Source organism: Balaenoptera musculus, chromosome 9, assembly GCF_009873245.2.
Source record: "Balaenoptera musculus isolate JJ_BM4_2016_0621 chromosome 9, mBalMus1.pri.v3, whole genome shotgun sequence".
Taxonomy (NCBI): Eukaryota; Metazoa; Chordata; class Mammalia; order Artiodactyla; family Balaenopteridae; genus Balaenoptera; species Balaenoptera musculus.
In genome coordinates this window covers 106,228,765-106,372,943 of record NC_045793.1, presented here as the reverse complement: position 1 = coordinate 106,372,943, position 144,179 = coordinate 106,228,765, and the positions used below count along the sequence as shown (strand labels likewise).

At 37.3% G+C, this 144,179-nt stretch overlaps 1 non-coding gene across 1 annotated transcript; it reads right to left on the bottom strand.

Annotated features, from left to right (window-relative positions):
• Positions 1-96,094: 96,094 nt before the first annotated feature.
• LOC118901356 lies at positions 96,095-96,213 on the bottom strand. The gene has a single exon (XR_005021336.1). It is a non-coding gene; the product is annotated as a 5S ribosomal RNA (ribosomal RNA).
• Between the last annotated feature and the right edge of the window lie 47,966 nt (positions 96,214-144,179).

The following is a 144,179-nucleotide window of genomic DNA, read 5'->3' as shown; positions in this document are numbered from 1 at the left end:
TTTTATCTCCAACCTGGGGATTTGAAGGCAAGTATTTCTCCTGGATCTGAGCTTCTGCTCTCTTTGCACTTTGAAGCTCTCCAGGTTTTATTTAGAATATATTTTAAGACTTCCTCCTTTTCTGGATCAATGTCTTGTTCTGTATGAGAGTACTCATTTGGCACTTCACTCTGACTCTTTTGAAATCAGACTGTTTCAACTGCAACTGGCTAGCCTGAGCCCATTTCTTTGGAAACAGGGGTTATTTCACTAGAGATATGCTGGTTCAGCCTTCATCCTAATTCCTTTAGGAGCAGGAGCTGTTCTATTGGAACTGCACTGTTAAGCCTTTGGCCTGGCTCCCTTGGAATTAGGCTGCTTCATTAAATCTTCAGCTTGACTCCTTCAGGACCAGACTGTTCCCTTAAAAGTGACTGGTATTAGGTCTACAGCTGTTTGAGCTATTTAGGCTGTTTGAAAATTATTTTTTTACTCTACAGAAAATCTTCCAAGAAATGGAATCCAAATTATCTAAATATTTTCAGGAAATCTCCCTCTATAAGGCCCTCAACGGATTTTTATGTTTAAAAACTAGGTTCCTTCCTCATGCACATTTCTAACTAAACAGAACAACTTAAACAAAGGCAATTTAGAACATCAATGGTCATTATGGGGAACTTTTAAAATCCTTAAAGTTACTTGTCTTAAAATGAAAGTGGATAACCATAGCTCTAAAATTTCAAACAGTGTATGGGATGCCTATTTCAATCGATATTTTGAGGCTTCCAAACATTATTAGGAGTATAAAATTGCCTCCCAGCAAAATAAGATTTTATGATTAACTGAAGAAAACAAATAATTAAATAAAGATAAATTTAGCACAAGTTCTTGTGCCTGATGCACAGTGAGGCCAAACAAACTGAAACATCAGAGTTTGTAGCAGAGACACGTTTATTGCAGGGCCATGCACAGAGATGGGTAGCTCATGCTCTAAAAATCCCCAGCGCCTAATATCTGTTCATTTTTCATTTTCTTTTTTTTTTTACTAAAGTAGAACCTACTTGCAATATTATATTATTTTCTGGTGTCTAAGAGACCTTCAGGACTTCATAAAACATACCAACATATGCATAAGCAAAGTCTCAGAAAGAGAGGAAAGAAAGAGGCAGAGAGAATGAAATAATAGCCAAAAATGAAGCAAATTTGATGAAATACATTAATCCACACCTCCAAGACGTGCAATGGATTCCAAGTAGGATAAATTCAAAGAGATCCAAACCTAGATATATCATAGGCAAACCGTCAAAAGACAAAGACAAAGAGAGAATCCTGAAAATATTACTGAGTCCATGACAGGCCAATAATCAGGAGACGAGGTGTTGAGGTAAGGAATACGACTTTATTTGGAAAGCCAGCAGACCAAGAGGATGGTGGACTAGGCTCCCCCCAGAAAACATCTTATTGGATTCTGGATGCCAGTTTCTTTTATAGAATCAGAAAGGGAAGTAAAGTAAAAAGGCAGAATAGAGAGGGAGAGGTGGGGAGGAAGTAAAGCAAAAAGGGCCATCAGTCTTGCAAAAACATCTCCTGGAATGGCCAGCCTCAGGGAGGGAATGTGTTAATTTCTTCTTTCTTGCAGCCATTCACAGGTAGGTAGGGTTTCCTGAGACAGGCCATTATGTATGATTATAATAACAAAAGCAACGAAAAGCAAAGGCTAAAGTCAAAGAAACAGATCCAACATGGAGTCAAAATTGGGTCTTCCCTGTTACAAAAACAGCAAGAGAAAAATAATACTCACAAGTATTAATACAAGGGATACTAAATAAAATTTACAGCTGACTTCTCATCAGAAACTATGGAGGCCAGAAAGCAGTAGAATAACATATTCAAAGCGCTGAAAGAAAAAGATTGTCAACCAAGAATTCCATATCCAAGGAGAAATTCAGACATTGCCAATTAAAAAAAAAAAAAAGCAAAACAGCAAATTTCTCATTAACAAAATTGCTCTTCAAGAAAAACTACAGAGAGTCCATGCTGAAATGAAAGGACACTGGATAGTAACTCAAACTCACCCCCAAAAATAAAGAACACCAATAAAGTTTACTACATAGGCTAAAAAAAAGGAAACACACACACACACACACACACAGCTCCCTAAAGGGTTTCGGGAAAGCATTTTTAAAAGCCAGGTGAGGGAGCAGGGTTGCAGGGTATGTGATCAGCTCATGCACAATTCTCTGAGTAGCTGATGGTGAGGTAACAGGTGGTGTCACAGGAGTTAACATTATCAGTCCTTAGGCTCCAGGAGGCCTGGAACTATGTGCTCATGGTGACATGTGTAAAACAACTCAGGAAATGTGCATCAAATACTATTATCTAGGTACTTCAAAGGGGAGCTATTGTGGAGGATACGGGGGTCGGGCCTGTCCCAGGAAGGCCCTATAGGGTCCTGCTTGGTTACAGTAAGATGGCATCTGAAGCCTCCTGCTCCTCTTCCCCAGCTCCTTGGTGTCAGGGCCTGCCTCCAGCACCATCTTTCTTCTTTTCCTCCACACTTCCTACATCTCCCCTATATCCTCAGTTCCCCGTACCAATTCCCTTGATGTACTTCCCATTTTCTCTGAGACTCTCCCCACCCCATTTTCCTCTGAACCTCTCAGAAGCTGGCCCTTTAAAATTAAGGTTTCTAAGGATTCAGAGGCTGAAAGTTTAATTTCTTATATTCCCTGGACTAAGGGTTAATTGTGAGCCATAGTCAAAGATTTTCCTAAAGTAACCAAATATCTTCACAGATTTACAGAGAAATTTAATATAGTCATTCAAACTATCAATCTGGTTTCTCTGCCTTATATCAGCTAGTTCATATGCTTTTCAATGAACACAAGGCCCAGCATCAGGTGAAAGCCACTAATTGGAAAATTCCTGAAAGGTGTGTAGAATTACAACAAGATATCAGCCTGCTAATTTATTTTGTGAACAGGCTAGTGCAATCATTAGGCAATTTCATTAGGCAATTCGTATGGCTTTTCCGAAGACTGTTGATTGGAAAATAATTCACACAAAAATCTTGCGCACAAAAATCTGATGAACTGATTATGAGTATTACAATAAACTTCAGATTGTTTTTAAAGAATATTTTGGTCTTCCTTCAGATGTTGATTCCACCAGGGTACCTTTTAACTCTGTTTATTTATGGGCTGAACCAGGACTTTTCCCTTCTAGCAAAAAGGACCAGGGTGGAATGGAAAACTGTCCACTCCAGATTATTTAATCTGGTAAACCAGGTCTCTCACAGTCTAGGGGTGTCACCTCAAAGGAAGACTGATAAAATTTTTAATCTTCAACTCCAGCAAACAAAGGCTCTTAAACAAAAACCAAACCCTTCTAGTTTCTGTTATTACTGCAGAGTCAGGACTTTGGAAAAGAGATTGTTACAAATTTAATTGCTTCAGTAAACTTCAGTCTTCTGACCAGTCTTTCCAACATACTCCCAATTCTCAGTGATGAGGCTCCAAGGAACTACAGAGGATCTCCCCAATCCTCCCTCTTAATTGGTTTGGAGAAACTTTTCTCCAGATGGGGCACAAATCTCTTCCAGTCTTAAGTGACACTGGAGCCACACTCTTGACACTCAGCCCTACTACTATAAAGCATCAGAGGACTAAAACAGTTCAAATAGTGGGGATTTGTAATGAACCTCAAGAGTTTCCTGTCTCTGAACATATTCATTTTGGTTTATGTCCTGTGAGAGATACACACCCTTTTCTTCTATGATCCCCCACTCCAACAATTTATCATGCTGAGACGTCAGAGAAACATCATGACAAAATTTTCTTCTCCCAAAAGGGGGAAATAAATCCAGAATTTGACGTTAGTCATCAAAGAAGCCAATCAGGTAAATTAAATGATGCTTTGACATCTATTGTTTGCTGCGTCTTGGAAGAAACTAGAGCTGATTCTGGAAACACTGATCATTTGTCCCTATTGAATCAGCTACCACCCTACTTCTGGGCAAAATTGCCAACTGATATTGACAAATTTACAGCATACATCCAATCAAGATTGAAGTAGATCCCTCTCTAAAATTAATCAATGTCCTACAAGTAAAGGAAACCTTCAAGGCATAAAGTCCCTAATAGAAAATTGCAAGGCTCAAGTCCTCACTATCACTTGTACTAGTTCCTGTAATATTCTTATTTTACCAATGAGAAAACATAAAGGCTGAGGGTAGAGGATTGTTCTAGACCTCTGAGCAATAAACAACATTGTTATCATATACACGGTGTATCATACTCACAGTGCACATACACTGTTCCTAACCCTTGTATGCTACTAACATCCATTCCCACTGGAAGGAAATTCTTTACTATAATTGATTTATGCAGCACATTCTTTAGTATTCCAATTTATGAAGCTATCCAATACCATTTTTCCTTCACTTGAGAAAAAAACAATTCACCTGGACAGTAATGCATCAGGATTTTACTGAGAGTTCTTATTTCTCACAAATACTGAAGACTAATCTGGATAATATAAAGTTTCCTAGGGGGTGTCTACTTTGTTGTAGTATGTGGATAATCTTCTTTGCTCTTCTCAAGCCTTCTCACAGGAAGACAGCGTCCACTTGATAAATCTTTTAGCCTTAAAGGGATATAAGGTCACCAAGGAAAACTTGCAGTTTGTCCAAACCCAGGTTTGATATTTAGGGTATCTGATATCAGAACAAGAGCTACACCTAAATCTAGATAAACCTGGAGTCCTAAGATTCCTAAACCAAAGCGCCAACTCAGAGGAATTTCTCTGGCTAGTTGGTTATTACCAAATTTGGGTACCAAATTTCTCTTTTGTGGCCAAACCTCCTTAGTATATTTTACTAAGAAACAACAACTCTGACTCAACTTTATGGAAATAACGAGACAATATACCCTTTGAGGTGGTAAAGGAGAGCTTGATGAATGTAATTGCCCTTGGGAATCCCAATTATCAAATTCCGTTTCTCCTTTTCGTATATGAAAGTGAAGGAAATGCCCTTGGGGTCCTCACCCAAAACACAAGGGACCACCATTGACCCATAGGGTATAATAGCCAAAGGCTGGACCTTGTGGCACGGAGATACCCCCTTTGCCTTAGAGCCACTGCCTTTTTAGCTAAGGCCACCAAGAAAATGGTTGTGAGATCCCCTTTAACAATTTTGTACCTTATGCAGTAGAAGCTCTCCTGAATTCTCATCACACTCAACACTTCTCAGTCAACCACCTCACCTCCTATGAAACCCTTTTGTTAACTTCTCCTCATGTAACTTACATGACCTAGTTACTCTCCTCCTCTTCATCACTGACAAAGTCTCTCATTACTGCTTAGCACTGACGGACCACATCCTGACTCCTCATGACGACCTGCAGGAAATTCCTCTGGATAAAGCTGACTTCTCATGGTTCATTGATGTCTCTTATTTAAAAGGTGACAATGGCAAATATTGTGCTGGGTATGCTATTGTATCTTCTTTTGATGTTGTTGAGGCAGCGTCTTTACCTGCAGCTACTTCAGCCCAGTAGACTGAATTATACACTCTTACACAGGTTTGCATGTTAGCCAAAGGCAAAACTATCAATATTCATACTGATACTAGTTAAAATTTTGCAATAGTTCACAATTTTATAATGTTGTGGAAGCCACTTGGCTTCCTTACTTCCAGAGATAAAATTTAAAATGGCACTTATGTTCAGGAATTACTGGATGCAATACTTTTACCTGTCACTTTAGCTATTAATAAGATTCTGGGGTATTCCAAATATGGGGTATTCCAAATTTGACTCTCTGGGACCTAAGGGAAATCACCTTACTGACACTTCCACAAGGAATGCAGCCCTTAGGGGGACCAACAGCAGCCAAGCCTCTATCATGGTCCAAAGGGAGAGTTCCCTAATTGATGACCTAGAAAATCTGACAAGAGAAGCCAAGTGATTGACCTCAGGAAAAAAACAAAAACAAAAAGCCAAACCAAAATAAGAAAACCAAGATGGAAAATTCAACAATTGTTGGTTTCATAAAAAAGAGAAGCTCTGGTTTGGACCAAGTAAAAACCCAGCCCTTCTGAGCCTCAGAAATGCCTAGTCCTCACCACTGTGCATGAATGAAACCATTGGTCACTGACAAAATGATAGCACCCATGAATGAATATTGGTGGGAAACATTAACAAGCCCACAAAAAGTGCCTACCTCACTGGTCTCACTTGTGTGAAGTACAACACAGGGAAGACTGTCTGTACTGTTCTCAGACATTTTAAACTGCCTGATGGACCAAGTGAGGTCTGGCAAATGGATTTCATACAACTTCTTCCTGTAGCAGGTATAAATATGTTTTAGTCATGATCTGTAAGTTTTTACACTAGATTGAAGCTTTCCCTTGCCGACAGTCTACTACTGTCTTTTCTGTGGCCAAAGTCCTTTTAGAAAGGATTATGCCTACCTGGGGGACTCCTCTTGAACTTAATAGTGATTGGGAACCCATTTTATTGGCCAGGTGCTTTGAAAGTCTGTGCTGTTTGGCTGGCTTTACAACACTCTCACTGTGCTTACCACCTCAATCCTCTGGTTTATTTGAATGCACTAACAACATTATTAAGATTGGCAATATTTTTAGAGGGACTCCAAATCCTTTGTCAAAAGTGTTGCCATTGACACTTCTAAGTCTCAGATTTACTTATTTTAGAACTCATAACTCTTACCCTGTGAGATACACCCAAAATGCCCAAAGAACTTGGCTCCTGCCTCCTTTGACCTACAACTGATAAAAGGAGAGATGCTCCAGTACTGCAAAAGCCTAATTACTTCTACCAAAAAAAAAGTTTTGTAGAGTAATATTTTCACAGTGTACCCTTGGGAGACAAAGACCTTAAGCATCACACCTTGCAACCTGGAGATTTCATCTACTAGAAAAGACACCTCCAGAAGGACTCTCTTCAATTAACTGGAAAGACCCCTATCAGGTATTGCTAACTAACCCTCGTGCCACCAAACTCCATAGAATATACACTTGGATTCATGTGATGCATGTAAAGGAAACACCTAACCATGACTGGACCTGCACATCATCTACCTGGTGACCTGAAAGTAAAAATTTCCCAGAATTAAAGCAGATGACATCTGATGAGACAGTTTGCCCAAGATATGTGAACCAGGCCTGTAGGAAGTTTGTCTGCCAAACCTTTGATGATGGCATAATGCTCTAGTTGACCTCCAATGTCTATGATGTACGTTAGATAAAAACTACCTGAGAGTGTTCCTCCTACCCCTCCTTGTTACTCAAAAGTGACCTCATTAGGTTTCCAATCTGTGCACTTTCCCTCCAACATGGGACACTACACCCAGGAGAGGTTCTTCCTGACATTGAGGGACAAAAAGCCACAATAATTGGAAAACCTGACTCTTGATCAGTGATACTTTCACAGAAAGATCTTGGTCAAAATGGGGAAATGTAAAAATCAGGAAACAGAAACCTCAATTAAAATAGAGTCTGGGGGCTAGAAGACAGATCTCTCTCTCCATATAACAATAGCAGAGCCCATAAAGAAGAAGAAAGACTTCTTTCCTGGCATCAACTCAGCCAATGAAAAGTCATGAACTCTTTATTTACTAATGCCCCTTCTCCAATTTCCCCTATAAAAGAGCTCTCCTCTCCTTCCTGTGTGGGAATTTTAGGTGGTTCATCATGGTTGTAGACCTCAAACTGCAGTTCTTTGTTGATCCCAAATAAACCCATTTTTGCTGGAGAAATAACTGGTGTATATTTGCTTTAGGTCAACAAGTCATTAACCCCATTTCATAGCTGGAGAAACAGGCTTAAAGAGATATACCACTGGGTTAAGGTAAGGAGAATTGTACCCCACTGCTTATTGAGTTCCTGGTTTGAGATCCACTTAAGTAATACCTCCTCTTTGTAGCTTTCCCTAACACCCTTCCTGTCCCTATATCCTTGATTTAATTTTGACTTTATCTTAGTTTTAGTCCATTGTAACATTTTCAAAAAGGAACATGTGTTTTTACATTTCCTAAGAAACTTGAATAATGTCATTTATTGTTGTGCTTTTAAATGGTAACCATATTTCCATGTGAATTAACTTTCAAGAACTTGTTAGATTGGTAAATAGATATATATGGATAGTATGATTTAAATCAATAATAATGCTATTATCTATTTTTTGACCCTGTTAAATAGCTTTTGAGGCATCCTAAACCCAGTTTCTGAGATGATAATCTACCTGGTGAGTTTGAAGCATCACCGTATAAGTAAGGGTTACCTGGCTTTTTTTTTTTTTTTTCAAGGCTAAACTCCCCCAGGCTCTTGCTTTGCAGACCTAAATGGTTCTCTGACTCTCCTATTTTGATTTGCAAGGTTAACTCCTATATTGCCAAACACATAACTGGAAGAGAAGCTAAATAATATTTCCTATGTAAAGATATTCAGTAGAATGGTATGCACAATAAATATGTTATATTTGATACATTGAGAAATAGCTGCTCAGTGTGTATCTAAAATGCAGACATTTACCCTAAGCTAATGACACACCAACATCTGTATATTTCTCCTGGGCATTCCTAAAGTGTATTTCTCAAAACAATGTCCTTACTTTTTACTGTAAACTCGAAGTACTTCCTGTGTTCTTTAATAATTTGTTCATCCAAATTAAAAACACTTGTCTGTTTCCTATTTGCATTTTCAATGAGTCATGAGTCCGAAGTGCCTTCATCATCTTTGCCTCTTACCTTTATCATTTGTTTTCACCTCTCTTTTTTCTTTTAGTTTATCTGTTATGACAAGCAGTGTTCTGGTGAATGTTTACCTAATGTGCATTAATCGTGATTTTTACTTTCTGTATTTTATGATGTTTTGACATATTCAAAAAGCCTGCTAGCCAGGGAGAGACTGCCCCTTCCAGGACTAGCCAATTCTTAGCAAAGGGTTCTGTGGAGCATGTCTCAGATATGCAAACCAACAATTCTTGTGTTTATAGCTTCAGGGACCCCTTTTATCCCATTCTTATACACCAAGCTAGTATTTCCCCTGCCCTGAATCATCCCACGGCAACTAGAGACCATTCCTATAACCCAAAGCCCTCTGCAATCATTCAAATGTGTCCATTCCACAAAGTTTACTCTGCCTTGCTTTGCCTCTCCCAAGAAAATCCCAATAAAGACTTTAGAGTAGGAGATCCCCCTTTTCCCTGCTTTTGCCTCCTGGTCAAAACCAGATGCTTTTCCTGGGACCCTGCATGGGCTGGCATGACCTCTTAGGAAATGCAAGTAATAAAAATCTTCTTTCAAAGGCATTAGCCTCTTCATGTCATTACTTAGTTACCTCTATAAATTAAATCCCATGGGTACAAATGAAACATACTCTCTCGCCAGGAGGTGGGAAGGAGAATTCGTGTTATGCAGTGTTTTTCCACATCAATAATGTAAATATTTCCTATACAGCTGTTTCAACCTGCCAATGTGACGTCACTGGATTTGGGAGGAGACGGGCACAATTGGCTCTTGTTAGCTGGTGAGGAAGTCTCCAGAAATCCACTGATATGAATCAGGTTGGACATCACCTCCCTCCAGAAACCTTCATCACACACCCAACTTCACTACTCTTAAAAATCTGTATATATTCTTATTAAATGTATCACAGATTTCCCTGTTTTCCTAATTAAAGTAAACAAACAAAAAGTATTCATGTTTGTTGAATTAAAGATCTTATCCTCTTCATTTCTTTGCATAGTCGATTTTAAGCCAAACGCATGGCATTGAGAAGTTATCCAATGAATATTCTTATTCAAACATGAATGAATAACATAACAAATATTTTCTCAGTCTTATATGAGGAAGCTGCACTAAAACTTAGGTTATGAAGATGAACAAGACAAAGTGCCTTTCTTCTAAAACTTGAAAAATGTCAATGGGGAAGGCATTTCTACATCAACACAAAACATAAAAGTTTAAATAATACTTGTTTGGGAGAAAAGGAAGTGAAAGACTTGGTAGACAAGTTTATATCTCAGAAGGTCTAATAAGTCATGCCAAGAAGTTTGGGCTGTATGTTGTAGGTGATAAGAGTCATCCAACGTTAAACAATGGCATGGTATATTATATAGAATATATGATAATATGTTATCACACAACAGGGGTCTAAATGATTTCTGTCTATGCTTTATTGATTAACATTCAAAATGCAAAATTGGTAGAGGAGGGGAAAACAATCTTAAGTGGATCATAGAATAATGTATTAAGAAAGATCATACCTGGGAATGGCTTACTTTTCACTTAAGCAATTCTAGCATATACAGAAACATTGTTTCTGCAAGATAAGGGCTGGGATGAGTGGTAGTTTGGAGACAGGAGAAGACTTTAAGAGACCATTATAAAAGTACACGTACTGTGGTCTGAGTGCCCTAGGAGATAATGGAGGATTCCACTCCCTCAATTCAAATGCTTCCATCCTTGTGCTTCCTACAACCACCAACAAACCCTCTTTGTATTTTCACACTAAATCATCAAGTGCAGGCAAAGAGTCATAAATTCTGAAATCAGCAAACCTCAGAGAGTATCTACACTTGTCATATAGAAAGGGTTTGTGTTTTATTGTTGAGTTTTAGTGTTTTGCATACACTTGCATACTGACAGGTATGAGGTGGTATCTCATTGTGGTTTTGATTTGCATTTCCCTAATAATTAGTGATGTTGAATATCTTTTCATGTACCTATTAGCCATCTGTATGTCTTCAGAAAAATGTCTATTCAGATCCTCTGCCAATTTTTTAATCAGGTTTTTTGTCTTTTTGTTGTCATTGAGTTGTATGAGATATATACATATTTTGAATATTAACCCCTTATTATATATATGATTTGCAAATGTCTTCTCCCATTCAGTAGGCTGCTTTTTCATTTTGATGTTGGTTTCCTTTGCTGTGCAGAAACGTTTCAGTTTGATGTGCTCCAACTTGTTTATTTTTGCTTTTGTTGCTTTTGCTTTTGGTGTCAGATTCAAAAAAAAAAAATCTTCACCAAGACTTATAAGTCAAGGAGTTTACTGCCAATGTTTTCTTCTTGGAGTTTTATGGTTTCAGGTCTTGCATTTAAGTCTTTAATTCATTTTGAGTCAATTTTTTGTGTAAGGTACGAGATAGTGGTCCAGTCTCATTCTTTTGTTGTGACTGTCCAAATTTCCTAACACCATTTATTGAAGAGACTATCCTCTCCCCATTGTATATTCTTGGCTGCTTTGTTGTAAATTGATTGACTATATGTGTGAGTTTGTTTACATTATTCTTTTCTTAATCATCATGTATTTATTTTTCTGTTGGAATTTTGTATGTGAAGGATGATCCTGGATCTTTGAAGTTTATGTTAGACTTTTAAATATGCCTGTCAATTCGACTGTCACTAGAAAATCTCTTTTTACATTCAAAAACTGTTCAATTGCCTTACTTTTTTCTTCTTCTTTTTTTTTTTTTTTTTTTTAGATCAGAGCTGACACTTTTTTGCAAAGGTGGAAGGTGATACTTAGAATTGGACTTTATATAATTGAACTCACCCTTTTATAAAGCAAAGTTCTTACTTTTGCTTTTGTCGTATGTGAGAGAGGATAATTTATATTCTGTAAAATTATATAAATATTGAATAATCTCTTAAAAATAACTGAGTTTGCAAAGTCAACTGTCCAAAGCTTTCAGAATCTCCCATGTTGGAACTTGTTCAAATGGCCAAGCAGCTACTTGCCAGAATATTTTCTTTCTGCATGACTGGCAATATTTATTAAACATAATTCAGTTCAACAACCATGTGTTGTATGCTTTCTATGAATGAGTTCCTCAGCTAGACACTGAGGAAATAATAAAAGAAAAAACATGGTTCTTTTGTTCAAATGAGCATGCTGTCTGTAAAGTAGGTTATTTTATAAAATGATTCAACGTAATAGAATTTCAGCTGCTGCAAGTGCTTAAAGAAGGCACAAAGAACCCAGGGTAAGTGGAATTTAATGAAGATTACATTTTCTTTCATCCTAGGATTGTTATAGTTTCCCTTTTTTGTGATTTAGATCTAATTATTCAGATCTCAAATACATAGTGTTTATAACATTGATATTTTCCAATTACTGGGGAGAATAGAATTGTAGCTTTACACAGAACTTTGCCCCTAGATGTTGGTGTGCACTGTGAAGAAGAGTGTGCCCCAAATGGGCTGTGGTCAACAAGATAGCTGGTATGGCTAGAGGTAACAAAGGGAGAGAGAGAGAGAGAGAGAAAAGTGGTGAGGGGGTTTTAAGATATTTTGGATCAGATAAGTGTGTGGGTGATCTTAAATGGTTAGGTTCCCTACATTTTTGAAATTAGAACCAGCTAGATTTCCTTATGGTCCATATATGATGCTAGAAAGAAAAACAAAGTCAATATTTGTACTGAGTAACTGTAGAGGTGGACTTGTCATCAGTAAAGAAGGCTGTTTTAGGAGAGGTTTAAAGGTAACATCAGTAACTCATCTTCTGACATGTTAGATTTGAGACTCTGGTCAAACTCCACTGGAGCTATTGATCTAACAGTAGGATTGGGGAAGCTGGAGTTCAAGGTAGAGTTCAGAGTGGAAAATGTAAATTGTAGATGCATTAGCATATAAATAGACATGATCATCAAAGGAATGAGTGTAGATGGAATCAAAGGGGAATTCAAGGACTGATCCCAGAGGCATTTACATTTTTAATGTCTGGAGCTAAAGGAAAAGAAAAAGAAAAAGGGGCTAGGATGGACCCCCTCCCCCCCAGAGGTGGAACAGGAAAGAAGACTATAGGATGTCTTCACTCAAAAATGAATAAAGTGTTTCTAGGAGAAATGAGTGGCCATATCTGTCCAATGCTGATACCCAATAATAAACATTGTGTATAAAACTATGTATATTATTTGATGATGTGATTAAAAACACAATCTGTGGAGTGATGGAGGCAAAACCTGATAGAGTCAGTGCAAGTAAAAATTCGAGGAGAAAAATTGAGGACATAAAGTACACACAACTTTGTCTACACATTTTGCTATAAAGCAAATGAGAAAAATGGAGCGACTGATGGAAATGGGATCAAGAAAGAGTCTTTTGACAAGAAAAATAAATGCATACTCTAGGGGTAGGTTTCACTTGAAGTTAGAAGGTGAAGGCAATGTTTAAAGCAGAGTTTGAGGATGCAGGAAATTCCCTTGATTATTTGTTTAGAGTTTCAGCATGGCTAGTGGAAAGATTTTAGATGAGTAAGGATTGAGGAAGCACTAACAAATGTTATAGACACAATACAATGGAGAGTAGATCCAATGAATAAAAGATAACTCAGGAGTCCTGGGAATCTTTTGTTCATTGACATGGATTGAGATAAAGGGTGTGCTGGATTTGGGCTGAGTGCTATCATGTAGGTGGTAAAATGAAGGCTGTAAGAGTTGAGAAGAATTCCACTTGACTCAAGTTCAGGGAGGCATGGAGTCCTGTGGACAGGTGGCTTCCCCCAAGAATGATGGCTCCCTGTTGACTTTTGCTACCTTCCTAGGCCTCCAGAAAGAGACAGATTAGGTGTTAGTTTGTGAAACAAGCAATGATTGACTGTCAACCATGATCTGCAAAAAGATGATCTCTATCCATGACCATAAACACTCACTTGAATAATGTAGGTAGATGAATGCAGAGGGACAGTCTTACACGTTCCTATAGTAATGCATTTACTACATTTTTTCCTTTATGGATTATGCTTTTGGTGTTATATGTCAAATTCAAAGTAATTAAGTTTCTCTTCTATCACAGAAATTTTATCGTTCTAATCCATATGTTTATATCTATAAGCCATTTCAAGTTAATTTTCGCATATGTTGTGCAAGAAGGTTCAAAGTTTATTTTTAACCCATGTCTTTTCAACTGTTACAGGACCATTCATTGAAAATATTATGTTTTATACTCATTAATTTGACATGGAACCTTTCTTGAAAATCAATTGACCACATATATGTGGGTATATTTCAGATCCTCTTCTCTGTTCCATTAAACTATTGCCACTTTTTATGTCAATGCCACACTCTGTTGATCACTTTAGTTTTATAATAAGTCTTAAAATAAAAAATGTAACTTTTTCAACTTTGTTGTTATTTATCAAGATAGTTTTAAATTTCCATATAATTTAAAAAATAATCCTGTCAGTTTGTACAAAGAAGACTGCTGGGGATTTGATTGTGATTACATTGAATTTACAGATCAATTTTTAGAAAACTGACATCATAACAGAAATGAATTTTAAGATCTATGACCACAATATATCTTTCATTTTCTTTAGAACTTCTTTAATTTAGTTCAGCAATATTTTGCAATATTAAATTTCATAATACACAATTAGAACTTGTTAAAATGATATATTTGTTCTAGTACCATTTTTGTAGATTCAGTTGGATTTTCTCCATAGATCGTCATGTCTCTTTGAATAAAGAGTTTCACTTTTCTATTCCAATATAAGTTTATTTTATTTAGTTTCCTTATAGCACTGTGAAGAATCTACACTACAATGTTGAATAGTAGTCATGAGAACAGAGGAATATTCCCCAAGATAGATGACATGCTAGGCCACAAAACAATGTCTTAGTAAATTTAAGAAGAATGAAATCATATCAAGCATATTTTCTAACCACAACACTATGATACTAGAAATCAACTACACGAAAAAAACTGCAAAAAATACAAACACGTGGAAGGTAAACAATAAGCTACTGAACAATAAATGAATCACTGAAGAAAAAAAGAGGAAATCAAGAAATACCTGGAAACAAATAAAAAAAGAAAAAAAAAAACCCATAATGATCTAAAATCTTTGGGATACAGCAGAAGCAGTTCTGAGAGGGAGGTTTATGCCAATAAAAGCCTACCTCAGGAAACAAGAAAAATCTCAAATAAACCACCTAAACTTACTCATAATGGAACTAGAAAAAGAAGAATGAACAAAACCCAAAATTAGTAGTAGGAAAGAAATCATAAAGGCCAAAGCAGAAATAAATGAAATAGAGATTGAAAAAATAATAGGAAGATCAATGAAAATAAAAGCTAGTTCATTGGAAACATAAACAAAATTGATAAAACTTTAGTCAGACTCACCAAGAAAAAGAGAGGGCCAAGTCAATAAAATTGGAAATGAAAAAGTAAAAGCTACAACAGATGCCACAGAAACACAAAGGAAAAAGAGCTCACTACAAACAATTATACACCAATAAAATCGACAATTTGGAAAAAATGGATAAATTCCTAGAAATGTACAATCTACCAAGACTGAATCAGGAGAAAAGAGAAAATATAAACAGACCAATTACCAGTAATAAATTGAATCAGAAATTTTTTTACAACACAGCAAGAGATTGGTTCAAGATGGCAGAGTAGAAGGATGTGTGCTCACTCCCTCTTGTGAGAGCACCAGAATCACAACTAACTGCTGAAAATCATTGACAGGAAGGCACTGGAACTCACCAAAAAATATATCCCACATCCAAAGACAAAGGAGAAGCCACATTGAGATGGTAGGAGAAGCACAATCACAGTAAAATCAAATCCCATAACTACTGGGCGGGTGACTCACAAACTGGAGAACACTTATACCACAGAAGTTCACCCACTGGAGTGAAGGTTCTGAGCCCCATGTCAGGCTTCACAACCTGGGGGTTCTGCAACAGGAGGAGGAATTCCTAGAGAATCAGACTTTGAAGGCTAGTGGGATTTGACTGCAGGACTTTGACAGGACTGGGGGAAACAGAGACTCCACTCTTGGAGGGCACACACAAAGTAGTGTGTGCATCAGGACACAGGGGAAGGAGCAGTGACCACATAGGAGACTGAACCAGACCTACCTGCTAGTGTTGGAGGGTCTCCTGCAGAGGTGGGGGGTGGCTGTGTCTCACTGTGAGGAGAAGGACACTGGCAGCAGAAGTTCTGGGAAGTACTCCTTGATGTGGGTCTTCCCAAAGTCCACCATTAGCCCCACCAAAGAGCCCAGGTAGGTTCCATTTTTGAGTCACCTCAGGCCAAACAACCAACAGGGAGGGAACACAGTCCCACCCATCAGCAGACAAGAGGATTAAAGTTTTACTGAGCTCTGCCCACCAGAGCAACAGCCAGCTCTACCCACCACCAGTCCCTCCCATCAGGAAACTTGCACAACCTCTTAGATAGCATCATCCACCAGAGAGAAGACAGCAGAAGCAAGAAGAACTAAAATATTGCAGCCTCTGGAACAAAAACCACATTCACAGAAAGATAGACAAGATGAAAAGGCAGAGCGTTATGTACCAGATGAAGGAACAAGATAAAACCTCAGAAAAACAACTAAATGAAGTGGAGATAAGCAAAATTCCAGAAAAATAATTTAGAATAATGATAGTGAAGATGATCCAGAACCTGGAAAAAGAATGGAGGCAAAGATTGAGAAGATGCAAGAAATGTTTAATAGAGACCTAGAAAAATTAAAGAACAAACAAACAGATATGAACACTACAATAACTGAAATGAAAAATACACTAGAAGGAATCAATAACAGAATAACTGAGGCAGAAGAACGGATAAGTGACCTGGAAGACAGAATGGTGGAATTCACTGCTGTGGAACAGAATGAAAAGAAATGAAGACAGCCTAAGAGACAGCTGGGACAACAATAAATGCAACAACATTCCCATTATAGGGGTCCCAGAAGAAGGAGAGAGAGAAAGGACCAGAGAAAATATTTGAAGAGATAATAGTCGAAAACTTCCCTAACATGGGAAAAGAAATAGCCACCCAAGTCCAGGAAGCACAGAGAGTCCCATACAGGATAAACCCAAGGAGAAACACACTGAGACAGATAGTAATCAAACTGGCAAAAATTAAAGACAAAGAAAAATTATTGAAAGCAACAAGGGAAAAACAACAAATAACATACAGGGGAACTCCCATAAGCTTAACAGCTGATTGCTCAGAGGAACACTACAAGCCAGAATGGAGTGGCATGACATATTTAAAGTGATGAAAGGGAAGAACCTACAACCAAGATTACTCTACCTGGCAAGGATCTCATTCAGATTCAATGGAGAAATCAAAAGCTTTACAGACAAGTAAAAGCTAAGAGAATTCAGCACCACCAAACTAGCTCTACAACAAATGCTAAAGGAACTTCTCTAAGTGGAAAACACAAGAGAAGAAAAGGACCTACAAAAACAAACCCAAAACAATTAAGAGAATGGTAATAACAACATACATATCGATAATTACCTTAAAAGTGAATGGATTAAATGCTCCAACCAAAAGTCACAGGCTCGCTGAATGGATACAAAGACAAGACCCATATATATGCTGTCTACAAGAGACCCACTTCAGACCTAGGGCCACATACAGCCTGAAAGTGAGGGGACGGAAAAAGATTTTCCATGCAAATTGAAATCAAAAGAAAGCTGGTGTAGCAATACTCATATCAGATAAAATCGACTTTAAAATAAAAAATGTTTCAAGAGACAAGGAAGGACACTACATAATGATCAAGGGATCAATTCAAGAAGAAGATATAACAATTATAAATATATATGGACCCAACATAGGAGAACCTCAATACATAAGGCAACTACTAACAGCTATAAAAGAGAGAATCGACAGTAACACAATAACAGTAGGGAATATTAACAACTCACTTACACCAATGGACAGATCATCCAGACAGAAAATTAATAAGGAAACAGAAGGTTTAAATGATACAGTAGACCAGATAGATTTAACTGATATTTATAGGGCATTCCATCCAAAAACAGCAGATTACACTTTCTTCTCAAGAGCACAGGGAACATTCTCCAGGATAGATCACATCTTGGGTCACAAATCAAGCCTCAGTAAATTTAAGAAAATTGAAATCATATCAAGCATCTTTTCTGACCACAACACTATGAGATTAGAAATCAATTACGGGGAACAAAATGTAAAAAACACAAACACCTTGAGGCTCAACCATACGTTACTAAATAACTAAGAGATTGATGAAGAAATCAAAAAATACCTAGAGACAAATGACAATGAAAACACGATGATCCAAAACCTATGGGATGCAGGAAAAGCAGTTGTAAGAGGGAAGTTTATTGCAATACAATCCAACCTCAATAAACAAGAAACATCTCAAATAAACAATCTAACCTTACACCTAAAGTAACTAGAGAAAGAAGAACAAACAGAACTCAAAGTTAATAGAAAGAAAGAAATCATAAAGATGAGAGAAGAAATAAATGAAATAGAAACAGAGAAAACAATAGCAAAGATCAATAAAACTAAAAACTGTTCTTTGAGAAGGTAAACAAAATTGATAAACCATTAGCCAGACTCATCAAGGAAAAGAGGGAGAGGACTCAAATCAATAAAATTAGAAATGGCAATGAGGAAGTTACAATGGACACTGCAGAAATACAAAACATCCTAAGAGACTACTACAAGCAACTCAATGCCAATAAAATGGACAACCTGGAAGAAATGGACAAATTCTTAGAAAGGTATAACCTTCCAAGACTGAACCAAGAAGAAATAGAAAATATGAACAGACCAATCACACGTAATGAAATTGAAACTATGATTAAAAATCTTCTAACAAACAAAAGTCCAGGACCAGATGGCTTCACAGGTGAATTCTATCACACATTTAGAGAAGAGTAAACACCCATCCTTCTCAAACCCTTCCAAAAAATTTCAGAGGAAGGAATGCTCCCAAACTCATTCTGTGAGGCCACCATCACCCTGATACCAAAACCAGACAAAGATACTACAAAAAAAGAAAATTACAGACCAATATCACTGATGAATATAGATGCAAAAATCCTCAACAAAATACTAGCAAACAGAATCCAACAACACATTAAAAGGATCATACACCACGATCAAGTGGGATTTATCCCAGGGATGCAAGGATTTTTCAATATACGCAAATCAATCAATGTGATACACCATAATAACAAACTGTAGAATAAAAACCATATGATCATCTCAATAGACGCAGAAAAAGTTTTTGACAGAATTCAACACTGATTTATGATAAAAACTCTCCAGAAAGTGGGCATAGAGGAAACCTAAGTCACCATAATAAAGGCCATATATGACAAACCCACAGCAAACATCATTCTCAATGGTGAAAAAACTGAAAGCATTTCCTCTAAGATCAGGAACAAGACAAGGATATCCACCTTCACCAGTCTTATTCAGCATAGTTTTGGAAGTCCTAGCCATGGCAATCAGAGAAGAAAAAGAAATAAAAGGAATACAAATTGGAAAAGAAGAAGTAAAACTGCCACTGTTTGCAGATGACATGATACTATACATAGAGAATCCTAAAGATGTCACCAGAAAACTATTAGAGCTAATCAATGAATTTGGTAAAGTTGCAGGATACAAAATTAAGGCACAGAAATCTCTTGCATTCCTATACACTAATGATGAAAAATCTGAAAATGAAATTAAGGAAACACTCTAAATACCATTGCAACAACAAAAAAAATTACCTAGGAATAAACATACCTAGGAAGACAAAAGACCTGTATGCAGAAAACTATAAGATACTAATGAAAGTAATTAAAGCTGATAAAAACAGATGGAGAGATATATCATGTTCTTGGATTGGAAGAATCAACATTGTGAAAATGACTATACTACCCAAAGCAATCTACAGATTCAATGTAATCCCCACCAAATTACCAATGGCATTTTTTACAGAACTAGAACAAAAAATCTTAAAATTTGTATTGAGACACAAAAGAACCCAAATAGCCTGAGCGGTCTTGAAGGGAAAAAAAACGGAGCTAGAGGAATCAGACTCCCTGACTTCAGACCATACTACAAAGCTACAGTAATCAAGACAATATGGTACTGGCACAAAAACAGAAATATAGATCATTGGAACAGGATAGAAAGCCCGGAGATAAACCCAAACACATATGGTCAACTAATGTATGACAAAGGAGGCAAGGATATACAATGGAGAAAAGACAGTCTCTTCAATAAGTGGTGATGGGAAAACTGGACAGCTACATGTAAAAGAATAAAATTAGAACACTCCCTAACACCATATACAAAAACAAACTCAAAATGGATTAGACATCTAAATGTAAGACCGGACACCTCAAAACTCTTAGAGGAAAACATAGGAAGAAAACTCTTTGACATAAATCACAGCAAGATCTTTTTTGATCCACCTCCTAGAGTAATGGAAATAAGAACAAAAATAAACAAATGGGACCTAATGAAACTTCAAAGTTTTGGCACAGTAAAGGAAACTACAAATAAGATGAAAAGACAACCCTCCGAATGGATGAAAATATTTGCAAACAAATCAAAGGAGAAAGGATTAATCTCCAAAAATATAAACAGCTCATGCAGCTCAATATTTAAAAACAAACCACCGTATCCAAAAATGGGCAGAAGACCTAAATAGACATTTCTCCAAAGAAGGCATACAGGTGGCCAAGAAGCACATGAAAATTGCTCAACATCACTAACTATTAGAGAAATGCAAATCAAAACTACAATGAGGAGTCACCTCACACCAGTTAGAATGAGCATCATCAGAAAATCTACAAACAACGAATGCTGAAGAGGTTGTGGAGAAAAGGGAACCCTCGTGCACTGTTGGTGGGAATGTAAATTGATACAGCCACTATGGAGAACAGTATGGAGGTTCCTTAATAAACTAAAAATAGAATTACCATATGACCCAGCAGTACCACTACTGGGCATATACCCAGAGAAAACCATAATTCAAAAAGACACATGCACCCCAATGTTCATTGCTATACTATTTACAATAGCCAGGACATAGAAGCAACCTAAATGCCCATCGACAGATGAATGGTAAAGAAAATGTGGTACATATAGACAATGGAATATTACTCAGCCATAAAAAGGAATGAAATTGAGTCATTTGTAGAGATGTGGATGGATCTAGAGACTGTCATACAGAGTGAAGTAAGTCAGAAAGAGAAAAACAAATACTGTATATTAACGTATATATGTGGAACCTAGAAAAATGGTACAGATGAACTGGTTTGCAGGGCAGAAATTGAGACACAGATGTAGAGAACAAACACATGGACACCAAGGGGGGAAAGTGGCGGGGGGTGGTGGTGGTGTGACGAATTGGGAGTTTGGGATTGACATATATACACTAATATGTATAAAATGGATAACTAATAAGAACCTGCTGTATAAAAAAATAAAATAAAATTCAAAAATTAAAAAAAGACAGAAAGACCTAACACAGGTAAAGATAAATAAATTAATTTAAAAAAACTATAAATAAATAAAATAAGTTTGTAAAATTTAAATAAAAAGGAATTAAAAAAATTCTTTATTGCCTTTTTACAATATTGCTTCAGTTTTTTATTTTGTTTTTTTGGCTGCAAGACATGTGGGATCTTATCTCCCTGACCAGCACTGAGCCCACACCCCCTGCATTGGAGGGCAAAGTCTTAACCACTGGACTGCCAGGGAAGTCCCTGAATCAGATTTTTTAAAACTCCCAACAAACAAAAGTTCAGGACTGGACAGTTCCACACATGAATTCTATGATATATTTAAGGAAGAGTTAACACCAAAAGTTCTCAAATGACTCCAAAAAATTGCAGAGGATGGAAACTTCTAAACTCATTCTGCAAAGTCTGGATCACCCTGATACCAAAACCAAAGACACAGCAACCACAAAAATAAACAAATAAATAAAAAAGAAAGAAAAATGAAAAGAAAAAGAAATTTACAGACCAATATCACTGATGAACATAGATGCAAAAATCCTCAACAAAATATTAGTAAACAACATTCAAAAATACATTAAATGAATTATATAACATGATCAAGTAGGATTTATCCCAGGAATGCAAGGATGTTTCAATACCCATAAATCAGTCAGTATGATACACCACATTAACCAATTGAAGAATAAAAATCATATGACAATCTCAATAGATTTAGAAAAATCTTTTTGACAATATTCAACATCCATTTATGATAAAATCTCACAATAAAGTGGGTAGAAAAGAAACATACTCAATATAATAAAGGCCATATATAGCAAGCCCACAACTAACAGCATACTCAACAGTGAAAAGCTGAAATCATTTCCTCTAAGATCAGGAATAATAAAGAATGACTGCCTGCATCACTTCTTTTTAATATTATTCAGGAAGTCCTAGCCACAGCAATCAGAAAAGCAAAAGAAATTAAAGGAATCCAAATTGGAAAGGAAGAAGTAAAACTGTCACTGTTTGCAGATTACATGATACTGTATATAGAAAATCCTAAAGACACCACCACAAAACTTATTAGAACTCATCAGTATATTTAGTAAAGTTGCAAATACAAAATTCATATAGAAAAATTTTTTGTTTTCCTATATACTAACAAACTATCAGGAATAGAAATTAATAAGACAATCCCATTTACAAGTGTATCAAAAAGAATAAAATATCTAGGAATAAATCTAATTAAGGAGGTAAAAGACCTGTACTGGGAAATTTATAAGACACTGTTAAAAGAAATTGAAGATGACACTAACAAGTGGAAATATATACCATGTTCATGGATTGAAAGAATTAATATTGTTAAAATGACCACAGTACCCAAGCTATTCTACAGATTCAATGCAATCCCTACCAATATACCAATGGAATTTTTCACAGAACTAGAAAAATTATCCTAAAATTTGTATGGGAGCACAAAAACCTTGAATAGCCAAAACAATCTTAAGAAGAAGAACAAAGCTGGAAGTATAATGCTCCCTGATTTCAAACTATACTACAAAGCTACAATAATCAAAACAGTATAGTCCTGGCACAAAAATAGACACATAGATCAATGGAACAGAATAGAGAGCCCAGAAATGAACACACATTACAATTAATCTATCTCAATGGAGGCAAGAATATACAATGGAGAAAAGACAGCCTCTTCAATAAATGGTGCTGAGAAAACTAACAGCTACATGGAAAAGAATCAAAAGGGACTACTTTCTTATAACATATACAAAACTGAATGGATTAAAGACTTAAATGTACGACCTGAAACCATAAAGCTTCTAGAAGAAAACATAGGCAGTATGTTCTTTGACATTGGTCTTAGCAATTTTTTTGGATATATTTTCTCAGGCAAGGAAACAAAAGCAAAAATAACAAATGGGATTTCAGCCAACTAAGAAGCCTTTGCACAGTAAAGGAAACTATCAACAAAATGAAAAAGCAATGTACTGAATAAGAGAAAATATCTGCAAATGATATATCTGCTAAGGGGTTAATATCCAAAATATACAAGAACTCATACAACTTAACATCAAAAAAAACAAACAAACAAAAAAAAAACCAACCCAATTAAAAATGGGCAGAGGATCTGAAGAGACATTTTTCTACAGAAGACATACAGATGGCAAATAGGCACATGAAAGATGCTCAACATCACTAATCATCAGGAAAATACAAATCAAAATCACAATGAGACATCACCTCACATCTGTCAGAATAGTTCTTATCAAAAAGACAACAAATAATAAGTGCTAACAAGGTTGTGGAGGAAAGGGAACCCTCATGCACTGCTGGTGGGAATAAATTGGTGCAGCCACTATGGAGAACACTATGGAGGTTCCTTAAAAAATTACAAATAGGACTAGCATACAATCCAGCAACTCTATTCATGGGTATTGATCCAAATGTAACAAAAACACTCATTTGAAAAGATACATGCACCCCAATGTTTGTAGCAGCACCATTTACAATAGCCAGGACACGGAAGCAACCAGAGCATCCAGCAACAGATGAATGGATAAAGAAAATGTGGTGTATATATACAATGGAATATAACTATGGATAGACCTAGAGAGTATCATGTTAGGTTAGATAAGTCAGACAGAGAAAGAAAAATACTGTATGATTCCACTTATATGTGGGATCCAAAAGGCAAAACAAATGAACAGACATTACAAAAGAGAAACAGAATTGTAGATACTCTACAGAGGACAAACAGGTGGTGGGCTGAGAGGAGGAGAGGGAGGAATGGGAGAATTAGGAGAAGGAGATTAAGTGGTACAAACTTCCAGTTACAAAATAAGTCAAGGGGATGAAATGTAGAGTGTGGGGAATATAGCCAATAATAATGCAATACCTTTGTATGTTGATATATGGTAACCAGACTTATCATGGTGACCATTTTGAAGTGTATAGAAATATTGAATCACTATGTTGTGCCCCAGGAGCTCACATAGTGTTGTAGGTCAATTATTCTTCAAAAACCAACCAACAATCAAAAAAAAAAAAAAAACCTATAGAACGAGATCAGATTTGTGGTCACCAGTGTCCCGAGGGTGTGGGGAGATTGTATTTGATCAAGGTAGGTCAAATGTACAAACTTCCAGTTATAAGATAAATACATACTATGGATATAATGTACAACATGATAAATATAATTAACAGTACAGTATGTTATATATGAAAGTTGTTAAAAGAGCAAATCTTGCCTTCTCATTATAAGGAAAATTTAAAAAATCTTTTATCTATATGACACGATGGCTTTTCACTTAACTGATTGTGGTAATCATTTTATGATGTATATGTCAATTCATAACACTGTACCTCTTAAACGTATACAGTGCTGTATGTCATTTATATCTTAATAAAATTGAAAGGAAAAAAAAATCAGGAGAGAAGACATCCTTTCCATGTGTGTGATTTTAAGGGTGAAGCATTAAGTGTTTTTCTCATTAATACAATGTTAGCTGCATATATTTCATAGATCAGGTTTAGGAAATATGCTTATATTTCTACATTTATTAAGTTTTTAAAAATCAGGAATAGATGTTGGATTTTCTCAAATTCTCTCACTCTTAGGGTGTTCACTTTTGTTTTCTTTTTAGATTATCCACATGGTGAATTACACTGACTGATTTTAAAATATTAAATCTTCCTTGCATTCCTAGGAACAATCCCACTCAGTTGAATTTGACTTGCTAAAAGTTTTGTTAAACATTTTTGCATCTTTATTCATGAGAAATAATTTATAGTTCTTATAATTTTTTCCTCCTCAAAAAATACAAATAATTTTTTGTATTAGGATAATGCTGGCCTTGTGGAATACATTTGGAAGTATTCATTTTTTCTAAGTTTTAGAAAGGTTTTGTTTAAATTTTGTTATTTCTTTTTTGAAATATTTTGTATAATTCACCAATGAAGCCATATTTGTGTGGAGTTTTATTTATGGGTAAGTTTTTAACTACAAAATCAGTTAAAAATAGTCTTTTCTAAGTGTTCAATTTCTTCCTGAGTGAGCCTTAGAGGTTTGTATTTTTAAGACATTTGTTTATCTAAGTTGAGTTTATTAGTGAAATGTTGTTTAAATATCCCTTTATAATACTTTTAATATCTGGAAAATCTATAATGATCCCAACTCTCTCATTCTTTATATTGGTAATTTCTCTCTTCTCTCTTGTTTTTTTCTTGACATGTCTGGCTAGGTTTGTTTTATTTTTAATCAATTTTACTCATCTTCTGAAAGAATCAGCTTTTTTCCAGTAATTCCCTTTATTGTTTATCTGTTGACTATTTAATTGATTTCTTCTCTGATCTTTATTATTTCCTATCTGTTGCTCACAGGATGGCTAATTTTGCTGAATTTTTCTACTTTCTTTAGTTGATAACTGAGATAATTGATAATTCTTCTTCCCTAGTACAGGATTCAATGTTATAAATTTTTGAATCTCTTTCTCAAACTCTCTGTCTGTTTACACTCACACACACACACACACACACACACACACACACACACAACTTATTCTTATTGGTTCTGTTTCTCTGGAGAACCCTAATACAGATTTTGGTTTTATGTCCTAGAATATGTGCTATCTTGGAAAATGTTCCATGTGACCTTTAACAGAATATGTATTATTGTTTTTTGGAGAACACTGTTGCATAAATGTCAACTGGGTCAAGATGGTTGACAGTGTTGTTCAAGTCTTCTATATTCTTACTTATTTTTGTTCTTCTAATAATTATTAAGAAAGTGTTGTTGAAATATGCAACTACAATTGTGGATTTATCTACACCTTAATACCATTTTTATCAGATTTTATTTTCAGTATTTTGAACTCTGTAGTTAGGTGAACACACATTTAAGGGTATGTCCTCATGACAAATTGACTGCTTTTTCACAAATGATCCACATTATTCCTTTCAATATTCTTTTCTCTGAAAACCACTTTCTCTCATATTAATGTAGGAATTCTGTACTTCTTTTGATTAATGTTAGAATGGTACATGGTTTTCAATCTTTCTGATTTTAACTTGTGTCTTTATATTGGTTGATTTTCTGCAAGCAGCATGTAATTGAATCTTACATTTCACCCTATAGGCCAGTGTGTGATTATTAATATGGTGTTTAGACCATTGTATTCAGTGTGATTATTGATTTTTGTGATGTGCATCTACAATTTTGCTATTTTTAAAAATTTATCCCATCTGTTCCCTTTGTTCCTTTCTATTTTTTCTTTTTTTTCTTTGGATTGATCAATTTTTATGATTGCATTTTCAGCTCCCTTTTTTTTTGGCTTATTGGCTATTACTTTTTGTCTTCTTGTTTCAGCTGTTGCTTTAGGGTCTGTGGTATACATGTCTGACTTATCACAGTCTACTTTCAAGCAATATTATGCTACCTTATGTGCTATAGATGAATGCTGCAACAATATACTTTTGTTCCTCGTTCCCAAAACTTTGTACTGTTTTTCATATGCTTTAGTTCCGTATACATTATACACCTTGAAATATATTCTTATTTTATTCCTTTACATAAATAATTGGTAATATTTGAAAGAGATTTTAAAAGTCATAAATATTTTTTATACCTACCCATACAATTACCATTCCTACTGTTATTTATTGTTGTTTAAATCCAGATTTCTGTGTGACATAATTTTTGTTCTTTCTTAAGGACTTCCTGTAGTATTTATTTTAGCACAGGTGGCTGGTAATGAAATCGAAGCTTTCATAGGTCTGAAAAAGTCTTTGTTTTGCATTCCTTTTTGAAAGATATGTGACTGGGTATAGAATTCTAGCATGAATTTATTTTTTTTAATGCTTTAAAGATGTTGCTCCACTGTCTTTGACTTGAATTGTTTGTGAAAAGAAGTCTACTTTTATTGTCATGTCTGTACCTCTGAAGATAATGTGACCTATTTTCTCTGGTTTAAAATTTTCTCTGTATCATGGGTTTTAAACACTTTGACTATCATGTGACTTGGTGTCACTTTTTTATACTTCCTCCCCCTGCAAATTACAGTTTTTGGTTTGACAAATTGGGAAAATTTTTATCCGTCATTTCTTCTAATATCTGCAGCCTACTTTTAAGAACTCCTGTTACAAATTCAGTTATTCTCTTAAACTGTCCCAGTGTTTGATACTGCTCTGTTCATTTGATTCAATTGTTCTTATTCTGTATTTCACTTTGGGTAGTTTCTATTGCCATGCTTTCCAGTCCTCTGTGATGGTGGGCACATCCCCCATATTGGTGCTGCTCTGCTGCCCAGTGCCTCTTGATGGGAAAGGGGAGTCTGAGGACCCAGAGCAAAAGGAAACTTCCACTGGCTTCTTTCTTCTGGCAGAGCTTCTGCTCCATCTTCCTTCCCAGTGTGGAGCCAGGCTGACCCTGCCTCAGCAGACCTCACTTTTGATCCAGGATAGGAATGAATCTCCTTGGACCACCTACTTTTGTGTGTTGAGGTCAGGAAATGCTGGGTCTTGCTCACTTTCTTGGGTTGGACATAAGACTCTCTGCTACTGTTTTGTTTTTCCAATCCTAGGGTCCCAACACAGTTAATCTTATTATCATCTTTCATTGCTCTTTCGTTCCTCTTGCATTATTTCCAGTATTTTTATTTGTGAGGAGGTGTAGGGAGAAACAGTTCAATCCCATCTTGTCTGGTTTTGAGGTTCTCTGCACAAGTCTTCTTGTTTGTAACATGGGTATAACAACAGAATATGCCTTATGGGGTTATGGAAATGATGCATGGCCTGGTACTTCTTCAGTATTTAGTCATTGTTCACTACTGTTTTTTCATCTCCTCTCATCTCATTTCCTCATGCCATCTTTTCCCTATCATCTTGTTCCTAAATTTTTCCACATAACCATAACTGCTACATTATGTTTAGGGAATGCAGACACCACTCTTCATGTACCTACTTATCTGAATTCAAAAAGAGGAAGAATAAAATGTAGGTACCTGAGAACTTCTTTTTAAGGAAGTTAAAGATAACATTTTTATAAATAACTATTGATGAAATAGAACAATTAAAACTCTAGTGGCAAAGACCTACACTGATTCTTATAATTAACGAAACCTATTCTTATCTCTGAGACAGAGGAGCACTAAAATAATATAAGAGGTTTTAAGTATGTATTAAATATCAGAATTCCTCCCAGAACTTATTATATTTAATAATTCATTTAGTTTTCATGATAGCACAGCAAAAGATAGTTGGTATTATTTTGGCTTAACTACAAAAGAAATATAGACTCATAAATTAACTGAATTTCTCAAGGTAGCACAGTTATTAAAATAATAGATTTCATTTATAACTAATGAAGTTCTGAGTCAAAACTCAAGGCACTTGAGGAATGACTGATAACTAGTCTGAGGCAAGAAGTATACAAAAGTTGGACTTCCCTGGGCTGTGGTTAGGACTCTGCACTTCCACTGCAGGGGGCACGGGTTCGATTTCTGGTCTGGGAATTAAGATCCTGCAAGCCACACAGTGCAGCCAAAAAAAAAAAAAAAAAGGAGTATGCAAAATAATCTAAGCTGTCTTATAGTGCCATAAAACAAGACATCATGACATTGGTGCCAATGAGAAGAAGTTTCTTTGGGCAAACATGGAACAACATGAGCATTAAAATAATAATGAATGCAATTTATGAAAACACTATGAGCATAGAGTTCTTCTGTCAATTAAGATAAAATAATTGACTGGATTCACTCTCTCACCTGAAATGATGATAATAATAATTATGCAGATAGAGTCAGACGTGAAACATCAGGCAGAACAAGACAGCAATTTATGAGAGCTGGGGAAATAAATGAAGAAACCCAATGAGGGGCCCAACTTACTGTCCAGAGAGTTCCCAGGCCACCCCACAGGTAGGGGAGACCAGGCAGAGTGCAGCAGGGACTTTGAATTGAGAAGGCAGAGGTGGTGTATAGTAAAGTTAGGGTGGGTAGAGTTCCCAAACTATAGAATTGGAAAGAAAACTGCAGAGACCTGAAGAGTTTTTTTCAAATCTCCAGCTGAGTACTAATCAGTGTTTGTGCATGAAGAAATTACTGAGGTCTGGAAATGAACCACCTTAAGTTACAGGGGAAAATCCTCAGAGCTCACACAGGACTAGACTTAGTTTGTATTCACAATAGCTAGAATGTATGAAAAACTACCCAAGGCCAGGAAAGAACAAATGGAATGGATTATAGAGAAAAATGCCCAGTGAGAACACAGGGAGGCTTAGTTCATGCTTCCATAAGCAGCTTTAGGTATGCTACTCAGAAGGTTACTGCTCCAACAGTGGGCTACAATTAGTCCTAAACTAAACGCTATCCTGGTTTTTCCTAACAAAGCCTAAAAGCAAGCATCAAAAGGATTAAACTATATCCAAATAATTAACTGAGTCCTAAAATATAGTTAAATAATATTTATAGAATTTTAAAAAATTACCATCCAGCAAGGTAACATTCACAGTACCTGCCAAACAAGAAACAATTACCAGGTCTATAAAAATGCAGAAAAATATGAACTATGATGAAAAGGAAAAGCAATACATTGAAACTAACCCAAAAATGGTTTGATATTAGAATGTATAGACAGCAAAGTTATCATTAGCGACAGGAAACTTCAAGATTAGTGAACCTGAAACAATAGAAACTATCCAAATTAACATGCAGAGTTTTAAAAAATTGAAAAAAAATCAACAAACCGTCATTAAACTGTGGGACAACTCAAGAAGCTAAACATATTTGTAATTTGAGTGCCAAAAGGAGAAAGGGGACAAATATTTGAAAAAAAATAATGGTTGAAAATTTCCCAAATTTGTTTCTTTTGAAAATAATAAGATTATATCAGCAAAGAAATAGCAGTTATAAAAAGAACCAAATAGAAACTGTAAAGTGAAAATTACAATAACAGAAATTTTAAAATCTTGTGAGATGAGTTCAACATTAGAGTAGAGATCACAAAAGATAGAATCAGTGAACTTGAAGGCAAATCAAGAGGATTTACCCATTCTGAAGAACAGAGGCAAATCACATCAACAAAGCCTCAGGGTCATGTGGGACAATACCAGAAATATCCGCCATTGGAATGGCAGTCCCAGAAGGTGAGGAGATGAGTAGTGAAGATGGAAGAGACAGCATCAGATCCCACAGGTCAAGGGCTCAGTCTCACAAGACTGGTCCCCATCCCGTACTTCAGATACCAGAGGCAAGTCCAAGTTGTCACCTGTGCTTCTGACCTACCAGCTACAGATGGGAGATTCCCAGAACCACCTCCTTGGGTTTGATTAATTTGCGAGAGAAACATTCTACTTACCAGATTTCTAGGTTTTTTTAATGAAGATATATAACTCAGGAGCAGTCAGATGGAAGAGGTGCATAGGGCAAGGTGTAGGGAAAGTTCAGAGTTAGGTAAAACAAAGACAGTACCTTGTATCAGTGCTCAGGTAGCCTCCAGACAGGGTAGAGGAGACATAAGCTATAATTTGTTAATAAGTTCTGCTCTGGAACTAGGGACCCATTCCCCACTCTGGGCACATGTGTTGACATCTTCAAGACTGCTGTAAAGCTAGGGATGGTTGGTCATAACAATGTGAAAAATGCCACAAATCTTTCCTACCATTCTGTGTTGCCTTTTGCTAAATTCAGAATTTGCTTGCTTGCTATCAACCTTTGACTGTTTTCTAGATTTCTGACAAAATTGGTTCTGATATTTTCTGCTTAGTTTTCAATGGTTTGTGTGGCAAGATTACATCTTGGAGCTGCCTGCTTAATCATTTTCCTGACACCACTTTGTCAGTGATTTTTAAGTAGTTTATTTTCTTGTGTCTTGCAAGGAAATCAGGGTTGGAGAAGGTAACTCAGGACCAAATATCATAATGAGTTATACTAAAATCATATGTGTCAAAGGTGGTAAATACACTTCTTTGGGGAAATTTGCTTATTGAGATTCCATTTAATATAAGTATGATTGTTGCAATAGAAAGAATGTCAGATTTAGAATGAAGAGAACTGTTTAATGGTCCCTCCGCTTGCTCTCTGAGTGACCTTGCATGAGTCATTTAATTCTTGGAACCTGTTTCCCCTTCTCTAAGATGTTAATGATATTAATTACCTAACACTATTCTAAAGATACACTGAAATTAAACAGAAAAAAAAAAACTGAGAAGATTAACATATGAAGTTCTACTAAACTAATTTATAAGAATAACAATAATAATGAATTCTCTTACCTAAGTATTATCACAATTTCTATCATAGTACATAGTTTCTTCCATCACACTTTTCAATTTAAAATTTTTATTTGAAACCAATTGAAAAATCAAAGTGACTTTGGTGGAATCACACAGTGTTTCACAAGGGGAGAATCTGGTCCACTTACTAAAATGTCTATAGGCGGAATAAAGGAATATATAGACAAAAAAAAAAAAGAAAACCTCAATGGATCTGTCCCAGAATCTATGAGTACACTCTTTTTTCACTTTTACCTCATTCTACATGGGTGCATATAACTAAAAGAAGAAAAAATTACTTTAAAAAGTCAGCACCAGTGAATTATTTAGGTTTGGTTCAGAAAAGTTCACTTTATTTCATATAAAAGTTTTCAGAGACTTTATCTCTCAAAACGTCTTTGCACTTAACTGGATAGCTTGAATTTTTTGCATTCACATAAGGCTAACCGTCCTCTTGGATCAAAGGTAAAGGAAATTTTCTCATAAAATGTGCAAAACAAAAACATCCAAGAGACAATTCCAATACCGTAAAAATAAGGTGTCTGTCTTCTACATAAGTTCAGTGTATGAGCGCTTAAAGCAGAGCTCCTGTGCCTTTACTGACATGTGAATTTGACAAAAGGACCCTCATACTCGAGGTCAGTAAGCAAATGTTGTCCTGTCTGTGTTCAAATCCAAGAGGTGGCCATTTCTAGTAGTGAAATGCACCATGGGAAAACTCGTGTTACACTTTAGCGATGAAGGATAATTTTAAAACCTCCTGCTTCAGACATATTTTTAAACTGTTTAATGTAGAAAATTTCCTTCATATAAAAATGTAGATAGAATGGTGAAATACACCCTCCCAAAGTATCAAAAAGATGTAAAATTATTTACATTGATGAATCTTGTTTCATCTTGCCTCTCCGGTTGCTCAGCCTCTCCACATACACACACACACACACACACACACACACACACATACACATGTTATTTTAAAGTGAATCCCAGAGAATTTATCAGGTCATCAATGACTACTTCAGAATATCTCTCTAAAAGATAAGTGGTCTATTTCAAATATAACTTAAATACTATCACTACAACTAAAAAATAACAATTCTGTATTATCTTTAAATATTCAACCAGTATTTAAATTTCCCTCATTTCATCTTTTAAAGTAGTTGATCTTTTGAATCAAAATCCAAGTAAGGTTCATATGAATTTGTTTGCTGTGTCTTGTAAGGTTATTTTAATCTGTAGGAGTCTCCATTCTTCTTTATATGCTTTTGTAATTTATTAATTGAAGATACCAATCAGTTTCCCTGTAGAATTTTCTGCCCTCTGAACTTTATGGCATGCCCCTGTTTCGTTAATAAATATCTGTGTTACGTGTATTTCTTGTAAATTTGTAGTTAAGTTTACAGTCTTGGATTAATTCAGGTTGATTCTCATAATAATGAGTTTTTGGATTATACTGAGTCACAAATGGGTTAAAATCTCTAAAACAAACATGAATATATCATGGATGAAGGTTTAGGTGATAGGGTGAAGAACAAAATATCAATTCAACATCTGGAAAAAATGGGATACATAGAGAGGATGCAACTCTCAGTTTGCAAACTCTGAGTTACAAAAGTTCACCTTTTTTTCATAAATCAGAGTAAGTTCTGCCTTCAAGCTTCCTGTCCCCAGGTTGGTGGAAAAGTTAACTTTACCATTTTCTGTCAATTGGCCAGAATAGAGAACTCAGAGTCAAAGATTAAGTTTCTTAGAAAGAGAAAAGAGATATCACATTTCTTTTTAAAAAAAAATTTTATTGAGGTATAGTTGATACACAATATTATATAAATTTCAAGTGTTCGACATAGTGACTCACAATTTTTAAAGATTATACTCCATTTATAATTATTATAAAGTATTGGCTATATTCCCTGTTCTATACAATATATCCTTGCTCATCTGTTTCTGTGAAATGAATCACACTAGCCCATAAGCAACGTTTTGCTGTATCCTTGTACAAACCCCTTGGTGTATATACACATATACTTAGGACATTAATACTTGGAAATCGGACAGCTGCATTTCAAAAGTTGTGAATCTAAACATTTAGCAATCTTATCTAATTTCCTTCTGAAACGTTGCTTTGGTTTACACTTCCAAGAGCGTCCCCAGTTTTGGAAATAATATTAAGTGTCAAATTTTTAATCAGAAAAGAAATTACTAAGTTCCAGTTTCGTTCACATATGTCACCTTGTATTATTGTGATAGTCCTGTGATGAGTCTGTCCAATTCCAGAAGTTCCATTGGAAACACACTAGGCTCCTCTCTTTAGGGGAATTTTGGAGAGATGGCCTTTTGATAGTGGCCGACAAATAGGATAGGCTTTTAGCGAATGTTTGAGAAGTAACAAGGGTTAGGTGTGTTGGTTTATGGAACTCTACAATGCCGGGGACTGAAATGATAGTAATGTTCTAAATGACCTTCATCTGACCTTCCAGTTTGGAGATTTATTTCAAAAATCAAAATTCCACGTAACAAAACTTAAAGAGATTTGCATCTATCATGTTTTGTAGCCAAAGAAGGGGTGTGTGTGTGTGTGTGTGTGTGTGTGTGTGTGTCTAAGAGCATTTCTACAATGTTTAATTCTTTATTCCCTCGAGGCAGTATTTTTTCTTCAGTTACATTTTGAAATGGATGTTGTTTGAGGGATCTTATACTATTTTTCCTTTTTGTCCCTACAAACAAATAAATCACTCTTTCCCAGCAAGTTCAGCTTTTCATTTATGACAAATTTAAGAACCTGACTGGCTAAAAAATAGGAGGTTTTGTTTTCTTTCTCTTTTGTGAATGAGGCATTAAGTCTAAAATTGCCTTCTGTGACAAATTCCTTTCATCCCTAATCCTTCACAGAAATAATTTAGTGAACTAAGAGTGACAGAGGCCTCAAAAAAGAGGTGATCTCAGCCTTGTAAATAAAACCCATCTTGAAAAATAGAAGTAACAGAGACATGCTTACCCTATAGTGTTTTTATTTTTATTTTTTTTGGTTTAAATTGGGTTTAAATGGCTTAAAACATAAAACTAAATAAAATGGAATCAAGTCTTCTAATTATTTTGTCACCCAAAATGAAATTGTTAGTCTCTTTCTATTGTTTGTTTTAGGACAATAAAGAAAAAAGTAATCATGGCCTTGATTTTCTTCAGAATTGTCTTCTGTTATTTACAGAAAGAAGTTTTTACATATTAATATAATAGTCAGCTCTGCTAAATCCTGGTCAACTAAATTCTTAATCTACTTTTATACACTTTGACTTGCTGAAAGATGTGTTGATGATCACCCATGTTCCAGACACTTTGCGGAGATTTTAGGGATGTTGAGATGATGCAGGTAAGTGCCCTGTTCCAAAGAACTACTGGCCTACCTACATTTTGACAATTAAAATGAACTACAGTTTGAAATAAAATGGAAGTGTAGTCAAATTGCTTTGGATAACAATCAAAGGACTTTTGATCTAGACCTAAAAGGATGAAGAACACATGCTGAAATATGGGTAGAAACAAGAGAAAATCATAACAAACCAAAGGAATGCATATGCAGCTTTAAAAGAGTTTTAGTAGCACAGCTGAAACTATTCTGTATGACGGTGTAGAAGCAGCAGAGGCAATTGATACTGGGCATTCGGGTTCCTTTTGAAGGTCTGATAAAAGCCATCTAAGGACTTAAATGTGAACTTAAACTCAATCTTCTAAAATAAGAGGAATGTAGGGATTACAGTAAAAATAAGAGTTTCCTGGACTTTATTATCAATATATTGATTTAAATTTTGATGAAGATAATTTTCAAATGTTTGACTTACAGTCTTTAAAACACAGTGAATATAAGCACCACTTCATTTAATCTTGAAATTTCATAATTTGTAGATGGGCACTTGTGTTTTTTAAGAGGTTTATTGAGATATAATTCACATACCATAAAATTCACCCCTTTAAAGTGTACAATTCCATGGTTTTTAGTATATCCACAGAGTTGTGCAGTTATCACCACAGTTTAATTTAGAACAGCTTTGTCATTCCAAACTGAAACTCCATATTTATTAGCTGTCACACTCCACTGTTCTCATCCCCTATCCACTGATTTACATTTTTCTCTATAGACTTGCCTATTCTGGATAATATACATTATGATAAAATTCATATAATACAACATGAGGTCTTTCATGATTGACAATTCCCTTAAGCACAATGTTTCCAAGGTTATTTCATGTTGTAGCATCATGCATCTGTATTTCATTCCTTTTCATTGCTGAATAATATTTCATTATATGGAAATACCACATTTATTTATTCATTCATCCATTGATGGACATTTAGGTTGTCTCCTCTTTTTTACCATTAGAAATAATGCTGCTATGGACATCCATTCATATGCAAGTTACTGTGTTGATGTATGTTTTCACTTTTTGAGGACCTGCAAATTGTTCTCCAAAGTGGCTACAACATTTTACATCCACAGAAATAATGTAGAATCATTCTAATTTCTCATGTCCTATTCAACAACTGTTGTCATTTGTCTTTTTGATTATATCTGTGCCAGTAAGTGGGAAGTGATATTTCATTGTAGTTTTGATTTCCAAGTCCCTAATGACTAATAATATTGACTATCTTTTCATCTGCTTATTGGTCACTATTTTTTTTAATGGAGATAAGTGTCTCTTCAGACAATATGCTCCTTTTTTTAATTTTATTGAGGTATAATTTTCAGCCATAAAATTCACCCAGTTAAAATGTACAATTCAATGTTTTTTGTTAAATTACATTGATTTAAAATTTTTTGGTGAAATACATACACCATAAATTTGCCAATTTAACTATTTTTAAGTATTCAATTCAATGGTATTCATTACATTCACAATGTTGCATAACCATTACCATGTTTGAAGGTTTATACCTATGTTTTCTACTAAGAGTTTCATAGTTTTAGCTCTTACATTAAGGTTTTATATTCATTTTGATTTAATTATTTTGTATGGTGTTTGGTAGAGATCCAAGTTCATTCTTGTGTCTATGGATGTCTAGCGGTCTCTGGGCCATTGGTCAATAGACTATTCCTCCCCCACTAAATTATCTTGGCAGTCTTGTTAAAAAATAATCTGACCACAAATATTAGGCTTTATTTCTGGACTCTTAATTCTGTCCTATTTACCTATATGACTAGCCTTATGTTAGTACCACATGGTCTCAATCACTATTTCTGGTAGAAAGTTTTGATATTAGGAATTGTGGCTCTATCTTTTATTACTTTGGAGATTGGTTATTTTGGGTTCCTGGAGTTTTCATATAAATTTTACTATCAGCTTGTCAATTTGTGCAGTGCAGCCTGCTGAGATTGTTAGAAGGATTGCTTTGAATTTGTAGATAAATTGATATAGTAATGCTGTTTTAACAGAACTAATCCTTCAGATCCATGAACATAGGATGTATTTTCATTAATTTAGGTCTTTATTTTCTTTAAACAGTGTTTCATAATTTACAGAAATTGAAATTTGCTCTTCTTTTGTGACACGTATTCCTAAGGTTTTTTTTTTTTTTTTTTTTTTTTTGGCTAGTGTAAATGGAATGGTTTTCTTAATTTCATTTCTGGATAGTTTATCAATAGTGTATAGAAATAAAACTGACTTTTGTATATTAATCTTTTTTCCTGCAATCTTGCTGAACTCGTTGGTTGGTTCCAAAATTTTTAGTGAATTTCTTAGAATTTTCTATGTATAAGATTATGTCATCAGTGACTTCCCTGGTGGTGCAGTGGTTAAGACTCTCATTCCCAATGCAGGGGACCAAGGTTTGATCCCAGGTCAGGCAACTAGATCCCACATGCATGCCAAAACTAAGAGTACACGTACTGCAACTAAGGAATCCACCTGTAACAACTAAGGAGCCCACATGCCACAACTAAAATATCTGGTGCAACCAAATAAATAAATAAATAGATTATGTCATCAGTGAATAAAGGTAGTTTTATTTCTTCCTTTCTAATACAGACACTATTTAACACATTTTTTGGTCTAATTTTGTTGGAAGAAGTTTCATTAAAATGCTGAATAGAAATGACAAGTGCAGACATCTTATCTTGCTCCTGATCTTAGGAAGAAAGCTTTTGGTTCTTCACTTTTTTTTTTTTTAACACTTTTATTGGAGTATAATTGCTTTATATTGTTGTGTTAGTTTCTGCTGTATAACAAAGTGAATAAACTATACGTATACATATATCCCCATATACCCTCCCTTTTGTGTCTCCCTCCCACCCTCCCTATCCCACCCCTCTAGGTGGTCACACAGCCCTAAGCTGATCTCCCAGTGCAATGCAGCTGCTTCCCACTAGCTATCTATTTTACATTTGGTAGTGTATATATGTCAATGCTACTCTCTCACTTCATCCCAGCTTACCCTTCCCCTTGCCGGTGTCCTCAGGTCCATTCTCTATGTCTTTGTCTTTATTCCTAACCTGCCCTTGGGTTCATCAGAACGTTTTTTTATTTTTTTTTGGATTCCATATATATATATTAGCATACAGCATTTGCTTTTCTCTTTCTGACTTACTTCATTCTGTGTGACAGACTATAGGCCCACCCACCTTACTACAAATAATTCAATTTCATTTCTTTATATGGCTGAATAATATACCATTATATATATGTGCCACATCTTCTTTATCTATTCATCTGTTAATGGACACTTAGGTTGTTCCATGTCCTGGATATTGTAAATAGTGCTGCAATGAAAGTTGTGGTACATGTCTATTTTTGAATTATGGATTTCTCAGAGTATATGCCCACTAGTGGGATTACTGGGTCATATGATACTTCTATTTTTAGTTTTTAAAAGAACCTCCATACTGTTCTCCATAGTGGCTGTATCAATTTACATTCCCACCAACAGTGCAAGAGGGTTCCCTTTTCTCCACACCTTCTCCAGCATTTATTGTTCCTAGATTTTCTGATGAGGGCCATTCTGACTGGTGTGAGGTGATACCTCATAGTAGTTTTGATTTGCATTTCTCTAATGATTAGTGATGTTGAGCAGCCTTTCATGTGTTTGTTGGCAATCTGCATATCTTCTTTGGAGAAATGTCTATTTAGGTCTTCTGCCCATTTTTGGATTGGGTTGTTTGTTTTTTTGATATTGAGCTGCATGAGCTGCTTGTAAATTTTGGAGATTAATCCTTTGTCAGTTGCTTCATTTGCAAATATTTTCTCCCATTCTGAGGGTTGTCTTTTCATCTTGTTTATGGTTTCCTTTGCTGTGCAAAAGCTTTTAAGTTTCATTAGGTCCCATTTGTTTATTTTTGTTTTTATTTCCATTTCTCTAGGAGGTGGGTCAAAAAGGATCTTGCTGTGATTTATGTCGTAGAGTATTTTGTCTATGTTTTCTTCTAAGAGTTTGATAGTGTCTGGCTTTACATTTAGGTCATTAATCCATTTTGACTTTATTTTTGTGTATGGTGTTAGGGAGTGTTATAATTTCATTCTTTTACATGTATCTGTCCAGTTTTCCCAGCACCACTTATTGAAGAGGCTGTCTTTTCTCCATTGTTATTCTTGCCTCCTTTATCAAAGATAAGGTGACCATATGTCAGTGGGTTTATCTCTGTGCTTTCTATCCTGTTCCATTGATCTATATTACTGTTTTTGTGCCAGTACCATACTGTCTTGATTACTGTAGCTTCATAGTATAGTCTGAAGTCAGGGAGCCTGATTCCTCCAGCTCTGTTTTTCTTTCTCAAGATTGCTTTGGCTATTTGGGGAGTTATGTGTTTCCATATCAATTTTAAAAAATTTTTGTTCTACTTCTGTGAAAAATCCCAGTGGTAGTTTGATAGGGATTGCACTGAATTTGTAGATTGTTTGGGGTAGTATAGTCATTTTCACAATGTTGATTCTTCCAATCCAAGGACATGGTATATCTCTCCATCTATTTGTATCATCTTTAATTCTTTCATCATTCTCTTATAATTTTCTGCATACAGGTCTTCTGTCTCCTTAGGTAGGTTTATTCCTAGGTATTTTATTCTCTTTTTTGCAACGGTAAATGGGAGTGTTTTCTATATGTCACTTCCAGATTTTCATCATTAGTGTATAAGAATGCAAGAGATTTCTGTGCATTAATTTTGTATCCTGCTACTTTACCAAATTCATTGATTAGCTCTAGGAGTTTTCTGGTAGCATCTTTAGGATTCTCTATGTATAGTATCATGTCATCTGCAAACAGTGACAGCTTTACTTCTTTTCCGATTTGGATTCCTTTTATTTCTTTTTCTACTCTGATTGCTGTGGCTAAAATTTCCAAAACTATGTTGAATAATAGTGGTGAGACTGGGCAACCTTGTCTTGTTCCTGATCTTAGTGGAAATGGTTTCATTTTTCACCATTGAGGGTGATGTTGGCTGTGGGTTTGTCATATATGGCCTTTATTATGTTGAGGAAATTTCCCTCTATGCCTACTTTCTGGAGGGTTATTAAAATAAATGGGTGTTGAATTTTGTTGAAAGCTATCTCTACATCTACTGAGATGATCATATGGTTTTTCTCCTTCAATTTGTTAATATGGTGTATCACATTGATTCATTTACTTATATTGAAGAATCCTTGCATTCCTGGGATAAACCCCACTTGATCATGGTGTATGATCCTTTTAATGTGCTGTTGGATTCTGTTTGCTAGTATTTTGTTGAGGATTTTTGCAAGTATGTTCATCATGATATTGGCCTGTAATTTTCTTACTTTGTGACATCCTTGTCTGGTTTTGGTATCAGGGTGACGGTGGCCACGTAGAATGAGTTTAGGAGTGTTCCTCCCTCTGGTATATTTTGGAAGAGCTTGAGAAGGATAGGGTTAACTCTTCTCTAAATGTTTGATAGAATTTGCCTGTGAAGCCACCTAGTCCTGGGCTTTTGTTTGTTGGGAGATTTTTAACCACAATTTCAATTTCAGTGCTTGTGATTGGTCTCTTCATACTTTCTCTTTCTTCCTGGTTCAGTCTCAGAACGTTGTGCATTTCTAAGAATTTGTCCATTTCTTCCATGTTGTCCATTTTATTTGCATATAGTTGCTAGTAGTAATCTTTCATGACCCTTGGTATTTCTGCAGTGTCAGTTGTTCCTTCTCCTTTTTCATTTCTAATTCTATTGATTTGAGTCTTCCCCCTTTTTCTCTTGATGAGTCTGGCTAATGGTTTATCAATTCTGTTTATTTTCTCAAAGAACCAGCTTTTAGTTTTATTGATCTTTGCTATCATTTCCTTCATTTCTTTTTCATTTATTTCTGACCTGATCTTTATGATTTCTTTCCTTCTGCTAACTCTGGGGTTTTTTTTTTGTTGTTGTTGTTCTTCTTTCTCTAATTGTTTTAGGTGTAAGATTAGGTTGTTTCTTTGAGATGTTTCCTCTTTCTTAAGGTAGGATTGTATTGCTATAAACTTCCCTCTTAGAACTGCTTTTGCTGCATCCCATAGGTTTTAGGTCATCGTGTTTTCATTGTCATTTGTTTCTAGGTATTTTTTCATTTCCTCTTTGATATCTTCAGTGATCTCTTGGTTATTAAGTAGTGTATTGTTTAGCCTCCATTTGTTTGTATTTCTTACAGATTTTTTCCTGTAATTGATATCTAGTCTCATAGCATTGTGGTAAGAAAAGATACTTGATACGGTTTCAATTTTCTTAAATTTACCAAGGCTTGATTTGTGACCCAAGATATGATCTATCCTGGAGAATGTTCCATGAACACTTGAGAAGAATGTGTATTCTGTTGGTTTTTGATGGAATGTCCTATAAATATCAATTGAGTCCATATTGTTTAATGTATCATTTAAAGCTTGTGTTTCCTTATTTATTTTCATTTTGGATAACTGTCCATTGGTGAAAGTGGTGTGTTAAAGTCCCCTACTATGATTGTGTTACTGTCGATTTCCCCTTTTATGGCTGTTAGTATTTGTCTTATGTATTGAGGTGCTCCTATGTAGGGGGCATAAATATTTACAATTGTTATATCTTCTTCTTGGATTATCCCTTGATCATTATGTAGTGTCCTTCTTTGTCTCTTGTAATAGTCTTTGTGTAAAGTCTATTTTGTCTGATATGAGAATTGCTACTCCAGCTTTCTTTTGATTTCCATTTGCATGGAATATCTTTTTCCATCCCCTCACTTTCAGTCTGTATGCATCCCTAGGTCTGAAGTTGGTCTCTTGTAGACAGCATATATAGGGGTCTTGTTTTTGTATCCATTCAGCCAGTCTATGTCTTTTGGTTGGAGCATTTAATCCATTTACATTTAAGGTAATTATCAATATGTATGTTCCTATTACCATTTTCTTAATTGTTTTGGGTTTGTTATTGTAGGTCTTTTCCTTCTCTTGTGTTTCCTGCCTCGAGAAGTTCCTTTAGCATTTGTTGTAAAGCTGGTTTGGTGGTACTGAATTCTCTTAGCTTTTGCTTGACTGTAAAGATTTTAGTTTCTCCTTCAAATCTGAATGAGATCTTTGCTGGGTAGAGTAATCCTCATTGAAGGTTTTTCTCCTTCATCAATTTAAGTATGTCCTGCCACTCCCTTCTGGCCTGCAGAGTTTCTGCTGAAAGATCACCTGTTCACCTTATGGGGATTCCCTTGTGTGTTATTTGTTGCTTTTCCCTTGCTGCTTTTAATACTTTTTCTTTGTATTTAATTTTTGATAGTTTGATTAATATGTGTCTTGGCGTGTTTCTCCTTGGATTTATCCTGTATGGGACTCTGTGCTTCCTGGACTTGATTAACTATTTCCTTTCCCATATTAGAGAAGTTTTCAACTACAATCTCTTCAAATATTCTCTCAGTCCCTTTCTTTTTCTCTTCTCCTCTGGAACCCCTTTAATTCGAATGTTGGTGCATTTAATGTTGTCCCAGAAGTCTCTGAGACTGTCCTCAATTGTTTTCATTCTTTTTTCTTTTTTCTGCTCTGCAGTAGTGATTTCCACTATTTTATCTTCCAGGTCACTTATCCGTTCTTCTTCCTCAGTTATTCTGCTATTGATCTCTTCCAGAGAATTTTTAATTTCATTTATTGTGTTGTTCATTACTGTTTGTATGCTCTATAGTTCTTCTAGATCCTTGTTAAACATTCCTTGTATTTTCTTCATTCTATTTCCAGGATTTTGGATCATCTTTATTCTCCTTATTCTGAATTCTTTTTCAGGTAGACTGCCTATTTCCCCTTCATTTGTTCAGTCTGTTGGGTTTTTGCCCTGCTCCTTCATCTGCTGTGTGTTTCTCTGTCTTCTCATTTTGCTTGACTTACTGTGTTTGGGGTCTCGTTTTCGCAGGCTGCAGGTTCATAGTTTCCATTGTTTTTGGTGTCTATCCCCAGTGGCTAAGGTTGGTTTAGTGTATTGTGTAGACTTCCTGGTGGAGGGGACTAGTGCTTGTGTTCTGGTTGATGAGGCTGGATCTTGTCTTTCTGGTGGGCAGGTCCACGCCTGCTGGTGTGTTTTGGGGTGTCCGTGGCCTTATTATGATTTTAGGCAGCCTCTCTGCTAAGGGGTGGGGCTGTGTTCCTGTCTTGCTAGTTGTGTGGCATAGGGTGTCCAGTACTGTATATTGCTGTGATTTGGCTTGTCTGTGACCTTATTATGACTTTTGGCAGCCTCTTTGCTAATAGCTATGTTGTGTTCCTGTCTTGCTAGTTGTTTGGCATGGGGTGTCCAGCACTAGAGCTTGTTGGTCGTTGAGTGGAGCTGGGTCTTAGCATTGAGATGGAGATCTCTGGGAGTTTTTCACTGTTTGATATTACATGGAGCTGGGAGGTCTCTTGTGGACCAGTGTCCTGAACTTGGCTCTCCCACCTCAGATGCAGAGCCCTGACACCTGGCTGGAGCACCAAGAGCCTGTTATCCACATGGCTCAGAGTAAAAGTGAGAAAAAAAAAGAAAGAAAGAAAGAAGAAGATAAAATAAAATAAAATAAAGTAATTAAAATAAAAAATAAAGGATCATTATTAAAACATTTTTTGAAGGTAATAAAAAATAAAAGAAAGGAAGAAGAGAGCAACCAAACCGAAAAACAAATCCACCCATGATAACAGGTGCTAAAAACTATACTAAAAAGAAAAACTGGACAGACAGAACCCTAGGACAAATGGTAAAAGCAGAGCTATACAGACAAAATCACACACAGAGGCATACTCATACACACCCAAAAAAAGAGAAAAATGGAAAATATATATATATATATTGTTGCTTCCAAAGTCCACCTCCTCAATTTGGATGATTTGTTGTCTATTTAGGTATTTCACAGATGCAGGGTACATCAAGTTGATTGTGGAGATTTAATCTGCTTCTCCTAAAGCTGCTGGGAGAAATTTCCCTTTCTCTTCTTTGTTCGCACAGCTCCTGGGGTTCAGCTATGGATTTGGCCCTGCCTCTGCATGTAGGTCCCCTGAGGGCGTCTGTTCTTTGCTCAGACAGGACGGTGTTAAAGGAGCAGTTGCTTCAGGGACTCTGGCTCACTCAGGCTGGAGGGGAGGGAGGGGTACGGAATGTGGAGGAAGCCAGCAGCGCCAGAGGCAGGCGTGACGTTGCCCCAGCCTGAAGCACGCCATGTGTTCTCCTGGGGAAGTTGCCCCTGGATCACGGGACCCTGGCAGTGGCGGGCTGCACAGTCTCCCAGGAGGGTAGGTGTGGGTAGTGACCTGTGCTCGCACATAGGCTTCTTGTGGTGGCAGCAACAGCCTTAGCGTTTCATGCCCATCTCTGGTGTCCATGCTGATAGCCGCAGCTCGCACCCATCTCTGGATCTCCTTTAAGAGGAGCTCTTAATCCCCTCTCCTCGAGCATCAGGAAACAAAGAGGCAAGAAAAAGTCTCTTGTCTCTTTGGCAGCTCCAGACATTTTCCTGGACTCCCTCCTGGCTAGCTGTGGTACACTAGCCCCCTTCAGGCTGTGTTCATGCAGCCAACCCCAGTCCTCTCCCTGGGATCCGACCTCCGAAGCCCAAGCCTCAGCTCCCAGCCCCCGTCTGCCCTGGCGGGTGAGCAGACAAGCTTCTTGGGTTGGTGAGTGCTGGTCAGCACCTATCCTCTGTGCGGGAATCTCTCTGCTTTGCTCTTTGCACCCCTGTGGCTGTCCTCTCCTCCGTGGCTCCGGAGCTTCCCCTCGCTGCCACCCGCCATTTCTGCCCACAAAGGGGCTTCCTAGTGTGTGGAAACCTTTCCTCCTTCATGGCTCCCTCCCACTGGTGCGGGTCCCATCCCTATCCTTTGTCTCTGTTTTTTCTTTTTTCTTCTGCCCTACCCAGGTATGTGGGGAGTTTCTTGCCTTTTGGGAGGTCTGAGGTCTTCTGCCAGCGTTCAGTAGGTGTTCTGTAGGAGTTGTTCCACATGTAGATGCATTTCTGATGTATTTGTGGGGAGGAGGGTGTTCTCCACGTCTTACTCTTCTGTCATCTTGAAGCTCCTCCAACCTGACTTTTCTATGTGGGAAGTTTTAAAAGTATTAATTAAATCGCTTTAAATGTTATATCTATTCAGATTTTATATTTCTTCTTGAATCAGTTTTGTTAGTTTTTGTTTTTCCAGGAAGTTTTTTCTCATACAATTGCTTATGGTTTTCTTTTTAATCCTTTGTATGTCTTCAAGGTCAGTAATTTTTTTTATGGGATTTTAGTTATTAGAATCCTCTATTTTCCATGTTCAGTCTAGCTAAAGGTTTGTCAATTTTATTAATCTTTTCAAAGAAGCAACTTTTGTTTCTTTGATTTTCTTTAATGTTCTACTATTTTCTACCTCATTTATTTCTTCTCTAATCTTTATTATTTTTTCCTTATGTTGTTTGGGTTTAGTTTGCTCTTCTTTTCCCAGCTTTCTGAAGTGGAATATTATGTTATTGATTACTTCTTTTCTAACATAGGTATTTATCTGTATAAATTTCCCTCTAAGCACTCATTTAACTACATCTCAAGTTTGGTATGTTTGTTTCATTTTCATTCATCTTAAAGTATTTTCTAATTTACCTTGTGATTTCTTCTTTAACTATTTTTTTAATTTCTACATAACTGTGAATTTTCTTATGTAATTTATTTCTAATTATATTTCATTGCTGTTAGAGAAAACACATGGTATGATTTCAATCCTCTTAAATTGACTCATAATTAACTTTATGGCCTAGCATATAGCCTTTAAAGTCTCCAACTCTTGTTATTAAAATGTTAATTTCTTCTTTCTGAAGTTTTGTTTTATATATTATGATAGGTGCATATAAGTTTATAAAATCTATATCTTCTTGAAGGAATGATCCTTTTATAAGCATTATGTGTTTTAATAGTTTGAAATGCTGGTTGTTTTATTTTTTAACTAATCAAGAATTTATTGAATGCTTAACATGTGCCAGCCACTGTTCAAGACTGGGAGAAAAATAATGAATAAACACGGAAAAATTGCTGTTCTAAGGGAGCCTTCATTCTTGTTGGGAAGGCAAACCTTAAGCGTTATGAATAAGGAAATAATATATTGCTATAGAAAAACTACTTAGCAAGGTAAGAAGATCATCTTTGCAGGTTGGAAAGGACTAAAATTAATATTGTGTAATCAGACAGAGTAAGCCTCTCTGAGGATATAACAACAGAACTGAGATTTATTGTTAGGATGGGCATTCTGCATTTATTGTTGGAAGTATTAGCTCTTATTAAAAAAATGAAGATATAAGAAAAATAACTAAAAATTAATTTATTAATTTGTGAGTGAAACAATTAAGGTGCTCTTTTAGGCACATTATAATCATCATTTTATTGAATTTTCACAGTTATATTGAGTGGTACCTACTATTATCCTCATTTTCTATTGAATAAGTTGAAATTTAAGGCATTTTTTACTTGTTCATGGTCACAATATGAAGCAGGAATTAGTCAGATAAATTCAACTTTTAAACTCTTATGTGATTCAATTCAATATTAGATTCGTTCCATATATATTAGAGAATATATTAGATTACTTTATTATAGACAAAATCCCTGATATAAGTTTTTTAAATAACTCAAAGGGAATATGTAAAGATAGCATTGAAAGTTTAAGGGTCTATTTAAACTGAATGATTTCAGAGTTTTTTACATTTTTTTGCATAATCATTATTTCTTTAACTTTTTGTTCATTTCAAAATATTTAAGATAAATGAGTTTCAAAACATAGACAGCCTACATATTTAACATTATTACAGGTAAATGTAATATGTAAAATGTAAAATATCATGTTAGGTATCATTTCTATTTTAACTTATTTCCAAAAAATGAAATTAAGAAATAGTAAACTTTGAAGTCTGAGGGATAACATAATTTCACATTTATTAATTAGATATAGACATGGAACAACTCTGCACGATTAGGGAGATTTTTGTTTACTTAATCTAACATCCCTGCCTCTTTCAAACCTTTCTTTATAGGTATTCTAATGCTTTCTGGCATTAGACTGTAAAAATGTTTTCAAGTACATATTTTATTTAGTCTGCAGCTTCTTAAATTTTTAAGTAGAGTACTGTGCATAAATTTGTTTACTTCATGAACAAGTTAATTTATATGTCATTAAGTGGGAGACAAGATAAAGTCTGGGACATAAAATGAAATCACTACTTCTACTCATCACATTAATATTCTTACTAGGTTGAGAAATTTCCATGAAATCTTTCAACTATCGGGAAGATATAAACAGAAAGAAGGACTTCACAAGTTACATATGTATGGAAATTGGAGACATAAGATGGTAATTAGAATACAATATTAGCAGGACTTCTTTAGGACCTGAAGGAAGAGATCAATCGTCAAAACTATGACTCTATTTAGAAAACACAGAAAAGAAGAAAGTTGTAGAAATATGGAATTTAGTGGACCATAATTGTTTTTCCAGCTTTATGCATCCTTAGATTATATCAACTTCCAATGTCCATTTTAAATATCCCTTGTGTGTGTGTGTGTGTGTGTGTGTGTGTGTGTGTGTTTTATCTCAACCATTTACTTGTGGGGAGATATTCTCCCCTTATATATATATTTATTTATTATTCCAAACCAACTCTGCCCTGATATTTTTACCCAGAACTTAGCAAAGTTTTTCCTCAGTAAATCTCTCAACTAATGAGTGATTGTACCCCATTCTTTTTGTTCAGAGAAAAATCTATGATTTTTTAATACAACTTTTTAGAAGTATATGATTCACAGGTTTGGTTATTGTCAGGTTTTCAAATATGCTAATATTGGATCAAATTTTCTCCAATTGCATTTAAAAAAGAAGTTCGATTTCTTCCACTGTGCTTTGTTAGTGTCAATGCCTTCAGTAAGATGTTGAAGAATGCTTGGACAGTTTCTTTATGCTTTCTGAATATTAGTATTAAAAAGAAGAAAACAGCCCCAAAGTGGAGTTACACGTTAAGTCTCATGTCACCAAACCAAGACTTAATAATAGTTTGGCTCTTTCAGAAATGGAATTTTAAACCAGTCAGTCAGGAACCACCTGGTCAGCACTCGTCAGGTAATCTGCCTGAGAGAGCCCTCCCACCACCTAAAGTAAGGTAACCTTGCAATAACCAACTAGAATAACTTCCTTGTCCCTGCTCCCTCCTGCCTATAAAATCTCTTGCCTTGTATAGCTCTTCAGAGGTCCTTTCTATCTGCTAGATTGGATTCTGCTCAATTAATGAATCATTGAATAAAGCCAGTAATACCTTTAAAATTTACTCAGTTGGATTTTTTAAACATGTTTGTTTATTTATGTGCATTTAGTGATGACAACTTCATGTGTCAAAATGAAGATTAAAATATATTGTAATACAAAATGCCTAGCACTTATAATTACTATTATTCAAAAAAAAATATTGGTTTCATTTCTTTCTAACAATTCCCAACACTTTCAGAGTTTATAGCATTTCTATTTTAAGTGGGGGAAGGGTATGTCTGGGAGATGGAGAGGGGAGGGGCATCAGGTTAGTGCAGCTCAACAGAAACACAGTGATGAAGTACTTCAGTAATCCAGGAGACTGGGAAAAGCTTTTACCACTATGTGAAATTTCTTGTAAAATTTGGCTGAATGTATGTAACTAAGCAATCACAGGCAAGCAATTTACACATTCAAAAAGGGAACAAAATTATCTTGTTTCATAACCCAGTTTTTAAAATTATTTGGTATGTTAAGCTTTACACAAATGTTCAGACTTTTAAGCTAATTTATAAGTCATATATCAACATTTCTCATAAAAGTTTTATAAGATGCTAGTTAAAAACTATTTCAGAACGTTCAAGAAACAAACAAAAATGCCCAGCAGAAAAGCAAACTATATTTTAAACAAAAGAATATCTCTTTGGTCATTTGTTAGAAGTAAAAAATGATAAATTCCTTTTTTCAAGGCATACTCATTAAATTACAGCACACTTCCTATTCCCCGAAGAAGCACTAACAATATATAAAATATTGAAGTTTTTGCCCTTACTGCTTTCTATGCTAATCTAATGTTTATCTTAGCATGTCATGAATATATATTCATGGAATTGAACTGAAATCAATTAAATTGAATTGAGGAAAGAATCAGTACACAGTTCCCCAGTGGCAACCACTCCAGAGTATGAAAACTCAGGTACTAACTTTTAAACTATTCTTATTTTTCAAAGTGTAAGTTGAGAACAGCAGTGATACTTTGTTTTATTTTTCTTTGGAATCCTGAATTTGGAGATCCATTAGTGACAAATGGAATCAGAATCTCTGACCATCAGCCTTTTAACAAGCTCTCCCAGGTGATAATTTGACACAGAGAAGTCTGAGAGCCATCCCTTCAATACAGAGAATCAATTTCATAGTGAAATACCGTGCTCCACTCCTTGACAACAGCTATGATACAATGTGAAATCATAATAAAGGTCGTATCACAAATTCACTATATATTTACGTATGTATGTAAGCATACAGCATGTGGATCCACACGGAAACGAAATGCCCTCTTTGAACCCTTTTACACTCTACCATTTACTCAGGGGTCCTTCTGCCTCTCCTTCATCCCTGCCGGGATCCTCAGTCATCACCTACCTCCTCATCAGATTCTTCCCTCTAAAGCTGGCTCTGAGAATTTCATTCTCACTCTTCTGAGATGAGGAAGAAAAAAATATATTGATTATTTCCTGTGACATCCAAATATGATTCTCTCGTTTATGTGCTTTAACATTTTTTTCTACCATTTTCTTTTTTTTTAAATACTAACACAAGAAATACTGCTGCTAATGCAATGACTGACCAACTCCCCAGCTGGACACTCTCTAATTCAATATTTGGCTTACAGTGAGAGAGAAGGCCTCTTATTCTTAGGATATAAACTTATAATAAAGTAGAATACATTTAACTAAATATATGGAGATGCTTCACAACCAAATCAGTTAGTACTGCTGGCCTTGGACTAGATTCTAAAGATCTGACTTGTCGGATAAAAGACAACTAAGGCATTTGAATAAGGAGATGAGATGGATGGGACTTCACCTTGGACTTTTGTGATGAAATGTTAATGACCACCTCTTTAACTTCTTAAGTCCCAGGTCTCTAGTTCTACCCTGCCGCACCACCCGGACCTTCTGTTCCACATCTGCATCCAACTGCAGGACAGCACTATGCCAAGGGTCCACCTGATCATTATATTTCATGAGCTGAAAGCTATTCCTCTCAGGAACGCCAGATTTCTTTTTAGTCAGCTGCCACTTAAGACAGCATCACATTTTTAATACCACATTTGTTTTTATTCTTATTTTTAAATTAGTAGACTTTATTCTTTTTAGCAGTTTTAGGCTTACAGAAAATTTAACAGAAATTAAAGAGTTTCCATATTCTCCATCATGCTCCTCCCCTATTATTAACTTCTTGCATTAATGTGGTACATTTGTTACAGTGAGTGAGCCAGCATTATTACAGTATTATTAACTGAAGTTCATAGTTTACATTGGGGTCACTCTTTGTGTTGTACGTTTGTATACAAATGCATAATGTATAATGGGTTACAAGTGTATGTGAGTTTTACAAATGTATAGTGTATAATGATCTTGGATGGATTTTACAAATGTATAATGACATGTATCCATCATTATAATATCATGCAGAACAGTTTTACTGTCCTAAACATCCCTTATGTTCCAACTAGTCATCCTTCTCACTCTCTCATCCCCAAGCCCTTGAAAACTACTGATCGCTTTACTGTCTCCATAGGTTTACCTTTTCTAGCATATCATAGAGTTGGAATTGTGGACAAAGAATGTCACATGTCATTTCAGTAAACAAAAGATATCCAGTCCATAAAACCAGCAGCCACCACAGCCACCCCCAGTGTTGCACCCTGAGGGGATCCAGGATGGAGAAAGCACAGGATACTGGCCTTAGATAGTTAGGGTGCACATCAAAGGAATGATTTCAGTGAGCCTAGACTCTTGTATCTTCCCATACATAGAAAAGTGCTAAGATCATTAACTTGAGATGTCTGTTTTTGTGATCAGCAGTAATCTTTTGATGTTTGAATACATGTTTGTTTGTTTTTCATCAAAAAATGCATATATATCCTGGCTCCTCTCTTACCTCTTTGGAACAGTCCTTCAGAGCTATCTTAGAGGTTGTATCTCAGGCTTAAGTCCTCAGTAAGTCTGCCAAATAAAACATAGTTTGTGCATTTTTTTTTTCAGTCAACAGAATCATACGGCATGCAGCCTTTTCGGATTGCTTACCTTACCCTTAGTATCTTATCCTTAGTCATATGCATTTATCTTTCCTCCATGTCTTTTCTCAGTCATAAGAAAAGTCATATGCATTTACCTTTCCTCCATGTCTTCTTATGGCTGGATAACTCCTTTGTCTTTAGCACTGAACAATATACCATTGTCTGGATGGACCACAGTGCATTTATCCACTCACCTACTGAAAGACATTTTGGTTGCTTCCAAGTTTGGCAATTATGAATAAAGAGGCTATAAACACCTGTGTGCAAGTTTTTGTGTGGACATAAATTTTCAACTCATTTGGGTAAATACCAAGGAGCACAATTACTGTCTCATACAGTAAGAGTATATTTAGTTTTTGTAAGAAACTGTCAAACTGCCTTCCAAAGTGACTGTACCATTTTGCATCCCCACCAGCAATGAATGAGCATTCCTGTTGCTCCACATCCCCACCAGCATTTGGTGTTGTCAGTGTCCTGGAATTCGGCCCATGCTAATAGACGTGTAGTAGTAATTCACTGTTTTAATTTGCATTTTCCAAATGATGTATGATGTTGAGCATCTTTTCATATATTTATTTTCCATCTGTATATCTTCATTGATGAGGTATTTGTTCAGATCTTTTTGGTCACTTTCTAATTTTTTTTCATACTATTAAGAGTTCTTTGTATATTTTGAATTCCAGTCTTTTATCAGATGTGTTTTACAAAGATTTTTCTCCCAGTCTGTGGCTCACCTTTTCAGATATTAACAGTGTCTTTTACAGAACAGAATTATTTTTGTTTTAAAAAGTCCAACTTGTCAATTTTTTCTTTCACGGATTGTGTTTTTGGTGTTTAATCTAAGTCATTGCCAAACCTAAAGTCACCTAAAAGTCTATGTTATCTTCTAAGGATTTTATAGTTTTGCATTTTACATATGAATCTATGATCATTTTGAATTAATTTTGTGAAAGAGATAAGTTCTGTGCCTAGATACATTTTTTTTTTTTTTTTTGGCCTGTGGATGTCCAGTTGTTTGAGCATCATTTGTTGAAATGACTATCTTTGCTCCATTGTTTTGTCTTTGCTGCTTATCTAAGATCAGTTGATGATATACGAGTGAGTCTATTTCTGGGCTCTCTATTCTCATCCTGATCTGTTGTTCAATTTTTTCACCACGCTATCTTAACTACTGTAGCTTTAGAAGAAGTCTTGAAGTCAGGTGGTGTCAGTTCTCTGACTCTGTTCTTCTCCTTCAATACTGTATTGGCTGTTCTGCATCTTCTGCCTCTCCATAGAAACTTTAGAATCATTTTATTAGTATCCACAAAATAACTTTCGGAAATTTGACTAGTGTTGCATTAAATCTATAAATCAAGTTTGGAAGAATGAATATCTTGACAAAATTCTAAGCGTTCTATATTCACTTTTACTATAAATTTCCAACAATTAAATGTAATTTTATAAAGTCACAGTTTTTAAAAACTTTTTTTTCATTTTTAAAGTCAATTTTGATTATAGCTAATATCCCCAATAGATCCTCACACAATAAGGTGCTGAATAAATATTTGTGTAATGAATGAATATGACCTTCTAACTTTGGATTCTAGCAATGTGTGTATATATCTCAACTCCTTGTTGAGTAGAACATTTAGTGAGGGCAAGGCTATGCCTTATGCCAGCATGTCTTCTTCATATCCTGCTAAACAATCAGTGTGAGTCAATATGTGTTGAGTAAGCAAGTTTAAATAGTAATGAACTCCATAGTGTCTGTATCAATTTACTTTCCCACCAGCGGTGTAGGAGGGTTCCCTTTTCTCCACACCCTCTCCATCATTTATTGTTTGTAGACTTTTTGAAGATGGCTATTCTGACTGGTGTGTGGTAATACCTCATTATAGTTTTGATTTGCATTTCTCTAATAATTAGTAATGTTAAGCATCATTTTATGTGTTTGTTGGCCATCTTCTTTGGAGAAATGCTTATTTAGGTCTTCTGCCTTCTTTTTTGATTGGTTTAATTGTTTTTTTGATATTGAGCTTCATGAACCTGTCATGCTTCCCAGTGTTCATTGCAGCACTATTTACAATAGCCAGGACATGCAAGCAACCTAAATGTCCATCAACAGAGGAATGGATAAAGAAGATGTGCTACATATATACAATGGAATATTACTCAGCCATAAAAAGGAACAAAGTTGTGTCATTTGCAGAGACATGGATGGACCTAGAGAATGTCATACAGAGTGAAGTAAGTCAGAAAGAGAAAAACAAATATCATATATTAATGCATATATGTGGAATCTAGCAAAATGGTATAGATGATCTTATTTGCAAAGCAGAAATAGAGACACAGATGTAGAGAACAAATGTATGGATACCAGGGGGAAAAGGGGTGGTGGTGGGATGAATTGGGAGATTGGGATTGACATATATACAGTACTACACTAATGAGAACTTACTGTATAGCACAGGGAACTCTACTCAGTGATCTGTGGTGACCTAAATGGGAAGAAAATCCAAAAAAAGAGGGGATATATATATATACATATAGCTGATTCACTTTGCTGTACAGCAGAAACTAACACAACATTGAAAAGCAACTATACTCCAATAAAAATTAATTTAAAAAAATATAATGAGCTAAAATACCTCTGAAATTAAAAAGAAAACTAGCATTTTAAAATGCCAATAGCAGGACTTCCCTGATGGTCCAGTGATCCAATGCAGGGGACGTGGGTTCGACCTCTGGTTGGGGAATTAAGATCCCACATGCCACGGGGCAACTAAGCCCATGCGCTCTGGAGCCCATGTGCCACAACTAGAGAGAAGCCCACACACTGCAATGAAGAGCCCATGTGTCACAACCAAGACCCAAAACAGCCAAATAAATTAATTAATTAAAAAAATGCCAACAACTATATTATATTTGCTAAAACAAAATGACAGTAAACAATAGCATTGTTTCTATAAGAATAATGCAATGCCAAAATGCATTTATGATATTTTGCACATTATTTGAAGTTTGAATTTTTATATATTCTTAAAATTATCTGATTTTTTAGAAGTTTCCAAGATAGCCTCTCAGTAAGCATGTTCACACCAAAACAATTATTTATCATTTCTTTCCAAGGCTTTGTCAAGGCTTATGACTATCATGTTACTTCATGCAGTTTCCACAATAGTATATGAAATAATTAGATTTTTATCAATCTCTTTGCTCACCTGGAATTGACACACTTTTTAAATGATACAGTACTGTTCTAAACTCAGTCCCCATTTCTTCCCACACCCTGAATGTGCCACACCCACTCCCATTGAAAAATGACCTGAATCATCTTGATTATTCAACAATTGTCACATTCTTTTCATTAACCTGGTTAACCTCCAGTGAAGTACTAGGTAGGAACTAAAGATCACACACACACACACACACACACACACACACACACACACACACAATCTTTCTACCAGGTTGGATGCTACAGCAAAAGAAGTACAAATCCGAATTTGCCAAGCATATAGACATGTATTTTTTTCCATATTTGGATCCAAAACATAATTTCCTCTTCCAAGCTTTTTGGAATCCATCGTACTCTGTCCTAAGTAAACTCCTCCAAATAGCCTTTAGGATGAGTGGTTCAATCTAAGTGGGTACAATGATATTCTGTTGCTGTATCTGCCAGACTTCTAGGTGTAAAAGGCAACAGAGATCATCTTTAAGTGGGAAACCAGGACCAAACTGAGTTGAAGATACAGGCAAATACTCCAAAGGTGCGGGAGTTGTGGACACATCACCATCACATTCTAGGACCCATTCACATAAGAGACAGAAGTAACCCTGCCATATTTATGTATTTATAGCCAACCATTTATCTTGAATACATCTTAAACATCACGCATTTAAACCATGAAAATGTATTCCTATCTATTGCCATGCTAAATATGACGCTTCTGCTGAAGAGCTAGATAGAAATATTTGAAGTGCTTCAGGGAGGCAAAGCCTACTTAGAGGCCTTCAGATGTTAATTCTCCATCCCTGGTGTATATCATCCTGATTATGATAATCCAAGTTTTAGCTAATCAGCCTGGACTTGTAGGTTAAAGTTAATTTACAAACACATAGATCACACTATCTCCACATAACTATTTAAAATTATACAGATTTGAAGTTAACTGCAGACAATGAGCAGCCCCATGTCTTTAATTACCATCTCCAGGCAAAAGACTCAGATCTAGACTGTCTGTTGTCTCAGAAGCTGAATTTGTTTTCGTTGCTGCCATAATGAATTACCACAAATTTAATGGCATGAAACACACACCTATCTTGCAGCTCTGGAGGCTGAAAGTCTGATGTGGGTCCCGGGAAACTACAGCCCAGGTGTGGTACTGATGCATTCCCTCCAGGAGGCTCTGAGGGGACGTGCCTCCAAGCTCACGCAGGATGCTGCAGAATCCAGCTGCATGCCCTTCTTACCCTTCTAATCTCTCCTGTCGCTACTGTCACGTCTCTGATTTACTTTTCAGCCTTCCTCTTTCACTTTCAAGGGCCCATGTGATTAGATTGGGCCCCCGGGGATAACCCAAGATGATCCCCCCAATTTAAAGTCTATAGTCTTAACTCCACCTGCAAAGTTCCCTTTGCCAAGTAAGGTAACATACTAGCAGGTTTCATGGATTACGGTGTAGACATCTTTGGGGATCATTATTCTGCCTTCTGATAGAGATGCCTATGTTAAGAATCAGACCACATCTGAGAGTCCACTAGAAGAACATGCTTGAGGGCTCCATAGACACCTCCATGTAAACATTTCCAGTATTTAAATTCCTGACTTTAAAACTTATTCATCCAGTTACATGTATGTGTTTAATCCCAAGAAACAGCTTGATCTATTTGCTAACATGTGAAATCAGAAGTATCCTAGAGTCCTCTTTCATCTTCATCCAAATTCCAAAAACCTGTTGGTTCCAGCTCATCAAATGTTTCCATTTCTTTACATCTCCAACAACACTACATATAATTTAGACCACTGACAGTTGTCATCCTGAGTTTTTGCAAAATCCTTTTAACTGGTCTCCTGGCTTCCAAATTTCACTCTATACATTAATTCACTTTTCCAAATTTGAGCCAGAGGGACCTTTCTAAACCAAAATCGAATCATGCCACAGTCATACTGGAAATTGTTCAGAATGCACCTCGTTATGCTGTCCTTACGACAAAGTTTAAATTTCAGACAAGGCAGTAAGAAGATGTCTTTTTCTTGGTGACTTCTGGGTCTTCCAGGCTTATTCTCACCCCTTGAATCCTTCTTGTTGTGTTCAAGTCACACTCAGATACTTAGAATTCTCCAGAGGTAACATTGGGTTGAGAATAACACAATAAGCAATGCTTTTAGGAGGCTTCCTATGTGCGAAGCTCTGTTATAAATACTTTACTTGTGTTAACCTTTTTCTATTCTGCACATCTACCCTAAATGTTATTATTTTTCCCATTATAGAGGCAGAGAACTTGAGTAACATGTCCAAGGTCAATGGGTAGTAAATGGTGGCACTAAAATTTCAGCCCAGACACCATGGCCCCAAAGACTGTGCTGTAAATTCTACACTCTCTAGTTTTCTATAAGAATGAGGTTTCCATTCCTACTCTGTCTAGATAACAGCTGCTTCATGACTCAGCTTCACACTATTCCGTACGAGAGGACAAGGATGCTCCCCAGAGATGGAGTAAGTGTCCCTCTTGTTTGTTTGCACTGTGTGGTAAGCAGAATAATGTCCCTCTCCCAAAGTAACCATGCCTTAATCCCCAGAACCTGTGAACATGTTGTCTTGGCAAAAGGAACTTTGCAGATGTGATTAAGGATATACCAACCCTAAGGTGGTAAGATTATTTTAGATTAATCAAATGGACTCAATCCAATCATGTTGGTCCTTAAGAGCAGAGAGTCTTTCCCAGCTGCAGGGACAGATAGAGAGAAAGAGAGAGAGAGAAACACAATCGATGGGGAAAAGGTGAGAGAGGAGTCCCTGGCTTTGAAATTTCTGATTTACACTAAGCTTTCAAAATCAAGAGTATTTTATGAAATGGTTACAATATGGAGAACCGTGATTACATGGCAACACATCTAAAGTGTGTTGTTATGCATTTGAAATGTTGAGGTTGATGAAGTTTGCAATATCATTTTCATATCTCAGGATGCATTGGTGAAAGAGAATTGCTTACTTATAGCAAGATGATGTGGTTCTGGAAGAGGTCCTAGATCTTTCCACCAGCACGAGGCTGAACATTGGCAGATGGTGTGGACTGAGGTGCGTGAGTGAGCCTGCTGTGCAAAGGAGTGTCAAGAAGCCTTGAGTTTACTGTCCCTTTTTAAAAAGCTCCAGCCTGAAATACAGTGTACAGTAAATAATGTTTGCTTAATATTATTTTTTAAGCTGGAAAATAGCCATGATACAAGATGCTGCTAACTTTCAGAAAATCCAGCGATAAAATCATAAATTAGTATGGAGAGCATTTGGTCAAAAGGATTGCCTACAAATCAGAATGCAATTCACTCTGACAATTCCAGGAACATGTTTGTTGTGTGAGGTCAGGGAAAATTATTTGAGCCAGAATTAATCAATCCACACTCCCTCCACCTAACGGAAACATTGCTGTGACTGCATGGATCCCACTGCATTGTAATCATCCAGTTATCTCTGTCTCTGTAGGAGATAGGAGAACCCTGGAAACCATCCTAATAAGATTGCCAATATTCATAATTATCCAATCGATCTGTGTCGAATAAATAAATTATTTAATACATAAAAATTAGGCCAGGTTATCACAAAATACATACGGAATACCAAGCTTTATTATAGTTCCTCTCTAGATTTGGTTAAGCTGAGACTATTGTAACTTATATTATCTATTTTTATCTCTCCAAAAAAAGCTCTCTAGGTTTATTTGACTGTACTTTCTCCATTTTTAATTTTGCAAATGTGCTGCATTTTCAGTCTCTTTCTGAATCTCTTCCTAAATCTCTTCCTACTGATGGGAATTCCTTCCAGGTAGATGTGTGGGCATTGGCGGATTGATCACCTGCTGCTTTCCATTGTCACCCTCAATCTGTGGGTAGAAATGGCCACTCTGATTATCCTTCCCTTCCAAAGGGAAGGATAATCCTTCCCTTTCAAAACGAAGGGATTATGCTTCCCTTTCAAAGCTAGATGCCCAATGTACCACCAAACACATTGGCATTTGACCAACATGAAAACCTCTGTGAGATTAAAGTTTACAGGATTAAGGTCAAAGGAGGCAAAGTTATGAAAACAAGACCTACAAAAAGCACTACAATTGGGGATAATCAGATCTCAACACATTTTGATGACATCATATGACTCAGTTACTCTGGTATTTATCCAGAGGTTATTCTGTAGTCTAACAATGATATTTCTGGCAAAGGTCCCCTTTCTCAGCCTCAGCCCAGCCTTTTTTATTTCATCCCTGTCCCTCTCCCAACATGGCCAATGCCATGGTCACAGCAGTCCTTCAATGCTCTTCCCATGTCTCCTTCAATAAGGAGACAATGTGCTCTCTGTGTTGGAGGCTTCATTTCTTTCACCTTGATGTCTGGATAGAACTCCCATAATGTACTTATCTACATGGAATCTTTCTCAACTCAAAGCCTCACTGTAAAAGGCACCTCTTTTGGAAGTGTTGTTTATTTTTCCCAGGTTGAATTAGTCATGCCCACCTGTGCCTCTCAGGACCTGGAACACATTGTGTGTGAACACAGGGAACACAACCCTACCTTATTATGATTATCGTGATTATTACCTCCCTCAAGAATGGGCTTTATATCTTGAGTGTCTCTGCATCTCAGCTTTGCTATATGGGCTTGGCATGAGGTGAAAGGCACAGAAAATGCTTGCTGAGCATGTCTGAATCGAATCAGATTGAATTGAAATGAACTGAACTGCGCTGAGGTTTATGGACTTTCCAGGGACCTGTATGCCTCTGAAGATCTTATTTTTAAACAAGTGAATCTAGATTTAATTGAAACAATTTCATTTTAATCACCATTAATAATAGCTCTCTCATCTAACATTGACTTTACTTTTAAATGTATTGTAATTATTCTCTTCTGTAGTTACTACCTTGGAGATATTTACCATTTTCCCTCTAGGGTTAGTTTAAAATTATAAAAAACACAGGAGATACATTGGATTTTAGGGTCAGTTTTTCTCTCCTTTGCTGCTTTATATGGAGTGGTACACATGCCAAATGTCACTCAGAGGTTTGTATTGTGTCTAAAGAAGGAGAATCCAGTGTCAAAGACCAAATTTGTCTCCCAATCTTGAAGGTCTGGCACGTATGGTACACGCCTCTTGAAAGGGACAGAAAGGGATCTGGAGTGACCTTTGCTGTGAGCACCCAAAAGGCAGAAACACCCCGTCTTGTCACAGTCCTCTGCTTTGGCTTCCAGAATGTTCCCAGGACTCTCCCTCGTGTGGAGGGTCTGCATTCCTCCTCTGACCACCCCATCCTGAAGCATCCTTTCCCAATGGTCCATCTGTTTAAGGCAAGAGTTCTTCCTCAATCTCTTCACCATAGTGCTAGGAAAAATCTCTTTCATATCTTAGTCATTAATTACATACTTATTAATTTGTTTCTTCCATTATAGCGGAAACTTTCCAAAGGAAAGGATATAATATTACTATCGTGTGGCCATTGCTTATCATGATACCTGTAATATTTTTACATACTAGCTGTGTGAAAATCAGTGAGTGAGTGAAAAGTAATAACGTCTGCTGCAGTGAATTGACCATGACACATAGTTGCTGTATTTGAAATACCAGATGTTGGCAAAAGTCATCAGAGTGAAAGGGGAGCCACTTAATAAAGCAAATGTTGCCAAATACATTTGCTTTCTACCTTTCTGGGGGTCAGACAGCTGAGAAAAGCATACAGAAACAGGATGGGCTTATTCTAGATTCAAGAGGTGTGGATTGAGAGGGACGGATTGCTGGCCCTCTGATTTGCACAACGTTTGTTTTCGGCTGGAAGCAGGCACCAATTATTGACCCAGTGCATTTTGTAAGCTCTTGTCTCCCAGCAACGGAGAAAATTCACATGTAGGGGAATGCTTACATTTTAGCCTGAAGGCAGTTTTGCAGATTTGAAGAATGAGCCGGGAAGAAAATCATAAAGAAAAGCATTATGGGGGATGTAAAGGAAAGAAGCACAATTTCAAGGGGATGATGAGTGAGAGAGTTAAGACCCAAAGACAAACAAAGGTAGAGGCAGCTCATTCCCAGTGTCAGTCCCTGGAGAGGACACGTCCACGGTCAGCATCCACATCGGGGGACCCCAGGCGCCCCGAGAGAGCCCTGCTGGGATGTCTCATAGGGAGCTTCCTTTTCATACACCAGGGGGTCCTGAAATGCTTGCGACTACTCTTAAGTGACAGAATAATTAAAAAAAAAAAAAGTGGCAGGGACAAACCTTATATAGAATACAGGCTGGAGATGGTTGGACATGGTTTCTAAACAAGATCGCCTAATTAGGCGACGCTGTCATGTTTGTTTGCATTGTGTTTGCCACTGGAGTTCAGTATGGTCTGGTCTTTGCTGTCCTTCTGGCTGTGGTCACACAAGGGCCCGATCAGTGAAGGGCAGTGGCAGAGGGCTGCCTTAACTGTGGAGAGATGTCAGAGACTAAAGGCAAGATCCTGTAGCTGGTCAGTGCCTAAATGTTGATTTTTCCATTCTTTGCCACAATGTTATTAAAGGAAATGGCAGTTTGCCTTAAAAAGGGTTTGAATCAGGTCTTTTTTTTTTTTTTTTTTTCTTGATTGGTGGTGCTTAATTTTTTGAAACCACAGATATGTTGTGAATCTGATTAAAATTATGAGCCCCAATAAAATAAATATTCTCATCAACACACATTTCTGCAAAAAAAAAAAATCATGGTATTCACTGATCTCTAAACCGACATATGAACAACACGTAAGAATCTGCCTTGGAAAGAAGCTGTGGGTAAAAAGGACGTGAGAAGTAACCACTTCAAAGACCTGGAAAGATAAAGAAATCTTATTGCTGATTCCAAGCCTGGGAGGCACGTTTTGTGAACTGGGGGCTTTAAGTTGGAGACATGAGGGCCACCTCGTATGACACAGCTGGTCACTCTCATGTTCTGTCTCTGGCACATTCAAACTAGCAAGTAGTGGAACTTGAATAAATGAAGTTTCAAATTCTGTGCAATTCTCTATGCAATTCATGTAAAACTAAACCAAAATTGTACACCATGTAAAGGAAAGAGGGACCGGGGAGGATCTGTTGCCTGGATTTAATCTAAATAAAGAAGGTGACACATTTAAGAAAATAGATTTGATATGATATAGTGGCAAACTTGCTTAGGAAGAATGCAGTTGAAAACATGGATTTTTTTCAAACAATGGAAAAAACCATAAGCAGTCTCTCCCTTATCCCAGTGTAACCATGAGACAACACCAGATGAGCTCAAACTGGGGACATTCGGCAAAATACCTGAGCAGTGTGCTTCCAAAGTGTCAAAGTGATGAAAATTAAGGAAAGTCTGGAAAACTGTGCAGTTGGAGGAGACAGAAGAGACATTAACGTTAAAAGCAACGTGTGTCTTGGGAGGGATCCTGAAGCAGGAAGAGGACTTCAGGGGGAAAACTGTGAGATCCAAATAAAGTGTCATTTATGTAATAGTATTTGTTTAATACCTTAGTTTTCATTAATAAATGACCATTGTGTAAGATATTAACACAAAGGGAAACTGGACGAAAGGCATATTTAAACACTCTGTACTTCCTTTGCAACTCTTCTGTAAAACCATAATAATATTTCAAACTAAAAGTTAAAATAACCGTCTTTAAAACATAGAATATTTTTCAAACTCAGTTATTGTAGAAGAAATTCAAGTTAAAATTACATTGAGATATTTGTCATCTATCAACTGGCAAAAATGCAAAAGTATGACAGCATACACTTAGCCTATGTATAAAATGTGGGTATCATATATTCCTGGTAGGAATGTAAAATTATACATCTCCATTAAGAAGAAATTGGAGATATCTGGAAAAAATGGCATACACATTTACCTCTGAGTTTATCAATCCTATTCCTTGAAATTATAATGATGCATATGGGGCAGAAATAAGTTTCCGTTGCAACTATGTTTATAATAGCAAAAATTGGAAACACATAAAATATCCATAAATACGAAACCTGTTGTGTGAATAGATCCATACTGTGGTATACTGTGCATCTGTAAGAAGGATACTAAGGTCCTCTGATGTGAGTTCATCACTAGAAGATTTTGTTACATTAATGCAGTGGTTAAGAATCTGCCTGCCAATTCAGGGGACATGGGTTCGAGCCCTGGTCTGGGAAGATCCCACAGGCCACGGAGCAATTAAGCCTGTGCGCCACACCTACTGAGCCCATGTGCCACAACTACTGAAGCCTGCATGCCTACAGCCTGTGCTCCGCAACAAGAGAAGCCACCGCAATGAGAAGCCCGTGCACCGCAAGGAAGAGTAGCCCCCGCTCGCCGCAACTAGAGAAATCCCGCACGAAGCAATGAAGACCCAATGCAGCCAAAAAAAAAGAGTAGAAATTTGTATACAGCACCACCTTCTGTAACTCCGGAGGTGACAGAGGATGGGGGGAAAGGGGCAGAGGAGAGCATATATTTTCAACTCTGGAAATAAAATATATAAGCTATAAAGTAGTAAATCAAGTTTTAGAAAGAAAAAGGTAGAATGGAACTGATGAAAGTGTGACTTTTCAGAAAATATTTTGCTACACAGTGTTGACTTCAAAATTCTTTAATTTTTACATATCCGAAAAGCAAAATTTTAAATGAAAAGCAAAGAAATCATTAAATATTAGAAACATGCTGAAACTAATAAATTTAATGGTATATTAATGTGGTGACAATTACAAAGATAAATGACATTTTAAGATAACATTTTGACTATATATCCTTGGTAGAATATAGTCCAGGGCTGCAAGAATTCCAAGCTTCAATTAATAGATTTATCGGTAATATTAATATCTTATTTAAAACAATTTTATCCACATGGTAAAAAAATGCAAATAATTGATATGCCATTATTGTTAGCAATCCATATTCTTAGTGTAAGGGAGAAGAGAAAACACCATAAAAGCAATGCAATTAAGTAAAACTTCTATTTGTAACATTTGAATTAAAAATATCAATATAGCCTCATGCTTTTTCTTTTAAAATATATACATTCTAGCTCTGTCTACTAAAAATTTACGAGAGCCATGACAACCCCATGGAAAAATCATACCTAGTGCCCAGTCGATGGTCTCTAAATAGCAAAATAAGCTACAAGTATATATTGTACAACACAGGGAATATAGCCAATATTTTAACATAACTTTAAAAGTAATATGACCTTTGAAAATTATGAATCACTCTATTTTACACATGACATATAATATCGTACAGCAACTATACTTTGACAAAAACAACAAAGTTCTACAAAGAAAGCTTACATTTCAAATAAAACATAATAAAGCACCAGAGAGCCTTGGAGGAATGGCCGACTCCAGGCCTGATGCAGAAGCTCTGTGAGATGAGCTGAGATCCCTGTGCCTTGCCACTGGACACTACAGTGGGTTTAAAATGCATCTACAAGATTCTGTGACAATCCTCCTTGATTCCCTCCCTCCAGAGTGTGACCTAGACTTAGTGGATAATTTAAAGCAGAAGTGTGTGGGGATGTGACTTTGGAGAGGAGGTCATGAAGCCACAGTGCTTTCCTCCTTGCTCACGTTGTTTTGTATTCTTCATTCTGGGAAAAGGAAGCTGCCGTGTTATGAGAGACCCCACAGAGGGTCCACGTGAGCTGAGGTGAGCTGAGGCCTTCTGCCAACAACCAGCACGGAGCTGAGTCCTTGTCCAAGAGTCACGTGAGTGAACTTTCTCGGAGAAAGATCCTCCATGCCCAGTCAAGTCCACTGATGACTTCAGCCCTGGGCCACGACTTGACCACAACCTCATGAGAGACTTGAGCCCAAAGCTTCAGTGATGCTGCTGTCAGATACCCAATCCTCAGAAATTGTGTGAGATAGTCAGTGCTTGCAGTCCTAAGATGCTACATTTTGGGGTATTTTGCTACACAGCAATAGATAACAAATGCAGATATAATTGGAAGCAACTAAGGCACATTCCCTCACTCATAGAAGGAAAGATCAAGCATTTGTTTTGCTATTCAGGGATGAATTTTGACTTCTGGGTAGTTGAAGACCTAGTTGATAAAGGAAAGTTTCTTTTTACAGAAGCATTCTACTTAATACATAAGGAAAAAAAGAAAGCATTAGAAAGTCTTATCAGCTCTAAGGTAATAACTGATTTAGGCCATCATTAGAACAGATGGCAACATTAGATTAGATGGGAACATTTTCAATGGCGAGAGGTTGCTCACCAAATGAACCCACTGATTAATCTTAGCACTGTATCTACATGCAATGTGAGGTCTATATTTTATTCTTGTTCTAACCAACCAACAGAGAAAGCCATTTTAGAAAAAATCAGGGAAATCTGAATATAGTATGGGATGATACCAAAGGCATTCCCTTCATATATGTAGTCACTACTTGTTATGAATCTTTTTCAAATATTATTTCTCAGACATTTTTCCCCTCATGGGCCAGACCTCTACCTGGTTCTTCTCCCAGTTACCAGGATGCCTGGGCTGCAGACCAAAACTCACTTCTTTGCATTGCTACACATACCAGCCAAGGCCTTACTTTGGGCTCAGTGTTTACATATTCCATATATTCTGTATATTCCAGAGTCCTACTAGAACATGGAACAGGGGATAAATAAAAAAAAAATAAGACATAAAGGTTTTGCTGCTTCATTGTTTCATTCCTCTTAGTAAGCATTGAAACCACGAGTTAATACATGGATAAGAAATGTGTAAGTGAACAAACACAAACTATGGAAACTCAAAGTGGACTAACAAAAAAAGAAAAACTATATGCTGTCTACAAGAGACCCACTTTACATAAAAGAACACAAACAAGATAAAAGTAATATCTTGGAGGAAGATATATGGTGCTAACAATGATCAACAGAAAGAGAAGAAGCTATATTAATATCAGGCAAAGCAAACTTAGAACAAAAAATAACCATGGGTAAAGAAGTACATTACATAATGATAGAGACAATCTTCTAAGAAGACCTAACAATCTTAACAAAAGAACAGAGCAATACATGAGGTGAAACTGATAGAGCTGAAGGGAGAAATGGACAAATTCACTATGAAATTTGGAGATTTAACAGCCCTATTTCAATAAGTGATACTGCAACCAGGCAGAATATCAGTGGGTATACAAGCGACCTGAACAGCACTGTCAGGCAACATGATGGGACTGACATTTATAGAATACTTCAGAGAAGAGCAGAATACACTTTCTTTTCAAGCCCACATGAAGCATTCATCAAGATAGACCATATCCTGGAACATAAAACACATCTTAACACATTTTAAAATATAGGAACCTTACAAAGTACATTCTTGGACCATAATGTAATTAAACTAAAAATCAGTAACAGAAAATAGCTGCAAAATCCCCAAATAGTTGGAAATTAAACAATGCACTTCTAAATAAGTAATGGGCCCCAGAAAAGTCACATGGGAAAGTAAAACAGATTTTCAACTAAATTAAAGTGAAAACACAACTTATCAATATTTGTGGAATACAGCAGAAGCTGTGCATAGAAGGCAGTTTGTAACATTAATGCATTTTTGGAAAAGAAGAAACATCTAAAATTATAGTCCAACCTCCCAGGAAAATAAATAAAGGAGGGCAAATTAAGCTTGAAAGCAAGCAGAGGAAATGAAATAATAAAAATTACAGTGGAAATTAATGGAACTAACAAGCAAGTTCAGGGCTTAGGATCGAAGGTCAATATACAAAAGTCAATTGTTTTTCTGTAAAACAGAAGTGAATAATTAGAATTTAAAATTAAACAGAACACAATATAATTTATAATAGTATACAAAATGACAAGCAGAAATTTAACAAAATATGTGCAGGATTTGTTTGCATAAAAGTGGAAGACAAAGATGAAAGGAGTCAAAAAAGATCTACATAAACAGTGAGATTTCATATGTATGGATTAGAAGACTCAGCGCTGTTGAGATATCAAGTCCTCCCACCTTGATTCATACCTTCAATGAAACCCCAGTCAAAAGCCCAGCAAGTTATTTTGTAGATATCAGAAAAGTTACTTTAAATTTCTGTGATAAAGCAAAGGACCTAGAATAGCCAAAGAATAGTGAAGAACAACAGTGTTGCAGGACTCACCATCCATTGCAAGGTGTACCATAAAGCTACAGTAATTAAGACCGTGTGGTATTGGTGAAAGAATAGACAAATCAATAAATGGAACAGAAGACAGAGTCCAGAAATAGACCCATAGTAGAGTCAACAGATTTTTAACATAAGTGCAACCCGATTCAGTGAACAAAAGACAATCTTTGCTGGAAAATTTGAACATCCATATGCAAAAAATGAACACAGACATAGACTTTTCACCTTACACAAAAATTAACTAACTATGGATCATAAACATAAAAATAAATGCAAAACTATAACACCTACAATAGAAAACACTGGGAAAAGTTTATATGATCTAGAGCTTGGAAATGAGTTTTTAGATATAACACCAAAAACATGATCAATAAGAGAAAAAATCACCAAGTTTAACTTAATTGAAATTAAAAACATTTTCTTTGTGAAAACACTGTTTTGAGAATGAAAAGACAAGATGGAGACTAGGAAAAAATATTTGTAAACCACATAATCAGATAAAGTACTTGTATCCCAAATATACAAGTAATTCTTAAAACTCAACATAAAGAGAACAAGCAAACATTTTTTTTTTGAAAATAAAACCTGAACAGACACATCAGAAAGGAAGATATACAGATGGCAAAAACATATAAATAGTTTCTCAAAATTATTTGTCATTAAGGAATTTGAAATTAACACAACAGTGAGACAGCACTATATACCTATTACAATGGCTAAAATCTGTAAAACTGATGCTATCAATTTCGGTGAGGATGCAGACTGACAGAAACTCCTATTTATTGCTGGTGAAAATGTAAAATAAACAAGCACTTCGGAAAATAGTTTATCAGTTCTTACGAAGCTAAACAGAGTCTTACCATGAAGTCCAGGAATCATACTCCTAGGTATTTATTCAACAGTTTGAAAGATTATGTTCATACAAAATCCTGCACATAAATATTCCATTCATAGTCCCACCAAACTATAAGAAATCAAAATGCCTTTCAATAGGTATGAGGATAAACAAAACATGGTAATCCCAAAATTGAATACTAAACAGCTGTAGACAGGACTGATCTATCAACCCACACAAAACCATGGATGAATATTAAAAGCTTATTGTTGAGTGAAAGAAGCCAGTCTGAAAAGAAGCCAGTCTGAAAAGGCTACACACTATATGATTCCAAATCATATAGTATCAAAATATAGAGTCAATGAAAAGATCAGTAAATTAACTCTACTTCGATTTTTAAAAATGGTTTAAAAAAATAAGATAAAATTCTAAAAAAAAAAAAATCAGTGGTTGCCACTGGACAACAGATAAAGCACATGGGATGTTTTATTGGAATGAAATGATTCTGTATTTTACTGGTGGACACATGAAACTATTTATTTAGAAAAACTCTTAGAAATTAACAACAGGAATGGCAAAACTCATCTCATATATATGTATTCCAGCCTCCATTAGCTGAATTCCAGCTTTTGTCACACATTTGATCTTCGTTGGCCCTTACAACCATTCCATGAGATGAGTGTAATTATTCCCATATATAAAACATTTAAGAGATCAGGAGATCCAGGAGATAAAGCAGAATTTGAAAAAATAATATCACTGCATCACAGATGTATGAAATAACATTGGAGGTGAGGGAGAGGTGTTGACCTAGGTAACCATGGAAATGAGTGGAGTCTGAAGACCAAACACAACAAAGAACTGCACAAAAGCACTATTAGCTAGTTGATAAGAATGTTTCTGACAGGAGTCTGGGTTAGCAATTCTGATACTCTTATCGATGTGTAATGGAATTAAACAGTTATGTAAATAGATAGCAGATGGTTGGGGCCAGGTTGCTCACTGTTGAAGTGGGAGATACAGATCAGCAAGGGGAGGAGGTCAGAATGAGCCATGTGGTGGTGGATTGATTTGGAGTCATTTGTATAAACTCATGTTTAGCTTAATATGGATACAGCTGGTTACATACAAAAATATTTAAAGATCTGTGTCAGTTGCACTGTCAGCTGAAAAAGACTAGAATCAACTAGATCCCAGTAGCAAGGAGCAGCATGGCACCCAGGTCTTGGATTCTAATCCCACTGTCCAATAGAAGGAAGTAGGGCTCCTGGGGGAAATGCTGATTCTACAACTGGGGCAGGAAACATAGGAGATGAGCCTGGAGCATTGTGTATTGCCTTAGGATAAAGAAGTGTTCAAAAAAAAAAATAAAAGATCATGGGAATATATTGCAGAGACACAGGAAACAACTGAAAGCTCCTAGTAGCAAAAGCTGGACAATTATAACACAAAGTGTAAAGTAAGTATTGATGGGTCCACATTCATATAAATCAGTCATTGAGTTCATAAATAGTGAGAGAGAATAGACACATCTCCCATGCAGAAGAATTCCGAATAATTGATGTAGGTGTTTTACCCTCAACACTTCACTCTTTATGTGTGAGCTGCACATTGTGACTTTCTTCCAAAGGTTACAAAATGAGAAAGAGGGAAACTGTACAGTGGAGAAATCTGACCAATGCCATCTCAGCCAGGAGGTCAAGGTTACCAGGTTACCATCCACTTTGCTAATTCATGCTGCTAGCATGTCCTCTTGAGAGGATGTGGTGAGAATGGCAGTTTACCTCCACTATCTTCTGGTAAAACCAGTAACTCTAATCTAATCATGAGAAACATATCAGACAAATCCATTTGAGAGACAGTCTATAGACACCTGAGCAATACTCTTCAAACTGTCATGGTTGTCAAAAATAAAAAGAGTCTGAGAAATTGCCCAAGAGGAGCCTAGGAAGACATAGAGAGTAAATGCAATATGGCATCCTGGATGAGATCTTGAGACATTAAAGGTATATTGGGTAAAAACTAAGGAAATCTGGATAAAGTATTGGCTTTAGCTAATAATATTAATGTTGGTTCATTAATTGTGACAAATGTGGATAATAATATAAGATGTCAATACTGAGGGACATGAGGTGTAGTTATATGGGAATGCTTTTGCTATCTTCTCAAATTTTCTATAAACCTAAAACATTTTAAAATACATTTATTACAAAATCAATGAAGGAAATCACAAAAGAAAATATTGATAGATTTGACTGAATAATACTGGAAACATGGGTGCATAGAATACATAATAAATGGAATTAAAATATACATAACTGAGGAAAAATACATTGACAAATATGGTACCATTTTGTCTTAAAATTATCAAAGTTATTTTTAAATTATTATGAGATTATAGAGCTACTACACGAATTGAGACAAAGTTTCTGAAAATAAATATAAAAATATAAATTAAAATTTTCATCATATTGATATAGTTGCCAAAGCAATTTTACGTTAAAGTGTCTGACTAAAGTTTTTGACATAGTATGATTGTTTCATATTAAAAGATGCTCGTTGGGGCTTCCCTGATGGCACAGTGGTAAAGAATCTGCCTGCTAATGCAGGATACACGGGTTCGAGCCCTGGTCCGGGAAGATCCCACATGCCGCAGAGCAACTAAGCCCGTGTGCCACAACTACTGAGCCTGTGCTCTAGAGCCCACGAGCCATAACTACTGAAGCCCACGTGCCTAGAGTCCGTGCTCCGCAACAAGAGGAGCTATCACAATGAGAAGCCTACGCACCACAATGAAGAGTAGCCCCTGCTCGCCACAACTAGAGAAAGCCCACTCACAGCAATGAAGACCCAATGCAGCCAAAAATAAATAAATAAATAAAGTTGCTTGTTGAAGCATTACTTTTAATGATGAAATCTTGGGAGACCATCTAAAAATAAGAAATCATTTAGGAAATTTTACTAAATCTATGTGATACTGTATTTTACCCATTAAATAGCCTCCACACATTTCTGCATAACAAAGGAAAATGTTCAAAGTCCAAAATGGTTATAATCAAACCTCAAGATATGTAAATGATCCCAAATATGTAAAAAAGAATGAAATATTTATTATTTTAGCATGGGTTCTCTTAGGAGGTTTGAATTGTGAGTGATGATTATTTTCTTATTTATAATTTGTTGATTTGCCACTAGTTATCATGTACTATTTTGTAATGGGAAAAAATGTACTGAAAAGAAATAATCTGTACTCACTGAGTTGAAATATAGCCATAGGCCAGCCTCTATGAATAATAGATTTTGTCAATGAAATTTTCAACAGAATCTTTTTCCTAAAACGACTTATTTTCCTCCTGAAAGATCAGATGTCCTGCCAGATGCATAATGAATGGTGAATTGCAAAAGCCCCACCCCGGGTCCACCAAATCAGAGCTCTGAAGGAAGGAAGGATTTCTCCTGGCATCTCTCTTCTCCCTCCACGAGTGTCTCATTATCTTTTTTAACCAGAACTCTCCTGAGCCCCAAGTGGGTTCATTCTCAAACCTACAAACTCTAGAATCAACCCTGCATCTGGGACAGAATTTTAAAGTAAGTTTAAAAAAATAGTAAAGACAATATTGGTGATACCATGAAATTGGAAAGGTCCCCAAGATTAGAAAGGATGGTGACCCCTTTGACCTGGGCCTTCAAGGGAAAATACAGTTGGGGTGTTAGTTGGGGGAAATTAGTTTGAAAGATGAGGTTGTTTCATTTTTTAGGGTATACACAAGTCTTGGGTGCCCATTTATTCAAAGACAAATTATTCAGAACATCCTGCACCTAAGGCTTTCTGCTGGCACTGGGAGTTAGAACAATACCCAAGTCAGACCATGTGCACCTGTCCTCAGAGGACCTGACTCAAATATATCAGATAGACCAAAAAATATATAGTGATAAATATAAAAATGTCAAGATGGAATAAATCATAAAACGTTATAATATGTTATAAATTCAAAGTAAAGAGCCAGAGGAAACAGAGGATTTGAAAGTAAAGGAAAGAGTAATAATTGAGGGAACAGTTCACCAGAGTAGGTTTGAGCAGTGGCAGGCTACTCGATGTTTAGCTGTCTCTCTGAGACGAAAAAAAACTGATTTGCAGCATTTGTCAATTTCCATGGTATAAATATCCCATGACGCCTCAAAGCATAGATCATTGTAAAATGCACAAAATAACTTGGAGGTGATGAATGACGAGAGTTTATTATTATTGCTTTTAATTGATCTAATTGTCAGTTTATATAACTGAATTTTTAAGGATGACTGTGTTTACAGCTGGATGACAAAACTTTGAAAAATGTAGTAATCAGCTCTCCTGAGGTGGTACAAGCCAACTCTGACACAACACCAAGACATAAATGCATATGTGTCAATTGCATTGCCTACTTTGGAATAACTATACCTGAGTATACTAAAAACAATAAAAATTAAAAAAAAATAAAAAGAAGAGGGGTCTGTAGAAGATAGAATAGGAAATTTGGCTAGGGTCAAGTTGAACATCTTGAATATCAGTCTTAGGAGGATGGGCCCAGTTCTGCAGCTCCTGGGGAGCCACTGCAGGCGTGTGTGTGTGTACCTCTGTGCTTTAAGCAACAGTGACATAGATGTTAAAATTATGGGTTAACATTTACAGTGAATTGGAATAGGGCAACTTTGGAGGAAGGGAAATCAACTAGGAACCTTCATCGCTGTTCAGAGAAGACGCAGGGCAGAAACGAGGACGGCCAGCAGTCGCAGGCCATGAGAATCACTGCTCTGTGCTCTGCAATCAGCCCTGGGCATTGACAAACATTTAAGTAAAACACTTAAAGAAAAGTGCAATTCTCCAAGTGCAAAAGCCACCAGTGCTGAAGAGAAAAGGTGAAACTAGGGCTATAGGGAGTCTACACAGTAAAATAAAACATTCTGTGTTAGTATGCTGTTCCTTTTATTTTCAGATTCCTTTTAGGATACGTTTAATCTGTTCCTCTCTATGCTGTTGGCGAGTTAGCATTAAAAAGGGGGGAGGTGCTGTTTAAACTTCACTATGTCTAGCAACTCAGCAGGGTAATTTTTAATATGGTTTCTAACTCCAGGATTCATAGGAAAGGAGGAAAGATGTGTAACTTTATTAAAAGACTCTTTTATAACTTTATAAAAGTAAGAACTAGCTCCATTTTTCTATGTGGCTTTGCTAATGAATGAATGTTCTCTCTCCAGAAGTCAGAATAGAGTCACCAATTTTCAGCCTCGGGGTTTGAACTGTAATTAAAATGCAAATGTGTTAGCTTAATATAATAGCTGGAAGAAATCTGAAAGATCAATCTCATTGAACCATTTTATTTCACAGATGAAAAGTCTGAGACAGAGTGGTTGGTGACATTCAGCTGATGAATGGAGTCAGCACGGCACACACAGAGGCCTGTGAGGAGGAACCCAGAGGTCCCTGCGCTCAGCTAGGACAGGCAGGCTGGGCAGAACCTGTCCCCCAGTGTATGTCCAAGTGGGTGTCAGGGGGCCGCCGGGCACCAGGATCCCAAGTAAGGCCTGTCCACTGGCACAGCCGACATCATAGTTGTTATTATGATTGACTCTATCATTGTCTTGAAAAGAAATATCTTTGAAAACATGATTTTGTTAATATTTCTGAACTGAATATAAACTTCATCCAGAAAGACCTCATATAATGTTATGGACTAAATGGCTACCAAAGTTTGCAATTCATTTCAGCATTCTGGACCCCAGTTACCTATAAAATGAGGAAAATAGTAGCCTTCGTGGGGTTAATCTGACGATTATACTGGATCATATACATAAACTACAGGCCGCCATGCCTGACATAGCTACTCACCACATGCACTTGGAAATTAAACAGAGGATGCCGAATTGTGTGGCTTCCCAATGACGGCTAAGGGTCGATGGTACTTATCCGTAATTAGAACTGCAGACTCAGCAAAGCTCAGGGTTGTTTGAGAACTTAAGAACCATCAGATCCCAACCCCCAAATTTTATAAATGAAAATTATTTTTTTCTGGGAGTGGTTAAGTGACTCACCTAAGGACCCTCAGTGAGGGCAACCCTCACGGGGCCATCCCCAAGAGGCCAGGAGAATCGCCTTCTCAGGCACACTCGGGTCCCTTCCAGAAATTCATCCTCACAGCAGATTACCTGGGGTATTGGCGTTTAGCTCTCTTTAATAGAGACTCGCGTTAATATCAGACTGAGAACAATTGAGAACTTTCTAGAGTCACTACATGACCTGACTCCTGTGTACTCAGTTTCATTTGGTCATGACTCAGTGTTTAATCTGACAATTTCCCCACTTTATCCCCAATTTTACTCCTCAGATTTGAGCCTGTACCATCTCATTTTGTTCGCCTCTGTCTCTAGTCATTTACAGTGTACTGAAAGTCACCCCTGATAACCTGGGATTTTTTTAAACTCTTTGAAGATAGGTTCAATTGTATCCTCCATGCTTTAAGCCAAATTAGGGAATTATTGTATATTTGGAATTTAATTAAATTTTACAAACCTTCTTGAGCATCTGTGAATGCCAGGCATGAGGTCTGCTGCTAGAGATATATTGATAGTAAGAAGTGCTCTTTTCACCAAGAATATTCACTCCAATGGGGAGAGGGTGGAACAGAAAGCAAACAAGCATGACAGCTCAGTCATTTCTAGGAAGGCATACAAAATGCATAGAAAACACAGAGCACTTAACAATGAGAGAACATGATTTATTAAGGGACCTGAAGTCCATCTGAGGAAGCGAAGGCCGTGAATCATGAAAGTCTTCTTGTCTTGTTTTTTCGTTTACTTTTGGTTTTAGTCATGCTTAACTGCTTAGCTAAGTTTGGCTTAATCTAAAAGCAATAGGAAACCATTGAACGTTTTTGATAAGGAAAGTGGCATGATTGAATGGTTACATAGAACACTGTGGAATTCAGGTCTGAGAGCAGATTTTAGAAATTGGAGGATCAATCATGGACCTATGAGAACAGTTCCAGGGAGAAATGACAAAGGTCTATTTGACAGGGAGACATAAAGTAAGTCAGCCAATAAATATCATTGTGCAATTCTGAGTTAAAATGTAACATTAACTAATATACCTCATTTTCATAAAATTATCATTCATCAAGGGGTTGGAGATACTGTAATTCCTCTGATTTCTAATATTTTTCTCTCCACTATTAGGAGCCTAGTGGTAAGTTCACTTTCGCAAGGCACACAGCCTCACCAAGGACAGGAGTCTACCTTGATCCATGATGTTAAATGTCCAGCCAACCATAAGATGACAAGAGACAGTGTGCACTTCAGTGAGGTTAAAGGGACAGACTTTACCAGGACAGCCCTCCGGGTCAGAGAAAGCCTCAGAATTCGCATTCAAAAGATCCAAATGTGTGACACCCATAGAGTTCAGCCTTCCTAAACAGTTGCATCATCTTCAAATTAGGGTTCAACCAAATGTTCTATCTAGTTTTTGAGATTGCTAATAAAAAGCCATAAAGATGTAAGTAACTTGCAAACAATGCATCCTGTAAATTCAGTAAATGCTACACAAATACCTAAACGTGGGCAGTACTGATAGGCCTTCTAGAATCACTACCTTCTTCAGGAAAGACACTGGTGAGTTCCCAGGTTTTTTCCTTACTGAATTTTTTCTCTGTACCACCTTCAAGGTTCACTCTGCTGGCTAGTTTTTCTTCTTCTCACCTGCTGATTTTGTTCTCAGAGAGTGATGTGTGTGAAAAACAACTTGATGGCATTTTTCCCCTTGGGGAGAGTCTGGCACACAAGCAAATAGAAGTTTCTGTTTCAATTCCTAATATGTATTTGAAGAAATGGTGGAGAAAGTTAAAAAAAAAGTAGTAACAGAAAAACTTTTTACAGCAAAGACAAGATAGATCCTGCTGTAATTGAAAAGTGCTGGACTGAGGGTCATGTGTATGGACTCAGCCAGGATCTCAGGAAAATTTCCATGCAAAGCCTGCCAGGAGCTCTGTTTATTCTGTGGACAGGACAGGGTCAAGGGGAGGCCTGGAGCAAAGAGACAGGGTCAGCTGTGGGAGGTCACTGAGCTTCCAGGGGATCTGTTAAGTCATAGAAGGCCCAGTGTGTGGGGGGGGGGGGAGAAAGGGGGGGAGTGAGAGAAAGTGGAAGAGAGAGGGGGAGGGAGAGAGAGGTAGAGAGGGGGAGAGAGAAGGGGAGAGAGAGGGGGAGAGGGAGAGAGGGGGAGAGTGGGAAAGGGGGAGAGTGGGAAAGGGGGAGAGGGAGAGAGACAAGGAGGTGGAACAGATTCAGTAGAGGAGAAATACATGGACAGGGAATTAATATTCCAAACACTCAGACTGGGGCTTTTTAATGGGTTTCTCTCACAGAAGGTAAATGCAGGTACCTGCTCCATCCTTGGGTCACACTGACATAATGCAGAAGGGGCTACAAAAGCTGTGGAATTCAAGCCACTTGAGCACAAGCATGGTCTTCTGGTCACCAGATGTTTTGAAAGCACAATTTAGAACCAGGCACAAGCCAGGTGGTGGAGCTGTGAAGTAAATTCAGTTAGGGTCAGCTTTGGGAGTCTTCATTTCTTTGGTGGACAATCATTGCTTCCTTCTACTCAATCCAATTCTTCACATCTCCACATAACCCAAGACGTACTACCTCATTTAAAATGTGTTAGTGGCTTTCGTCCATCTGAACAAAAATAAAAATTCCTTTCCTTGATCCTCAAGGTCCTCCATGTCTGTTGCATGCCCGGGAGTGAAACGGCCACCAACCCCATACCTATGCGTGAACTGTTAGTCAAGTTGGTCAAAGCATCTCCATCTCCGTGGGGGAGGTGAGGCTGTAGCTGATCTTGCTGGTGGATTTGGATTTTGAGTGGAAAGATCAGAAATGACAATCCCAGAGGCTCAACCTGAAAAGATCTGAAAAACCTGGTCTTTTTCAGTGGACGGTCAGGAGATCAATCCCCTTGAAGGGGAGAGGGAAGTTGAGGAAAGATAATTCTAGAGAGTAACAGTGCTTTTGGAAAGTTGGATATAACATCGAGTTTGGGTTCTTTTTTGTACAAAATAAATATGCTTGGAGAGAGTGGGCTGTATAATGATGAAGGTTAATCAGGGAGCAGTAGGAAGGATAGATGAAAAAGAAAGCTAATAAAACAGAGATATTTAGGGAGCTTATTGAAAATATAACAAGAAGTGTAGAGTAATGGAGATAAATTATTTGCATTTAAAAGACCTTGGTTCAAGTCTCAACCATGTGGCTTGGCAAGTAGATTAATTAAATATACAATGGAAACATTTTCCTCCCAGATTTATGAGAGTATTTTGAAAATGTGTGAACATGTTTTATAAAATGTCAAGAATTATTAATAAGGAAGTGGTGATATTCTTTTATTCAATGGACCAAACTAGTAGGCTCTTAAACCTGTTTTTTTTAGATTTTCCAATATTTCTTTAAAGGACTGAACTCCTATCACTTTTTCCAGCATTTTCCATAAGCAAAGGCTGCTTCTGTGTGCCTTCATGATCTGTGTTTATTTGTTGTCCCTGCTGATGTTTAAATATTCTTACCCCCTATATGACAAACCTGCTTTTCATCTTTTGAACACACAATTATGATGCTGAGTTAAGATAATTTCCTGTGTACAGAGTGTTTATTAAGAAATCCCAAGTATCTGAACATTTTCAGCACAGACAAAATATCCTTGTTTTGGTTTAATGAAATTAGTCCAGCATGCTCTTGTCATCTACTTCCTGGTGTTATCAGGTTATCTGTAAAGCAGCTCCCTTACAGATTTTGATGAGTCCTGACCTTGAATTCCCTAAGAGACTGCAGGGAAATACTTCTACATTATTGCCTGAAGCTAATTTATTCATTACATTAAGTAAGGTCCACTCGGTCATCCATCCACTCTCCATGGACCTCTCCATCCTCTTCTTTCATAAGCACACTTTGGACTCCATGCTAGCTGATGACCATTCAAGTCCTTGACTTTGGTGCATGAATATGGATCAACTTTAGTTCTTCTTGCTCTCCTACCACTCTCCCAGCCAATAACTCACTAACATTATGTTGTTTCTTTCTTCAAAACCATTCCAAAATGTTCTTTTCCATTCATGTCACCATCTGAGTTTTGCAGACATTTATAATTTATTGAAGAGAATAATGATTCGTCCTAGTATATATCATCACTGCCTTCAAGTGTTGACAAGGTCTTTGGCATTTGATCTTCACGACCACCCTGAGGTTGAGAATATATTATCATTAAACCTATTTCACAGATAAGGGACTATGAAATCGAGACCCAGAAATTTAAGAAACTTGCTGATAGTTCAGAATCTCTGACTTCAGAAAAGGTATCTTTCCACAAACCACTAGAAAAAAATGAACTTATATGCTCTTTTTTGTTTTATTTTCAGCTCGAATTTTATTTTAATATAATGGATTTTATTTAATTTTTAATTGAAGAATACAAGGATCAGAGTCAATGTCATACTACATCTCAGTAGATCCCTTGTTTCAGAATCACTCAGATTTGTCAATGCTGGAGACCTCGGACATCTCCTGGTTCAGTCTTCTGACCACTGAAGGAATGTTGTCTGCAAAGAGAGAAGAGTCCATTCCTCCCTCCTCTGTTTGAATGTCCCTAGCTTGGTTAAAGGATTGCACTATTGAAGAAAATGGGTGCTTCTTAGACACTAGGGGTGTATTTCCCACCCACAGTTTTCATTTTGAAAAGCATATGGACCTCACAAGCCCTCACTGAGAAGAGGCAGTGAGCTTGTCAGGAAGTTAGAGTCTGTGAAAAATCTTATTATCACACTCAGGTTGATACAGAGACCTGGGAAGATGACTCAGATTTGCCACAGTCTTACAGAGTTAAATTCAAGGCTTTGTTGTATACAGTATACCATGTAGTTGTCTTCCTTTTATCTAGGAAACATCACTAATTCTTTTGTTACTCCCAGTTTCATAACACAAATGGTGTTGTTACTAGTGGATGTTGTATCACACATTATACATGAATGAGGACACACAGGTACATGTAAGTAATGTCCAGAAAGCTATTCTAAATAGCTCTCCCAGTGACATACTACATCAATCCAATCCTAAAGATACATAAGGGTGATTAAAGACATCAGCAACCAAGTAAAGCTAATGCAACTGACCACATACTCCCTGGCCTTGTATCACCCCAACATTCACAGTGAGGGGTGGTCCAAGCCCACGTAGGGCTCAGCCTGCACCCAGGCTCTGGGATCATTTTCCATACCACTTTATTAAGGAAATGGATGTGACTCACTTTTTTTTTTCTTCACATGGACAATAAATTATGTATATTATTACATATCACAATGTAAGTTTAAAAAAAGAGCATCCATCATTTACTTAACAAATATTATGCCTCAGGTATTGAATTACATAATATGAATTTATTTTTTTGTTTATTTAACCATCACAATAGTCCTATGCTATCCATATGCTTTTATATATGGACTGGATATACAGTTGAAATCACAAATTTATTGATACAACACAATTTTTTTTTCCTTCAACTCATTTAAACACTAACTATAAACCCTCACCTTGATAGTTTGGTGACAAAGTCAATTTTAAATACTGTTGATATCATTTTTCTTCCCTAGGGTCACATAATAATCCCTATAGCTTAGGTAATATTACACTAGGAAGGTAGAGGGAAAATACATGATTTTCAGGACATCATGGTCATCTTACTGTGTTAAAGATACTGAAGAAGGATGAAGGAAACGGTCCTTACAGAAGTATGGGCAGGGCTAAGGAAGCAAACGAGAGATGGAGAGGACCTCAGAGATCGTCAGGAGAAGGGAGCACCAAGCATCCTGTGGGCCTGTCTCTTCCTGGAGGTAAGTCAAGGAAATATGATCCAAGTCTCCAAATTCAATGAACAAAAGAAATTTTGCCTCTCCTAGGATTATGAAAACATCACCACCAACAGTAAACACACATACACAAAATCAAAATACCAAATTCCCTCTCATTTCATCCAGGTTCAATGAACGTAAATCCTTTAATGGGAATCTTTAGAAAACAAATGAGGTACAGTCTATTTCTCTGGACTCCATTTCTTCTTTACGTCCTGCTACCCAAATGTCCCCCAGTGCAGTACGCAAGAGGACCTCGGCTGAAGGGAAAGCAAAGTACAGGTAGAAGAAACACAGAGTGATATATTAAGTTATCCATGAGGCATGTGCAGAATTGTGATTTTTATGAAAGATACTAAGAAGAAAAGAAAGTTACATGTCATTAATTGCAGAAGAATTCATTAAGGTCATACTGGGTGATTGATCCTCAAAATATATTATTTTATTTTATTTTTTTAACATCCTTATTGGAGTATAATTGCTTTACAATGGTGTGTTAGTTTCTGCTGTATAACAAAGTGAATCAGCTATACATATACATACATCCCCATATCCCCTCCCTCTGGTGTCTCCCTCCCATCCTCCCTATCCCACTCGTCTAGGTGGTCACAAAGCACCAAGCTGATTTCCCTGTGCTATGCGGCTGCTTCCCGCCAGCTATCTATTTTACATTTCATAGTGTATATATGTCTATGCCACTCTCTCACTTCGTCCCAGCTTACCCTTCCACTCCCTGTGTCTCAAGTCCATTCTCTACATCTGTGTCTTTATTCCTGTCCTGTCCCTAGGTTCTTCAGAAACTGTTTTTTTTTTTTTTAGATTCCATATATATGTGTTAGCATACGGTATTTATTTTTCTCTTGCTGACTTACTTCACTCTGAATGACAGACTCTAGGTCCATCCATCTTGTTACAAATAACTCAATTTTGTTTCTTTTTATGGCTGAGTAATATCCCATTGTATATATCTGCCACACCTTCTTTATCCATTCATCTGTCAATGGACACTTAGGTTGATTCCATATCTGGGCTATTGTAAATACAGCTACAATGAACATTGTGGTACATGACTCTTTTTGAATTATGGTTTTCTCAGGGTATATGCCCAGTAGTGGGATTACTGGGTCGTATGGTAGTTCTATTTTTAGTGTTTTAAGGAACCTCCATACTGTTCTCCATAGTCACTGTACCAATTTACATTCCCACCAACAATGCAAGAGGGTTCTCTTTTCTCCACACCCTCTCCAGCATTTATTGTTTGTAGATTTTTTGATGATGGCCATTCTGACCGCTGTGAGATATCTCATTGTAGTTTTGATTTGCATTTCTCTTATGATTAATGATGTTGAACATTCTTTCATGTGTTTGTTGCCAATCTGTATATCTTCTTTGGAGAAATGTCTATTTAGGTCTTCTGCCCATTTTTGGATTGGGTTGTTTGTTTTTTCGATATTGAGCTGCATGAGCTGCTTGTATATTTTGGAGATTAATCCTTTGTCAGTTGCTTCATTTGCAAATATTTTCTCCCATTCTGAGGGTTGTCTTTTTGTCTTGTTTATGTTTTTGTTTGCTGTGCAAAAGCTTTTAAGTTTCATTAGGTCCCATTTGTTTATTTTTGTTTTTATTTCCTTTTCTGTAGGAGGTGGGGCAAAAAGGATCTTGCTGTGATTTATATTATAGAGTGTTCTGCCTATGTTTTCCTTTAAGAGTTTTATAGTGTCTGGACTTACATTTAGGTCTTTAATCCATTTTGAGTTTATTTTTATGTATGGTGTTAGGGAATGTTCTAAATTCATTCTTTTACATGTAGCTGTCTAATTTTCCCACACCATTTATTGAAGGGGCTGTCTTTTATTCATTGTATATTCTTGTCCTCTTTGTCAAAGATATGGTGACCATATGTGCATGGGTTTATCTCTGGGCTTTCTATCCTGTTCCATTGATCTATATTTCTGTTTTTGTGCCAGTACCATACTGTCTTGATTACTGTAGCTTTGTAGCATTGTCTGAAGTCCAGGAGCCTGGTTCCTCCAGCTCCGTATTTCTTTCTCAAGATTGTGTGGCTATTCGGGGTCTTTTGTTATTCCATACAAATTGTAAAATTTTTTATTCTTGTTCTGTGAAAAATGTTATTGGTAGTTTGATAGGGATTGCATTGAATCTGTAGATTGCTTTGAGTAGTATAGTCATTTTCACAATGTTGATTCTTCCAATACAAGTACATGGTATATCTATCCATCTGTTTGTATCATCTTTAATTTCTTTCATCAGTGTCTTGTAGTTTTCTGCACACAGGTCTTTTGTCTCCTTAGGTAGGTTTATTCCTAGGTATTTTATTCTTTTTGTTGCAATGGTAAATGGGAGTGTTTCCTCAATTTCTCTTTCAGATTTTTCATCATTAGTGTATAGGAATGCAAGAGATTGCTGTGCATTAATTTTGTATCCTGCTTCTTTACCAGATTCATTAATTAGCTCTAGTAGTTTTCTGGTAGCGTCTTTAGGATTCTCTTTGTATAGTATCATGTCATCTGCAAACAGTGACAGCTTTATTTCTTCTTTTCCAATTGGGATTCCTTTTCTTTCTTTTTCTTCTCTGATTGCTGTGGCTAAAATTTCCAAAACTATGTTGAATAATAGTGGTGAGAGTGGACAACCTTGTCTTGTTCCTGATCTTAGAGGAAATGGTTTCAGTTTTTCACCATTGAGAACGATGTTGACTGTGGGTTTGTCATATATGGCCTTTATTATGTTGAGGTAAGTTCCCTCTATGCCTACTTTCTGGAGGGTTTTTATCATAAATCGGTGTTGAATGTTGTTGAAAGCTTTTTCTGCTTCTATTGAGATGATCATATGCTTTTTATCCTTCAGTTTATTAATATAGTGTATCACATTGATTGATTTCTTTTTGTTGAAGAAATCTAGCATTCCTGGGATAAACCTCACTTGATCATGGTGTATGGTCCTTTTAATGTGCTGCTGGATTCTGTTTGCTGGTATTTTGTTGAGGATTTTTGCATCTGTGTTCATCAGTGATATTGACCTGTAGTTTTCTTTCTTCGTGACATCTTTTTCCGGTTTTGGTATCAGGGTGCTGGTGGCCTTGTAGAATGAGTTTGGGAGTGTTCCTCCCTCTGTTATATTTTGGAAGAGTTTGAGAAGGATAGGTGTTAGCGCTTCTCTAAATGTATGATAGAATTCTCCTGTGAAGCCATCTGGTACTGGACTTTTGTTTGTTGGAAGATTTTTAACCACAGTCTCAATTTCAGTGCTTGTAATTGGTCTGTTTATATTTTCTATTTCTTCCTGGTTCAGTCTTGGAAGGTTGTGCTTTTCTAAGAATTTGTCCATTTCTTCCAGGTTGTCCACTTTTTGACATATAGTTGCTTGTAATAATCTCTCCTGATCCTTTGTATTTCTGCAGTGTCAGTTGTTACTACTCATTTTTCATTTCTAATTCTATTGATTTGAGTCTTCTCCCTTTTTTTCTTGATGAGTCTGGCTAATGGTTTAACAATTTTGTTTATCTTCTCAAAGAACGAGCTTTTAGTTTTGTTGATCTTTGCTATTGTTTCCTTCACTTCTTTTTCATTTATTTCTGACCTGATCTTTATCGTTTCTTTCCTTCTGCTAACTTTGGGGTTTTTTGTTCTTGTTTCTCTAATTGCTTTAGGTGTAAGGTTAAGTTGTTTATATGAGATTTTTCTTGTTTCTTGATGTAGAATTTTATTGCTATAAACTTCCCTCTTAAAACTGCTTTTGCTGCATCCCGTAGGTTTTGGGTCATTGTGTTTTCATTGTCATTTGTTTCTAGGTATTTTTTTACTTCCTGTTTGATTTCCCCAGTGATCTCTTGGTTCTTTAGTAGTGTCTTGTTTAGCCTCCATGTGTTTGTATTTTTCACAGATTTTTTCCTGTAATTGATATCTAGTCTCATAGTGCTGTGGTCGGAAAAGGTACTTGATAGGATTTCAATTTTCTTAAATTTACCAAGGCTTGATCTGTGACCCAAGATATGATCTATCCTGGAGAATGTTCCATGAGCACTTGAGAAGAAAGTGTATTCTGTTGTTTTTGGATGGAATGTCCTGTAAATATCAATTAAGTCCATCTTGTGTAATATATCATTTAAAGACTGTGTTTCCTTATTTATTTTCATTTTGGATGGTCTGTCCATTGGAGAAAGTGGGGTGTTAAAGTTCCCTACTGTCATTGTGTTACTGTCAACTTCCCCTTTTATGGCTGTTGGCATTTGCCTTATGTTTTGAGGTTCTCCTATGTTTGGTCCATCAATATTTGTAATTGTTATATCTTCTTTTTGGATGGAGCCCTTGATCATTATGTACTGTCCTGCTTTGTCTCTTGTAATAGTCTTTATTTTAAGGTCTATTTTGTCTGATGTTAGAATTGCTACTCCAGCTTTCTTTTGATTTCCGTTTGCCTGGAATATTTTTCCAACCCCTTACTTTCAGTCTGTATGTGTCCCTAGGCCTGAAGTGGGTCTCTAGTAGACAGCATATATACGGTGTTGTATCCATTCAGCCAGTCTATGTCTTTTGGTTGGAGCATTTAATTCATTTACATTTCAGGTAGTTATCGATATGTATGTTCCTATGACCATTTTCTTAATTGTTTTGTGTTGGTTATAGTAGGTCTTTTCCTTCTCTTGTGTTTCCTCCCTAAAGAAGTTCCCTTAGCATTTGTTGTTGAGCTGGTTTTGTGGTGCTGAATTCTCTTAGCTTTTGCTTGTCTTTAAAATTTTAATTTCTCTGTCGAATCTGAATGAGTTCCTTGCTGGGTAGAGTAATCTTGGTTGTAGGTCTTTCCCTTTCTTCACTTTAAATATGTCTTGTCACTTCCGTCTGGCTTGCAGAGTTTCTGCTGAAAGATCAGCTGTTAAACTTATGGGGAATCTCTTGTATGCAATTTGTTGTTTTTCCCTTGCTGCTTTTAATATTCTTTATTTGTATTTAATTTTTGATAGTTTGATTAATATGTGTCTTGGAGTGTTTCTCCTTGGATTTATTCTATATGGGACTCTGTGCTTCCTGGACTTGATTGACTGTTTCCTTTCCCATACCAGGGAAGTTTTCAACTATAACCTCTTCAAATATTTTCTCAGTCCCCTTTTTTTTTTTCTATTCTTCTTCTGGGATGCCTATAATTTAAATGTTGGTGCATTTAATGTTTTCCCAGAGGTCTCTGAGATTGTCCTCAATTCTTTTCATTCTTTTTCTTTATTCTGCTTTGTGGTAGTTATTTCCACTATTTTGTCTTCCAGGTCACTTATCCATTCTTCTGTCTCAGTTATTCTGCTATTGGTTCCTTCTAGGGAATATTTAATTTCATTAATTGTGTTGTTCATCATTGTTTGTTTGGTCCTTAGTTCTTTAGGTCTTTGTTAAATGCTTCTTGTATCTTCTCAACTCTATTTCCAAGATTTTGGATCATCTTTACTTTCATTATTCTGAATTCTTTCTCAGGTAGATGCCTATTTCCTCTTCATTTGCTTGGTCTGGTGGGTTTTCCCTTGCTCCTTCATCTGCTCTGTTTTTCTCTGTCTTCTCATTTTGCTTAACTTACTGTGTTTGGGGTCTCCTTTTCGCAGCCTGCAGGTTCACAGTTCCCATTTTTTTTGGTGTCTGCCCCCAGTGGCTAAGGTTTGTTTAGTGGGTTGTGTAGGCTTCCTGGTGGAGGAGACTGGTGCCTGTGTTCTGGTGGATGAGGCTGGATCTTGTCTTTCTGGTGGGCAGGACCACATTTGGTGGTGTGTTTTGGGGTGTCTCTGATCTTATTATGATTTTAGGCAGCCTCTCTGCTAATGGGTGAGGTTGTGTTCCTGTCTTGCTAGTTGTGTGGTATAGGGTGTCTAGCACTGTAGCTTGCTGGTTGTTGAGTGGTGCTGGGTCTTAGCACTGAGATGGAGATCTCTGGGAGAGCTTTCATTGTTTGATATTATGTGGAGCTGGGAGGTCTCTGGTGGACAATTGTCCTGAACCCACCTTTCCCACCTCAGAGACTCAGCCCTGACACCTGACCAGAGCACCAGGACCCTGTCAGCCAGAGAGCTCAGAAGAAAAGGGAGAAAAAGAAAGAAAATAATAATAAAATAAAATAAAGTTATTAAAATAAAAATCTATTATTAAAAATAAAAATAATAAAAAATCATAAAGAAAGAAAGAGAGAGCAACCAAACCAAAAAACAAATCCAACATTGATAAGAAGTGCTAAAAACTATTAAAATAAATATATAAATAGATAAAATGGAGAGACTGCACCCCAGGACAAAAGATAAAAGCAAAGCCATACAGACAAAATCACCCAAAGAAGCATACACATACACCCCAAAAAGAGAAAAAGGAAAAAATATATATCTATATCTATATATAAATAAAAGTGGAAGAGAGCAGCCAAATCAATAAACAAATTTACCATTGATAATAAACTTTATTTATTTATTTATTTTAATTAATTAATTTATTTATGGCTGTGTTGGGTCTTCATTTCTGTGTGAGGGCTTTCTCCAGTTGCAGCAAGCGGGGGCCACTCTTCATCACGGTGCGCGGGCCTCTCACTATCACGGCCTCTCTTCTTGTGGAGCACAGGCTCCAGACGCACAGGCTCAGTAATTGTGGCTCAGGGGCCTAGTTGCTCTGTGGCATGTGGGATCTTCCCAGACCAGGGTTCGAACCCATGTCCCCTGAATTGGCAGGCAGATTCTCAACCACTGCGCCACCAGGGAAGCCCGATAATAAACTTTAAATACTAAACTAAGAAAAACATAAAACCAGAAACAAATTAGATGCAGAAAGCAAACCCCAAATCTACAGTTGCTCCCAAATCCACTGCCTTAATTTTAGGATGATTCGCTCTCTATTCAGGTATTCCACAATGCAGGGTACATCAAGTTGATTGTAGAGATTTAATCCGCTGCTCCTGAGGCTGCTGGGAGAGATTTCCCTTTCTCCTCTTTGTTCGCACAGCTCCTGGGGTTCAGCTTTGGATTTGGCCCCGCCTCTGCATGCAGGTCCCCTGAGGGTGTCTGTTCCCTGCCCAGACAGTATGGGGTTAAAGGAGTAGCTGATTAGGGAGCTCTGGGTCACTCAGGCCAGGGCAAGGGAGGGGTACGGGATGCAGGGTGAGCCTGCAGCAGCCGAGACAAGTGTGACATTGTACCAGCCTGAGGCATGCCGTGTGTTCTCCCGGGGAAGTTGTCCCTGGATCACGGGACCCTGGCAGTAGCGGGTTGCACAGGCTCCTGGGCGGGGATGTGTGGATAGTGACCTGTGCTTGCACACAGGTTTCTTGGTGGCTGCAGCAGCAGCCTTAGCATCTCATGCCCATCTCTGGTGTCCATGCTGATAGCCATGGCTCATGTCCATCTCTGGAGCTCTTTTAGGTGGTGCTCTGAATCCCCTCTCCTCATGCACCCCGAAACAATGGTATCTTGCCTCTCTGGCAGTTCCAGACTTTTTACCAGACTCCTTCCTGGCTAGCTGTGGCACACTGGCCCCCTTCAAGCTGTGTTCATGCAGCCAACCCCAGTCCTCTCCCTGGGGTCTGACCTCCGAAGCCCGAGCCTCAGCTCCCAGCCCCCACCCGCCCTGGCGGTTGAGCAGACAAACCTCTCAGGCTAGTGAGTGCTGGTTGGCACTGATCCTCTGTGTGGAAATCTCTCTGTTTTGCCCTCTTCACCCCTATTGCTTGCTTCTCCTCCATGGCTCTGAAGCTTCCCCCCACCACCCCTGTCTCAGCCAGTGAAGGGGTTTCCTAGTGTGTAGAAACTCTTCCTCCTTCACAGCTCTGTCCCAGAGGGGCAGGTCCCATCCCTATTCTTTTGTCTCTGTTTTCTCTTTTTTCTTTTGCCCTACCTAGGTACATGGGGAGTTTCTGGCCTTTTGGGAAGTCTGAGGTCTTCTGGCAGCATTCAGTAGGTGTTCTGTAGGAGTTGTTCTACATGTGGATGTATTTCTGATGTATTTGTGGGGAGGAAGGTGATCTCCACATCTTACTCCTCTGCCATCTTGAAGGTCTCCCTCAAAATATATTCTTAAACATCATTTCCATTCATCCTCAAAAAGCCCTGTAAGACATATACAATCATCTATATTTACAGAGAAGGAACCTAAGTTCAGAGATGTTGACTAATGTCCAATGTCACATAATTCGACTGTCTGACTCTTTACAGAAAATGAGGCATTCATAATCTCAAGTCACCAGCTTTCATCTAGTATCAAGAAGAAAGACATCCTGGAGAGACTGAGAGAAAATACAAATATATCTAGATATTATCTAATCTATATTGGCTAGATTTTTGTAAGTGGATAAACTAAAATGGCTCACCAGGGGAATATAAAATTTTCCTGGACTTGACTACACCAAAACCAGAGCAAGTCTAGAGACAGTCTGAAAGACTTCATCCAAATGCCACCATAGGTGATGACTTTTTAGATCCAACACTAAAGGCTCAATCCATAGAAGAAATACTTGTTAAAAAAGACTTCATTAAATGAAAAATTTCTGTGAAGACAATACAAAAAGAATAAGAAGATAAACAGAGACTGGAGAGAAGTTTTGCAAAAGACACAACGAATAAAGGAATGCTATTCAAAATTTACAAAGAACTCTTAAAGCTCAATAATAAGGAAATGAAAAACCTAATGAAAAAATCGGTCAAAGGGCTTAGTAGACAACTAAGCAAAGAAGATCTACAGATGACAAATAAGCATATGAAAAGATGTTCATCAGGGAAATACAAATTAAAACAGCAATGAGATACAACTACACACCTATCAGAATTCCCAAAATCCAAAACACTGACACCAAATGCTGAGGATGTGGAGCAACAGGAACTCTCATTGCTGGTGGGAATGCAATATGGCACAGCCATTTTGGAAGACAGTTTGGAAGTTTCTTACAAAACTAAATATAACTAAATATAAATATGAGCTATCAAGCCACAAAAAGACATGACAGAACCTTAATTGCATATTAGTAAGTGAAAGAAGCTAATCTGAAAAGATACATACCATATGATTCCAACTATATGACATTCTGGAAAAGGCAAAACTATGGAGACAGTAAAAAGATCAGTGGTTGCCAGGGGTTGGGGAGTGGAAGGGTGGAGTACAGAGAACTTTTAGGGGAGGAAACATACTGTGTGATGCATAATGATGGATACATGCCATCATACAATTGTCCGAACCCATAGACCGTACAACACCAAGAGGGAACTGTAATATAAATTACAGACCTTGGGGATTCTGATGTATCAATGTAGGTTCATAAACTGCAGCAAATATGTCACTCTGGTGCTGGATATTATAATGAGGTAGGCTAAGTATGTATGGGGACAGGAATTATATGGGAAATCTATGTACCTACCCCTCCATTTTTCTGTGAACTTAAAAGTGCCATAAACACAGAAGGTCAAGGAAAGAAGGAAGGAAGGAAGGAAAGGAGGAAGAGAGAAAGAAGAAAGAAAGAAAGAAAGAAAGAAAGAAAGAAAGAAAGAAAGAAAGAAAGAAGGAAAGAAAGAAAGAAAGAAAGAAAGAAGGAAAGAAAGAAAGAAGGAAAGAAAGAAAGAAAGGAAAGAGGGAGGAGAGAGGAAGGAAGGAAGGAAGGGGTAAGGAAGAGAGGGAAGGAGGGAGGGAGGAAAAAAGGGTCAACTGGATCAGCCTGTGTCTGCATTTGAGTCTAGCATCTATTGAATTATTTATTTATCATGAATCAACTTTTCAAAAATGTTTATTGAGCACCCACTGTGTCCTAATTTCCTAGGTACCATTTCAGGTAATCAGGATGCAAATATGATGCATCTACCCAGCATCTGTTACAACAGGTGCTGTAAAATTTAGTTCCTATTTTCCTTTCAACTTCTACTTAAGTCAAATTCAGCTTCTTAATATATTTTTAAGTCCCAATACAATTGCTGCAATGTCAGCTCCTCATAAAAGTAAATTTAACATGTATAATCAAGTATTAAAAACACATATAAAACACACTCCAACAATATTTCAAGGTGCAAAGACTCAATAAAAAATTTATTTACAGAGCCTAAATTAAGATGTTACCTTCACTATATACATCCAATCTCATTCTCTCCAGTTAAGATCTATCTATCTTCCTTTTTTAGAAAATATAATGCCACTGTATTAGTCTTGTTCTGCCATAGAAAAAAATTATATATATATATATATCAAGTGGTTAAACAACAGAAACACAGAAATTTATGTTGTCACAGTGCTGGAGACTGGAAGTCCAAGATCAAGGTGCCAGTAGGGTTGGTGTCTAGTGACAGCTCTCTCCCCAGATTGCAGGGCTGCCATCTCCCTGTGTCCTCACATGGCAGAGGGAGAAAACTCTACTGTCTCCCTCTTCTCACAAAGGTACCAGCCCTATCATAATAGGGACCCCTTCCCTACAACATTCATTACCTCCTAAAGACCCCTTCTCCAAGTACAGTTATATAGAGAGTTAGAGCTTCAGCATATGAATTTAGAGGGAAACACAACGCAGTCCACAGCAGCCACAAAGGAGAGGACACCACAGAAGTAGAGGAGATAAATTTTGGGAAGCTGGGAAGCAGGAGGACAAGTCCTATCCAGTTTAGTAGTCAGAGAACAGCACAGCTCTTTGGTGGGGCAAGTGTAGAGCCTTTATTTTCACTATAGATGATTAAAGCACTTGAGGTAGAAGCACCAAGAACCTAAAATATGGAGGAACAGTTTCAAGTCATTTCAGAAAAAGGTTGCTAAAAGACTTCACCCACTACATGCTGCTTGTTGACCATCCTTCCCCCTCCAACAAATACAAGACTTATTTTCTGAAGAAGGTAGTCAGATGACCTCTGTACTTGGGACCCCAGGCACAGGGGAGGACCAAGGTACACCACCTAAATCAAAAGACTAAGTGTTCATCTATATACGAGTGCTGCACGCAAGTCCTAGACCACTGAAAGCTAGCCCACCACTGTACACACAGGAGATTGAAGACTCTTCCTGGAGAACCCACCGTGCTGAAGAAGAACAGAGAATCTCCAGCAAAACACCCCCCTGATCATCCCAAGTGAAGTTGAGAGACAAGAAGCCCTCTTCACATCCAATGTTCAGAGCATTATGTCAGTTTTTCAACTGTTCACTCTTACTTAAGAGAAGACTTTCAAGTTTTTCCAGTATATCAGCATATCCTATTTCTTGGATAACAGAAGTATAAAGAAACAGGAAAAAATCTAGAGACATGAAGGAAATGAAAAACTACAGGAAGAAAATTTTGAAGACTATAATAGCAGGATTTTTTAAAAAGATAATTCTCTAAGAACAACAAAGAAAACCTTTGAAAATTAAAGCCATGATAAAAAATAAAGTAAAAATTAAATCAAAAGAAGGTGTGGAAAATAGGGTTGACATAATATCTCAGAAAATAAAGCAAAAAGTAAAAGAGGTGGTAAAAACATGGGAAATTTTTTTTCAAGTGAAGAAAGAAAGGGTAAACACATGAACACCAGCTTTCAAATAATAAGACAAAAGAGAAGATACATTTCGATGAATAATTCAAAACAATGTCCCAGGACTTAATGAAACCACACTCCTTCTCAGGTGGGACTCGAACTCACGGGCTGGGAGTTGAACCCACTCACACCCCAGATTGGGTTTGAACCCACGATCCCTGACTAGGAACTCGAACCCACTGTTTTTTGATTGAAAACACCCACCTGGTGTCAGGAATTACAGAAGCTCAGGTTATTTTGTTTCATCCCGGAAAGAATTCAGAGTGAGGCAAAGAGGCAGGCAAAGGGCAAGTTTATTAGCATAGGACACTTGTAATACAAGCCGGCAGGCAAGGGAATGCAGCCCTGAGAACAAAGAGGGCTACACTTTTATAATCAAAGAAAAAGTGTATAGGGGAGAAGACCAACTTCTTCCTCATTCTTGGGCAGATGTCAAGGCTTACATCATTAGTTCCTCCTTTGGCCCTATATGGTCTAAATGGGACTGCCATGGCACTACTTAAATCATATGTATATTAGCAAAAGTGTGGTGACATATACTAAAATATGGTAATTCATCTCAGGTTTCAGTATAATGTCCCCTTTCACCTATGTTCCTGTCTTGGCTACATGCAGAAGTGTTATTCTTCAAGGACAATTAACTTCCCGACTTCATGGAACAAGATTCAGAGCCCATATCTATTGTCTTGTGTTTTAACTATCAGGGTTTGGGGCTTGAGTGTGCCTGGCACTTGGATGCACCTTGTCTTCCTTCAAGGTAGTGTAGATTGTTGCTAAGTTACTGGATTCTTCTCTTGAGTGGTCATTAGCTTACAGCAGTTTCCCAAACTCCCTTAAAATTCCCTTTGTGTTCTTAATTCCCTAGTGGGATTTCTAAACTGACTAATTAATTATCCTATTCTATCCCTATCCTTAAGACCTTGGTTAGGCAGATTGAAAGGGTCCACAAAGCATTCAGAATGGACAGTTCAATAGACTGAAATGAAGGCATACCTTTAAGAAATTATATCAGACCCAGGACAAAGAGAAGATCCTTTAGATCTTTAGGATCCTTAGAAGGATCCTTAGATCCTATGGATCCTTAGAAGATCCACAGAGAGAAAAGATCGGACTCGTCAACAGCAACATGAGGGCAAAAAGAAGTGCATTCAGATTTCTGAAGACAGATGACTTCCTACCTGCAATTGTATTCCCAACCAAAGTATAAGTCAAGGGAGAGTAAAATAAAACATGTTCAGACGGACAAGATCTCCAGAAATGCACTTACCTTGCACCTCAAGATGCTCAAGATGCTCACGGAGTGTATGTGCCATGGAAAGAAGGAGGAATACATGGGAAACAGGAAATAGGAGACCAAATAGAGGAGACAAGTAAAGGGGATCCCCAGTGACTGCCATAGAAAGGGACTGGAAATATGTGCAGAAAACAGTGCCTTGTGCTTCACTGAGGTGATCAGAAAGGCATAGAGAAATTTAGTGTGTGCTGATGATCTCCATGGTGACAAGCTGATGGAACGATAAGAAAAGATGTTTTATCAAAGTTAATCCAAAACCTGGTGCTTCTCTTTCACCAAAATCTTAGCAAGAGCTTTCTCTTCCTCATCAACCACAATGCCTCGCTTTAGAAACATAGGTTAATGCATTTTAAGCAATACAGGGAAAAAATGTGCAGAAGAAAATAGAGCATGTTTCATTCCAATAGATTATAAGGATGTTTCCATATAACTTTTTCTCCAATTGAGACGAGCACACATATCTAAACAATCCCTGAGGCCAGAGGAAACTGATCCTGTAATTTTCCTGCTTGAATCACACCCTTAAATTCAATGTAGGAGTAACTGCCAAACTCAAGTTATACAAAATAAGAAGGAAGAAAAGTGGATTCATGACCCCAAAATGGGGCTCTGTTGCAGAAAAATAGAATAATATAGATCAGATGGATTATATATATATATATAATGTGAGAGCATATTCATAAAGAGATGGAAAGCCTAAATATACCAATAATTAGAATTTGGAAATGTTATTTAAACAAATATAAATATTCCAAAATAGACACTATCCTAGATAGTTTCATGGGTGAGTTAATTTAATTGTTAGAGGAGCACGAAAAATTGCCTAAACATTTGCAGAAAAAACATATGTGATTAATACATTAAACCTTAATCTAAATACATTGTGGATGAATTAAATAGATATTGTCAAAATAAATTATTGAAATAAATTATAGAAAAGCTACATGAAATATGACATATGAAGGTGCAACATACTATCCATGGTAATCTTTTAATGGAAACGTCTCTGTGAGCAAAATTTGAAGACTGGAAACATCCTAAAAGCATTTTGATCATGGAAGCCACTAGAATGCAGTCGAGATAACCCCTGTTTGTGTTTGGGGAAGGATACCAACTCTAATTTAAAGATGATAATAAACTAAGGAAGGTATTTTTAAAATTTATTTTTATTTAAAACAATTTTTCTTCCAGTTTTATTGAGATATAATTGACATATGGCCCTGTATAAGTTTAAGGTGTACAGCATAATGATTTGACTTACATACATCATGAAATGATCACCACAATAAGTTTAGTGAATATCCATAATATCATATAGGTACAAAATAAGGAAATTGAAAAAATAGTTTTTCTTGTGATGAGAACTCAGGATTTACTCTCTTAAAAACTTTCATATATAACATATAATAGTGTTACCTTCATCTTGTACATTTACATCCCTAGTACTTATTTATCTTATAACTGGCTATATATAGCTTGTAAATAATGCTGCTAAGTACATAGGGGTGCATATTTCTCTTCTAATTAGTATTTTCATTTTCTTCAGATAAATTCCCATGAGTAGAATGCTGGATCATATGGTAGTTTTATTTTTAGTTTTTGCAGAATCTCCATACTATTTTCCATAGTAGTTGCACCAATTTACATTCCCCCCAACAATGCACGAGGATTCCCTTTCTCCAAATCCTTGCCAACACCTGTTATTTGTTGTCTTTTGATGATGGTCATTCTGACAGGAGTGATATCTCATGGTGGTTTTGATTTGCATTTCCCTCATGGTTAGTGATGTTGAGCATCTTTTCATATACCTATTGGCTGTTGGTATTTCCCTGGAGAAATATCTATTCAGATCCTCTGCCCAATTTTTAATCCAATTGTTTGGGGGAAGGGTTGACATATATTTTCATTATTGTTTATTGTTCTTTGTATATTTTGTATATTTTGACTATTAATGCCTTATCGAATATTTGTAAATATCTTCTCCCATTCAGTAGGAGGACATTTCATTTTGTTAATAGTTTCCTTTGCAGTGCAAAAGCGCTTTAGTTTGATGTAGTCCCATTTATTTATTTTTGCTTTTGTTTCCCTTGCCTGAGAAGACATCCAAAAAATTAACAAAGACTGATGGCAAAAAAATGCACCGCTTATGTTTTCTTCTAGCAGTTTTATGGTTTCAAGTCTTATATGTAAGTCTTAATCCACTTGGAATTCATTTTTGTGCATGGTGTGAGAGAGTAGCCCAGTTTGATTCTTTTACATATAACTCCAGTCTCCCCAACACTATTTGTTGAAGAGACTGTCTTTTCCCTATTGTATATTATTGCTGCCTTTGTGACAGTATAATTGCCCCTAGGTGTGGCTCATCTCTGGGCTCTGTATTCTGTTCCATTGAGCTATGTGTCTGTTTCTGTACAGTACCATACTGCTTTGATAACTGGAGCTCTATAGTATAGTTTGAAATCAGGGAATAGTTTATTCTCTGACCCCAAGTAAACCTTGGAGGAATGGACATTTGCCTGAAGCTCCTTGTCAGCTTCTTCTCATTTAGCCCAGTGCTGGGTACCATCAAATGGTCTTACAGACTCAGCTCCTCATCTTCAATTGGGTTTACTCCTGTTGGCAATGGAAGAATTCAGTAAGATAAGGCAGGCAAATTTCTAAAGGTAATTAGCACACAGTAAATCTCAATAAAGAGTTGTTATTGTCCTTCACTTCCCTTATCTTCCAGTTACAAATACTCTCCCTTTTAATCCACCCCACACTTAATGTGTCAAGACATGAGGCCATAATTTGAGCAGCCAGTTCATTCTGTACAACATATCCAAGAAAGAGATGTCACTAAGAGAAGGAAATAAGTGACCTCAATAAATGACAAAGATGGATGTATCTTCCAAGTGCTAAGCCCTCACCTGGGGAGCAGCCCACAAACTCCAAAGAGCAGTCATCAACAGGGTTGTCAAACCCAAGCAGAGAATGCATGCACTTTCATTCTGCTAAATACTTAGGTCTCTGGCTTGTGGTTTGTGTCTTCTTATTTGAATCTATGTTTCCCTATTTGCCTCAGTAAGAAAATCCCTCTCAAATGCTTTTTTCATCACTCAGAGCACCTGTCACATAAAACTAAGAGACAGTCCCTGCATTTCTCTTTCCATCAAATTGAAAATGGAAATTAAAAATGAAGGAATGGTCTGTTTACTCTTTGTTTTCAACTGTTTCACAGAGATACTATTGTGGGACATAAAATTACCTTTTCTTAATATTTTGACTATCTTTTATTTTATGATGTTAATTTTGAATGTCTTGCTTCTAATATTGTGTCATGTTACTTAAATATATTTCTGAACGGTGAAGTATCCATTTATATGTTACTATTTAGTTTTTTATGATAATATTTAATGGATAGTTTAATAATAGGAAACACAGAAAAGTTAAGCTGGCTTTTCATAAGTATTTAAGAGGTTTGTACATTTTCAAACTTCTTTAATTGAAAAAAAAAATCAGCCTATACATTTCTATGAAAATCCATTTTTCACCACCATTAAATTTGCAAAAATTATGAGTTTAATGTGTTTATTTGTGCTAATTGGCATTTTAAAAAATTTTATTTATTTTATTTTTGGGTGCATTGGGTCTTTGCTGCTGCATGTGGGCTTTTCTCTGGTTGCAGCGAATGGGGACCACTCCTCGCTGCAGTGAGCAGACTTCTCATTGCGGTGGCTTCTCTTGATGTGGAGCATGGGTTCTAGGTGCACAGGCTTCAGTAGTTGTGGCACAAGGGCTCAGTAGTTGTGGTTCATGGGCTCTAGAGTGCAGGCTCAGTAGTTGTGGTGCACAGGCTTAGCTGCTCTGTGGCATGTGGGATCTTCCCAGACCGAGTCTTGAACCCGTGTCCCCTGCATTGGCAGGTGGATTCTTAACCACTGTGCCACCAGGGAAGCCCAGGGCTACAGCACCCGGTATTCCCAGGTGGTCTCCCATCCAAGTACTAACCAGGCCCGACCCTGCTTAGCTTCTGAGATCAGATGAGATCGGGCACATTCAGGGTGGTATGGCCATAGACTAATTTGCATTTTTATTCAAACATTCCCTTGCTTTCTGGGAAAAAAAAAAGACTTTAAAAACTTCAAGAATCAGAAGATGACAAAAATTGTAAAGATAGGTTACTTGAAGAAATTTTCCTAGTAGGCAATACTTGCTAACATCTGTGTGCTTTGGATATGGCAGACAGTGTGACAATCACTTATTTACACTATTTCATTAAGTCTGTGTACTCATTTCATTAAGTCTGTGGGATGGGTAGCAGCATTCTTGTATTCCCAATGTCATTTATGAGGTAAGGAAACAGAGCACTGCAAATAAAATAATTTGCCTAATCATTCAGTTGGTATTAAGGTAAATCAACATATAGAATATGGCTTCAATGCCTTTGCAATGTAATATCTTGTTAACATGCAGTATATCAACTAACACATTTCCAAAATTCATGGAAAACCAAGTGGAAAATATTGAGGAACCTTAGAATGTGATAATGAAATTACATGTAAATGGTCTTCTATCTGGATGTTTTTGCTTTTAAACTGTTCCTGGCATCCCTGTATAGCAAACACACTAAGGCACAGAGGATGTGTGTTATCTGCCCAGGGGTGCCCATCTTCTCAGCAGCAGAGCATGTGACAACAAGTTCAGCTTTCACAGAAACTGGGGACAATCGAAACTGCTCCAAATCCTATTTGGTTTATGTCTTTTGTGCCAGGAGATTGATTTTCACACTAGAAATGAAAGACAGTTATAGGAAAAAGGAATTCTCAGCTGAGACAGGGGAGAAGTTTCAGGAAACATCTTTCTTGAGATGCATTTCTGCCCCAAGGCCCTGGAGATGACCTCACCTCTCCAGACAAGGAGAAAACATGTGGCCCAGATGGTCAGGGTGGGGCTGGCAATGTTTCAGGAAGAGTAAAGAGCTGGAAAACAGGAGAAATGAAAGGAACAGGCACATTGATTAAACAGATCACAGGAAGCATGGCTTGTTTGACTCTGGAGAAGGCAGTGGTGACAACCAACCTGCATCAGAATCAAGCAAATAGAGCGAATCAAAGCTCTTTTGCCTGGGATTTCTCCTGGGCAACTCAGTGGTGGGGTTGCCCTTCATCACCTGTGTACCTGACCCAGGCACTGTGCTGAATGCTGTGTGCTAAAGTCACTAACTACACAGCCTTCAAAGCTTGATCTCATCCCTTTCTCTTTGCCTCTTCTGGACCCCAGAGTCAGAACGGGCCCACATTTTTATTGGAATTCTGGTGTTAACTTTATGAATGCAGCACAGTAGCATCACTTCCTATCAGCATTTTATAGATGAGAAACGTGAGTCTCAGAAAACACCTTCCTCTGCTAGAGTAGGAATGGGGGTCAGGGTGGGTGTCTTCCTCTGAGTACAGGGCCTGTAAGCAAGGTGTGTGGTGGAAGTTCCAGGTAGATTGGAGGAAAGTGCTAAAGCTTGTGTCACTGAGTTTAAGCAAGAGGTTGGCAGTGTAGTTTACTTTGTTTTGTGATTTTTTTTTTAAGGGCAACGAGAAATGTGAGCTGGGTGAGAGCACAGAGAGGAGGATTTATAAGAGTTGGATACTCTAACCTGAAAGCCAGTGTCAACCACTGTTCACTTCTCCACAGAAGTGGTTCTCAAACTCACCTGGAAGACTTGTTAGCACACAGAGTCATAGGCATTAACCCCAGAGACCCTTGCTGGCTAGGTCTGGGGTGGAGCCTGAGAATCTGCATTTCTCACAAGCACATGCCAATGCTGTTGGTCCAACTACACCTTGAGAATCACTGCCCTGCAGGACATGTATGTGCTTTGCCATTTCCTACATGACTTTCTGATAGGAACGGAGCTTTTGAAAGTTCACTCTTCAAATTCATGATAAAAGGTGTTTATGAAAACATATTCTTCCAAACACAGGAAATATGATCCAATTATAAACAAGGTAAAGAAGTAGATACAAACATAGAGTCCTGATCTTACATATATATGTTTTCTAATTGTTATTTTATTTTTGTTTTTGTCATCATGCTCAAAATGCTTTGCTGAAAAATGTTGCTCAGACACAGAAGATAAGAATTATTTTGTTAACAGTTTTGTATGACTGTCAAAACAGGTAATACTACACTTTGGCTTAGTGTAATGTCCAGAATGAAAAAGAAAACTTGGAACTTGGAAGTATCCTTTGGGGGAGGGCTGATCACATTTATAGATAACACTAAAATAAGTTTGTTTGTGTCTGTCTGTGTGAGGAAAAAGGAAAATATAACATTCCAGAATCAGATTTCTAATACTTTAGAACATAAGAGGGCAAGGTGGGAGAAAAGGAGACAGAACCAGAGTTACTGAAGGATTATGTAAAGAATCAAAATTCAATTTTACAAGCACCTAGAGGGGTGGGATAGGGAGGATGGGAGGGAGACGCAAGAGGGAGGAGATATGGGGATATATGTATATGTATAGCTGATTCACTTTGTTAAAAAGCAGAAACTAACACACCATTGTAAAGCAATTATACTCCAATAAAGATGTTAAAGAATAATAATAATTTAAAAATTTACAAGGTACAGTGACTCAGTTTGGATTTTTAAAATACTCAGGCAGACAAAATTGGATAATTAACAGAGGAAACACTAGGCACACAACTTGATGTTTGTCATTTAGATTTATCTCCAGGAAGTCAAGAGCACACATGTGCTGCCTGAGAGGAAGACTTTCCTCAAGAGGCCTTTCCCTAAGATACCCCAGAAGACACTGGGGCCAAGGAGGAAAGATCTAATATCACAGGGAATGAGATGAGAAGGGTGGGAGAAGGGAGGCATGTCTCCATAATTGCAGAACACGGCATAGTTTCTTCCCACTGAAGGTTTCCAGAAAGCACCCTTTGTGCCTTGGGAAAGCTCAGTGCCTGTGTATCATCTAAGGCAACAGTGCCAGAGGGAAACCAGCTCTAACCTTCCGGGAATAACTGGCAGGAAGTGACTCGTCAGGAACCACTGAAGCAATTATTGAGGTACCTTCATCTCTATACTTAAGTTGCTGTTTGTGTTTTTTGTTTTGTTCTGTTTTCTTGATTTCATCAAGTTCCAACCACCGTTGGGTACTTAGATAGTGAACAGGATTCTTTCCTTTGTGGAGTTTACATTCTGGTGGCAGGACTGGCAATTAACCAAGGCATACGATGAAGGACCATGGACCACGGACCACCGACATGGCAAGGCTCCATGTCCACGTCAGGATAGCTCCAGGCAGGTCTGAAGACAGCAGAAGTGTTCATGGCAGACCTCACCACAGTGTACAGAATAGAAGGAAAAATTTAAAGCTACCAGGAGGACAAAGTGTATTACTTAACATGTAATAACACCATTACTGTAAGTAACAACTCACTGTTGATTGCTCAGTTTGGTTTGTGGTATTTTGTTTATGAATGTTGCATCTATCCTCATGAGTGAGCTTGGTGTGAAGTTTTCCTTTCTGGTTGGGTTTTGGTACAGAGGATGTGCTGACTTCATAAAATCTGTTGAGAAGATTTTCCAGTTTCTGGTTTTCTATTCTTAGAAGGGTTTGTAGTAACTTGTTCATTTCTAACTTAAGGGTTTGATACATTCCACCAAGGTAGCCATCTGTTAATATACCACACCATGTCCCACCATACAATGCTGCACTGCACTGTACCCCCCATACTGCACCTCACTGTAGTGTACCACACCACACCACACCACCATAACATTCATTAAGGCTAAAAAATAAGTTGGTGAATTAATAGTAGGAACAAACTTCTTTAATTTCCTAGAGAATATGGACCAAAAACACTATAGTAATTATACTGATAGGATGTTAAAAACTTTCCCTTCGAGATTAGAAGTGAAACATAAATGCTCACCATCACACTTCTATTCGATATTATATTTCAGGTACTAGCCATGGCAGCAAGAAAGGTAATCATGCAACGTTTATGAGAAGTGGAAGTATCATATCATAGATGACATGATAATGATTTCGGAATTAATATGTGAGGTGAGCAAGGTTGCAGGATATAAGTTCAATATACAAATTCAACTGTGTATTTCTGAACAAAAATTAAAATGTGTCTTTTATAAAAACACAAAAATATTAAATATCTAATAATACATATAAACAAAATTTATATGTTCTCTATTCAATTTTTACCAAATTAATTTATAACCTTAAAAGCAATCCAAAACAAAATAAGAGTAGATGTTTAGTTGTGAAAATAGACAAGCTGATTCTAAGGTTTATATGGAAATGCAAAAGACCAAGAAAAGACTAGACCATCTTGATAAAAAAGAAGAAGAATATAGAGGAGCATACTTTATCAAATATCAAGTCTTTTATAAAGGTACAATAAAGACACTGTGATATCGGCTGACAAATTCTTCAGTGGAACAGAATGGAAAGCCCAGAAACAGATCTACATAAGTCTGGACACTTGTCCCTGATGAAGATGACACTTCAGAGCAGGGGTAAAGGATGGCTTTTCAAAAAAATTGATATCTATTTGATATCAATGAGGAAGAAAGGAGAACGGAGAACTTGACCTTAGGGCACATCATACAAAAAATGAATTTCAGGTGTTTTGAAAACCACATAAAAATGCAATATAATTAAGCTTAGAAAAGATAGCATAAATGAATATATGCAAGACCTTGGGTAGATTTCACAAACAGAAAAGACAAAACATTACTAGTAAAATAAAATATTTATAAATTATACTCCATTAATAAAAATATCCTCATCAAAATGTATCACTAAGTGGTTGAAAATTTGAGCCACTAAGAGTGAGAAATTATTTGTAATAAGTATAACCAAGCACCTCCAAATTACCATACCTCCTGACTTTCCCCAAGAGTAAGCACTATAAGTAGCTATTAACCAGTTAGATAATTTTTGTGACTTTGGGTTAGACAAATATGTCTAACACAAGTCACAAAAAGCATAGCACATAATAAAAAAATGAGAAGAATTTTATCAAAATTAAAACACTTTCACTCTCCACCCCATTGTAAAGCAATTATACTCCAACAAATGTGTTAAAAAAACCAAAAACTCCACTCTTAAAGCTACTGTTAAAGATAAGTCACAGGCAAGGAGAACATATTTACAAAGTATAAAACTAATAAAAATTAACTCCTATAACTTCATAATAATTCCAATAAAAATATAAGCAAAAATTTGAGCAAACACATCCATATATATATATATATGATTGCTCAGTAAGCACATGAAAAGAAGCTCAACCTTGTGAGTCATCAAGAATTCAAATTAAACCACAGTGAGATTCCTCTGCACACTACTAGTATGACTGTGTTTTAAAAGACTAGAATATGTGTTGGTGAGGATGTGGACCACCCAGAACTCTCATTCATTGCTAGTGAGCAGGTGTAACAGTCTGGCCACTTTGGAAAATCGTTTGCTAATTTAAAAAAAGTAATTAAGTGCTTAATATGTGGCCAAGCCATTCCACTCCTAGGTATATACTCAAGAGAAAAAATTCATCTTTTGTTTATAATTTGTATATCTTTTGCAGATAATATGACTCTTTGATACTTAATTTATTATAAGCAGTTCAAACTCATATATTAATGCCCAAATATATCTTCAGACACATCTTGTTTAGACTACTTAATTTTTGTAAGAAGCTGTCATCCTTACCTTATATTTTTATATCTATTTAATCTTTAAATATATTATACAAAAGATAGTATGTAGTGTATATATATAATTTTAAGAATAATAAATACTAATGTGCCAACAACATAAAAAAGAGAAATAAAAACATGCATAACACTATACTTGATTCATGATAGCCAAAAAATGGAAACATCCAAATGTCCATTAATAAGTGAGTGTATAAGTACATTTTGATACGTATAATAGAATTGGACACTGTTTCCAAATGTAGTCTGAATACTATATCTATATTCTATATACATTTGAATACTACTCAGCAATAAAAAATAAACTAACTACTGATCATAGCATGAATGAATCTCAAAAGCTCTGCTGAGAGAACAAAGTCAAACATAAAGGAACGTAGGTTGTTTGTTTCCTCTTGTGTGAAATTTAGAAAAGGCAATCTATTCTGTTAGCCAGAGAACAGCATAGAGATTAATTGGAGCTTCGTGGGGAGTGTATTGACTGGGAAGGGGCACGGGGGGGACTTATGGAGTGAGGGAAATATTTCATATCTTTATTGTGGTGGTGATTCATACCATTCATTACATAAAACTCATTGAACTGTATGCACACTTAGATTCTGTTTATTGTATGTAATTATACCTTAATAAAAGTGCTTAAGAAAATCAAAACATTTATAAATAATAGGTTTGAAAAGAGTGAAGTTAAATGAAAGAAGTGAATATAATGTCGTTGACTTTCCTGCACAGCCCTCACTTTGCACAACACTGTCCAACATCACAGATGTCTTGGTGGCTACTCAATATTCTGTATAACTCATCTTCATGAATATGCTTCACTCAGGTACTTGGATTTTTTTTTTTTTTTAAGTATAGTTGATTTACAATTTTGTGTCAAATATTTGGATCTTAATCTTCTACTTTTCCAGCCTGGACTGATACCAATAACTACAACCTGCCTGACATCATGTTTTCCTCTGTTTTATCTCTTCTCCCACCTCCTTTATGGTCACCATATACTTTGTAGCACATTTGAGTTGCCATAGACTTTAGTTATTTGACGTTTGTACTACTTGCTCTTTGGACATTGGCCTGGTTAGACTGCCACTTGGTCATGACTTCTTTTCTTTCCCCATGTGGCCATGTAATTATTGTTCCTGCATGGACGAAAAGAGAACATCCAAATGATGATGATTCATTAGGGAAAAACAGTTATCATACAAATAATGTTATTTAAAATATTAATCAGTAGAGTTCCATTATCTGCTTGCTACAGATTTGAATCAAATGATACAGTTGAAAAAGATGATAGAGACCACCTTATCCACTGAAACTCACTAAAAGCGTTTGCTCTTTCTAATGACGCCATAGAAAGAATACAACACTAACAAAGGTGATGTCTGGTCCTTTAACGTGATTTTCCCTCACTAGTGATTTTAAAGAATAAGATTCTATTTTTTCCTGAACAAGGTCATTATCTGCTGATAGAAATTAACTAGGGTCCCCATAGAAGTCAAAGCATAGCTCATTGAAAAACAGAACATGTATGAAACTATTTCTTTAGAACAACACAGCTTAATTCTCTGTCTTAAGTGGCATCTGACTTGCACTACTGACACAGACTTTCCCAGGTTGTGGGAATAGAAAGAGATAAAAGTGTCCCAGCAATATTGAAAATCAGAGCTTAACACTCAATCTCACTGTGAAGAATTTTTATTAACCACAAAGTCAAAAGATTTGACTTGAGAAGCATAATCAGCGGACTTCTCATGACATGTCCTGGGAAAAAGCAAGTCAATCTGTCCCTCTTTTATCTTTTATTAGTGTCTCTATGTGGTTCCAAAATACAAGATCTCCCTCTGTTGCAAGGCTGTAAATTTTTTGGAGGGTGTCTGTAACAGTCTCCTTCCCTTCCTTCAGCTCTCCAGATATGTGTGTCTGGATGTGTGCTCACACACGTCTTGGTGTGTGACTGTGGAAAGGGGAAATGATAGTTCTCCCTCTGCCTTGGGACAGTGGTTCAGAAGGAAGGAGGTCCCAGAGCATAGCCTCTGACTTTGTAGAGAAAGTGGGGGCGGAGGGTGGGGTTCTACCCAAGTGAACAGTAAGGAAGGACAAGCACAGAGTTCTTGGTACATTCCCTGAGATGAGGTCTTCTCTCATCCTCCAAACACAGTCGTGGACATGCTAAAGGCAGGGATACTTGAAAGCCATAACTCACCTGGCCTGCTCTTGAATTAGGCATCATGTAATTAAATAAGTAGTATAAATAGTATTGCAGATAGCAGTAAATCACATAACATCCTGAAACTTCAGTCCTCATTTCCCTCTGTTCCCTCATTTGAGGAGTTTGGAGTTGACAATTTCCTACACTACCCTCAACACTTATTTCTCTTTGGGGATGACCAGGTGAAGGACTCCTTTGGGTCAGACCTTCCCCCTTTTGGGTCAGACCTCAGAAATATTCCTGATCTCTCTCCTGTGCACAAGCACCACTGTTCACTCCATCCTTTGGAATATTTATCCGCCAAGGCTGGTGACAGAATGTAACACATCCCCTACTCTCTCCACCATTGGAGATGGCACCCACATTTGCCCACCTAGGACCATTGAAAATAAAGGTACTTTGCCCATTTTTCCTAGGGAACTAGAGAGTTAAAATAGAAAGAATAGATAGATATAAAGAAAGAATAGATAATATATAAAGCATAAAAAATAGATTTCTAAGATATTAACCCTGGTCAATTTTTCCAACATTAGTTTTAATTGACAATGGTTAGTCTTGTTCTTAGGTTGAAATCTAAACCCCGAGGGAAGGACTTCCCATCACACCCACCATCCACAGCCCACAATCCATGAAGGTCTTTCTGCTCAGCCCTTGACCTTACATCAGAGGCTGACACAGCACTTACAGCCCTTGGGGAACCCACTCGTCTCATGACAGGGGCCAAAATCTCTGGTTCTGGAAGATCCAAGCAAGGTCCACCAGGATCCATTCCTTTGCCATCTCCACCTACTGCTGCTCTGACATCAGCTACTGGAAATCCATTTTGGATTAATAATTAAGTTCTGTGTTTTCATTTATTTCTTCTTGGCTCCTGAGGAAAAACTTTTTGGATTCTTACATCCAGTACTTGGTGAGATTGTGTAGCACAGGGTCCAGGGAAATCCCATGATGCCAACGTTGGGGGAGGGGTGCAGTCACCAGGCACTCTCTATGATGTCACCGTTTCTGCTGCCTCTGCTCCTTATTCTCCAGAACTAATCAGCTACCAAAAGGTCCCTTTGTGGCGACAACAAGAATTAAAAATAGAGATGAAAGGAAGGCAGCATTGACCACACTGAGGTTAAATAAAGGACGCTCAAAAATTGTTCTTCTGGTCCTTTCAACTATCCAATGTACTCTGTACTCCAATAATAATAAAATCTCAGGGAACAGGTTAAAAAATGATCTCTTTAGATATCAGTTTTCTCTTTGAAAAAAAGAAAGATGTAAGTAGATATATATTTCCCCACTGGACCTGTCAGATGTTGAACCTTCTAAGTCTGAAGGCAACAAAGGGATGGAGGGAATTTATGACCCCATGTCCCCGGGTTTAGCTCACACTGTACAAATGTAGAATCACTGGATGGCTTGGATCACACAGAAGCAGCCGATACTTCAGCAAAGCTGCACAAAACATCTGTTCAAGATGTTTCCAAAAGCAATGTTTCCAGGGGTAGCTTTAACACATAAGGGAAGAGAGTAATTAGGACCCTGGGTGGTAACTTTATCAGACTGACAAGAAACTCTCACCCTTGCTCTTGCTGGTTCATAAGACTTACAACTCTCTCTGATAAGAGCAGAGAGTATCTGAGAGGGTCTTGGTGACTGAAGTCTTCAAACTCAGGAATTTAACCTAAGTGACTGAAAACCGGCAGCTTACTGCTTCCTTTCAAAACCTGCACATATCCAAATGGTGTTGATTTGTGTGTATGTGTGTGTATGTGAAAAGTTTTATTGACATTTAATTCACATATAAAATTCACCCACTGAGGAGAAAAGGGAACCCTCATACACTGTTGTTGGAAATGTAAATTGATACAGCCACTATGGAGAACAGTATGGAGGTTCCTTAAAACACTAAAAATAGAACTACCAGCGAACCCACTACTGGGCATATAACGAGAAAACCTTAATTCGAAAAGAGTCATGTACCACAATATTCATTGCAGCTCTATTTACAATAGCCAGGACATGGAAGCAACCTAAGTGTCCATCGACAGATGAATGGATAAAGAAGATGTGGCACATATATACAATGGAATATTACTCGGCCATAAAAAGGAACGAAACTGAGTTATTTGTAGTGAGGTGGATGGACCTAGAGTCTGTCATACAGAGTGAAGTAAGTCAGAAAGAGAAAAACAAATACCGTATGCTAACACATATATATACAATCTAAAAAAAAAAAAAAAAAAGTCATGAAGAACCTAGGGGCAAGACAGGAATAAAGACTCAGACCTACTAGAGAATGGACTTGAGGACACGTGGAGGGGGAAGTGTAAGCTGGGACAAAGGGAGAGACTGGCATGGACATATATACACTACCAAATGTAAAATAGATAGCTAGTGGGAAGCAGTCACATAGCACAGGGAGATCAGCTCGGTGTTTTGTGACCAGCTAGAAGGGTGGGATAGGGAGAGTGGGAGGGAGGGAGATGCAAGAGGGAAGAGATATGGGGATATATGTATATGTATAACTGATTCACGTTGTTATAAAGCAGAAACTAACACACCATTGTAAAGCAATTATACTCCAATAAAAATGTTAAAAAATATATATTTTGTTATATATATTAAAAAAAAAATTTCACCCACTGAAAGTATGCAATTTCTTGGTTTTAGTATATTCACAGAGTTATCCAACCATCACTGTGACCTATTTTTAGGACATGTTCATCAACCAAATAAGAAAAGCAGAGTCATTTTGCAGTCACTCTCTTTCCCTGCCAACTTCACCCCTTGGGAAGTACTGACCTTTCTGTCTCTATAGATGTACCTATTCTGGATACTTCATATAAATGGAATCATACAATATATGTACTTTTGTATCTAGCTTCTTCACATAGCAATGCTTTCCAAGTTCAATTTGTAGCATGTATCAGTGTTGAATTCCTTTTTATGAACAAATAATATTCCACTGTGTGGATATGCCACTTTTGTTTATCTATTCATCAGTTGATGAATATTTCTTGTAGGGCAGGTTTATTGGAGAAAAGTCTCTTGGGTTTATTTTTTTATTTGTTTTTCTGAGAATGCCTTAGTTTCTCCATGGACTAATTCTACAGTCTATTTCCCTGTTGAGTGTGGTCACTGAGTCAGTTAGCTTGGTGATCAGCTAATAAATGGGCAGAAATTTCCTTAAATGTCTTAAACCAGTAAGTTTTCCACCCATAGCCATGACGATCTAAGAATGTGTCAGGATGTACCTTAGACATTCACCTTACAACTTCACCTCATTCTTCTTTGCTTGCGAAAGACCATAAATCAGACAGGTGAGAGACCAGGGCCCACTCGGTCAGTCTTACGTGTGCTCATTGTCCTGCTCAGGGCCTTCTAAATCCCCTACAATATGTCAGAACTGTCTACAGCCCTCTGTGGATATATCATTTCCCAGATTTTTTTAAAATTGTGGCTAGGCCTTTGTTTGCAACTGGTACCACAGGTTAAATAAGGTTAAATCATTGTTTAAACCATTAACAAGTTTATCCTTTTTTAACCTGAGATATCAGTTGCAAACAAGGATACAAGGTGAAAAGTAAGGTTAAATGCCCTGTGAATAAGGCTTTTCTCCAGAGTTGTGATATTGACAAGGCTCTGCTGATGGGTTTTATGAGGAGCCCTAGGCCTTACCCTGGAGAGATTGAAAGGCTGCTGTTTGTCACGACTGCCATGACTTTGAGGAGGGGGTGGAAGGAGGTGAAGGTGCAGAGTTGTGCCCCTCCTGTTCTTACCCAGGTGATGCAGTTTCCCTGGAGTAAAGGCCCTTCAGATTGTTTCGGGCCAGTGACTAATTCTGAGAGTTCTGAATAAAGTTAATTTTTATGCTTTCTGACAATTTTCACTGCTTTTATAGGAAGAACAGATTTCTGTAAGTCCTTACACCACCATTCTGGAAGGCTTGCCCAGTGCTGGCTTTTCTTGCCTATGTAATTTAATGTGAAAATAATTAAACTTGAACTGCAGATGCAGAAGAAATCTCAGCATTTTTGTGATGTTTGGAAAAGAATATAAAGTGTTGATTTTTAATATCTTCATGTATAACATAGGGAAAGGATGGCTAATTGAAAATATTTTTGTGAAGATTAAATAATTCTCTGCAGATAAAGTGTTCGGTATAGAAATTCAGTGGGTCTGATGTGTATATAAAGAGAAGTGCACGGTAAGGATGAGGCTAGAAGTAGAAAAAAGTGGTCACGTTGAGGGGTCTTTAGGGGCTTGAGGAGCCAGTAAATTTTATGATGCAGAGACAGAATATTAGCACATTTGTGCTAAAGAGAGAGTATTCTATTTGCAGTATAATATTTGCAAAATTATCACTATGTCAAAAAAGTGTTTCTAAAACAATGAAGAACATGAAAATTATAAATTTGGGCTAAGATTACCACAAGAAGATCATTCCTAGCCAAGAGAAGTTACAGAAATTCAGCTGAAAGCAGGAGCAGAAACAGCAAAATTAATAGACAGCTGGAAAAAAAAAATTCTTAAAGACCTGAGCATGTCTAATGTGTCTTTAAAAAAGCAATTAGTGGTTTTAAAAAATGAGGGAAAAATCATTGGGAAAAAGAGATCAAAATACCTTAGTACTCAAGATGGTTCAGGCCAAGTATGATCCAACACATACCTTAAATTTTAGGGAACGTGAGTGCCAAAAAAAAAAAAAACCTTGTTACTGAAGATAAGCTTTACTATAGAAAAGAAAACTGTGAAAGAAAACAATTTTCAGAGGTAGGAAGCACCCAAATGTGTCATTATGATGGCGCAAAAAAATGAAACGTAGAGAGAAGTCGGAGGCCCCTCAAAAATGTAACGTCGAGATGCTAGACTCGCTCACATTAGGAATATTTTTTAAAGATTGACACATATACACACTACTATGTATAGAATAATGACTAATAAGGACCTGCTGTGTGGTGCAGGGTGACCTGTACATGAGAAGAATGTAAAGGGGAGTGGATGTATGTACGTGTATGGCTGATTCACTTTGCTGTGCGCCTGAAACTAGCATAGCATTGTAAATCAACTATACTCCAATAAATTTTTTTTAAAAAGAGTATGAACCCTGCACTCAGACTTGATGAATCCAAATCCTGGCTCTACCACCTTATAGCTCTATAACTTCAGGAAAGATAAATGAAATGCTGGGCCTCAATGTCTGTCTGTAAAACGGAAATGAAAATAATCCCTATGTTTTTGGTTTGTCATGAGAGTTAAACAGGATGGTATACATAACGAACTTCCAATAAACAAAAAAATCTTTAAAAAAAGATTTATCTTTTAGTGGGATTTTTTAAAAAGAATAATCCAGGTGGAATTAAAGAATTGTGAATAGACTTTATGAATACTTGAAAGCCATAAAGAAACAGTATTATAAAATTTCTAGGAATGACAATATGGCCTGTTAGTTTTAACAAAAGCAGAACAATGGTCCACTGCTTATAAATGATGTTTCAACATTAGTAACAATAGTCACCATAGTGAGTGCTTGGTCATGCCTGAGGTGCTATGCTGACCACTTGTGTAATAATACTAGTAATAACAATGAGGACTGTGACCGATAGAGAGGGAGATAAAATTATGGCTTCACCATAAATAAGACTATAGAACAGATCATGTGTGATAAATGTGTGAGCCACTTAGTGTAGAACAAATTGATCATCCAGAAGTGGTTCGAGTTCCCTAAATCTCTATCAGATGAAACTCATCTCCCCTTGGACAGGAGACTATCATAGAAGAAAGAGGAAATTTGTAGAAAAGCATAATTTGCCTGGAAACTGGTATGTATCATGGAGAGTTTTCAAATGTGATATTTTCATGACAAGGCTCCTTAAAGGTCAGAAATAATCATACATGAGTCATTGGCAACTTTTTAAAATCATTGTCTGCAATGGTGATTGTTTAAAGCTGTAGTATATGATATTGAAAGTACTAATGAAGGCAAAAGTATATATGTGGCCTTCAAACTTTAAAAATGAAGCATAACTTTTCACAGATTTGAGCATCTATCTCGTGTGTGTGTGTCTCCCTGCAATAAAATATTATTGCAAAATGCATAAATATACACCCAAAGGACCACATCAAAAGAAAGCACCAGAAGTAGATAGTCTCTTCTTTTCTTCTCTAACAGAAGAAGTGTCCTCTTGCATACGCCATGGGTGAGTGCTTCACCAGCCATGCATTTTGAAAATTGCTTTGGCTTATATGACCATGAAAGTTCCTTCCATATTTGAGATTGCAAATGATTATTGCTAAAAATGCAGTATGTTTATTTATAACTCTTTTCTTTTTCTTGAATTTTAATATCCTTAAGAACTAGAACAGTGTTCTGAAACCCTTTGAAAATCCCAACACCTCAATCAGGTAATGCACTGTGTGGTAGCTTCATACATATTTATTGACCGACTGACTGATTGGAGAGGGGAGTAAAATACAGGAGAATCCTTACACAGTCTGCCAGCTATGTTTGCTCTTGACTCAGAATCACTGGGAAACACATGGAAAGATGCCTGCATCAGTGGCCATTGACCTGACTAGGAGTTCAGTCCCTCCGTGTTCAGATGTTATCAGCGCGCCATCCAAATGGCATTTATTGAAGTTTGCCAGCTTCGTGGCTGATGTTCATCTCCTGCTTGTCCAGTGTCATGGTCCCCACCCCCTTCCCCTTCACTGGACCCCCTGCCCCTGTAGACAAGCCTTCTTTGTCCCCACAAAGAGATCTTTGCATTCCCTTCCTTCCCTGAAGTGCAGTTCTCATAAATGACAGATTTCTTTTTTTTCTAATTTGAATCTGAGTTAGCTCTTCATCACATACGTAAACTGACACCATGAAAAGTTTAATTAGCTTGGCAGCAAGAAGCCACAGAAAGGAAGATTTACTGATATGGTCATGATTCTGGTGTGCTGATTTCTAAATTTTGAACTATTAATTTTAGGTGAGCCTAGAATCCTAGACACTGGACCTGAGTGGAGATTCTGTTCTGACTGAAGAATAAGGAGGGTTGTTTTCACCAGTGGTGTGCATGCCCATGCACCTAATAAGAATACCTACTATGTGTGTGTGTGTGTTCCTTCTGCCCTCCTCTTCCTTCTTCTTCATATGTTTCTTTGCTTATGAAAATCTAATTGTTCCAGCAACATTTGTTGTAAACACCATATTTTCTTCACAGAATTGGCTTTGGACATTTATCAAAACTCAACTGTCCATACATGTGAGTTTACATATGGACACTCTCTCTATTCTATTCCATTAATCTGTTTGTTTCTCATTATAAAAATGCCACATTGTCTTTCTCACTATAAATCTGTAATAAGTCTTGACATCACACTAATAATAACAGTCATCTTGGAAGATTATAATGACCATGTGGAAACAAGAATCAAATATAGAAATAGTGAAGGGGCATAGAGGGATTATGTATTCAATCTGGATCACTGTGAAGCCCAGATTGTGAGTCTAGGTGTTCTTCCCTGAGTTACCTTCCTTGTATCCTTGGGACTCAGTCCACTTTCCCCATAGAAAAGCACCTCTTTTTATTGCTATTTGCAAACACAGAAACAGATGGAACATTAAAAAAAAAAATTAAAGCTATGAATTGTGTTTTGGAGGGGTGGTAAATTTTCCAAGCTTCCCAACTATTGCTCTAATCAAGTGCTAAAACTCTAGCCCACGATGGTGACTGGAAATTCCACAAGGACTTTACCTGCAGATTTATCCTCCTGAGGTTGGGACCCTCACAAACACCAGCTCCCTCTCCAGGTTCCCCCCACTTTTAATCACTTCTGTATTCATGTTTTGTTTAGTTGCCCTTTTTCTCATTTTCTGAATTACAAGTTTAATATAGTGCTTCTTCTTTGAGCAGTACTCTGAGTAGACTCCTCCCCCTTTTCCTCATGTTCTCTGAGAAAATGTCTCATTGAATTATAATTATAATTTAAATTAAGTTATAATTATAATTTTGCCCCTCTTAGCTTCCTCATTGCAGTGTAGAGATAAGTACTTGCCCTCTTGTTGCCCAGCCTAGTGGGTGGACAGGCACTTAAATAGGTGGTTTTAGGGCAGGAAAGGATACATAGGACCACAAAGATGGAGCAATGAAATATGTTCTGGAAAGTCTGTGAAGGAAGAATAAAATCTGAGCAAGACTCTAAATAATGAATAACACTATAACCAGTGGTACCTCAACCTGAGTTATCAAATTCAATTCACTTCAACACAAATACATGGGGTGCACATCATGTACAGGCATGAGGTCGGTCTAGAGAAACAGGAAGGGATCACACAGGGTTACCCCCTCCACCAAGCCATACAGACCAACATGGGAGGTCTCCAGTACATCCCAGGAAGTAGGAAGTGAGAGGTCACTTAGAAAGGCACGCTACGGTAATTTAGGTCTTTAGGAAGTCCTAAAACATGACATTTAGGATGAAACCTAAAGAGTGAATAAGAGATAGGTAATTAAGGGGTGGGCAGGTGAAGTGCTAGTGGAAAGAGTGTGAGAAACACTGAAGGTCATGAGGAACGACATTATGGAGAAAAATAAAGAATTTCATTATTTCTGTGATATAAAGGATATAAACCTCACCAGGACAAATAAGTAGATATGAATTCTTTTTTTTTTTTTTTTTTTACTTTGCACAGCATGTGGGATCTTAGTTCCCCCACCAGGGATTGAACCTGTGCCCCTTGCATTGGAAGCGCAGAGTCCTAACCACTGGACCGCCAGGAGGTCCCAGGAATTCTGATGTAGTTAGCATCACTAGCTATTTATGAATGTAAATTGACTCTTGGAGGCTGGAAATTCTCTCAGTGTGCTGATGGAAACTCCCATGTCATGATTTGTGAGGTTATGACTAGATATTATATATTATTATTGTTATTATTATTATTATTATTATTAATTGAGTCCTTGAGTTAAACTTCATGGATAATCACTCTGTTCCAGGCAGTCCACTAAGCCTTTGCACATGTCACCTCATTGACCACACATACAAAAGTTCTGTGGTCCGATGCCTTCCTTCTATCATAGAAGGAACTCAGATTCACAGCTGGAAATGCCCGAGTTCACTCTATAACTGATGGGGCTATCTGCCTGGCTTCCAAAGAGCTTCTATTAGCCTTGGTATTGGGTGGGCCAAAAAGTTCATTCGGTTTTTTTAGGTAACATTGCTGTAGTAGCACTTAGTTGTCTTTAACTTCGTTTGAAATAATCTTGTTACATTGTATTGTGACAGCTGTCATATTAGCGTGCATTAAAAAATCATCAAAATTGGTGCATTTTTGTGTAGATATTTTAATATTGAAGATGGAAGAAAAAAAAGCAACATTTTAGGCATATTATGCTTTATTATTTCAAGAAAGGTAAAAGCACAACTGAAATGTAAGAAAAGATTTGTGCAGTGTTTGGAGAAGGTGCTGCGACTGATCAAATGTATCAAAAGTGCTTTGCAAAGTTTTGTGCTGGAGATTTCTCACTGGACAATGCTCCATGGTCGGGTAGACCAGTTGAAGTTGATAGCGATCAAATTGAGACATGGAGAACAATCAACGTTATACCACATGAGAGATAGCCAACATACTCAAAATATCCAAATCAAGCGTTGAAAATCATTTGCACCAGATTGGTTATGTTCATCGCTTTGGTGTTTGGGTTCCACATAAGTTAAGTGAAAAAACCCTTCTTGACCGTACTTCCGCATGTGATTCTCTACTTAAACATAATGAAAACATTCCATTTTTAAAAACAAATTGTGACAGGTGATGAAAAGTGGATACTGTACAATAATGTGGAATGGAAGAGATTGTGGGGCAAGTGAAATGAACCAACCACACCAAAAGCCAGTCTTCATCTAAAGAACGTGATGTTGTGTACATGGTGGGATTGGAAGAAAGTCCTCTATTATGAGCTCCTTCTGGAAAACCAAACAATTAATTCCAACAACTACTGCTTCCAATTAGACCAACTGAAAGTAGCACTCGACGAAAAGCATCCAGAATTAGTCTACAGAAAAAGCACAATCTTCCATCAGGATAACGCAAGACCGCATGTTTCTTTGATGACCAGGCAAAAACGGTTAGAGCTTGGCTGGGAAATTCTGATTCACCCGCTGTATTCAGACATTGCACTTTGGATTTCCATTTATTTAGGTCTTTACAAATTTCTCTTAATGGAAAAAAATTTTAATTCCCTGGAAGACTGTAAAAGGCACCTGGAACAGTTCTTTGCTCAAAAAGGTAAAAAGTTTTGGGAAGATGGAATTCTGAAGTTGCCTGAAAAATGACAGAAGGTCGTGGAACAAAAGGGTGAATAAGTTATTCGATAAAGTTCTTGGTGAAAATGAAAAATGTGTCTTATAGTTTTACTTAAAAACCGAAGGAACTTTTTGGCCAATCCCAGTATTTAACTGTCTCTCCATGACTGCTGATGGCCCCAGGGTGGCAGAGCGAGGGCAACACCCTTTGTGTTGGTCCAGACTGGATCCTTTCCTCTGCTCACCATGCTTCTCACCCTACTCAGTTTGGTCAATCCTAGGATGCCTTTGGCCGTGATTTGTTTTCATGGTAATACCCCATCTCTACCCTAAGCAACAGACACCAATATTAACTCAGACACAACTTTCTTTGTCCAGTGACTTAAAGAGAGGAAATTCATTAATATTATATAATTCTATTATTATTATTAAAGGAGGAGTTTTAGATTCCCAGAATGCACTGTGGATGACTCGGCATCTGGACGCTGGTGCGCACACAGCTCATCATTTCTCCTTCTCATCACCACCGTGTGAGCTGAGTCATTCTTCACACACCTGAGGTCTTCATCGGATCCTGAGTTAAAGGACCCCTCTAGGTAGGATTAAATTGAGATATTAGGACAGGAAGTCTTGGTGGAGATTTCAGTCCCTGGGGTGAACAAAGCCAGTTTAGCAAAGTTCTCTTTCGGAACATTGTGCATGAGGCCCATTTCTACCCAGGTGCGCTGTGCTTTCAAGCCCCTGGTTCAGTGTCATCTAGCTCAGAGCAGCTGCGGCTCTGCGGGGGCTTAGGAGCATTTCCACAGCCATCAGTTTTATTTGTGCCAGGACAGATCACTGCCTGATTGTCCCCTCTTCTGAGTAATATTCAAGACCTGCTCCAAGACTCTGAAATAAACATTAAAGATAAAAGGGATTTTTGAAACGGTAGTCAGGTCCACCTTCACTTCTTTGACAGGTTAAAAATCCATGCTTATCCTTTTAGAGTGGATATATCCAAGATGCAGAGAGAGCAAAAGAAGAAGAGTTTTAAATGATTTCTGAATACGGAACGTATAATTTCGCATTTCTTCTTTTAGCAAATGATGAAGCATGTATGCAGCAGGCAGGTGACTGCATTTGCAGTATTTTCTATAACATTTCAAATGGCTATCCATTGGCTGTGTGATAAATGGGAAGGGAAACAACTATATGAGGAAACCTGACCATTTTCCTCCATGTTACCTCTAAGAAATTCCAATAATCACTTGAAAATAGGTGACATGGTAATTGCTACTTTGAAGTTATTTGTTCCAATTACTTTGCCTAGTGATGTGGTCCCCAAACTAAAAAATATTTTGATATTTGTTCTTCTGTTTCTATTATTTCATATGAATACTCTTCCCCAAATTTCCATGTGATAAGTGCATGTCCCTACTTTTCTAAAAGTAAACAATATTGGATAGTTAGTGAGAACACATTAGCAAAAAATTATTAGTCATCACATAGATTTATGAAGAGAGAAAATTAAACAATGTTTGGTATAATGATTTTAATACCTTTTTCTCTGACAAGCTCATTTCTATCACAAAAGAAAGAAACAAACAAAACCCATGTAATGAGCAGCTACTTTAGAAAGAAGGCTTCTTGTTAGGTATTGTGGAAACTCTGAATGGAACCTTCCCTTCAGGGCAAATGTATATGCTTTAAAGGAAGTAATAACATCAAACAGGTTGTTCTGAATCTGCCATTTTGAGTCAGTAAATTTTATCCAAGGATAGAGTTGTTAGATTGTGTTGTGGTCGTGGTGGTAAAAATACACATGACATAAAATTTACCATTTTCACTATTTTTAAGTGTACAGTTCAGTGGCATTAAGTACATTCGTTCATGTTGTTGCATCTTCATCACCACCATCCATCTCTAGAACCTTTCATCTTCTCAAGTTAAAACTCTACCCACATCACCCCCCCACCCCGCCACAACTCCATTCTATTTTCTGTCTCTGTGATTCTGACTGCTCCAGGGATCTCCTCTTGGTGGAATTGTACAGTTTTCATCCTTTTGTGACCAGCTTATTTCACTTAGCATAATGTCCTCAAGGTCTTGACAAGGTTTTAACATCCCAATGATCAACATTCTACCATTCTTGTTTCACCTCCATCAACTCCCACCCGCCACACCAAAGGGACATTTTAACACATCTTTTTTTTCACCATGTTCTGGCAAATGGCACCTGTCAAACATAAATTAACTTTCTTTGTTCTGTTACAAAGTTAACGTTTGCAAAAGATACCCCTGTTACTTTTTCAGCTCTTAATCGTAACCTTAATTATGGGGAAATTTATTTTCTGAGTTATACATCTTTCTGTTGTTTGAAACTTTCACAATTTGTTTATTCTGTGGTACTAGTTATCAGTAGAGGATATAAAGTGTGTTTTGCAATGGTTTCAGTTCCAATAGATGCTGTGGAATTCACTTATTTCACCTTGCACTTTTTCAAGAATTCAGTGTCTAGAAATTCATATCATGGCTCAGATATAGGTTAACTTTCTCTCCACCTATTGTGGCTTTAAAATTTAGGTCTGTCCAAGGTTGTGGCCAGCTGGGTGGATTGTGCTCCTCTGGCCTTCTGAGATGACTTCTAAGAGTAGGTTATCAGGGAGCAGCTGCGGACAGAGCTCTCTGGGATGCAGGGAGCCCTGAGGCTTTCCCCAGCATTCAGACACTCCTGGGGGCATTGAAGTTGCCAACATTCTCCAACTTTTCCCGATGAGGCAACAGATCCAGTGACATCTGGGTTCTTGCCCAGAAGGGAGATGGCTTTGTTGCACTTTTTAAGAATCTTCCATTTCTCCTCTTCATTGATCTTCTTACGAGTTTCTATCTTTCATGGTGTTCTTTGTATTAAAAACTGAGGTTGTAGAAAGACACCCTGTTTCTTGGCTTCTCACAGTCACCAGGCTCTCAATACTTTCCATGTTTAAAGGGCACTGTTGTTGGCAATTGTTGTCTTGTACTTTCCCCCTATGCTCTTGTCCACAGCAAACATGACCAGGTTTCCAGTGGCAATAATGTCAAGAATGTCCAGAGCCTGTTCTCCTGAACCTAAAAGTATTTGTCAGTTTGACAGATAGTCTGAAGTTCTGTGTCTTTTTGATAGTAATAAAGGTACGATGCTTCTTCACAATAGGCCTAAATTCATACCAAGAGGTTAAGGTGTGACTTTTCAGATTTGTCCCTGAGGAAGGTGGCTGTCTGGATAGTGAGGGTCCCATGAAGGCTGGGCTCTTATTTAGTTCCTTGCCTTTGAAGTCTTTGCCTGCAGAAAACTTTAAATCTTGGAGGTGTAGTCAGAGTCACTAATAAGACAGAGTCATGGCTTTGACCCTGGTCTGGTTTAGTATTAACTAAAGGGCCTTGTCCACTGGGAAAACATCAGAATTCAGTGTTTCAGAAACAGCCTGGGTAGGTGATCAAAGTATAGACATTAATCTCTGACTATCTATCTCATTTCTACTCTGAGTGCTGGAAGAAAGAATGTGTTTGCCTGGTTCAAATATGATGGAATTCTCTTGTTCTTACTGAAATTCTTTTAAAAATTGTGTTTGAAATTGGTTGCCATAGCTTCTCTATCTAGCTGGGTGTTCCCATGCCACCACTCAGTGAAATGGATGTCCCAATTGTAGACTTGAGATTTGAAATTTAATATTCCACAAAGAGGAGGCATTCAGCTGAAGTGCCAACTCCAACATCAAGTTCTAAAGATTTCTCCCCAAACAGAATTTCTCTCCCAATCGATAAACCATAGCAATGGCTGCCACTTTCACATCCTGGCAGCTTCCTACTCAAGTACAGATGATGACAAGATCAATGTTATTATGGATCAAGACTAAGGGAATGGGTCTCAATTCTGCCACTTGGCAACAGTGTGACCTTCAATAGGTCACCTCACTCCTCTGAACTCGTTTATCTGTAAAATGGAAATAACAATACACAATTCACAATTTTCTTGGGAGGAGTAAAATCAGAGGCAGTCTGATTTGGAAAGTTGTGTTATCCTTTATTTACCATGAATTCATAGTGGCATTGTTTAAACAAAGAAATATCTTGAAAAATACAAAATCATTATTCTGCTCCTAGATCTTCCATTGCTAAAGCAAAACCAAATCTTTATTTTGTGTTTCTTAAGTTTGTTGTTGAATATATTGTAAGATCAATGGAATTGGAATATATATGTTAAAATATATTTATATTCTTTGTGATGTCACATATTTTATTTAACATGTAAATATATCATACTATAATTATAGTACATAGTAGTATATTTTGTGCATTATATCCTATTATATTTTACATTGTTTTAACAGACTATTATAATATTATTAAAAATTTATAGAATTTCTATCTTTAATTTCCTAAATTATTCTATTTTGAATACATTCTCATAAAGTTATCCATGTGAAAATGTTATTGTTAAAGTAACTTTAGTAAAATCTTCAGCTGACAGCCAGTGTTAAAGTGTTAAGCTGATTTAAACTAGCTGTGTTTTATTTTGTCTAATAAGATCTTTTTATGTCCTTCAGCTATTAATGTGGAAACATCTATGTCAAATTATGGATTAACTGTTGTGAGTAAATTGGTCTTTCATTTCAATGAATCAGGCAATACATTTAGCCAAAGGAGATGTTTCCTTTTAAATTGACATGCGAATTGATTAGGTTGCCAATATTTACTAGTCAGGCAATAGATGAACACATTGTAGAACTGACAAATGTTTAAATAAAAAAGCTTAGTGTTCTTATTATTTTTTTACTTTTTTTTTGCAAAGACAATTGTCTTTCTAAAATTCAAAATATGAAATCTTAAACTAATATACTTAAAGTTAATATTGCTTTTATTATCTATGTGATACATTTTACTAAACATTTTTTTTTAAACTTTGGAGCAATAGTTGATCAATGTTACCCATGGATCAAACAGTAAAAAGACTTTTGAATACTTGTTGAATATGTTGATATTTAGTTCACATGTAACAATCTTCGGGCTACTGTGTGATATAATTGAACATTAAAGACTGGAATCACACTCGTGGCAGTAGACCATTGTGTTAAGCATGACTTGTTCTACAAAATGGATAAAAAGAATGTTAAATTAGTCCACATTTGTACACCCTATTCTTTTGAGTAACTATATACAACATTGGACAATTGTTTCATTATCACATTTTGGAGAAGTCACATAAGTTTGCTCTGACCATCTGATTTGCCACTGATCATTCACCTCCAGTCTCATCCTTGCTGGGACCACCAGCAGAACATTAAATAAGCTGTTTCATTCCCCTTGCCATATTCAGTCAATAATCCATCATTTTAGACCCAGAGATTGTTATTAATTTGCTCTCCCAGTCCCATATCCTGTGTTGTTCTCTTGGTCTTTCTTGCTGAGGGTCTGCTCCTTCAAGGATGGCCACTTGGTGAAACTGAAGGTAATCTCTGAGGATAGAAAGTAAACATAGCGGGGAGGGGACCAACAGCAGGGATTGCTGTCTGGTGTCCTGCGTTTAGACCACTCGGGAGGCAGGGGCATGTCCAGTCTGAATGCAAGGACAGCTGGTTGACAACAGAGACAGCCACTTAGAGACAAGATTCACAGCAGAGATGAAACTTCAGTCTGAATGCTTGTTTGGAAATGTTTCCAGGGAAACCTTAGTTATCACAGATATGTGATACAAGGTTTATTAATGATTCCAAAGGTGGTGGGGGACTCAGATTTTTCTCTACGGGCAGAAGGATACAGGGCATCAGTAGTGGGTTTTGAAGTCAGAAAAACTTGCTTTGATCCAGGGCCAGTTGCTAAACCCTAACAGGTCTAGCTGGTGTGAAGAGCATTATTATTGTAGACCATTGTGTCAGCCAGGGTCTAACTAGGAGACATTTTTAAATGGGAACTTTAATATATGCTTAATAGAAGTTTAACCTAAGGAATTATTAACCTATGAGAAATGAGTAACTATAAAGATGCAAAGAGAACACTAAAGAGTGCCATATGGCTGAGGAGGGTGCTTCCAGAAGGAAAAACTTGGAAATAAATTTTCTGTAATTAGTTTATCTATTTGACAAACAGAAGATGCTTTTCTCCTGTCATTTGTTACTGCTGTATAATGTTGAGTAAGGTGAGAACCTATTCTATTTCTTAAACAAACAGAAATATATGTTTGGAAAAACCCTGAATTCTTCCTGATATTCTTGGGTTACTTGTATGTCTGAACTATTTTTCCTTCTTTGGTCACAGTTATTACTGGATGAAATGTCCAACCCCTAGCATCAGTTTCTTGTCTTTCTAAACTGTGAGATCCTGTTACTCATCTGGACAAGTAAAAATGGTCCAGTTTTGAAGAGTTCATGTCAGAGGGGCTAGCTCTCCTTGAAGAGGTGTGAAACTTCCTCCCCTAAATTTAATATGATCACCACTACCATAGAGATTACTTCCTATCATTCAAAAACTAGATTTCCTATCCTAAGTTAATCATATAAGCTATGTGATTAACTAGCTTGGTATGAAAGTTTTTCTTCTTCTGATACTAGCTTTAAGTATATTTTTGATTGCTTACCTAGAGATTATAACAGGAATGCTTAACATGTCAAATTATAAATGGAATCAATACCTTTTCTCTCTGTAAATGTGACCAAAAACTATAAAGAATATAGGAGAAATTTATTTCTGATTATGCTCTTCTCTCTACTTGTAAGTAACTGCCTTTTTCTTTAATTCTAAAGATATTATTTTTTATTTATTCCATTTAATTTCTTTACTTTCCTTCTGGAATTCATTTTAGAGGTTTCCTCTAGCTTTTTGCTTTATCCTCCAGGTCTCTTAATCCCTCTTTCATATTTTCCATTTCTTTACCTCTATAGGGGTTTTTTCTCCTCATCTATCATCCAGTTCATGAATTCTCTCTGCAGCTGTGTTAAATCTGCTAGTGTATCTAGATATTAGCTTTTGAATTTCAATTATTGCATTTTTTTCAATTATAGCTGTTCTCTAGAGTTCTTTTAAAAATATGTTAGGTGATCTTAATAGTTTTATGTTTCCTGTAGACATGCTAAACATCTCTTCTGTTTATTCAAAGAGTGTTAGCGGGGCTTCCCTGATGGTGCAGCAGTTGAGAATCTGCCTGTCAATGCAGCAGACACGGGTTCAAGCCCTGGTCTGGGAGGATCCCTCGTGCCATGGAGCAACTAGGCCCGTGAGCCACAACTACTGAGCCTGTGTGTCTGCAGCCTGTGCTCTGCAACAAGAGAGGTCGCGATAGTGAGGGGCCCGCGCACCGCAATGAAGAGTGGCCCCCGCTTGCCACAACTAGAGAAGGCCCTCGCACAGAAACGAAGGCCCAACACAGCCAAAAATTAATTAATTAATCAATTAATTAAAATAAAAAAAAGAGTGTTAGCATATTGTTCTATCATTATGATCTGCTTATTCATTTTGCTGATTTGTTTGCTGACTTATTTTGCTGAACCTTGTCTTGCTCTTATCCTGATGACTGATTTTTACTACTGCTTCCTGCAGACTTGCTCTCAGATCAATCACGGTGCTTCTCGATGTCCTCAGAGTCTCTGGCATCATTGGGTCATCACCATTATTTCCTCGACTTATACAGCAGCTTAGGCTTACACTTGCCTATCCCAGTTAATCAACCACACCGAGGAGAATTATTATTTCAATATAAGCCTGATCACCCTTCTGCTTTCCTGAGCACATCGGTGGTCCTCATAATATACCCAGCAGGATTAATCAACATGCCTTGAGATCTGAGCCCCCACTTGCGGTTCCAGCTTTGTGTCATTCATCAACACTGGCCGCAGCTTCCCAAGCTCCTGGATGGTCCCTGAACACACTGACACATGCTCTCACTATCTCTTGCCTTTACATTAAATTTTTATCTCTGCTAGGAGGAAGGTAATTCTTTCTCTTTCATACCTGGGAAGCTCTCACACATCCTTCAGGATTTACCTTGCAGGACCTCTGTTTATTTGTTCCTGATCTTCTCCACAAGGCAACTTAGTTACATGTTCTTTTCTCAGTCCCCCCTGCCCAAAGAATCACACATGTGCACACACACAAACTCACACACATCTATGTATATGTGTGTATATATATGCACATATATATATACATTTATATATGTATAATATATATATGTATATATATATATATATATATATATGTGCATATATATGCTATGCTTCACTTTTCCTTGAACATCTTCCCTGATGGACTAAGTTCAAAGGCCATTCCCTTCACCTCTGTGTCTCTAGGTAGCAACCAGCGTGTGATGCTGAAAGATAACATAAGCACTGGATAAATGTTGAAAGAAAGAATATATTTAGAATGTGTATCACAGGAAAGATAATTTAGGAGTTTCTGAAATTTGTCTTTAAATGTACAAAGGACTTATCTGAGGGGGAAAAAAAGAGATTCTACCATTCTGTGGTAGAATTAGGACAAGTGGTGGGGATGTCAAAGAAATAATTTTATCCTAAGGTAAGAAAAACATTTCAAATAATAAGCACTGTCCAGGAGTAGAATGTGCCAGTTCCTAAAGTTCTGAGTTCCTTTTTTCCAGTGTAAAATTGAGGGTGAACTGGTGATCTTCCGTGGCTGTTACAAAAGAGAACTCTACTTCTGCAGGAAACTGTTCTAAGTCGTCTCTGGGGTACTGTCTAGCTCTTAAGAACATGTGAAACCCTGTACATGGGAAGCAAGAAAAATGTTTTAAGGTTAAAAACAAAGGTTTTCATAAGCAAGATGACTTTTTCCTTTCCACCAAAGCTTTTTTCTTTGTTTTTCAGAAAGAAAACCTGAATATTAGTCTGATATATCAAAAGACATTACATTAAAACCATCTTCTCTCTAAGTGTGATTAGAGAAAATTCACCCCTGCCCTAGTTTCCTTTGGCTTTAAAATACATCGTCTTCTAAGGGGCAAGACATTTTGTGACTAATATGCAGACATAGTAATTCTAAAATGTCAAACAAAGGGATGTGAGAGCAGCTTCTCATTTTAAAAATTTCAGGGGCTGGAAAAGAGAGCCATTCCCCCCACCCCGTTTTTCTTTATTTTTTTTTTTTTAAACTGAAGTATAGTTGATTTACAATGTCTTGATAATTACTGTTGTGTTAAGACTGAGCAACTTGAGGTCAGAATCTTTTATTCATCTTCCTTATGTTTGTAATGCCCAGTATAATACCTGGCATAAAAAACATTCTTAATAAATGTTGAATGCAGGAATCAGTAGGGAGTCTGGGACAATACTACCCTTTTACACTCATCTGGGGCTGTTGAGACACAGGACTGTCAACTTTAAGAGATAGTTTTCCAAGGACATCCTGCTATTCCCTGTGATACACAAACAAGGTTAGCTTGACAACAGCTTAACTTTCCAAAGCTATGCTTGTTCAAGTCTGAGCCATTTCACCATAGATATTCCCATCTTCAAAAGAGCCATTTTTAATGAGAAACGCACCAAAACCTGCATAGGCATTGTACAGATGGAACAGAGCTTGGCAGTTACGATGGTGGTTCCAGGCAGAAAGGGGTAAGACTTTACACATAGCTAAAGAAGATGGCATTCTTGAAGGGCAAGGATAAATATGTATGGAGGAGAAAAAAGAATAATAATTAAAGCTCACTCATTCTGATATGAATATATTTTGCATATGAAAATGTTGATCTTTGAAATGCTATCATTTCCATTAGCAGAATATATCAATTTGCCAGTTGTCATTTATTTTATGTATAACTGATTCACCTTGATGTACAGCAGAAACTAGCACAACATTATAAATCAACTATACTCCAATAAAGATTAAAAAGAAAAGGAAATGGATACAGGACCCAACATGGGATTTGACTTTAGTGACATGTATTACCAAATGGAGGATCACACTATTGTTTCTGGTGTGATGGCCCTGGACTTGAGGAGCTGTCAATCTGTGGTCCACCTACTGCAACCATGAGGTGGGATTGTCTCGGAGGACCAGGCAGCTCTAGCTCTTGCTCGGCAAGGTGGGTACCTAGTATCCCCTTTCCATTTGCTGAGTCTAGTGTCACATCACTCTTCATTACTGCAGAGAGGTGTGCATGGTGTCTGGTTGAGATCTCCTCCATCTCAGAAGGACTCCTGGGAATTTTCACCTATATAAAGACTCCTGTTCCCAGTGGGACTGCTAATGAGGAAAAAATGCCATGGACATAGTGAAAAAATAGAACAATGTCATCTTTGTAATCCCAGGCTCCATGCCCAAGTATTCCCAATGATTAGCTTTGTGAGCTAAAGATGAGTTCATAGAATTTAGGTATGTGTAGCGACAAGAGTGAAGACGTGCATGGAGTCAAATGAGAATCACATTTATTTCTTCATCCTGAGAGGGAGATGGCTAGGAGAACAAATACGCTCCCCAAGAGGCATGCACATCCGTCGTTTAGCGACCCTGCTGAGCAGGGCAGGACGAAGGGCGGCGAGGTCTCCGAGGCCCAGGAGCATCAGGAGCTGGTGCAGTAGACCAGCTGGCATCCGTCTCGGTGGTCCACCTGGCTCACGGCACAGCGTCTTGCCTGCCAGTGGTAGGTGGAGGGATGCCTGCTGGTGGGTACTTATGGGACAAGGCCATTAACGCAGCCCCTCTGGGAAGGTTTTGAGGGAAAAGCAGCTCTTAGGGCAGCAAAGGGGCCTCAGAGAAAAATCAGATCCCGTGCCCCCTCTCTCAGAAACAACGGTCAGCACCTGAGTCCCTCTCCAAAACTCCTGGGCGTCCTTATGCTCACACAGCAAACTAAGCTAAAACATTCCACAAAATTCCTCTCACAGACACACACCTCTCCTCTCCTGAGACTCTTACATGGTCTGACTGTGCACACAATACATCCCCAGGTACACACAGAATCTGCCGTTCATTCCCCTGTCCCTAGCAGCACCTAGTCAGGGCTGCAGTGCTCATGCTAGAATCTCATTTTTCTTTTCTTGTCGTTTCTTTTTTTTAAATTTTATTTTTATTCAAGTATAGTTGATTTACAATGTTGTGTTAGTTTCAGGTGTACAGCAAAGTGACATATATATATATATATATATATAAAGTGCCTGTGGGCACTCATCCTCAGACCATACTTTTGCAGCCAAGGCTAACGGATGATCTCACTGCTGGCCTTGGTGTCTTAGGACTCCTGAGAAGTCCCCACCAGCCATCTCTACTGGGAGGAATGGGAGATTTTAAACCAAGAGCCCAGAACAGATAAGCACAAAGTTAACCTGGGAGCACACCCTACCCCATCAGCATGTTAGTTTACAGACTGTTATTCAGCAATGAGAGTGCTAACATCCGAGGGAACCAGTGGTCCCATCTTTAGGTAGAGGAAAAGAAGTCTGGTCCTCTAAATCTATGAGAAAAGCCTCCATGCCCTTGATGGAATGATGCAACCTGCTGTGCTCAGAATCAGTGTTTACAAGCTGCCTCTACTTCCCACGAGCTGTGTGTCTTTGGGAAAATTACTTAACCCTACTAGACTTCTGTTTGCCATCTGTAATATGGGAATAACGATAATATCCACACTCTTATGGGTGAAGATTTGCTGACATAGATGCCTGCTCTTAACACCATGTCTGACTCAAAATATTTACTACATATTCTCTATAATGATTTTCTAAATCACTTATTCACATAAGTACCTTTGCCAGAATAATCTTTTGTGTAATTAATTAGACTATTTTCACATGTGAAAATTTCTGATCTTGTTCCCAGACTTTGGGAAGGGAAACATCTATTTTGGATCTTTAGTCCATTATGTTGTGGGATCTGTGTGCCCTTGAGAATTATTTTTAATAATTTAATATAACAAATAGAAGTCTAATCAGAGTTTTATTTGCATTTTAAACAATTAGTATTCAAACTATTAAAGCTACAAAAAACTAGATCTTCATTAATATTTTGCTTTTACTTACAAAATATTCTATTTATACTCTTCCACATTTTAGTAATCACTTCAAATGAGTATTTGAATAATATATAGTCCCATTTGCAAAGTTTGTTAAATAGTCACCTTTGAAATCTACTTATCTGTAATGATATATTTAATTTCCAGCTTAAGTATTTTAATTTCATAGTCAAGAAACAATTTATTCTCAAGAGCTTAAATAAACTTTCTAAATTTAATAGGTTTATGGCTTTATACTTTATATCTATTTAAATCTACTTTATGCTTAAAATTTTCTTAGATAATCCAATAACATGCATAGTTTAATCACTATTTAATGTAAAATTCACAGATAAAAGTTAATTACTCAATACACATTAAAAAATTGTAGATACAGGGTGTCCAAATTCTTTTGAACATCACAACCTCAAAAGTATATAAAATGCCAACTATGACAAAATTTCTCTAATTATAATAGATCTTAATTGGTTTTGATTTTTTAACCCTTTCTCTTCCTAATTATAAATGCTTAGATTTTGAAAAGAGGAGTAAACATTTAAAGAAAACAGCACAAATCCAGTTAATTGAGTTTACTTAACACCAAAGAGTTCTGCCTAGATGATTTTATGTAATGCTGATGGGACACACTGAATCCCAGTTATATTGCTACATCAGTGACTTAGAGGGGCACTCAGCCCCAGACTCAAGTTAGGTACCCATAGAAAGGTACACTCAGGTTACCACTGGTTGAATTTCACATTTCTTTGGCTCCTAAGCAGTAGAAATGTCTTTCATCCTAGGTCTAAAGACTTTTGGACATAATGGAACATCTTGTCCTTCTATATTCTCTGGCCTGTATGATATTTCATTGAGCTTTGGATAGCCCATGGCTCTGTCCACTTGCAGTCACCATGCACAAATTCATTCTAATGATAACACATCAACTGTGATGAGGTAAGGGAAAGGTGATGTTATGGACGCTGGGAACTAATTTTGCAGAGTCACTACAGATTACCTAACAGGTATACAATGGCCTGGCTCTCATATTACACAAATGATTCACTTTTTCTAATAGGTAAAACAACATCTATACCTTTCGAGATATAGCAAAGAAAGGAAGAACAAACAGATATAATCTATCTTTTAAGAAGACCTTTGCTGCAGGATAAAGGCAAAGGAAATCAATGCTTCAAGGTAGGTTACCCAAGTGTCTCTCTTCCTTTCCTCTTAGTTTGCATCCCGATACCTGCCCTGAAGAAGGTAGACAATTGAGGGAAGACAAATGATTTATACCAGGGATTAAAAGCTTTTGCAAATAAAACTAATTCAGTTCCTCGGATTGAAATCAACTTCCCTCTTTTCCCAATTTGTCTGACAATAATAAACAGGAATTCATGTGCTAATTTCAAAGATATCTTTTATTCTTATTTGCTTATGATTATTTGGAAAAGAGCAAACTTGGAGAATTCACACTCCTTGATTTCTAAATTTATTATTAAGGTATAGTAACTAATAAAATGTAGTATTGATGAAAGTATAGACATAGCCATGTAGCTCAGTGGAACAGAATAGAGAGCCCAGAAATAAACCTATACCACTGATTTCTTACAGAAGTGCAAAAAACAATTCAAAGGAAAAAAATAGATTCTTTTCACTAACTTGGTGCTTAGATAATTAGACTTCTATATGCAAAAAAGTAAAAAACAAAACAAAAATGCTGACCTATACTTTAAACCTATACAAAAAATTAAGATACAGGTGAAGATAAAGGCTTAAAAATAAATACAGATGTTTGTGTATTCTCATATTAGTATACTTACATATATTTCCTACTTCCACCTGCTAAGAAGGACTGTTGACACCACGGGGGCTATGAGGACATCTCATGTCCAGATAGTGGTTTCTAAATACCATTCTCTAATCATGAGAACCAAGGCTTCATGTAGAAAGGATTCCAGGGTTGAGGTAGAGGAGAAACAAGATGAGCCTGGAGTATCTTACGTGCTAGAAAGAAAGTACAATAACAACAACAATAAAGAGACATGCTGAAAGGCCAACCTGAAAGGATTCCCATTAGCCCAAGTTGGAATGACTTGAGCAACAAAATAAATAAGTATTGCATTTAAACAAAGGAACAATTTAAATATTCTTGATTCCACACTGACATAAATACAGTGTCATATAAATAAGACCACACAACCAAGTGATAAAGATTAACATGAACAGTAATATAAACCAATAATGTGTACCCCAGATACCATGCACTGGGAAGGGCACCTGTGGGATCTTTCCCAGTAATGCCCAACCTCCATCTAATAATGAGAACACATCAGACAAATCCAAATTGAGAACATTTCCCCAAAACAACTGAAAGGTCCTGTTCAAACGTGTCCAGGTCATGAAATAAAAGATTGAGGTACTGACACAGATTGGAGGAGAATTAGGAGATTGACAATGAAATGGAATAGATGTCCTGGATGAGATGATGGAGAAGGAAACAGGTTATTTGTAGAGAAATTGTGAAATTCCAGTAGATTCTGTATCTTAATGTTAACCAACCAAAATTAGTTTATGAAATAAGTGTTCTATGATTGTTTTAGCATAAGAGGAAGTAAGGGGATGATCTACAGGAATTTTCTGTGCCAGGGTTCAATACTCTGTAAGCTTAAGATTACATAAAAATTAAACAATAACTTGAATATAATAAGACGAAACAAGGGATATGATATCAGTGTTCTAGAGTGGGTTTCTCAGCCTCAGCACTGCTGGTATTTCAGGCCAGACATTTTTGTCGTGGAGCCATCCTGTACATTGCAGGATGTTCAGCTGCGTCTCTCCCCACTAGATGCTACTAGTAGCCCCCTTCTGGTTGTGACATCACAAATATCTCCAGACTTTGCCAAATGTCCCCCGTGAGACAAAACTGTCCCCAGTGGAGAGCTGCTGTTCCAGAGAGCGTTGAATTGTTAAGAATTGGTGAGATTAACAGCAGAGCACAGGGCCGTACATTGGTGCTGAAGAATAAGAAAATTAATCTTGGTCTATCATTTGGTGTAAAGATAGTCCACTTTTTAATGAATGCCTTGTTCCAGCATTTGGGTGTCAGCTATATATGTCAGCATAGTTGGGGTGATTCCTAAAAACCCTCAATTTAGGGCATCACTGTGTAATGGATAGCACATGGTCAAGAGATATTTGTGTTGGTTTTTTAAGTTAAGAAACATGAATCCAAGGATAAACACCTTGGAGATTTGCTGCTCTGTCAGCTGCTAAAGTGCGGGATAAGGCCCTTCCACTGAGCTCAAGATAGGGGTTTCCCTGCTGTCCTTTTGAGAAACCAAAGCTCAGGCTTCAGTTTATAAGGAAGCTACATGGGAGAGTGTTCTGGAAATTCAGCTTGTACCTGTTGGTAATAAAGCTGGAATACTACATGATTCCCAAGCTTGTTGTGGGGTGGAACCTAGAATTTGGGGGTTTTAGAAATTTTGAAAGATTTTGAGCTTTAATAATTTTGGTTTTATAATTTCCCTGGTTCTTCTCTCTCTCTCCCTCTGTTTCCCCCATGAGGTTGTGGACTGACAGGAGAGTAGAAGTCTGAGAGTGAAAGTCAGCTCCTCAGGGCAGTTGCATACAGTACCTGTAAAATATATGCCCTTGTTAGTGGAGAGAAGAATTAGGATTCACCAAGTTGGAAAAATAAGATCAAGTATTTATTATTTTTAATGTTTACAATTATGATAGTCATTGTTTTCCATCAACAAAAGCTACCCACTTAAAGACTAAACAACAAGAATCAGAATGGAGTCATTGCCCATTTGGAAGTGATCAAAATGGCTCTAAGGCACTGATTCTAGTCTGTGTCCGGTGTCACACTCTTGCCAGGACTGTGCCGTTGACAGATGGGCATGTATTGGAAACTGCCTCAGAAATACTTAAAATTATCGGATCAATGTTGGATCAATGTCAGGCTCAAATTTTTTTCTGCTACTGTAGGTAATACCATGAAGTATGTTTGCTAAACCCTCCTTTTACTATGGTTATCTCCTTAGCTAATAGCAAAGCCTCTCAAGAAACTGTTGTAACTTATGATTCATTTCATATGGGTGCCAGCAGTCATCAGGAAATGTTTGTTTCTAAAGAAATTCAAATTTATGGGATAATACACTATCATATACCTCCCATCAGTGTAAAATTTGCTCTTTTATTTTATGTCAGATGGAAGGTCTGGGCAAAGGCAATTAATTTAACCGTCTAAACTGATTTATTTTTTATGAAAAGCTTTTATTTCAAGGGTAAATTTAGGTCTGCAGTAGCATAACCTCTTTAGCATGCTTTAGTTTTCCTTTATAAGTGTGAAATTTCAATACATAGGAATCAGTATTAGCCAAAAGAACCCACATCTACAGGACATGCATAGTTCCCTGATAGATGTTATGCCATCATGCAATTCTATTTTCTCAGGTAAAAAAAGGGGTGATGACTAGTTTTTATTAAAGTGTTGTAGCAATGGGTAGTTATACATAAAGAAAAATAATAAGCAATTTGAGGGGAGTTTAGGTGATAGCTCAAAAGTGCTGAAAGTTTTCTGTTTGTAAATGTGTCTGTAAAACACAGAAAACCCTTAAGTTTAGTGAAAAATCCCAAACTGAAATAAGCTGAAGTTTTCACACATTCTTCTTTTGCTGCTGCAGCTCTGAGATAAGGTGGGTATATCTTGCCTACTGCACTTTAGAGAAGACTGAAATAAGCAAAGGTCCCTGACGATGTCCCTGTCCAGAACTTTAGAGAACAGAAGAGAGGAGTTTGTGGATCTGGAATCCTGGAAACAGATTTTTTGTATGTAGTTACTGTTCCTGCCTCTGTGCTGGTCATCAGTGACCTGCCAAAGTTGCCCCCATCACCTCTACTCCCCTGGACTGCACACCTGTACAGTCACCTGCCCTTCAGCCTGGATGGGCCTGCCCTAATCAGTCAAGCCCTTTGAAGAGGATCCTGTGGTCAATGTCTTCCTCTGCTCAGGCAGCTATAACAGAAGACCACACACCTGGTGGCTTATCAACAAGAGAAAGCTATTCCTCACAGTTCTGGATGCTGGAAGTCCATGATCAGGTGTTAGCATGGTCAGGTGAGGGCCATTTTCCAGGTAGCAGAGGGCTGACTTCTCACCATGTCCTCACATGGAGGAAGGGGTAAGGAAGCTCTGAGGGGTCTCTTTTATTAGGGCACTAACCCCAGTCATGAGGGCTCCACCCTCATGACTAAGTACCTCCCAATGTCCCCACCTCCTATTACCAGCACCTTGGGGGTTAGGCTTCAACTTATGAATTTTGGAGGGACACACGCAGACCAAGGCAGTGAGAATCAGAAGAAATGAGAGGATGGGGGGGTGGGGGGTTAAGGAGGCTCCTTGGTGCAAAAACCTGAGAGTAACCTCCAGGGGCTGAGAGGGGTCCCCAACCCCTAGCCAGCAAGAAGGCATTTGGTATGTGGTTAATCTATTGCCATTTTAAGAAATAAGGATCAATTAGAATTATGTTTAGAAATTAGTGTTTTGTACCTGTTTCTTATTTAGAAAGTGTCTAGCTGTTCAGAGATTATTTAATTAACTTAATCATTTGTCTAAAGTCTGAAAGTTAGCTAAGTATCTGGAAACTAAAGTTTTAGCTAATACGTTAAATCTTTATGGTTTTTTTTTGCATTGTGAGAATATTATAAAATTTATCTCTGTAAAAATACATCTATTATCATTCCATTCATTTGAATACCACTTTGTACATATTTTTAATTCTAAAGAAGTTATGGAAAAAATGGTTAATTCATAAAACTCATGTAGGGATTTTAGTAAGTTTGAATCAGGAAAACACTTAATGGTGGTCTTATACAAACAAAAATATTGTGTGCTTATTATTTTTATATAGTAAATTAATTTTTAAAGACTTTGATTTTGCCCCAAACTTACCTTTGATCTTAGAAATGAGGGTATTTTTTAAGCTCGTGACTTTAGTAACAAAGGCTATTTTATAAATGTACTTTTAAGGGTCCACAAAAAGAATACAGTTTAATAACTTTATCTTTCTTTCTCTTAGATATTTTTGACTATTTGCCATAAATGATACACATTAAAAAGTGAATGATTTATTTTTTGATCAATCTTTCCCAGGTCGAAGAGTTTTCCAAGAGAAGAAAAAAAAGGAAGAGTACCAAAATAAAATGAAAATGTGACAAGTGTAAAATTATCATTGTTAAAGGGCTAATTATGTTCCTGGGAAGGATGTTTAGATGTAGAAAAAAGAAATGGTGATATAAACACACACAAAAGTGGGTTTTGACATAACTTGGGCCTTTGACAATCTGATCATTCTACACCATTAAAACGCCCTATTAACCCTCCAAGTACAGAAACATAGAAGATGTGCCTCCTGTGTTAGAGAAAAGGATTCTCTTTTAGATAAACAATTCGATCATCTCATGAGCCTCCTCAGTTTTTGCTTTGAGGTGTCTTTCAAACGAAACTTCTTAGTCGTGCCCAAAGCTGCCCTGCGATCTGAAATGGCCCCCGGTGAGACTGTACCAGTGAGAGAGAGGCATCCGAGCCTGCATCACATCAAAACTCAAGGAGGTAGGGGTTTAGCTCTGAAGCGTCCCAGGAGAACTGAGCCACCTGTAAACAGAGAGCTTGTGTGATTCTGCGTCGCTACCGCTTGGCCAAATGCCAGTCATCCAAGACAAAGGACCCGACAAACCCCAAATCCTGACAGAGGAAGCCACACAAGGCGGGTGTCAGGGACACACAGGCAGCATGGCTGAGGGATCAGATGGGTGACAAACTTAATAGACCTGGGACCGCTCTCCCTACAGGGGTTTCTCTAGCGACACACAACACTGTCCAGGCTGGACACAGAGACAAACAGTAGGGGCAGGGAACAGATGGTGCTGTGACTGTATGTCTTAATAAGTCCCATCCACAAAGATACAGGAATGAACGAAAGCTAAAGCTGTGATGGATAAATAAGCAACAGTCCCTCATATTAGCTAGAAAACAGGAGTTTGGCCATTTTTGTGTTCTGACAATGTTCATGTTCGTGTGCAGGCGGCCTGACTATTGGGAGGTCTTGTTTTGGTCTTGACGTGTACTAGTCTCAGAGTGGCCTAGGAAAGCTGCATCCCAGCCTGAGACACAGCCCACGTGGGAGCACCATCGGCTCCTGGCTGCCAGGGAATGCTTTCCTCTCTTTTGGCTAAAACTTTGGACCTGTGAGCTCAGCTCATTTGAAGTATGGAAAATGTCTGTAATAAAATGTAATCACCAAAGTCTGACCTTATTGACAAAACAATTAGATCAGATCAGAGTTAACTTTGTCTCAGAAAAATTCTGGCTTTGTTTTCCCGCTCATATAAACGTATGCGTCCCTATGACAACCACTTCATCCCACCCTTAGGAAATGTAAATGAATGCCATGTCCTCACACATCCCTTTGAAAAAGGCACAACTTTAACGTCCTTGGTTTCATACTTGTACGGCAATATCTGATGCTTCATACGAAGCAAAATGCAACACTTGGGCAACCAACAATTGTTCATGAAGAAAAATGTTCACCCAACAAATAAGATTGAAATCATGGATAAAAGCAATAAGGCTGCTCTTGTTTTTGGAAATTGCAGCAGCTTTGTCTAGAGAGATTCTCTGGCACACAACCCAGCAAAAGTCCAAGTCAGTTGCATTACATGTATTTTAAATTTTGAAAGTGTCCTATCTTTTCACCAGGGGCATTTCAATCTGCATCTTTGTACTATGTGATCTCATGTGTGATGCTTCACTGGTGTGAGGGTCTTTGTCAGCAATGATTGGAATCATCCCTGGGCCACCCATCTGCATGTCCCATCATTCACGTACACAGCATCCCCACAGCTATTGAATGTTCTTTAACCTCTCCCACTTCACAAAAGATGGGTCTGACAGCCGTCCAAATAGAGTATTAAAATGGCACACAAACAAAAGGAAGGCTTGAATTTTAAGTCAATGATGTTGAATAAAATGTCATCAACTCACAGGTCTTCAGGTCCTTCCTTAAATAGTATCTTGACCCACATTAGCATGTACTGAGCTCTACGTTCAGGCAGCCAAAGTGATGAGAGTTTTCCCTCAGTGAATTCACCTTTTCTTTCCTCCAAAAAACCGTGCGAGTACATGAAGCTCTAAGGACATTCAAGAGAGGCCACTGCTAAATAGTAAAACACAGTCATTACCCTCAATAAGTCACTTATTCCCAAATCATTCAAATTCTGATTTGGATTTAATGAAAGGAGAGCTAAGGGTTTGGGTAAAAATATAAATAAGCGTGACTTTTGCGGGCAGTCACCACATTGGCTGTAGAAACTTCACTAAATCAGCATTAATCACCTTGAAAGATATGAAGTCTCACATGACTGTAAAATATACACCTGAAAACAAGTATAGTGACATCAGTGGTGAGGGCCCTGGTAACAGGTCTTTTTACTATTATCCCATGGTTCTGTGATCCCAGGAAATTCTGGAGTACCTCAAGGGATAGCAGGATGTCAGGTTGAAGATGACTGGTCTGTTCGCTGGGGAAATTGGAAGTGAAGTCCAAGGTTTAGGATTTGGAATTCAGGTTGCTTTGCATCTCCTGGTCCTCTGCTGCTTATGAGATTACCTAAAAATCATGACGTTGTTTTGTAAAGTGCAGTTGTGAATATATTTCTTCCCTGAGCCTGTTAAGCTTGGACACCAGTTTTCTAATTTGAAAATAGGAATAATTACCTGTGTTGAATGTAGGCTTTGGGAGATTGAGAGGTGACCTCTGGGATGTACCAGGTGGGCTCTGCTTTTTCCACCTCCTGGGAACGTAAGGAAGTACATGGGATGAAGACCCGTGGGAACCTAGAGCTCCTAGGGATTCAATGATTTCATTGAGTAAGGAATTATTAATTTTTATGTTAGAGGAAAAAAATTCTGCTGAGGGCTAAAACTGAACGACCAAATTGCAATAATGGTTTATTTTTTAAAAAAATTTATTTTATATTGCAGTATAGTTGATTAACAATGTTGTGTTAGTTTCAGGTGTACAGCAAAGTGATTTAGTTATACATACAAATGTATCTATTATTTTTCAAGTTCTTTTCCCATTTAGATTATTACAGAATATTGAGTATAGTTCCCTGTGCTAAAGAGTAGGACCTTGTTGGTTATCTATTTTAAATATAGTAGTGTGCATATTGGCAATAATGCTTTAAAAAGAGGATCATTCTAAACGTACATTTTCATTCAAAAACATGTCTTCTATAAATTTGTGTGTTTTTTCTCAGATGTGAAGGGTAGCTGACTTTCATATATCAGGTCTTCTTTTCAAAATATCTTATGTAACTGCCTTTTTTAGCCGTACTGACCATCCCTTGAACTCTGTGATGAACCATTCATAACTGTTCCTTCCTGAATTCCACAAATATATTTGCACAGATGAGAAATGTGTGTCCCTTGTTGGAAATACTGATTCACTCAACACATTTTATTTCTGAGCAGCCAACATGATGGCTGTGTCTTTCAAAGTCAACTTTGGCTTATTATTGGGTTACACTGCATGTAGGCTAACTCGCATTTGACCAGTATTGGGTGGCTAGTTACTTTTATAACTAGAATTGTTAATGAATACTGATATGCACTACTGTTGATTAGGCTTTTTAAATGAACAGATAAAGTCTGAAGAAAGCTATCAATGATAGAGACAACACTGAAATTTTAGGCTCTACCAGGACATGTCTAAGCTGGTAATATCAGCCTTTCTTTCAGTGGATATGAAATCCTGTCGCAGTAATAAATTAGCCCCCAAATCTTAGTGACACTGAAATGAAGCAGGACCCTATGGTCCTTGCTCCCCATGTCCTCAGACCGCCTTTTCTCTGTGCAAAATCTTTAGCCAAAAATAAGTTTAATCATAGAAGTGAGAAAATGCAGAAACAAAGGAAGACAGTCCAATAAGACTAAATAACAGTTTAGTCACCAAGCAAAGTCAAGGACTTTTAGTTCCTCTTCAAGGCCTATAGATAATATTCGGAGCCATGTCCTTTGAGCTGTTTTGTAGATACTGAAACCCCCACCAGTTGGAAGAAGTTAGCTTCATGATGACCAGACTGTAACCAAGACATAAGCTGCCACAGTTCTGACAATTGGCCTCAAAGAAATGGAAACAAAACAACCCTGGAACTGAAGATTAACTGAACTTAAAGCAATCAAGATGATGCTGATCAGAGCACCGATGACCAATTTCAAGATGACCGTCAGAGCTGACTGTGCTGTTTCTGAATGGCCCCTTCTGTCTGCCTATAAAAGCTCTTGCCCACAGATTGTCGGGGCAGAGGGCAGTCGGCCTTTGGACATGAGTCCACACTTCCCCTGGTTACCAGCCCCCGAAATAAAGCAAACTTTCCTTTCTACCAACCTTGCCTCTTTCTTGGCTTTAGAGCAGTGAGCAGCCAGGCACTCTTCTGGTGACAACACCACACCAAATACATATTTCCTGCTCCTGCTACACGTCCAGTGCAGGTAGACACAACACGTTCTCCTTACTCAGACACTGAGACTGATGGAGAGTTTTCCATCTTTAAAATAAATACAGTTTTATTGAGATATAATTGATACAAAAACTGCACATATTCAATGTGTTCAATTTGATGAGTTTGGACAGATGCAAACCCTCAGATCCCACCATCACCATCAAGGTAATAAAGATATCTAACTTCTCCAAAGTTTCCTTGTGTCCCTCTGTTTTGGGGTTTTTGTTGTTGTTGTTTGTGCACTTGTTGTGTGTGTGTGTGTGTGTGTGTGTGTAGTAAGAACACTTGACATGAGATCTCCCCTCTCCACAAATCTTGAACTGCATGATACACAAATATTATATTTTTAACTGTAGGTACTATGTTGTACAGAGCAGATCCAGAACTTACTTGTTCAGCATAACTGAAGCTTTATACCCAATGAACAATCCTGAGATGTCACTGCCTCAAAATGTAGCTTCATTTTTTCTGCAGCGAAGGAAGACGGGTGGTATTAAAAAGAATCGCCTTCGTTCATAAGTACCTCTGAAAGTAAATGACACAAATCACTTTCATTTCCAGCCTTTTCAACGGAACTAGAAACGTGCTCTCTACAAAATGGCAAGAGGGCTGGGAGGTCCTTCTGCGTTTCCAGAAGGAGAGGATAATTGGATATGGTTAAGTCCAGTTTTCCTTACCTCGTCATTATAGGTGGTAAATTAGAGTCGCATTCGATGGAAATACAGAAGAATTATTTTGGAACCCATTACTCTTCTTCCCACTGGGGAGCAATTTTTAGGAAAGTGGAATCCTTTTTCTTACCTTGGCCCCCTGATCACAGCAGGCTTCCTTTACTATAACAGAACTCCTGTGTGCACTCAGGGATCCCCATCTGTGGTCCCCAAGTTATGCACCCTCAACGCTTCCAGAAAGATGGGTCTACATGGACAAGGGGGCTGTCATGTGACCAGCTTCCTAACTGTAGCAGATAAAAGAAATGTCCACAGTAAGTTAGGTCAAGATATCATCAAAATAGTCATTATGAGGTAAGATATTGTTTAATGTCCAAGAAGAATAGGAAATCCTAGATTAAACTAAATTAAACAGAGTTCAAGAAACTTTACATGCTAATGGGTATTATCACTCATTAATTCTTTAGGTTGGAGGCTATGTTATTTAACTGTCTATGAAGCACTTTATTCACAATGTCTAGAAAGATCAGTGAAGGCTCTTCCTTGTTAAACTCTTGGATAGCCACTGTCCTGAAAAGCATATAATCATACAACTTTCTAATGCAATTTTCGTACCTGCTCCAAGCCCCAAGGAATTTTGTCCCCTTTCAAGCACCTTTCTTTAGTCCTTTGGAAATCTGTGTACTCTTTCAGGACTTTTAGCTTTGTCTCAGCTTTATATCTTAATATTACAGTACCCTGGATTGGGAATTTTTGCTTTTTTTCTTGACTGGGAATTTCAACACCACTTCACAACAAAATCACCTGAAAAGCTTTTTTAAAACACTGGCCCCAGGGCTTCTTTCCAAGAGATTCTGATTTAATGGATCTGATTTAACAAGTCATGGTAATACATGCAGGTGGGTTAAGACCCACATTGAGTCTTAGCAATTTCTGGTCCCACTTAGACTTGGATGCCTGAATCTATCGGGGTTGACATGTCATGACCTGCTTCATGACCTGCGAAATCAGTCACAGAGTCTTTACAACTAGATAGATGAGGATCTTAAATACTACATTGACTATGTCTTAAATCATGAAGTAAATTTATTCCATACAGTTAATGCATGCTCAGTTAACAAAACAACAAACACACCCTCAATCCACCACACAGAGGCTAAAACATAGGTGAGATTTTGATGTGTTTCTCTCCAATCTTTTCATTACTCATTAATTTCTTCATGCAACTTCGAAAACTTTGTATATATACTTTGTATACATTTCCAATTTACACTATGGATTGCATTTTTTTCCATGTCGCTTACTTCTCTTTTTAAACATCATTTTCATTGGGTTTGTATTGTTCAATCAATCGTTAGTAATTTTAATTTAATTCTTTAAGCAATATGGGTACTTAGTATATAAAATAAATAATACCGTGATGGTCTTTTTGCAGATAAGTCTGTCTGCATTTTTATTGATTCTTTAGGAGAGAATCCATAGTAAGGGAGATATGAGGTAAAGTTCTATTATTTTTTTACTCCTGAAATACACTGCAAAATTTCTATCTTCAAAGCTTTTGCTAAATTCTAACCCACACACAACAACATAAATGAGCACATACATTTTTATAATTTTTCACTTACCAAACCAGGAAGAGTAAATAATATCTGCTGATAATTGTTCATTTTTGATGAGTAGGATGTCTTAATGTGTCTTCATGTGTTCTTTGATCAAGAGCATTTCACTTAGTGTATTTTCATTCACTTTGCCCACTTCTCTCCTGGGGATCTGAAGAATACAGAGAGCTGTAAAAAGACAAGATGTAGGCTCAACCCACATATTAGAGGCAGCATTTAGCCTCGGAACCACTGAAGCAATTTTCCTTCAGTTGCAAGAATACAAAAAAGCCACAGTGAGCCTCGGCAGCAGTGAAGTAAAACAGTACAAACTCTGGGACACCAACTGCAGAATCTGAGGGAACAGTCCTCACAGGGCTGCTCTCACTTTCGATGCCAGCTGGAGGCCGGGGGTCCCAAGGGCCACCTCACTTCAGACCAGCTAGCTAAATATTTGAGAGGATGTCCCACAATCACCTTTAAGTTTGATATTTGCTAGTATAATTCACAGAACTCAGAAAAGTGCTATACTTACAGTCATGGTTTTGTTATAGCCAAAGGAAAAAAATTAGAACTATAGCCAAAAAAAAAAAAAAAAAAAAAAAAAATGCTTAAAGCAGAATCTGAAAGGGTCCAAAACCACATAATAAATCAGTGTTAGGCTGTCTAGGGATCAGAGACCCAAGGAAACAAGGACACAAAAGTCAAGCAGGACATTACAGGGCCTAGGGACCATCCCCCATAAGCTGAAGGTAAAGGTTTCACTTGGAGAAAAGCTGTTTTTTTTCACTACACAGGCATAGCTTACTTCCAGCTTAATTAGTTGATGTCTTTGTTGTTGTTGTTGTTGAAGTTTTCATTTCTTGTTTTTTGAATATGGATGATTTCCAGAGACAATTTACAAGGCCCATCTTTCACAGAATTTGTCCAACACTGGGTCTACATACTAAGTTATACTCCATTTCTATGAATATAGACCAAGGTAGGCAAACCTAGGCTAAAATCCCAGGCCCACAATTTACCTGAACAAGTTAATAAATTTCTTCTGGACTTTTCCAAATATAAAATTTGGACCATGTCCACTTCAAGTGACTACAGTGAGACTCAATCAAATACCATGTGTGTATATGTCTATATCTATATATCATTACATAATGAATGACTGTCACATAATGAGTTATTAACAAATCTCTCAGCAAACCTCTGTCCATTCCCTTGCCTTGATCCATTTATCCCCAAATATCAGCTTTCCAGAGTGGGCATTGTCTCCCAAGTAGAAGTCTTCAGATCCAGATCCTTAGCTCCTGGTCTTAACTAAGTTGAAATAAGGAAACTGTACACACAGAAAAGAACTTCAACTCTGATATCTCTTGTCTCCTGCAATGGCTTCATCCAGATCTCATGAAATAAGTGAATAGTAAAGTGTTACCTGATGGTTCTACTATGTCCCAGGTTAGAGTAAAGGTAATTTGAGGAGGGGGCTGTGAAGGAGAGCAAAGTCTGGGTAAAAGTGTGTTCCTTGGTAATTCTGAGTCTAACATGATTTGGTGCTGCAATAATGATAGTGATTTTCCAGAAATGAATCTTCCTCGATGGAGATTATGAATACTGATGACCACTGAAAGTCTGTGGGACACATTCCAGTAAAAAGAAATGACAATAATCCAGAGAAAAAATGATAGCATAGAATTTTACAGTGAAAAATTTACAGTGAAAAGAGATGCAGTTTGCCATTTCATTCCAAAGAGCTTTATTCCGCTTTTAAGTGAAATAACAGAAGGAAGATATAGGATAAAGGAGGAGCAGTGCTGTTTTCATTTTTATGAAATTCCTACTCAGTTTATTATTTGACAATGTTACCATTCAAAAGCATATTCAGGTGACTTAAGAAATATTAGTTATGTCTCACAAGTTCAGAAGAAAGGCATACTTCCAATTAACAGCTTCAGCAGAAGAAAAACACAAATTATTTTCGCAGTAGAATAGTAAAATAAGAACATTGGTAAAGTTGCTTCATAAAATGATGTGTTAGAGCCATTGAAATCATAGAATTTAATTTCAGATGATACCTTGAGTTCATGTATACCAGTATATGACACCAGTATATATATATATATATATATATATATATATATATATATATATATATATATATTCTTTTTCAGATTGTTTTCCCTTATAAGTTACCACAGAATATTGAGCAGAGCTCCCTGTGCTGTACAGTAGTCCTAGTCAGTTATCTATCTTATGTACAGCCGTGTGCATGTAGTAGATGATTTCCTTGTGTTTACTGACAAGATGACTAAAGTGCAATTCAGAGAAGCCAAAGTAAGTTCTCCAAGATTTTATTAACTTAATTGAGTGATTTCCCCCCTTCTTTCTATTCTAAAACCATAATTTTTTTTGTTGTGACTATAAGACCCACTTCCCATGTATCAGAAAACTCTATTGTTCTACAGAAACATAAGATAGACATGCCATTGGAAAGTTGTAATGAAGATCTGAACGGTCTTTAAGTTCGAAGGCTCACCATGGCAACTAACACCTGGCTGTCAGGATAGGGGCTGCCATGGTTACCCACAAAACTGTCCTCGCCGCCTGGAGCTTCTGACTTAGGATGGATGTGGATGAATGCATCCCCTTCAAGCATCATGCCCTGGAGGTCTGACAGGCAAGTGACTCCCATCTCTCTTCTTCCTTGCAGATTTCAGGTGAGGAGATCTCAGCACAATCAACATTATATCGAGTCCCAGCTTTAAGGGATTTGGGAAAAATAAGTTTTTAACCTTTGCAAACATTGTTATATGTGCCCTTTTTAAAACCAAAAAAAGTGTGTGGGGGGGAGCTGAGAATGAATGCTGAATTCAGTAAACAATATCCTGCACAGTCCGTGAATGGAGCTATAGACAATTCAACATTTGAAAGGTTTTTATTCCATCCTCATTCTTTAATCATAATTTAGAGGATTAGTTTCCATCAGCCCTTTGAAAATATCATTATATTATCCTCAGGCATTGTCTTCCTTTGGGAAGAATTTCGTCATTTTTGTTGGCTTTGGTGTTTCACTGTTTTTTGGGGTTTTTTTTTTTTGGTTTTGTTTTTTTTTTTTTAAGATTGTGGATGTCTTTAAGATTTTTATTGCATGCAGTGGTCCACTGGCACTCCATGATGTTTCTAGGTGTAGATTACCTTTTTACTAATCCAGTTCAGCATTTACTGTGTTTCTTCAAGCTTAGGATTCATGATTTTCAGTCATATAAAATCAGCCATTTTCTCTTTGAAGAGTGCCTGTCCATTTTCTCCACTTTCTCTTCCCCTAGAACTCCTGTTTTATGTCTATTTGACAATTTCATTACATGACATGTATACTGAAGCTCCTATATCTCATTTTCTGACCCATCATGGTATTAAACCCCTCTGCTAGCCTTTGGGGTTATGCCATCAGGGATGCCATGGCCTTTCTGGTACACAGGCATTTCCTCTTTATTAGGGTCCATTTCTGTAAATGTATCTGAGGTTACAGTATCTGGAATTGCTGGATGCTGCTGTGGGGAGAGTTCTGGTCTGCTTGTCTCCTGAAGGAGACAGCATTGGTTGTTATTCTCTATTCTACTTGCTGAAATGTGTTTCTTTTACAATTTCTTCACATTGGTCCCACATTTGTTAATTTGGAAGAAGATTACAGCCATCACAGGGTGGCTGTTTTTTAAAGTATAATCTAAGGCAGAAATAGGAAATTTAGTTTATTCACAGGCATCTTAGATGGTCCTCTAAACCTTTTTCCCTGATCACAGTTACTTGTCTGTTTCAGGTCAGTTAAACTTGTGTGTGGTCACCAGCAACGCTCATTAAGTTGTTCATCTCTCAGTTAGTGATGCAACATTTATCTATTTCCAGCTGACCCACATCCTTAGCTACGCAGCTGATTGCCACCCACGTTTCTCTCCCCCATTTTCTATTACTGATGGCCTGAGAGCTTGTTTTCCAACATATACCATGACTGTCATTTAGATCTTCCATCCATCCATATCAAAGAAGGCTGAAAGATACCCAGCACCATCCAAGTTGATTTTCCAAACTAGATATGGATTGTTGGTGTAGAGAGGATGTACAGTTTACTTTTATAGACCATCCAAGGAGGTTTCCTCCATCCCCGGCTTCCCCACCCTCAAAACCAGATCCAAAATGGGCAGAAGAACTGAATAGACATTTTTCCAAAGAAGAAATGTAGATGGCCAACAGGCATATGAAAACATACTAACATTACTAATTATCAGGGAAACGCAAATCAAAACCACAATGAGATGTCACCTCACACCTGTCAGAATGGCTACCATCAAAAAGTCTACAAATAACAAATGGCGAGGATGTGGAGAAAAGGGAACCCTCCTGCACTGTTGGTGGGAATGTAAATTGGTGCAGTCACTGTGGAAAACAGTATGGAAGCTTCTCAAAAAATTAAAAGTAGAGTTACCATATGACCCAGCAATTCCACTCCTGGGTATAAATCCAAAAAAAAAAAAAATCCACTAATTCAAAATGATACGTGCACCCCAATGTTCATAGCAGCATTATTTACAATTATCAAGATATGGAAGCAACCTAGTTGTCCATCAACAGATAAGTGCATAAAGAAAATATGGTTTATATATACAATGGAATATTACTCAGCCATACATAAAAAAAGAATAAAATTTTGCCATTTGCAGCAACATGGATAGACTTGGAGGGCACTATACTTTAGTGAAATAAGTCAGACAAAAAAGACAAATACTGTATGATACCATTTATATGTGGAATCTAAAAAATACAACAAACTAGTGAATATAACATAAAAGAAACAGACTAACAGATATAGAGAACAAACTAGTGGTTACCAGTGGGCGGGGGGCAATATAGGGGTTGGGGGAGGGAGAGGTACAACCTACTGGGTGTAAGACAGGCTCAAGGATGTGTTGTACAACACAGGGAAGATAGCCAATATTTTGTAATAACTGTAAATGGAAAGTAACCTTTAAAAATTGTACA